The sequence below is a fragment of the Thermobia domestica genome, chromosome 11, assembly GCF_964235325.1.
Source record: "Thermobia domestica chromosome 11, izTheDome1.hap1.1, whole genome shotgun sequence".
NCBI classification, from domain to species: domain Eukaryota; kingdom Metazoa; phylum Arthropoda; class Insecta; order Zygentoma; family Lepismatidae; genus Thermobia; species Thermobia domestica.
In genome coordinates, this window is record NC_137464.1 from 231,152,697 (window position 1) to 231,296,875 (window position 144,179).

General features: G+C 36.4%; 1 protein-coding gene across 1 annotated transcript; it reads right to left on the reverse strand.

Moving 5' to 3' along the window:
- Positions 1–14,362: 14,362 nt before the first annotated feature.
- On the reverse strand, positions 14,363–109,817 carry LOC145664806 (uncharacterized). Its single transcript, XM_081731770.1, has 4 exons — positions 109,633–109,817; positions 32,834–32,925; positions 20,634–20,704; positions 14,363–14,543 (listed from the first exon to the last, which is right to left on the reverse strand). The coding sequence occupies exons 1-4, from the start codon at positions 109,667–109,669 to the stop codon at positions 14,378–14,380; spliced, it is 366 nt and encodes a 121-aa protein (XP_081587896.1). The 5' UTR covers positions 109,670–109,817; the 3' UTR covers positions 14,363–14,377.
- Between the last annotated feature and the right edge of the window lie 34,362 nt (positions 109,818–144,179).

The window sequence follows — 144,179 nt, forward strand, 5'->3', positions numbered from 1 at the left end:
CATCTCAGGAACCGCGAAAAGTATGGACTTAACACTAATATAAGTCATTTTCGATTATTTTTACATGTCTCGGAAACCCTCCTCCCGCAGGTGACCCTCGGCCCGCATACAATGGTAGCCGACTTTGAAAATCCTCACTAATGGAAGTATCACATTGATCTCAGCGACCGCGAAAACTATAGATTTGACACTATATAGTTCATTTTCGATTATTTTTACACGTCTAGGTACCCCCCCCCCCCGTGACTCCCGGCCCGCAACCGAATGGGGTAAATTTGGAAGTTAATGCGATCGGAATTTCTCCACTGATGTCAGCGACCGTGAAATCTATGCATTTGATATGGATATCAGTCATTTTCTCCGATTTTCTACTTTTACATGCCCCGGTAAACGTCCCCCTGAGATCCCCTGGTTCGATTTTTTTTTTAACACTTCGTCTTAGTCTGGGGCCTGGACCAAGGTACCCGTAACCAAAATTTGGTAACCCAGTCCACTCGTCTGGATGCCAGGCATCACACAGACACATACAAACAAACTATTTTATTTATATTAGATTATATTATAATTTATACGAAATATATCTTTATTGTCGAGATTTTGTTGTTAAATATTGTTACATATATCCATCAATGCACTGAGCAAACACACACAAATACAGGAACACTAATTGAAATACAAAATAATAAGCTACATAATGTAGATAAGTAGGAAAAACACTAATAGGATTATTTTGCATATACACAGAAAAAACTGAAAACCATAATAGATATTCAGTATACTGCTTAGGATAGTGAATTTGAAAATATACAAGGGTACTCTCCTATATACACAGAAAATACACGAAACAAAAGCATGTGAAAGCCGGAAAACGAAACAATAACAGGTAATACAGGAAACAATGTCAAAATACATATGATGATCTCTACAATTGCATTTTAATGCTTCATTTTATATTAATATTTTATAACAATAACAACAATGAAATTTAAACACGATTTCTAAGGAGCAAACGCAATTTGAATAAATATTATGTTATTTATTCAGATTATAATTTATTTCTAAATATGTAAAAACCATATTGTAACAACCTTAAGGAAAATTTAAAATGACAGGTCTTTGAAAAAGTAATTATTATTATTATTATTAGTTATAGGCAATTTCTACCTCAAATTTTCAAACCAAGATATGATAGTTTTGATATGTAGATGATACAATTGTAGTTTGGACACTTTAAACATATGAATGAATTTAATTTCAAAATCTCTATACAGCATACAGTCCAATGTTAAAGTAACACTGGAAATTTAAAATAATGGGAAAATACATTTCTGCATATATTAATTTTGAGGCGAAATTTGGGATGATAAATTCACAGCGCACAAAAAACTTATATAGAAACCCACTTATAAGTTATAATACTTAGGGCAGTGACCCACACTATGTTGTTAAACCTCTCATGAACATCAATCGGGGTGCAATCATATTAAAATAATTAAAATGTGTGTTCGGTTCTCCTCATTAACATACAGAAATAAATATTCATATATTTATTTTTATTATTATTATTATTATTATTATTGATTGGAAGGTAAATTACGATATAGAGCCGTCCCACCTACACTTTCTTATTTTACTAGTCTGACAGTTTCCCATACATTAGTTTATTTCTGCTCTCTTAAAATTGGGGCCGCGATTGCTCAGTGGTAGAGCGTTCACCTCTGCTGTGTGAGGTCAGTAATTCGATCCCAGCTCGCGTCAAGTAGGCTTTGTGGTGGGCAAACACCTTATACGTAAGTTTTCTCGGGGTTCTCCCGTTTCTTCCCGCTTTTTTCATTCCACCATTTTATTTGCTTCTCATCATCACTCTCTCCTTTAGCCCACACGGCATAACCGTGGGCCATAAAACTCAAAGATTTCTTTTGAAATTATTTTTCTTACAGGTTTTATTGAGCATTATTTTCACTTATATCTATTAGGCTTTAAATTATTACTATTATTCATCTTTTTGTTAATTTCCTTTTAATACATCTGCTACGCTCTTACTGATTCATCTTTTCCTTCAGTTGTAACTTCTAATGTTAATCTTTATATAATTTCACTATAACGTCACCTACATTGACCCTGCGTTCGAACATGATTTCCATCTGCATCATTCACAATTGCTTTTCTACTCTTTAATTTTTCTTTCCTATTTTCCTATTTCTTCATCTCCCTATTTGATGAAGCATTTAGCGAAAGCTCTTATGGTGTACCTTTTATTACTATGCATAATGTTCACGCTTTTTCTTTTTTTCTTTTTGTACAATGTAAATATAAACAAAAGAAATACTTTGACACTGCAATTCCTGCAAGGTGACAGTATTGCAAACATAATAGTTTTCTTCTTTTAAATGGCGTTACTTCAGATTATTACATATTTCATATCTACATGTCAAACGAAAACGCAATACCACATTAATATTCAGATACTGTCTCAAATATGCAAATTTTGGAAGCATCTACAGTATAGAAAGATCAGTGCAATGCACTTCGAAAGTTCGTTACTATGGAATAAATACGATAATTATGATATGAGGTATTTCCAAAAACTAGAAACAAAGTTAGATGGAGATTTAAAAATTGAGTTAGATTATTAAAAGTCGAAATGTGATTTTTCTCGTTATGAGATTTCAATAATAAATTCTGGTATGTTATGCAACTTTCTGAAATATCAATCTTTATCTGCAGAAATTGGCATATTTACAGAACTTCCGATGTGAAACAATGTGATAATGAGAAATATGTGGAGTTGTGGCCTTTAACCTTTAGCAGATCATCCGTGATTGTTGTAACAGCACTCATTTCAGAAAGTTCCCACAGCAAATCAATTTAGCCAAACAAAGTGTAATTCAGCGTATATCTAAGGAACGTACAAAAGGTTAGTCTAAGCAATACAATTAGGTCACCAATCTCCAGAGATATCACAGATCACGAAGCTTATTCTATTTCAAGTATTGAAAAATATTAATACGTATACTTATTTGATAGAGCAATACAGTGATTAAGCATGAAGATTGAATTAAGGATAAAAATTTCATTAGCTGAATTGAAAACTAATCCCTCGTCTGAACCAGGTCATCTGTAACATTAGTTGGAATAACACAGAATTCAACAGCTTACTGTAACACATAACCGTGTAACGTTCAATATATAGGTAAAAGGGTCTACTCAAAATAGTCTAAGCTTAAAAGGTCAGCAATATTAAAAAAAAAGGTCAAAGGTCACAAAGCGTATCTGTGATCTTACTTGGAATAACACAAAATTTAATAGCTTATCATATGAAGATAATTTTATAGAGTAACATTTAGTTTTACAAACAGATAAAAGATTTAGCCGAGGTTTAGTGTAAGTTTAAGGTCACCAATGTTAAAAAAGAATTTAGGGTGTAGGATTTAGATTTCTGGGCATTCGACATCTATGGCCATTTAGCCCGTCACGTATGAGGGATGACGTCTCTCTGTGAGCACACTATCCGGGGAAAGGGAAGGAAGAAAGGATTGGGGAAGGAAGGAAGGAAGCAGTCTGGGACCTATAAGTTAGGTACCACCCCGCCATTTGCCTGGTGTGAATGACGAAAACCCAGGAAAACCTCTTTCAGGATGGCTAGCTTAGAAAAGCTTTTTACACTTTTTCGACCGACTGCCCCCACCGGGAATCGAACCTGGGACCGCTCGCACTGAAGACGAGAGCGTTAGCGACTGCGCTACGCGGGGCAACACCAATATTAAAAACAGTCACGGAGCTTAAGCGTCCTACTTCAGGTACATAAAAATACAAAGATTTTCGATTGATAGGGCAATATAATCTCGGGGCAATGGATAAAGGACTATTTTTCCTGGAAGAGAAAACTTTCCTCTATCCCCTGTGGCTTAGCAACCTCAAACTTCACTGAGGTTCGCGAAGGCGTCAATGCTGCCAGATTTCTAAACTGAACAAACAAAAGTTTCATTTTTTAAAAGAATCCTCTTTCCTTCAGAATGACAAAAAAGCGGAGAGTGTAAATGCCTCTAAATGGGTAAATATTCATTCTCAATTCCTGCAAGAGTCTTCGGTGCTACAATATACAACTTAAGGCAGGTAGTAGAGTTATTTTTCTTTTTTCCTCTTGAGTTTTATAGTTTTCCGGATTTTGCAAACCATAATAAAATGAATCACATTCTTGTAAATTTAAACATTATATTTTTGAAATGTATATATAAAGGGGGAGGGGGAGACAGTTTGACTTAGGTCTTCTTCATCCATGAATGAGCAGTAACACATATAAAGAAATTAAAGTCAAAACAGTTTTTTTTTTTCTACTGTTTTGAAAATTAAAGAAACGAATAGAAAGAAGGAAAAAATCTTAGCTTAAAAGGCTTTCTCAATAAACTTCGTTCCTTATAGAAAGATTCAATTTATTGTTTATAACAATAGTTCACTGGCGCAAATCCCGGAGGTATGAGGGGGACATGTATCCCAATCTTGGAACTGGGGGGACTGTCTCTTCCAATAATCAGTTTTTTTTTTTTTTTTTGTTTTTTGTTTGTTTGTTTGTTTGAGAAACGTGATGATTTGTGAAGACGTGTGAGACTAACTATGAATTTCCTTATTCCATCAGAACATTACGTCGTCTGTTACATAGTATGGAGTTTTCGTATAAATCAGTGTCAAGAAAAAGGGCGAAATGTGAGTCCAATGAAGTTATTACTTAGAGATACCGTTATCTCGAAGAAATTAAAGCTTACCATTCCGCAATATACTGTGATGTATACGTAGACTAAACTTGGTGCGATAGCAACACATGCCAAATCAAAAATTGGTCCGACGACTCTTGACAATTGCAGCTTCGGACAAAAAAGGGGAAAGGATCGTTATTATGAACTTTAGTGGCCGATTTGCTTTTGTAGATAGTTCTTTATTTATAACTCACAAGAAAATGTCTGATGCTCCTCCTGTCGATTATCATAGGACAATAAACGCAGAAATTTTCGAGCATTGGTTTGAAAACTCCATACTAAAACGCTTACTATCCATTTCATAAAGATAGGCCCCTGACTTGGCGGTACTGCCGTGACGTCCAGTCAAAACTTATATTACATTGTCGTACCTCGTTGGAATTGTTGGAATGTTGTCTTTTCAATACTTAAGACATACAAATTTTCTTTGTACTGTGTAGTGAGAAAAAAATAGAAATTAATGAAAAAGTGCGTATTTTTCGTACTTTTTTGGTAAATCAATGTTTATAGGACTATATCTCGGAAAGGAGATAACATGAAATAATTTCCTGTGCACCATATGTAGATGCATATGTTACCTGTAAGTTCTGAAAATTTCATCACTCAACACGTAGTAATTTTCTTGTTATTCAGTAAAAAGTGAGACATCATTATCTCTGAATTGCTGCGGTGTATTAACAATCTTAAAAAACTTTTAGAAAGATCTTAAAGTAGCTTTTTCAACCAAACTGTTTTGACTTGTTTTAAAAGATAAATAATCACAAATATGACATTATGATTTTCTCAGCTTTGCGCCCTTCGCTATCGCAGTTTATACGGAGTGCTACGTTGCCACATTTTCCTGGCGCGTATACACTCTCAGACGGACGGGTATTTAAACTTGTCACGCACACTGTCCGGCACTTTTTAGAGATATTTTTAAAATTTTATCTCCACAGATTTTAAACCAATTTCTTAGAAATTAACAGGATATACAGAAAATGTGCCAAATGTTCAAAATTAGAAAAGCGAACTCTTATTTTGTTTGGATTTGCATGTGATGGTCTTCGAAAATTTGTTGCTTTTTATCAGTTTTTCACTTACTGCACGCAGTACAAAATACACTTGCACAGAAACAAATACAAGCATAAACTTTATTATATGATACAACCTTAGTTGATATGTAATATTGAGTTTACACTTCACAGAAAATCTGTTCCACCACTTGACAGACATACTAATAGCTCTTGCGTAGTTGATTTGTAAAACCGCGTAAAGCTGGCTTCCGTACAAGGCTTATGTGAATAAATAGTGTAAAAATTTCCTTGTTTTTAATTAAAGTAACACGCTTTCATTTAGAAAACAAATATTTTTGTTTTAGTATTTTTTTCTTTTTCTCAATCTGCTGTTTTGCGTATTGATTCATAACTTTTACTACTATTCCTGGGAGAAGCTCATGTAGTTTGGATTCCACGTTAATCAGTAGGTCGACGTCTCATATAGCCTCACTGCTGAACAAGACGTTCAACTCAAAATCAATTCAACTTTTTTTTTTCACTATAAAACTTCATCGGTAAAAACAGCTGAAACACTTTATATGCGGAATACTTTGTAGATAGCCCAGCATTTTGATCAATTTCCGGGATACCACTAAACAGGGGTATGCATTTACTTGAATTTTATCGCTCCAAGCTACATCAGAATCTGTCTTTGAATAGGAACGACACTTTTTTTCTCTCTTTCCCGGCGCAGCCTCAGGTTCACTTGAAACAGAGTTACTATCTTGTTCACTCCCGAATACGCCACTGAGCACAGAATAATCAATGTCATTACTATTCATTACTAACTCATAACCGTCTGAGTCGGAGTCATTCATCAGTTCTGCAATTTCATTATCCCTAAAAATTTTGTCTCTTCTTTTTGTAATACCACCGCTCGTAAAGGAATATCCATATATATATATATAATCAAAAGCCACGACATATACTAAGGAAAATATAAATGCCTATTCGTCCGTCTCATTGCAATGAACCCATATGGTTTGAGTGCATGTCTAAGTTTTTGACGCCTACGAACCGAAGGGAAGTGTTGAAGACGTAATCAGTGCAACGTGATTAGACCCAAATACAGCCCTCGTCACCTACTCATTGCTTTGTTTTTTTTTTTTTTTCGTTGAAAGAAAACAAAGGACCCATTCTGTGTTATTGTACGTTCGGCAGGGGAATTGATCGCAGAACTTAGGTGAACATGTGATTGCCAAGGATACATTTCTTTTTAACCTTTAACATGTTCGTAAGCTGGAAAGTGTGTATACTGATACAGGATCTTGAGGTAGAAATGGAGCCATTGTTAATAAGTATACAGGAAGATAACAGGAGCAGCGATGAGTCAACAAACCCATTACGAAAGTGAATGAAGTAAATAGATGAGTTTTCGGATGTTTTACTTCAACGTTTTATTTCGATTAAATTGATATGTGTAATGCATTATTATTATTTTTATGATGTTGTGAAAGGTTATAATAAATACTTTTTCCTATTACATTCTTATGAAGTAAGCTTCGCGCTACAAACTTCCTGAACGCGACAACACTGCACGACAGCGTTGCCGCACTTCCACTTACTGTATGCTGTTTCTTCATATAAGCGCGGGGAATTTAAAGATTGGGCTGCAACATGGCTCACCGCTTAACGCAGAGAACATGTTGAAGTAAAAAAAAATTTTAAAAAAATAAATACTCTACCAACTAAACCTTTTTATGTTAATAGTTTCAAATATTTGGAACACTAGACTTCCAAATTTTCGAACAGTGTTTTGTACGTTTCTCTAACTACCATGGTAAAGGAGATCAGAGCGTCATACATTTGTTTTAATTACACAAAAAGTATCAAGTGATGAAAATTGAACTTTTCACAACTTACAGTTAATGGATGCATCTACATATTGTGCACAGGAAATTATTTCACGTGATCTCTTTTCTGAGATATAGTCCTCTAAACATTGATCTACCAAAAAAGTACGAAAAAATACGCACTTTTTCATTAATTTTTATTTTTTTCTCACTACATAGTACAGAGAAAATTTTTATGTCTTAAGTATTGAAAAGACAACATTTCAGCAATTCCAACGAGGTACGACAATGCAATATAAGTTTTGACTGAACGTCACGGCAGCACCACGAAGTCAGGGGCCTATCTTTATGAAATGGATAGTAGAGGAGGTATCTTCTATATATTTGTATACTACCCCTTCCCATAGTCGTGTAATTTATCCGAAGCCTAATACTTCGTGGAGAAAAGAAACTATTGTTAATTATATGCTAATCTACAATAGTGCCATATCTAGTCCGGTCCCGATAATACCTGTTTTCCAAATTATTGAAATGGTGTGGTCACAATTAAAACGGACGGTAGCACCCCACAGGGGCGGATCCAGGACGTGTTGTAATACTGCTACTTAGAGCTACTTTTAAGAGCTCCAAACTCTGGGATGGGTTTTATTTATATATAAGAAAAATACCTTTTCTGGGGTGGCGATTGTCCCCCTGGATCCGCTACTGGCATCCCAAAAGATGAAAGGCGAACCCCTACCAAAACTGGTGTCTTTATTAAATAGTGCATTCAACAGAATTAGAGTTGACAATTGGAGAAATTACATAAGACACGTGGAGAATATTGAAGACAGTTACAGAAATCTCCAGTCAACTCAAGCAGAGTTTTAGTGGAAATAACAGATTCGCCAACAGACGATTCTGACTTAGATCAGAAGTAGCACTTTTCCAGGGAAGACAGTACTCCAAGTTTTTAATATTCTCTTATTTTCGTAGATCATGCACCTTATAAAGTTTGTGGTTGGTTGCTACTCAATTAAATTTTTTTCTTGTTCAAAATATTTGTATTCACGAATGGGCGAACATAATTGCATGTTTTTACAGAATTTCCTATTTAAAAATAATTTCCCTATTTATTTTTGCGTTAATTAAAATATTAATATATTTTATTGTAAGTTTTTAATTTGTAATATGATAACGCTTGCTCTTGTAGAAGAATTCACATACAGAGAGTAATACGTGGCAGCTTTATTTTATTACCACTGGTTATACAATATATTTCTTTTATCCTTTATTATTCATTACCCGAAGACCGAAAATAACATAGAAGCAAAGTTACCTGATATACAACCAATAAAGAAGTGAAAAATTCAGGAGGGCTGAAAGTAGTCGAAGACTAACTAATCCTAGCTACAGATTTGATTTCGATATGAACATTGGTTAAGAAACCTGGGCGATATGTATCTTTAATTAATGCTACTTATTTAACACCTATACCTACAAAGCATTTAAATTTCTTATTGCTAAATGTAAAAAATTACCAAGACTACATTTAAAAGTCATGAATATAAAATCACTGGACAAGATGAAAAATTGTTTTTGAGACAAGGTGAAAAAGAATTCTTTGAGAATAGAGACGAGATTTCTTCAAACTTAACAAGACGTCTCTTCTCGTGGGCAACACGAGTCAAGATCGAGTTAAATCGTTTCCGCGCGTCCCAATTGGGATAATATACAATAAATCTAAACATTTCTTTAATATCTCCTATTTATTGACTTCAATGGTGAGAACCATAAACCCAGCCTAAGCCACTAATCTTAGGATACGTTTTCATGTAAGACATTTGCAAGCAAATGCATTATATTGCTTTCATACAATGGTAAAATATTTACACACAAGTCATTTTCACAATAGCCTGTTTCAAATTTTATTTTAAGTTTAGTTTAGTAACGGCTTTATAAACCAAGTGCTAATCAAATTGCAATTTTCTGATATTTTGCATTAATGTTTGTTTTTAATTACCTGGGATTTTTTCTTCAATAAAACTAAAATTATAGGTATAATATAGAAAATGACTACTTCCCCTTCTCAGCAACCGAATTTTTAAAATAAAATAACTTTAACGATTCGTGAGATACTCTATTCTTAGCAAAAGCTATTTGAACCCTCTTTTATTCCCCTATAAGACATACTTCTAAACAATCTATTCTTAGTCCTTGATTTTGTGACAAAGGAACATACTTACAAATTCATGTTTCTATCTATAATAATTTGACTTAGTTATTGATGAGTAAGTCATTTTAATCTTATATATATATATATATATATATATATATATATATATATATATATATATAAATAATAGTGTATGTCTTTTTTTTTTTTTTAAGTAAAAATAATGATTCGTTTTGAGTTTTGATATTTTCGCCCGATTTGAATTATGTTGTAGGCAATGGACCATATAACATTTTTCTTAGATCATTTTTATTACACAATTCACGCGTCAATACGTTTCTATTACGCCTTTCTCTATGGCTTTCTCTAGAAGAGAAGGGTGTCCAGACATTTTCAAGAAAAAAATGTGACAACCTTGTCCTTTTGCGGAAAAGACTTTTGTGGTCACTTGTGGTTATGCTTGCGGAGGGGGCTCTTTCTTACGAAGGGTATGGGTAAGGGATGCTTATCGGTGGCCGCGACATTATTGATTATTATGAGGACTGAGCTGAAAAGTAACACTTCCGTTAGAGGAGTTGAAAAGTGATACCTACCTTCTGTCAGCTTGTAATATAAAATAAGAGAAAAAAGGTTACAGTGAAGTACGCATACATATAACAAATGTTAAAAATGTTTGGTTAAGAAAAAGAGGTCAAAATCTGAAAGTTTAAGTGTCTTAAGTATTTACAAGTATCTAATTCTACTCGTCGTGTGAACTCTTATGTGCTAGACACAAATTCATTCTGTGCACTAACATCTTTGCAAAATCTTTCTTAAGTATATCGAAATTATGTTCCACTGCCCGTGTTATTGGTTGTCGAAGTTTTTTGATTGCGTTTGGAAGGATTTCTGTAAACCAAAGATTTAAAAACTACTCAGAGTAAAAGTCATTATTAGTGTTAGATCAGGATACCTAACTGGTCACTGCACTTCCCATGCTTATCAAACTATTTTCAAACTTTTCTTTCAAAGTTCCATTTGCTGTTCTTGTGCGATGCACTCAAGCCTCATCCTGTTGGTATCACAAGCTATTATTTGGATCAAAATTTACGTGATGCAAGTTCAGGGAACAGAAAATCACAATACTTTCTTTTCGATATACAGTTGGGTTAATATGACCTTCAAAGAAAAGCAGCCAAGTAAACAATTTCCTGTTAGCCTCATCCATACCATAATATCACTTTGCTCACTAGGACGTTGTACTCTTTCAAGTGGAGGGATCGTGGTGGCTCAGTGGTAGAGCGTTCACTTCTCGTGCATCGGGTCCCTGGTTCGATCCCAGCTCGCGCCATTTGAAATTTGTGGTGGACAAACAGTGTGCGTGGATTTCCTCGGGGTTCTCTTGTTTCCTCCCATTTTCTTCATTCCACCATTTCATTCATTTCTCATCATCACCGTCTCCTTTAACCTAGCCGGCATAACCACGGGACGTAAATCTCTATTATTTCATTTATTCTCTCAAGTGGACGGCTGCTGCTCCAGCACCGAGCATGAGACAGACATTTCCATGAAACAAATACTTCCTCATATATTATAATTTGATAAAGAAACATTGTATTTTCGTTAAACTTGTCTATAAGCCAGTTGCAAATGAGCATTCCTGCACCATGATCTCCCTCTTATAATTTATGCACTACTCTCATTCTGTATGACTTAATTTTCAGTATACGCCTCATTCTATTTAATAATCATTTTGTAATGTTAGAAAAAAATTGTCCGACAATGTATAGATTTTTTTTTTTAGCGTAACGAAGCACAGAACTAATAACATCGCAAGTAGTGTGTCCGGTGTAGATGAATACTCGTCGTTCCGTCTGTGGCAGCCGTTGAGATAAATGTTCTGCATTAAAACGGTTCTCTCTACACTGGTCATAGAGACGGACAAGTTGTGTATTAGTTATTTTCACTCTCCACTGAGCAAATGCCTTTCTTTGTATTTGAGTCATCAACAACATGACACTCACAATGAACCATTCAATTAAAATGATATGTTGTTTCTTTGATAAACTAATAATTCTGTCATGTAATAAAAGGTTAATGTTTTTAGATGAAGTGGGCAAAAACTAGGTTAAAAAATAGAAGATTTATAGAATAAAAGACTTGAAGTAAAGGAAGCATAATTGAGTTGTCTCACACTTGAGAATGGAATAGAAGTACATTTTGTAGAAATGAGAAATGCGAGATGCTCTAGGAATGGGAAATGTACTTAGCAAAAGCGCATATGAAGGGGTACTGATAGAATGATGCAAGTAGATAGCCGTTTTGAGTTATGCCGGGCTTGTGTATTGGATATGACATTTCGATTTTCAACTTTGAACGTACCTATGTTGGTAATGAAGGTGAAATATTAAGGTTTGTAGAAAGACACGGATTATTAAAGTTGAGGGAGAATGTGGTCCACAATTGTTTAAAAGCAGTGTTCGATTTGTACAAACCGTGAAGATAAATGATAATTGAAAATACCTAATCTAACCTAATAACAGGAAGTAGTGAAATTTTAACATTTCTTGAAAAGAAGGTAAGCTCCCCTTAACTAAAAGTTGGCCTAATAAAATTAAAAGTTTATATGAATCGATAGAGAATACGTGATACTTTATAAAAGATTCTTCTTTACATACAGTCACAGTTAAACACAAGAATCACTGACGAACAAGATGTGATCTCAACTACAGTACTACGTCTGTCCAACTATATTATTTCTATGAAGATCACTAAACCACCCGTTTAAGTAAAATAACCAGATCATTGATATGAGCCCAGTACACCATATGAATCGAAAGATGGTTAGAAAATCAGGAAAGATTTATACTGTAAACTGAAGTAGGATAAAAAAAAACTAATATTATCGATCAATGCACGGAAGTATGAAGTATGTTTCTCTGAAGTTTTTTCCTTCTTTCTCCAATGTAACACACTGTCAGAGTAAAATATTTCTAGTCAGGCACAGACGTAAAAAACAATACATGGTTAATTACTCAAACATTTGCCCCCTATAAACCTCTCAAACCAACTGCATTATTCTGATCCCTTCTTCGAAATATTTTATGGACTTAAATTCTAGAAAGTATTTCATGTATTGAGTTGTAGCTTTATTCGATTGATTTATTTAATAGAGTAAGCTGCTGATTTTAATGTTATTCCAATGAAGATTACAGACGACTTTGTAAAAATCAAGGATAATTTTTTTATTTATGTGGCGGAAAGTATTACTTTCTAGTTCAATCTTTATACATAACTTATTGCTTTATCAATCGAATATGTTGGTATTGTCGTTACTTGAAAAATCGGATATAAGCTTCGCGAATTTTGACGATCTGATCTTATTCATACGCTTGTACTAAAGTTTAGATAAGTCCTTTATATGTATGTTAGATTGCAGATAACTCACTTAAATTATATTTATACAAAATTTAGTATTCCAAGCATGGTCACTGCGACCTAGTAAACGTCAGGAGTCAGTTTTCAATTCAACTAATGATTTTTATTATTATTATTATTATTATTTATTTAAATCAAGGTTCATACATAATCAATTTGTTGTTCCATCAACTAAGTATATTAGTATTTTTCAGTGCCTGAAATAGAACACACAGGCTGCATGACCTTTGATATCTTTTGATATTGCTGATCCTATTCTTAGGTTTAAACTAATCTTTGATAGGCCCTTTATCTGTACGTTAAATTATCTCGATTGAATTATCTTTATACAGTAACCTGTTGAATTTTACTATTCCAACAAACTTAACTTTCGACGTGGTAAAGATCAGGGAGCACAGTTAAAACAGTGATCAAGGATCGCAGTTTTCAACTCGATTAATGAAAATTATTTTTTAATTCACTCTTCATAAAATAATTTATTTTATCAATTTATTTATTTTAACAATTATTAATTTATTAATTTATTTATTTATTTTTATTTATTTATTTATTTATATATAATTTATTTATTTATTTATTTATTTATTTATTTATTCTATCACTCGAGTATGTTGGTATTTTTCCAGTACTTGAAATATGACAAGCTTCGTGATCTTTGACTTCTCTTGAGATTGGTGACCTAATTGTTAGGTTTAGATTAATTTGGAGCACATCTTCTAACTATACGTTAATTACACTTTGATCATTGAATTTATTTGCTATGGGAACTTGCTGAAATGAGTGCTGTTACAACAAAAGTTAAGGGTTACCTGTTGAAGGTTAAAGAGCACAGTTTTACATATTCCTCATTACCACACTTTCACATCGTAAGTTAGGTAAATATGCTCATTTTCTGCTGATAAAGAGATATTTCGGAAAGTCTCATATCATACCAGAATTTATTGAAATCCCATAAAATAATAATAATAATAATAATAATAATAATAATAATAATAATAATAATAATAATAATAATAATAATAATAATAATAAACCACATTTTGAGCTTTGACCCTGTAACTCCTTAATCCTTAATACTCTTGACCTCGCTTTAATATCACAAAAACTTGGGATGTTTGCAGTTATACTAAGTTTCAGTTTCCTAAGGCTTATTTCCATACGACACAAAAATGAAATTTACACACGGATTTTGAGATAGTATGTACATTCCACACAAAATTTTCAATATGGCATACCTTCAAGCATCGTCCCATCATCTTCACATGCATAATTGATGGAGGTTTCAAACAGGTGAAGAACGTGTTTGCTCTCTCTATCATCACCGAGAGAGCAAATTGGTAATATTTCGATTATCTTAGGAATGCATCGTAATATGGTGGTCGATGTACTGTAAAATACAATAAAGACATTAAAATACAACCAGAGAATAAAGCTAGTGAGAAGGTACCCATTGTCGGTCTCATTCAACAATTATAAATAATAACAATAGTAATAATTGGTAAAAAAGTTACGTCAGATTAATGCTTTTAACTTACACATTTAAAAAAGAATCTTTTGAAGCTGTTGTTTTAAAATCAGTAAAACATTAATAAAAAATACTCTTATTTACAACGTTTAATATTTAATGTACCATTATTAACTGTACTGTTTCGATGTTCCATGACAACTTCTTCACCACATCTGGAAAAAAGTCTTCTCGTTGTTGAAATTTCATCTTGCACTATTTTGAAATTCTCTAAGTGATATAAGTTGTACGCGGGTTGCCCAAATCTGCTGAGGAAGGTATCAGTAAATCTCGAAATAGTACAGTTGATAGTACTGTATATTAGATATCAGACGCAGTTAATAAAAGAATATGCTTATAAATTATTATATATACACACACATCAATTCATATCCTCAAATAATTAGTAAAACGTTAATTGGATTGCAACATATTACTGGACAAATGTGACAATGCTAACTATTACGGAGATACTACTGTATGTAGCAGAAACTACTAGAGAAGCTTTACACTAGCCGAATGCAATATTCAATAGCAGAAAAAAAAATGCTGATTCCTCTCATAGAGCACAAATTGATAAAGTTCACACTTTCTAACTAATTCTGAATGAGGTTTGATTTTGCTGTTTACACATTAAATCAGAAAGTTTGTGTATAACAATTTCGAACTATATAAAGAATGAACGCATTGAATGTTAAGCACTTAAGATAATTTTGATAATTTGTGAGCATGGTTCCTTACAGACAAGACTTATTTATTGATTTAAATCTGGTATGTCATTTAACTTCCTAGTAAGTGAAAATTTATTAAAGTTTAGGAAAAGTGAGGATGGAAAAATAAAGTTTTCCAATGAAATGTGAAAGAAGTACAGAAGGAACAAAAATTGATTTCAAAGCAGAAGAGAGGTTGCCAAGGTTGCATAACCAGGAAAGATGCTTTCGATCGCCCACTATCATGTCATAAAAAGACATTAACTGAACGGAGAAAAAGTTCTAATGACGAAAGAATTATAATAAACTGAGTCTTCCTTTGATCGTCTTATCGTCCTTAGTTTTACATAATCGATCACATCATACCTAAATTTACTATAAAATTTACTAATCAGTATTTTGACCTAATAAACATAGAACACGGAAATGTCTCGAGATTATGATAGTAACCTATGGTGAAGCATTTTTTTAAATATTATTTAGCTAAGTCATATCAGAGTCCAATGATTCAAATGACTGAACAGCTCATTTACAAAGCTCAAAAGACAATCCTTTTCCTTTGCATTGCCTTAACTTTAATTCTATTTTCTTTTCAGTTTTAGTGGGTTTCATTAAGTCACCATAACCCAGGGGCGATCGTCCCCCCCCCCCAGAAGAGGAATCTTTCTTATTTTATATATATAAATAAAACCCATCCCAAAGATTGGAGCCCTTAAAAGTAGTAGTATGACAACAAACCGCCCCCCCCCCCAGAAGTCGGTCCTGGATCCGCCCCTGCCATAACCACTTAAGTTCTGTTCTTTTGTCAACCAAGTTCGCATGCCAGTTCTCAGGTAAATATTTGTGGATTTTAGTTTTAAATAACAGTGAGTCTCGTTACCTTTATACCAAGCTGGAAGCTCGCTTGTATTGAACATCTGAATTTCGATTGTCAAATATTCGAAATCTTTGAGTTTATTATAATATTAAAGTTGCTGAGTAATTAACAGTGGAACACAAGCAGAAATTAGAAAATATCTTCCTCATCTCTGATAAAAGCACCATCTTTCCAACAATCCAGTAATGAAAAATATTTTACTGTGGCAACCTGGAGTTTCCATAAACCGCAATAAATTTCAATTAGTATAGTGAAACCTTTTTCCTGGGTTGTCATTGTGATCTAAGGTACTGATTCTTAATTGTTAAAATTTTAAGTTTTGTGAAGCAAAGTAAGTTTCCGGTTTCCTACGAATTGAAAATGTGAGATAATCAAAGATCAAAAAAGAATGAGCGGAATGATTGATTGGCAAATCAACATTTTTCTCTATCTTATCGCGCGAATTTTCCTGGTAGTTTCAGCCTTTGTTAGCTCTGTATGGTATTTCGAAATTTCTCAAACCAAGTCCCGACAAGTCTTCCATTTTGAAATTGATTTATCTGCCATCAATCAGAAATATTGCATCACGTAAGCTTATGTAGGGAGGTGAAACTTATTTGGACTATATTCCATACGCATTGATATATTGCTTTTTGTTCTACAGGATAAGAAGTTGTTTCTCCCTATTTTCCTCTGTCTATTGTTTAAAAATTCCTGGTTTAATGTTGAAAGTTGTACGTTTAATACTATCGGAGTCATTCGTTGCTGCTATTCCCCTCTTTCGACCTCAAGCTTCTCTCGAGATCTCTAATGAATATTCACAAAATTTTCTCTGACTTTCAATATTAGGCTCATATACATATTAGAGATATATAAATTTAAGCATAGTTTGAGCAGTCTATGTTTATACAATCTTCTCCATGACTAGTTAAGGAAAACAACATCTTAGATATATGCTATAAATTTAATAATAAACTGATCGATCGCCCAATTACCCGAGAGAACTCTGGACTATGAAGTGAACCACGGCTTGATTTTTCCAGAGTTTTTTCTATTATTCTTTTCAAACTAATACTTTAAAAACCTGCTGGTTGAAGCACGGAGGTGACCAACCTCTGGAATGTTAAGGTTAAGAAACCTGTGAAGAATACCTATATCCTCTCAAGTCACTGACTAATAGCATTCTTATGGCACATTTTTCCTTACTTTAATTCGTGTTCGACATTGTAAACTTCTAAATTACTTATTTATTGTTAAACACTTGTTCAGTAGTTAAAGTAAATGAATAAATAAATAAGACAATACTTTTTTCATAAAATACACTAAAAATGAGAGATGTTATTTATTTATCTTCGTGATGTTTCTATTAACGACCTTCGTCCCTAACAGCCCCCCCCCCCCCCCCAGAAGAGGAAACTTTCTTATTTTATATATATAAATAAAAGCCATCCCAAAGTTTGGAGCCCTTAAAAGTAGCAGCATGACAACCCACCGCCCCCTCCCCCAGAAGTCTGTCCTGGATCCGCCCCTGGTCCCTAATATGCGTAATTGATGGAAGTTTCAATCAGGTGAAGAACGTGTTTGCTCTCTCTATCATCACCGAGAGAGCAAATTGGTAATATTTCGATCATCTTAGGAATGCATCGTAATATGGTGGTCGATGTACTGTAAAATACAATAAAGACATTAAAAACTACAACCAGAGAATAAAGCTAGTGAGAAGGTACCCATTTTCGGTAAGTCTCATTCAACAATTATAAATAATAATAATAATAATAATAATAATAATAATAATAATAATAATAATAATAATAATAATAATAATAATAATAATAATAATAATAGGTAAAAATGCTCCGTCAGATAATAATTAATGCTTTTAACTTACACTTTAAAAAAGAAGCTTTTGAAGCTGTTGTTTTAAAATCAGTGAAACATTAATAAAAAAATACTCTTATTTACTTTAAAAAAAAAAGTGCTCGATGCTTCTAGTCTTGGGTCCATTTCTTCACAAAAAATACATAACTTTTTACTGTATTATATAAAGGAACTGATTTTTATTTTTTTATTTATTTTTTTTTACAGCTATTTGCTTTTTAGGTTTTGTCACTATGCTTCAATCGATTTTTTACTTCTAGTTCCATAACTTGGAAAACTATACGACTTTAATGTATGTACTTAAATATTTTATTTTCTAAGAACATTTTACAGGACTTACAGCAGTTTATAGTTCTAACTTTCCTGTTAATAGGCACCACATAATGTTGTTGAACCAGCACTAAAGTACTGCCATCTGTTGATGCAATGCTGAATTAACTGACATTGCCTACGCACATACGCAATTTAAGTATAAGCCCTATTTCTAATAACTTAATTTTACAGTAAAATGATATGGTAGAGGGAAACTTATGTGAAAATACAGCATTGTTAATGGGTTTATGCATCTGTACAAACTTTCCGAGCTCTAATTAGTATGGAAGTGCTCAAAATATACGTTGCAAAATTTGACTAACAAACAGAAAAGTAATCTAATAAAAGGATTATAAAATGGGAGCCTATTCTCCGAATGTATTCCGCATGTAATTTTAAAATAATCTTTTAAGTTGTTATTTGATAACATTTTAGTCCCATGTGTTCTATAAAGTTTCCACCTAGTAAAACAGTGGGTCATTAACTACCTTTTGGCAAATCCTTCGCCATTTAAGGAAGTCGTTATATAAGATTTTAAACTGCAAATTTAGTCATTTCCTTCAACATACACTTGCAAAACAATTTGTTCACATTCTGTAAATTTTCATTAAATTTGTAATTAGCTTACAATGTTAAATGAAATTTCGTTAATGAACACTTAAATATTCATATTCAGTCACTATTTACTGCATTGCACTGTATAGAAGCATATTTTCGTTACCCTTCCAACTACTTGAATGCTTTCAAATCTACAAGTTTCATACATTTTTCATGAAAGAAAGCGATGCGCTTATGTAAAGCCATTACACATTTCTTGCATGATTTGGTTGTTTTGATTCTGCGTGCTGAGCATCTTCTGTGTTGTCGCATAAAATTATGTGCCAGTATTTGATGATCGCACTACATTTGGAACATTTTAATCCGTGTCTGTAAGCAAATTTAATCCTGGAACAAATATTTCACTGCCATGTACAATCCGCGGCAAAAAACCTGCAACATGAGGATGTAAGTTCATTGTGAAACTACGCCTAACAGCACAGGGAATGAACACAACGTCTAAGTGGAAGAATCACTCCAGGATAAACCTCCGCTTCCTCCCGTGCACACTTATTTTGGAGCAAAAGACTTCGTCATTTCACAATAAACTTATATGCTCATGTTGCAGGTTTTTTGCCGCGGATTGTACCAGCAGAAAGGATATGTGAATTTTTCCTTCTGAAAGCTAAATTATCCAATGAGATTCCGTGACCACTTGCCAAAATCCATTAATTGTTTGTGGTCACGTCCAGAATAGTACATAATTTTCAAACACTTTTCTTGAATGACCTTATTCCAGTGTTACGTAAATGATAAGTAGAGTAAAATATGTTTACAATAGAGATCCTTATTATTCATTTCCTAGATCTGAACTCTTAAATACTAGGTTAGAAAAGTACTTAAAGTATAGTTAAACTTAAGACAAACTTAAGCCATACATGTACAGTTATATTCTCATTAAAAATATGACTTTTCTATTTATTTTAAGTAGATGTTAAAAAGAATGATATGTAGAATCACACAACTTGTCTCGGAATAGTATGAGATTTGCCCAAAGGGTCATTAAAGAAAAAAAAAAAAAAAAAAAAAAAAACGGGCCGGTATACTAGCACTCAACATTAAAAATAGAACTGCATTGTTGCAATCACTTAATACACTGTTAACCGAACCGAATGACTCAATTCGTTCTAGTAAACCAATTTCAGAGAGCTTTAAGAGAAAATTCATGTTGTAGGTTGTACAATTGTAAAAATTAACGGAAATACGAGATATCAAAATTAGCATTTCATATCAATATACTACGATTAGAAAGTGATGCTTTTTCTTTTGTCTTTCTTGATTTAGCCGGAATGACAAACACATCAAAACCTTTAACCATATCGTTCCTTAATACTACATCTTAAAGACTAAATGTTAATACTATCCTATGATTTTTTGTTATTTTGAAAGTCAGATTTTTTTTTTTTTTTTTTTTGTCGGTTTATTAATTTTGAAAAACACTTCTTTTTCCAGTAAAGTAGTTATTTACAATTTATTTCGGTTTCCTTATTTTCCAGCTTTCATTCATTTTCCTTTGTTATAAGAAATCATCCATGCACAAGTGGATTTTTTTTTTAATGCAACTTATGAACATCGTACTAAAAGAAAGCATATATTTAACAAAATATTCTGGTAATATACCTGCAAAAGCTTGGCTCCGGATTGTTTCCAATCTTCTCAATAATGCATTGTTGATATTCTTCAACTTTTCTCTACGGAATTAAAAGAAAATTATTGCATTAGTGATCTTAACAAAAGTTCAAATCTCTTCTTCCTCCTCCTCCTCTACCTCTTGCAAGAATTCGTCCAAGGCTTAGTTTCGTGGTTTGTAAAACAGAAGCCTCAGTGCTCGACACAAATAAGATTATAAATTATTAATTGTATATTACTATATCATTCTATATACGATTATAAAATTCAATATACCCACAAACAATTATCTACATAGTGAAACCTAATTTAAAATCCTTTGAATAATCTAGCATGCCAAGCTATTTTATTTTAAGTTTTCGCAAATTGATACATGCATGTAAATTATTCATTGTACCTTTGGAAAATTCAAGATTACTGAAAAAAAAAAACTCCAACTGACCAAAGCAGTGTATATATTTTAAGATTATATATTTGTGTTACAGTTTTGACTATGTAACATAACCTTCCTTAGACACATTATCACTGACAAAGGTTATGTTACATAGCCGAAACTGTAACACAAATATATAATCTTAAAATATATACACTGCTTTGTTCAGTTTGAGTGATACATGCAGTTTACACTTGTACATAATGCATTCCAAAGGCAAGAACTAGTTTATTATTCAACTCTGGTGCTTGGGGTCCTGGGTTCGATCCCCGCCCGCACCAAGTGAACTTTGTGGTGGACAAACACCGTGTTCGTGGGTTTCCTCGGAGTTTTCCCGTTTCCTCCCACTTTCTTCATTCCACTATTTTCATTCATTTCTCATCAGCACTGTCTCTTTTAGCCTAGCAGGCATAATCGTGGGACGTAAAACTCAAAGATTTCATTTTTAGTTTATTATTCTAAATCACATACGAGGTCTAAAACTAAACCAAATTACTAAAGACTGCGATCAACTGGACTGTCCTTGGTTTTCTGCTTGCCAGCACACGAAAATACTTAATCCTGCCACGTATTACGAAAATGAAGGCGAGTGGTACACGTATTACGAAAATGAAGTTTTTGGAAAAGCAGCATGTTTGAATCAAATTGAAATTGAGCAAGGCACTTACACAATCTTTGAAAATGTTGCAGGAAGGACATTGAGAAGAAGGTATATACCCAACCCAGTGTTGAGTGGTTTCAGCGAATCAAAACGAAATGAAAAACTTATATCAAAGACTAGACAAGACCTAGATGCTCATCAATATCATATGATAATGTTTACGTTTAGAAAGTGCACGACGTTGTACGGAAAAATAGTGATAGTCCGCGAAATAGCTAAGGAAGTAGACATCGGTAAATCGTTCTGTCATGTGATCTTAATTGAAAAACTGAACATCCATTGTGTTGTTGCAAAATTCGTTCCGTAATTACTAAAAAATGAGAAACGAAAATCGTATGCAAACCTGAAAGTCTTTTGAATTGTGGAAATCAAAACGATAGGTTCTTGAAAAATATCACAACAAGTGACGAGATGGATCTATAACTATGACGTTCAAACAAAATCAGGAATCTCAACGGGTGAGAAATGTCAGATCAGGAAGCACATCGAAGTCATTCAAACGTTAATGTGTGATGATTATTGTTTTTTCCTTTTCTTTTTTCTTTTTCTTTCATTACGAATATCTCACGTTGTCAAACCAACGTGTTTCGTGTTTGATGAAGGCTAAGAGGAACCCGAAAGCTTGGAAAAATGGTACATGGAGACTGCACCATAATAACCATTCTGCGTTCCTCATTAAGGATTTTTTTTTTTTTTCGAAGAATAATACAACTGTTGTAGCCAACAAGCCTACTCGCCTGACTTGGCACGATATAGGCTTCCTTCTGCTCCACTAATTAAAGTCCACTCATAAAGATTACAAGTCTCCATTCTATCGAAACTAACAAAAATTCGCACTCAGTCTTACAGGCTATTCCAAGTTCGTTCCAGCATTTGAAGAATGCAGGAAACGATTTAATAGCGGAGGGAAGTATTTTGAAGGAGATATACTGAGTAACTTCCACAAAGGTAAGCAAGCATCATTATATTTAGAAAGTTTGTTTCTTTCTGGACAGACTTTCCATTTAGGCCTATAAACAAGACAACCATAGTAAGCACTGCTTGTCCTTAACGCTCCGCATATACCCAAGGGGTTTATATAACCTATGATGATGTCTTGCCACGAGTCGTGTATGCCATCATCACCGAAGTGTAGGTGCTAGATTTCTTAGAAAAAAAATGTGTGTAGCCGTATAAGGAAGATTGTGTGAGTAATTTTTCATTGACACAATGAGTATGTGGTTTCCAGTTTAGCATAAAATCAGTGATGCAAGGGATTTAAACAATCTATCTTTGAATTAAACAGCTCAGAAATTGCATTAGCATGTCTATATATTGGTTGTGCGATGTTTTATTAATTTTAAAACATATCTACCAAAATATAACATTTCCTATTGATATCTTTGGTCCTAGAGTTGGCAACGTTGGTTCCTGGTAGTTCATTCCATGCATAAAAGAAATTTAATACATTTAATATTTTGTTCATCTCTTGCATTTCGTATATACATATATAATAAACTCTGGACATGTGCTCATTCAAATCAATAGGCAATTACAACGACTTATCAAAAAGATAGTCGTAAACCTGGTTCGTTTTGCTGAGATAAAAATCCGAAGTGGTAGTAATTCTTTGGCATAAAAATATTAGCTTCGATATTTAAATACCATTAATCTCACCTTTTAAATAAAACTGACAACGTCTATAAACGATGTTAAACTGGTTTATTATTTGACATAACTTATAATATCCTTTTCTTAAAACTGTTAAGTACACAAACTCACTGACTAGGTAACCATAAAACATGTCCATATCATCAACTATCCCATAATAATCACTTACATATATTAAAAACATTCTTCTTTTGTTAATATGAAATGAACATTCTACTAACGAGGAAGGTCCATAAACCGTGAGAGTTGAATTTTGATGAAAATTAGTGACAAGATTCAGTTCGAGTTGCTAAGTAACGTAGTAATAGTCACTCGATGCGCAAATGCTTCGTTGAGCTGCTACACCGACGCCATCTTGAAATCCTGTAGGCAATGTCCAAGAATACCCTTTTAGCACAAAAATGAAAAAGCTTTTGATATATCCGACTTCAGTATTGTAAACCAAGCTAAATCATCTATATGTGAGAGTACTTCCAGTGCATGACCGCCATCTTGAAAGGCGCCATATTGAATCGTCGTCAAATATGATAAATGGCAAGAGGGTCATGTGGGGTATCAAATAGCACTGAAATTTACTCCTGAATTCATTTCCGTATCCAAAGTTTAGATATCTGTTTTCACTTCAGAGTTAAGAACTCTCTCGCTCACAGGAACATACAAAAACTAAGCAAGTAAAATTTGTGATATGAAATGCGATCGTGCAAACACTTGCATGATTTTAAATAATGCAATAGTAGTTATTTGATCTTCAATAGCCATTATACCAATCAGATCTTGAGACTAGTGAGAGATATCGTTAATTAAATTGAAATGCCTGTAGTGAAAAATGGAATAGCAGCACTGTAACAAATTATACCTATTTCAAAATCGCTATATATATGAGTCTGTGTGTGTTGCGATTATGTATAGCATTTAAATGCCGTAATATAAGTTAGGTGGAACGGCACATATGGTTTTAAAGAATCTGTCTTGAAGTTATTAAAAAATTAATAGAAAAAATATTAGAAAAATAATATAAACTATTGCACATAAACAAATATTAACCTACTAACCTTTTGCTCTTCAATTGTGATGATGGAGATCCAAGACGTATGATTAGCACATAGCATCATGGAGCAGTTCAAACACTTAACAAATGCACTTTCGTCACAATCTTCATGACCACAGACACTATTTTCTACTAGTCTTCAGAACATTTGTAAATGAACCAAGTATTGCTCCTGTTACGTACTCACATTTCTGCCATGCATATGCAAGCATGTCCTTTAGGACTGGCGCACAAATTGATGATACACAACAGAATGCATTTTCTTTATGAAAATTCTGCCATATAACTTGTACACCGAACAAGTGAACACCTGCTACAATCAGTTATTTATCACAGTTTTGATATGAAAACTAGTCTTGCCCTTATTATAAGCAAGTGTTTTATCGTTAAAGGTGGAAAGATGCAGATATTTATTTTATATTGAAGGGAAAAGGAAGAAAGAGGCTTGTTTTATGGATTGCAACTTGGAATTGAATCTTGTAATAATCTTTACTGCTACATATTCTTAGCAGTTGTGCATGCATTCTCTGATCAGTAATAGCAGAACAGACACAAGAAAAGTGAATTCTAAGTTTCCAGGTGTATCTTCTAAGAATTGGCTGTGAACTGATAATTTAAATCTCCTTCATTGTTCAATGTGGCAGCAATAAATCGATTGTATTTAGAGAAACTGTCAATAAATACATTAAAGTATTTTAACTTCGTAATATGCACGGTAAATTATAGGTCGTCAAATATGAGTATTGGAAAGGAACGCAATATTCTGCAACAATGATGGTCTTTGCGTAAGGTTTCTAGATTGGAGAATAAAACTTAACACACTATAATGGGCCACGTAAAATTGCCTAAAAGAGTTTTGGTTTGATACAATTCAACGTCCCACACGCCTTCTACGCTAAAGGAGGCGTGGACCTACTGATTATAGTGGAATCCGAACCATTTTGGTCGTTCAACTAATATGTACCAGTTTATATAATTTTTCTAATATATATCCGAACATTCGCTTTGGTATTCTCTGCTTGTCAGTACTATTAGGCATGTGTTTCATCGACCAACAGTCTATTCCATCGCACTTTGAAATAGGTATAACTTGTAGCATGCTGATATTACATTTTTCACTACAGAAATTTCAATTTAATTAACGATTTCTCTTACTAGTCTCAAGATCTGATTGGTATAGTGGCTATTGTACTGCATTAACTACTGCATTAGTTAAAATCATGCAAGTGCTCGCACGACCGTGTTTCATGACAAGTTTAACTTGCACAGTTTTTATATGTTCCTGTGGGTAAGAGGGCTCTTAATTCTGAAGTGAAGACAGATATCTAAATTTTGGTTACGGAAATGAATTCAGGAGTAAATTCCAGTGCTATTTGATACCTCATATGACCCCCTTGCCATTTATCATATTTGACGGTGATTCAATATGGCGCCTTTCAAGATGGCGGTCATGCACTAGAAGTACTCTCGCATATAGATGATCTACCTTGGTTTACAATACTGAAGTCAGATATATCAAAAGCTTTCTCATTTTTGGGCTAAAAGGGTATTCTTGGACATTGCCTACAGGATTTCAAGATGGCGTCGGTGTAGCAGCTCAACGAAGCATTTGCGCATCGAGTGACTATTACTACGTTACTTAGCAACTCGAACTGAATCTTGTGACAAAGTTTCATCAAAATTCAACTCTCACGGTTTATGGACCTTCCTCGTAAGTATAGTGCATATGTATGAGTACTTTCTGCCCAAGGTACAGGTAAATATTACACAAACCAAGGTATTTTGTTGTACAATTATCGACAGTTTGGAGGTCATAAATAAAGAGGCAAAGTATGACGAAACAAGAATTTTATGATAAAAAAATACATCAAAAGATTACGATCTTGACCAATAATTAGTTTCTGAATCAGGGGCCACAATTTTTGAATAGCCCCTAAATAGAGTTTTCTTATTTTCTATGGAATAAGCACATCATACTGAATTAACTGATAGTCTGGGTTAGATTGCACTATATGTAGTTCTCTAGATATAAGGCGTACAACAATATTTGATTGAAATATATTCGAGTTTCTGGATCAGGGGTCACAAAATTTTTGAACGGCCCCTTAATAAAGTTTTCGTATTTTTTAAGGAATAAGCACATCAAACCGAGCTAACAGTTTGTTTGGCTACACTATATGTAGTACTCCAGATAAGGCGTACAAAAAAAGTTTGACTGAAATATATTTGATTCAAAAAGCAATAAAATATGAAAAGCAAAAGTCCAAAATATAAAGAAATATTACTATAATTATACATTTTTATAACGTTAACTATTTCAACTTACATTTATGTCATTATTTATTAACCTTCTTGAAATATATCAAAGTGTAGGTTTACATAATTCTTTCACTAACAAAAACATACGATTAACAATTGGCGCAAAGAAATTATGGGCTGTCATTAATATATTATTTTAGGAGAGGGCCAAAAAGGATAACTTTAGATGGGTCAACATAATTTACATATATTAAAGACACTAAGGGCACGAGGGCTGCTGGAAAAATTTCTGCAATTAATATAAGAAAAGCTGGAAATGGCTTTGTTTTCAAAGTAGTGTTGTAAATAGAAGGAAAACTTATTTTTTCAGAAATGTAAGTTTTAAGGAAAAACCATTGCCATTCGTTTTTTTCTAAATTTAGTTTTTTTTTTTTTCAAATACCGTATTTTACGGTCAATAAGACGCACTTCTTTTTTCTCGAAAAATTGCCTCCAAAGTTTAGATGCGTTTTATAATGGAAATTAATATAACAATGTCTAGTGTTTGACTTAAAATTCTCGCCAGTCTAAAAAATGGCCATATATTCGATGCCGCGGAAAACCTATCTCTATCTGGCAACATTGGACTCAACTGGCAGCAGCAGTGCACCGATGCGACGAACATGAGTTGGGGAGATTCACAAGCTTGCTAACACTGTCTGGCTTCTTTGCAATCTAATAAAAATAATAATGTTACGGTATTTTAAAAAAATGCTTAAAAAGTAAGGTGCTTCTTATAGTCTGTAAAACACTGTAGTCATTTGTAATGTATTTAACGTCTACATAAGTAAGAAATATTTTTATGTAGGTAATTACCATAAAATGCAACAAACGCTAGATACTGATACGGTACAAATATTTTACAGTCTATATGAAAATGAAAATGAAATCTGAGTTATGTCCCACGTTATGTCGGCTAGGCTAAAGGAGACGAATACAATATATATTAGTAGCATACCTACTAATAATCCGGGTTTCAGCAGTGTTTCACAAATATCAATCAAGAAATTAAAGTATAAATGAAAATTTGTTTTTTAGTGAAAGCAGGCCTTTAATGAATAAAATGAAATTGAGTTTTACGTCCCACAGTTATGCTGGCTAGGCTAAAGGAGACTATGATGAGAAATGGTGGAATGAAGAGTGTGGGAGAAAACGGGAGATCCTCGAGGAAACCCACATACATGGTGTTTGTCCACCACAAAGTTCACTTGGTGCGAGCTGGAATCGAACCAGGAACCCCATGCATCAGAAGTGAACGCTCTGCCATTGAGCCACCGCGGCCCAGACCTTTAATAAGTACGAAAATAATATCACGTACAGTACAAAATGCAATTAACTTGTCTAAAGGTAAAAACTAATACTAATTTGCCTTCTAGTATTTTTCTAAATATCACAAATAATTTGTCGACTAGATATATGATATACAGGGCAAGTTTGGAGGGTCTACCACATGTGCAACACGTGCATTTGCACAGAGTGGCAAGTTTGGAGAGTCGGCAAAATCTGTCATAAGTATATTATTTAAAATAAATATTTCTTGTTGGAAACAGACTTCATGATGATTGTAGTTAAATTTACTAAACTGGCCTTCTATTTAAATACTACCTTCATAAATCATGTTTAGGTTGCATTAGTTTGAACTCACATGGACAGTTACAAAGCCCTGGATATCATATATATGATCACATGACCATTTGAAGTCACGAAGCAAATGGTCAAATAAATCCCAACATAAATTGCTTGATTGTTGTCAAAAACAAGAACTTAATTCTCGAACACCTCTTCCGTTTAGTTATCACAGTTCTGATATGAAAGCAAGCTAGTCTTGTCTTTGTCACAAACAAGTTCCTTATCATTGAAGGTGGAAACAAATTCTTTTAAAAAGAATAACACATGCAGAAGAAAAATCCAGATATAAAGATAAAAAAAAAAAGCTAGTTACACTGGAATTGCAAACTGATATATTGAGATTGAAGCTCGATATTGAATTCCATGAAAAGGGTTACCATCTTTCAGACGTGTTTGCTTTATCTTTCACTAACATAATAGATTATTACTTAAAAATAAATACAACGAGATTGTATTTAAGCCATTCTGAGTGCGAGTACACTTTCCCTCCCCTTCGCTGTTCAGGCTGGAATAGCATACTTAAAATAGTGACTTTTGATTTGTTCTTTCTGGAGAATGGGGGAGGTATTAAATGCCATTGGACGGGGCAGCGAATTGGCTAGGCTGACCCTGATATGTACATACAAGACGTGAATATAGGATGACAATTTGAAGTAATGCAGGGTGTTTCAAAATGAATATTGGGGTTTTGAAACTTTGTAGTATCTATCACGATTAACTTACAATTATAAATAATGTCGAACGAAAGAGCAACTCAAACAGTTTTGTACACACACAATGCACATACACTGTTTCCTGTGTCTACCGTTAGGAAGAGGTTTTATTAAAGATGAGTTTTAATTTTGCAAAGACTGAATCTGTAGTTACAGTGCAATTGTCTATGTAAAGAATTTTAAGGAGACTCTTACAACTGCGTAATTATCATTTGCAGTGGCTACAAGGTCTAAAGCCTACAGACTACGGTTTAAGGGCCAACTTTGCAAATGATGTTGCATGGCGATGAAAATTTTCTAGATCGTGTCGTCTTCAGTGGTGAATCGACATTTCACCTAAGTGCTAATGTGAACACTCATAATGTTCGCATCTGGGGGTCATCAAATACTCATGAGATGATACAGTTGCAACAAGACTCCCCTAAATTGAATGTGTTTGTGCCATATGGGTTTGTGCCTTTCTCGCCTATCGACTCAGTGCCATGTGAGGAATGGTTCTCACATTAAACACTTGTAGCGAAAACTGAGTTGTTCTTTTACTTTATGTATTGTTTACAATTGTAAGTTAAATGTAATAAGTACTACAAACCCCTTAAACCCCAATATTCATTTTGCAACACACTGTACTTTCCAGCAACGCTATTGCAACTAAGATGTAAAAAGAGAATTTTTCTTATGAAATTATTGTTTACAACAACGAGACTGTGTACCTACAATAATCACAATTTTGCTCATATAAATACAAAGAAACAAAGGATTTGCAAGTTATGAGGGCAGGGACGTACGGAAGGGGGGGACACGGGGGTCCGGACCCCCCCGAAATTTCGACTTTTTAAAAATTTTGCCTAATTTTAGGGGCAATTTTAGCAATTTTAATATAAAATAGCTTCATATTTAGTTTGAACCCCCCCCCCCCCGAAATAAATTCCTGGGTACGCTACTGGAGGGCTTCGACTAAGTTTTGCTGATTATTTCACTTATCTGCAACATAAATCAATAAATAATAGTTACTATTTAAAAAACAGACATTTGAAAAAAAACGTGAAAAAGAACGATTTTTTAAAATTGATAAACAACTTCACAGAGATTTTTTTTTTTTTTTTTTTTTTTTTTTTTTTTTTTTTTTTTTTACAAGACTATTTTCAAGATATCCGCCATTAAGGTCAATATGCTTTTGCATACGCTCAAACAATTTTGAAAGCGTTTGTTTCTAATCTGAGGCTGCTACCTCAAATTGCTGTTCGGGATGCGTCAACAACTGATTCAGGCAATAAATCGCTTACCACGCATCTTATTTCTCACGTACGAACAAAGTCATTAGGTGATAAATCAAGTTAGTACGGACAATGAGTCATTTATAAGACAGTTATACTGGACAAAAAAAAGAAAAAAGAAAAAAAAGAAAAAAAGAAAGAAAATCAAGAGCTTGGTGTGCTGAATGGAAACTGACGTTGTTGTGAACAATTATGCAACAATTTGACGTTATTTTGTGAAATTCATTGATGACCTCTGGCTAGGATTGCCATATGTCCGTATTTCAGGCTTTCCAATGCTAATGGAAAAAAATATAGGAAATCACGACGCAAAAAATATAGGTTTCGTGAAGCTGTGAAAAAAGGAACATTTCAATTATCCAATAGGTAGAAATAAAATCGCATAGAAATTACACCAATTGTTTGATGAACGTACATTCCACTAAATATAAATAAATGGGTAATTATCTCGTTGCAAAATTTTATACGAGTTTCTTAGTGTTTTCTTACGTAGTTCACCAATACTAAGCAACGACCATAAGGAAAGTGTAAAAAGGATCTGCATCAGAAAATTATAGACCAATCTGGCTGCACAAATGCTTCCTTTCGGTGTTATAGGCTGCCGAAAACGTGAAAAAATTAAATTTAAAGGTTCATAGCTTCAAAACTATGGAGCTTACCGTAGTCGGGTCAAGACTTTAAGGAACTAATACGTGCTCTATTCAAAAATAGATGCATCAGAATCCTGCAGTACTTCCGCAACAATTTTTATATAGGTAGTTACTGAGTACTTCAGATTATGCTCGTAACCAAACTGCCTTTATTATATATATATATTACATAGTGTTCCAGGAGGAAGGGACAATATTTCGGAAAATTATAGTATGGATGATTCTAAGCAAAAAAGTTCATATGAACATTGGTACTAATCTCAAATGTTTGAAAGGTACAGGTTGTGAATTTTTTTTTTTAAAGGTTGCATATTGTTCACCCTGTAATTATTCTACAGAGGTGGGACATAGCGGATTTGAAAATGAAATCTAAGTTTTACGTCCCACGATTATGCCGGTTAGGCTACAGGAGACGGAGATAATGAGAGATGAGTGAAATGGTGGAATGAAGAAAGTGGGAGGAAACGGGAGAACCCCGAGAAAACCCACGAACACAGTGTTTGTCCACCACAAAGTTCACTTGGCGAGGGCTGGGATCGAACCCGGGACCCCAAGCACCAGAGGTGAACGCTCTACCACAGAGCCACCGCGCCCCCATAGCGGATTTGAAAGGTGATGGAATGATCTTTCCAACGGTATGCAACATGTGGCAAAGGGGTCTTTAAAAAGGAAGTCATTGAGGGAAAGTTATTATGTAAGGGAATTGGATGGCAGCACTGATCCCCAAATTTATCCTCAATAACTTCCCTGTCAAAGACACCACTGTCACATGTTGCATACCGTTCGAAAGGCAATTCCATCACCTTTCAGATCCGTTATGTCTCACTTCTGTTGAATAAATACAGGGTGAATAATAAGAAACATGAAGTCAGAAATCTATATATATAAAAGAGAACGTACAAAATTTTGTCCGCTCATCACGCTAATACGGCTGAATAAATTTCTTTCATTTTTGGGGGGTTATTAGGATTTGGACCCTAGATGGTTTTTATCATATCACTTTAATTTTTAATTACCAGTGTCTTGAGATAATTGACCATTCAAGTGTCCATAACGTACAAATCCTTTGTTATTAGTTCATCATAGGTAAAAATAAACGTATTTATATGCAACCCGCATGACCGTGTCACTCGGCGGGTTAACATAAATGACAGGCGATATACAGCGGAAAATAGCTTGAATCTTCTGTTTAAAATTTTTTAATTGATTTGCTTATTTTTACAGACACTTTTACAATATGCCAGCACCGGGATGACCGCAGCGAAGCGGGGCGGGTTAACATAAATGACAGGCGATATAATGTTAAGATTTACTGCAATCTTCTATGGTTTTTATCATATCACTTGAAAGCGAAAAAGTAAAAATTATCTAAGTAACAAAGTTTATTGCGTTCCGGGGTGACCGCAGCGAAGCGGGGTGAACGCTGCTAGTTGTTCATAACCTGTAGCCTAGTTTGCCTGAAAATTCGACGCTGATGGCAATTCATTATGATACAAGAGTAAAAGACATTGTACAGGACTGTGTATTATAGTAGTCTACAATTTACTAGAATCACCCTTTAGTTAACAAATAGGTTATACATTTTTGGATAGATTTTGAATTATTTCCAGTAAATTCAGTGAAAATAGTCATTTTATATAAAGAAGACATTTATGAAAAAATAAAGGGAATTTTAATTAGATGAGAATATTCTATTAGCTTGCATTTATATTATATTTAGCAATTTTCAATCTTATTTCCTAGAGAAAGTATGTTATGTTGAATCTGTATTTACCTTTATGTTACGAAGTAATAATGATGAAATAAACGTTTACATAGAAAAATTAGAAACTTACCAGTGCATTTGTGAAAGCCTCGGTACCAGCTCTCTGTTGACAAAGTGACAGAAAATTTAATGTCTGTTGCAGATCCTGCGTGACAGCGTTACCTATAAAATGAAGATTAAAAGTATATGAATCAAAGTGAAGTGATAAGAAACCAAGGTTTACACAGTTCACCCAAAAATTTTATATTAAATGGTTCGATCATTTTATTACTTTGGCTATTTTATGAATAGAAAATAGGAAATTAAAGTATCATAGAAATTGATTATCCTGTTAAAATCGAAGTTTCCGAAAACGCTGGGATTTGTGTCAACTAAAATGAGAAGTTTGATATGTCTAACTTGAGAGGCTTCTGAGATTATATATTTTTAACATAGTTGACAACTTTTCTCCCACGATACACATTTTAGTGAAAGTACATGATGAAAACTCGGCTCCAGCCAAGTGAAAACTACATTCAATAAAAACTTAAATCGACTACGAAAAATGAAAAAAGGGGCAGAAAATAATATAAAGGTAACAAAAAAAAGTTCTGTCGCATTTTCACCCATCACCTTCAAATATCAATATGCCACCTACAAAGACGCACCGGGAAGATCACAAATAGTCCTAAACATCGACAACCTTCTGCCAACGTTCTGGAGGGCCATGGATTTCGTCACGGTAGAGCTTGGTGGACCGTGAAGCGAAGAAGGTATCAAGTGCATTTTGCACCTCTACTAGGGATTTGAACTGGCGTCCTCTAAGGAGATTGTCCTAGGAATGGAACAGGTGATAATCGGGCTTAACGTTGTCCTGTAACAGGAGGACTCCTTTGTGATTCTGAAGTGCTGGCTCCAGAGTTTTGAATTATTCTTGAACACGGCTCAACTGGTGACAGTATACAGTTGCATGGATGCTCTGACCAGCTGGTAGCAGTTCCCAATGCACGATGTCGCGAGCAGTTCACCAAACACCTAGGAGTACCTTCTAGTGCAGTGCTAGTTTAGGTTGTTTTGAAACGGGTCCATGGGATGTTAACCAATGATGACGGCGCCGTGGAGCTTCGTACAGGACCCACCTTCCCATCACATGTCAACACACTGTCCAGAAATGACTCCTTCCTTAGACGAGACAGCAAAGAAATACAGGTGTCTGCTCGTGTTGCCTTCTGGCCCGGAGTCAAATCATGTGGGACCCATCGACCCAACTTGCAGTGCTTCCCAAGTTGATGGAGATGCTGCCGAATGGTTTCTCTACTCACATTGAGTTGTAGTCGCAGTTTCTCATGTCTGGCCACTGTTCGCCTCAATTGCTGCCTGAAGATCTTTATTTTGTACATGTGTTGATCTTCCGGCACGTGGCGCGTCTTCGAGTGTTTCGTCACAGTCCTTAAACTTGTTAAACCACCACTGCACTGTCCACGTAGTAGTCCAAAAGCCTGGCATATCTTCCGTCCCGCTACAGCGGCGTTTAACCCCACTTTGAACTCTTACAGCATACACGCCCTTATGGCGCTCTGTGGAAGTCCCATGTTCACTTTGTCCTTACGCAAGTTCACGGTGTACCTTAACTGCCACTATGTTGGATATACTCATACCAACAATTGACCTTCGCCTTATCTCCATTCGCATTCAACTCACGGAGTGGGGAGGAATTAAAGACCTCTACAAAAAGCGACAGAACTTTCTTGGTTACGTTTATAAAAGCGCTAAAACAGATAATAAAACTTTCAAAAGCGGAAAATAATTTGCTATTATTAATGAAGAATATTTTTGAAGCTATGTGCAAAGTAATGCCTAATGTAAAAATACAAGTTTGCCTTGACAAAACTTCAAACATAATTTGATAATAGTAATAAATTATTTTCTTTTATGTTTTATTATTATTGTCTGCTTTTTAGCGCTTTTATTATTTTAGGCCTTTTAGTGCCTTTTTGGAATAAACAAATTTAAAATATATATGAAAATATATCTTTTTTGACCTACTATTTTGTTTTGGATCTTGGTTATTTTTTCTTTAAAAGTGTTTTTATTTTCTACTTTTCAGTGCATTTTCTATGGTCTGTTATTTTTCCTTTCTTGTAAGTTCTTATTTTATTTTATTTTATTTTTTTTTTAATTTTCTCGTTATCCCAGTGTAAGTGACGTAAGTAAGAGGGGAACTGCGCTTGTGCCCCGAGCGCCGGATTGGAGAGGCGCAAAACTGGGCAAATATTTTCTCTATACGTCAAGGAAAGAAGTTTTAACAAAGATCATAAAAGTTACCTCAGAAACTTAACAAAACAACGACTCAATTTTAGGATCATATCCACACAGCATAAGTTAGCTTCAAAGCTCATCAAAAGATAGCTCTGGAGCCAAAAGAGCCCGCAAAGTTAAATTCTAGTTCCAGCTTTGTGTGTTTTCATTTAATTTACGTCGCTTTAAGAGATTGTAATAAGCCCCTGTATAATACGAGACAATTGAATGTTTGTTATAATTGAATATTCTATTCTAAAGCAACAGACTGTTGATTCATTCTACACATATGCACATCCCGATATCATTCAAAAAATATTGTGATTTGCAGTTATTATAACAAGATAAGATTATGTTAAGCATGCTACTCTCAGATTATTTGACAATAAAATATTAATTAGTTTGGAGTTTTTAATTTTGAAATCAAGCTTTAGCAATTGAAGAAAAAATGGAATAGGAGAATTACTGTGTGATGTCAAAATCAGGAGTAGTCGTGGAGCGTTTTGGTTTGGTTGGTCGAGGGGAAGGGGCGCTAAGTCGAGTTCTTGCCCCGGGCGACTACTAGCCTACTTGCGTCGCTGTCCAGTAGTTTAGTTAGATTCCTAAAGCCAGGACACTAATTTCCGAAGAAAAAAAAAAGTTCAACGAAACATGCGTCAAAAAGTGAATAATAATTATCAAAATTATTGAAATACTTTATTATATTATAGGAAAAAACCTTCCTTGGGAATAACTCATTACATTAGTGAAAATCGCATCAAAATATCATGTAAAATTAGGTCTACTCTAAAATAAATAAATAAATAAATATATATATATATATATATATATATATATATATAGATAGATATATAGATAGATAGATAGATAGATATAGATAGATAGATAGATATAGATATAGATAGATAGATAGATAGATAGATAGATAGATAGATATAGTGCACGAGATGGCGTTACTATTCCAAAGTATCAGTCGCAGCGGGGATTCTATCGCGAAAAGATATTTCGAGCACAAATAATATTTCTCTCAAATATCGAGTGAAACAGACAGTATTAGACGACATCGCGCATCTTGCAGGCGTGGACAGTGCCGTACTGTAACCCAGGGGACCACGGGGAAAGTACTTCTAGGGTCCATTCATATGCACGTACTGCCCCCTCCCTTACCGTAAAAGGTAGTCCGAGAGTGTTTCTCGGATCAAGTATGCTGAAAAGTCTTAAAATGCAGATTTAAAACCTTTTAAACAGTAATTTCTCCCCTGACACTGACTAATTGGACGTAATGCCCAACCCCCATTCTTCTCTTGTAACTGTATAATCATCTGCTCCAGCTCCATTACTTCACATCTTCCACTGAAATACATAGGCGCCTCTGGTGCATAAAGAAATACATATATGAAGCATCAGAAGTAATTTATAATTTATACAAATGCAACACTTTATAAAGGTGATTGAACGAATGATATTCTGATGTTCTATCATCCACAGAAGCAACAACCTGAATGTGTGCATCTAGTATTAATTCTTGCAGAGGATAGGCTATGTCGCTTCCCTCACTTTCACACAACTTTCACATAAGCGAGGTGGAATTGCTGTGACCACAAACATTGCAAACTATACCTCCATTAAACTGCTGTCTACAGAGTATCAAAATAACCCATTACACAAAAACAAAATTCTATAAGTGACATCAAAATGTATATTTTTCAGTTATTTGATATATTTATTTCTGTTTAATTTACAGCAAGTACACGCAGTGTGCAAATTAGACTATTTATATTGGGGGAGGGGGATAAAATTAGGCCAACTTGACGTAGAATTTGAAAGTACAATAATTCAAAATGAGATAATGCTTTACCCCTCCCACACACACACATAAATATGGTATGACATTGTAATAAATCAGGGATTTATTAATTCAATAAATATACCGACAATAAGTATTGACAACCTAGCCACTCAGTGCCTACTTGGGGATGCAAAGATGAGTGCTACTAGGCGCCTTCCACTCACCATCTAGAATGAGTGGGTAAATTGTAACTTAACTTGCAAGAGGTTTTCATATGGGGATTAAACAAATAAATATACGTCCACTTCATTTAACATAAAACACTGTATTTCTGAAATCTGATGAATGAACTGTGAGATTTTTGAATGTTTGCTATAACGGATATTCGGAGTCATTTGCCAGTAAGGTATAGTACGATCAAGTATTGAGCTTTGAATTCTGACTCGGAGTCACACATACCTGGATAAATCTGTTGCTGTCCCACGTCGTTCTGGTGTTGAACTCTGCTCCTTAAGCTGACACTCCTTGTTGTTGGACGATGAAAGTGGGCATTGAGGAATGGGCCTCTCAATGTAAATCTCCCTCGAAGTTCTGCGTCGTTAGAATATGTTGAAGTACAACGTACTGTTTTCTCCTATCATCTGGTGGATAATTAAATGTTACTTGGTTCTCCAGACTCGAACCCAAGTATCTTCAAAGTCGATGAACAATCTCTAGAACTTCGGAACTGATCCTCTCGAACTCTCTAGGAAATCTCAGGAACTCTCCCAAAACCTTCTCGTCCTGTGGTTTTGTTTGGCCGGGTCCAACTACCATCGTCTGCTTTTTCCGTCTGCTGTGGCACGTGCGACACCGTTTTCACATGGAGAGACAAATTCCTTCCATGTGTCAAAACTCAAAACTGCAACCCTCGACACGTTCTGACTTCCCGATTCTAAGCAATCCTCCGTACATCCGTAATCTCATGAAATTCATAAAATCCCACAAATTCACGTTTTGTACAATTTCTAGAATCTGGCTAATGTGAGGAAAGACACATTGTCAACATTTCCTTCCTACATTGCCAGACACGTTACGATGACATTCTTATACACAACTGTTTACAATGAATTGCTGACACAACTATTAGCGAGATTGTGCAGCTTGCATTAGCTTTACATATTCAACATTAAATTCCCATAACCTTACTTAACGATTTCGAGACATAAACATAACAATAAATCTAAAATATACAAATTATTATTCTCGAAAATCGAGTTCTTCCACATGTCCCCCCTTAAAAACTTGGTTGCTCCGCAAACCAAATTCGACATCGTAAGAGGGCGATTTTCTATAAACACCCTGTACATAGTATAAACTGACACCATATTAAGGATAAATATCAACTTGAAACGAAATAAGATATGTATTATTATTCAACATAATTATATAAATATTAATTAATCTTCCTTCACCTAACATTTATTTAAAAATATATATTCGAATTTTTAATCTTTGTATTACTTTCTAACATTATAAAATACGACATTTCAAAATATAATGTCGCAAAGTATATCCTCGCGACATCTAGCGAGTTTTTACTAAACTACTTGCACATCACATTTTGTCAAGAGTGATCATACATACATTTGCAAGTACTCTTGAGTTATCTCCTCTTAGCGACAACGCTTTTACAGTATCAAATAACCAAAAACTTCCATTACTCTGAATGTTCATACTTGCCAACCAATGAAGTTATTGGCCGTATCAGTAATGTTTTAACTTCGTCTCTTTCCACCTCTCTGTGGATGGAACTGCAAAAATCAAAACTTGTAACATAGTTATTTAGAACATATGTAATTAACATATTCACATTTGCACTATAAAACTTGAAAATATTAATGTTTTATTTTCATGAAAAATTTTATTCACTGATATTTAATCTGAACAGAAAGAAAATCCTGCAGCAGGGCATTGGAAATCCTGACACTTCATGCTACCTAGTAACTGCAAGCTCAACAGTTTTTCAATCAAGCTTTGTCAAGGTTAATTCAACTTCCTGCCTTCTATTCACGCGTCACCGTTGACTGGATAACATCAAGTTCCAATATTGCGTCGCAATTATTACACTATTAGTTTTAAAACACTTTGTTTTACAACACCACTATGTCACACGATGTACGTGAATGTTTTATCTACGTCGAATGTTTATTGGAATTCACTAAAATGTTCCAATTCGTGACCTCTATTCGTGGGATTGCGTGCGGGATCTCTTGCACTACAATAGTGTTACCGACATTCAAAATTCATACTAGTACTCGACCATTACTCGACCAGTCTGGCATATCCGTTCATGATTAAAATATTCAAAGTGTGAAAATTAAAATATTATAAAGTGATTAAATATTTACAAGTGAAAAATTATTGATTAATATGTGATCTTACTCTAATGGATATAATTACTTTATGTGGACATTACAATGGACTATTTACTGGATTAACTATATGGGTAAGTACAAAATTTACACGCGAATATATATATTTATTTATTTAAATACTATAACTATTTACTTGTCCTTAACCTATAATTATTATTAACCTAACACTTGTTAACTGCATACAAAAATTGATTGTGATTCAAAAAATGATGGATTTTCCATTTCCTAAAAATCCTGAAGGCTTTGGTCGTTAAATACGGCAGCCTGACTTGCCGTATCATCTCAATCAACAATTGGCTACAGTTAGCATATTTATAACTATCTATACATGGTTTTACAAAATCTGACGGGTTTTCAAAAATTAAAATTTTAATTCTTCTCTATACCTAAATTTAATAAAATTAACGTGACGTGATTCTCTCTTTTTTTTTTTCAATATCAAAGACGTGACTCTTATTCTTTTAAATCATAACCATAGACTATTTATTTAATTATTATTTATTTATTTACTTATTTACCTACTTTCATTGTTTAGGATGGCCATTCCGCAACAATTACACTAGGTTAACTTCATCTTATTATTATTATTATTATTATTAATCTTCTTAACTTACTATTTTATACTTATCTCTATATTAAATTATTAAATTATTACATTATTACATTATTTTAACACTTGCCGACAGGGCCTATAGCGTGTGAGAAGGACTACTATCGAAGAAAGTCTAAAACTACTTCTTATTTCCAACTCCAAAAGTTCTATATCTGTTCAGGGCTTCTCGTCTGCAGGAAAAATCCTCTGCATGTCCCCGATAATATTTCTCCATTTTCTTGTTTTCTTGCGCTTTATTCATATATATTCTATATTTATATAACTATTTCTTATATTCTCATGGAGTACTCCTAGCGCTCATATATGCATACATAATTATCTATATATCTATTCGTCGATGCATGCTTAAATCTATAAACTTCAATATTTACTTCTCTCTTCTTACTCTTAATTATTTATTTCTTAACATTATTTACTATTAATTATTATTTCTATCTTCTTCTCTCTCTCCACATTTTATTATTAATTATAGTCTATGTTATAGATCTACTGATGGTTATTTCTTTTACGTCTTACGTCTATAATTACTTACATTCTAAATTTATCTTCCACTAAAATTTCCTTCTTCTCAATACTCACATTCCTAAATCCAACTCTCTTTTCCTCTTTCTTCCTGACTAATACAACTGAATCGATTACTCTAGACTAATTTTACTTTTATACTAGAAGAATATATCTATATTCTATTTCTACTATTAGATGCTCTACTAACATCTCTCTCTCTCTTCTGACTATCCTAGAATTCCCTAGAATATCAAATGATTTACTAACTAATTAATTCTACCTTAATTTTAATCTTACGCTAAGGGATTAGCTAAAAATGAAGGATATCTCCACCAAAAAAAATTTGCACGGCTTTCACGTGATGTACGAGTCAACTCCTGTGTCTCTTTTCAACAATCACGGAAGACTTATGTTGCATTATAAATAAAATATTCTCATCGAAGTGTGGTAAGCACCCACTTTAACTCGAAGAGAATGGGATTTCCTTCCTGATTAGAGTTTCCCCTAATGAAAGGTTTGGCCTAATTAACTGGGTTTCTTAATTTTAACTTACGTCTAGACTAAATCTATTTCAATTGCATCATTCATTTTTGTTTTTTTTTCATTCTTGCCTTCTCTTACATCTAAAATCCTAATACAAAACTAATCACACAAAATCATTCATGTTTCATTTTCCTTTGTTTTGCTTTTCTTCTCCATAGTCTTTTCCTATTTTTAGTCTACGTCACTATTTAAATTATATTAAAACTATATGCCATAAAGACATACTACAATAAAACCCAATTGATAGTCAGATTTTCTTCCAATAATAATAATAATACTATAACTACCCATATATTTACGTCCTATATTACTAACACAAAATATCTTATAATCAAATTACTATCGCTACTAAATACTAAATCATAATAATTACTAATAATATATCCTTATCCTATACATATATCTAACCAATAATAATACTAATATCTATACAAAAATTCTTCCACTTTCTTGACCATCTCTAGGCTAATAACCAAGGTGTTCGTTGTTTAAAGAACAACGCAAAAGCTACTAAATCGAGCAACGATTTATCGCTTGCCACTATGATCTTTGCTTTTTTCTCGTATAACGCTATAGTACTAACAAATTCTGAAATTTTTACTGCCTGACTGCAGTCAAATCTATTTCTAAAACGATCAAGCCATGTATTCACTAGCTCTTGACTAGCACTGCTAGTAAATAACGCACATACTTTGTATTTAAGTTGTTCATCTTTGATTGCGAAAAATATAGCGTTGCGTATTAATGTATTTGTCTCTGAAATACCAGTAATTACGGACAAGAAATGTCTCCTGAATCCCAATTCTACTAACTCATCAACGCTGAAATTCTTCTCTGAGAATTCAATCATATAATAGTTTTTGTATCTGCGACCCAGAACGTTCTCTCTAAACGTCTGTTCTTTCGTTACGTTATATGTCGGAAAATATTCCGCAAAGTATCTTAAAACTCCTAAATCTAATGAATAGTACCTAGATTTACTAAACATCGTCGCAGGTTTTCCATTGTCTTTAAGAACAGGATAGTGCATCCTATGATTGTTCTTTAGGGACAACATTGTAATACCTATTTACTATTTACTACTAATTGAATAATCAATAGTCTAATCCTAGAATTAATGTGAGTTATATTTAATGTATTGTACAACAACTGTTTCGTCTCTGTTATTCTGCCTGCTTCAACACGGAGCAAATTTTCCGTGCGGCTCACGACGTAACCTTGTACCTTCGTGTCAACTCGGCTACACTCGTGCTTAATCGCTTGAGCGACTCTCGTCCTCCGTTCAACACAACCTGCCTGCTACATGCATCTGTTCTGTGTGTCCAGAACATAAATACAACGAAATTATTTCACTTTCTTTTCTCTTAATATTATTGTTGTAAACTCGTAATATTATTACTGTATTTGTTACTTTTATTAACCTTAATATTATAGCACAAACTAGCATTTAATTACTATGTTTAGTAAACGTAATCCGTTGTTTAATATAACTGATACATATTTCTTTCATTCGATCGAGAATCGAACTCAGTCGTCGCACTTATTTTACAGTTAAGCTGAATCGAAGCGAGGGTGGGATGGGTGGGTTTCATTAACAATTCTATTAGTTACTAATTTTAACATTATTTACCATAAATGGGCGGGTCGGGAGGGATTTAAATTTACTAAACGCACATAATTCACCATGGGTGGGACGGGAGGGATTTAAATTTACTATTGTTTAACTTCACTATTATTTAACTCTACTGGGACCGCTACTAAGGCGTAAGCCACCAGCGTCTCCAACATGCTCTCAATAACTACTGGAATCATACCTTTGATCTAAAAGATCTTAAAACCAGCATCTCACCACCATGGGAAGGATGGGAGGGAATTAATCTACTAGGATCTTTACAAGCCAGCAATCTCCAACCATGCTCTAAATAACTCCTGGGATCGTTACAAAAATGGCCTAAGCCTCACAGCATCTCCACTATGACAACCTCAAAATGGGGATAATTTAAATATATGAAACCGTACACTTCATTTACAATATAATACTGTATTTCTGAAATCTGATGAATGAACTGTGAGATTTTTGAATGTTTGCTATAACGGATATTCGGAGTCATTTGCCAGTAAGGTATAGTACGATCAAGTATTGAGCTTTGAATTCTGACTCGGAGTCACACATACCTGGATAAATCTGTTGCTGTCCCACGTCGTTCTGGTGTTGAACTCTGCTCCTTAAGCTGACACTCCTTGTTGTTGGACGATGAAAGTGGGCATTGAGGAATGGGCCTCTCAATGTAAATCTCCCTCGAAGTTCTGCGTCGTTAGAATATGTTGAAGTACAACGTACTGTTTTCTCCTATCATCTGGTGGATAATTAAATGTTACTTGGTTCTCCAGACTCGAACCCAAGTATCTTCAAAGTCGATGAACAATCTCTAGAACTTCGGAACTGATCCTCTCGAACTCTCTAGGAAATCTCAGGAACTCTCCCAAAACCTTCTCGTCCTGTGGTTTTGTTTGGCCGGGTCCAACTACCATCGTCTGCTTTTTCCGTCTGCTGTGGCACGTGCGACACCGTTTTCACATGGAGAGACAAATTCCTTCCATGTGTCAAAACTCAAAACTGCAACCCTCGACACGTTCTGACTTCCCGATTCTAAGCAATCCTCCGTACATCCGTAATCTCATGAAATTCATAAAATCCCACAAATTCACGTTTTGTACAATTTCTAGAATCTGGCTAATGTGAGGAAAGACACATTGTCAACATTTCCTTCCTACATTGCCAGACACGTTACGATGACATTCTTATACACAACTGTTTACAATGAATTGCTGACACAACTATTAGCGAGATTGTGCAGCTTGCATTAGCTTTACATATTCAACATTAAATTCCCATAACCTTACTTAACGATTTCGAGACATAAACATAACAATAAATCTAAAATATACAAATTATTATTCTCGAAAATCGAGTTCTTCCACAGTATGTATATATTGTCTGACATGCACACACTACACCTAACCTTTCTGAACGTGTTTGAATAATTTACTTACTCTTGTGCTCGTAGCTCTCTCGAATTTATTTACTTTAATTCGGCCCGAATGATAACCATGATCACAAGCAGTGGCGGCGGTTGAACGTTAAAAGTGGGGGGCAAGACATGATCTGAATATTTGTATATCAATGTTAGTTTTCCTAGTTGCTTGTAACACTTTGCTTGACGAAAGGTTGTATAACTATTAGGATACTGCCTTTTTCAGTTAAAATACCGTGTATCGTGTTTCATTTTTATTAAGTAAATTGATAAGAGCAACGCAACTAGGTACTAGCCCTTTGTAGTCTTAAATAACGAAGGTGTAAGAAGAGATTTGATTCCTTGCTCATGAACAGCTTAAAATTGTCTCGAAAATTGTGTGATCAAATTAGGGTCTTATTTAATAACAAATTTGCAAAACAAATAATAGAAAGGATAATATTAATCAAATAATCATAGTAATGAATGAGGCTTCTTTTGCAAAAGTTATATTGAAACTGGGAGTTAATGAACAATTTATATTATTAATTCCACGCATGCACTTATATTATACTCTTAGAAAGACAATGAGTACTACAAGCATATGCTACGACATTTAAAGAAATACTTTTGCAGCTTTCCTAAACATGTTCGTTGCCATTAGGTACAATTTTCAATTTCTTTTAATACATCAAAACTCAACGATACTTACGTTAAAATCACTACATTCTAGTTATACAAAATAATCCTAAAACCTAGAATTATGTTGAATTCAATAAACTTATTGTGTATGTGCACCCCTAACTCGTACCGTATATTATTACACTGTAAAACAATGGTAAAGGTAGTAGTAGTTTCTTATTACTCTTTTTAGTTAATATTCCTTACTGAGCTCCCTCGTGACTAAGCGGTTAGCGTACGCGCCTTTGACGTGGGATACTCATGTCCGATTAATGGCGGGAGCTCATGTGGTTCGGATTCCACGTTAATCATTAGGTCCACGTCTCATTGCCTCGCTACTGAACGGGATGTTAAAAAAAAAATCAATTCAAAATATTCATTACTATTAGAAAGAAAAGACGTTTTAGGAACCGTCGATTTTTGTGCAATTAAGGAATAACTTATGAAGGACTTTTTTGTGAAAGGTTATCTCAATTAGTTCCAAAGCGGCTGACTAACATATCGAGCCCTTATAAGAAGAAATGAAAGTACGCTCTAATTGTGGAGCTCTAATAGGTTACTTTTTGGGCCACTTTTCGTGGTAATTAAAACGCAATTCCTGTGGCTTTCTTAACTCCATGGGAAGACAACCAATACGTACTCACAGAACGGCAAATATTTTATGGCACCGTTTTTATTCTATGAACCAATAATACATACACAACTTTATATTTCCAAAGGAAACTATATACATTAGTGGGTCATTTAAAAAAAGTGAGGGGGCAAATATCCCCCATTGCCCCCTATACCTTTATTGAAAATGACCGATATTAGTGCCGAATCCATAGTTTTCGGAATTTCTGAAACTAACAGTGACACTTCTGATGTCGTTTAAATCCAAATTCAGCACCGCAATTTGGAGAGAAGGAGGGGAGAGAAATATAAAAATCATCGAAAACGACCTATATCAGAGTGTGCTTTAGTAATAGTAAAAAGTGACTGACTAACGAAATATATTATGTTTTTCAGTTTAACCCAACGAAGTGGGTAATTGATGCTAGTAATTAATCTATATTCACAAGTGAAACTTCAAATAACTTGGAGTTTGATGCAGTTATTTTGTATTTCTAACACAGGTCAAAATTATTTATATAAATTGAGTTTGCACAAAAGACAGACAGTTGAGTCGTTTTTAGTTTTCACTCAAATTATTCTAAAATATTAAGAGGTTTGGTGGTCAATATTGCTGAACATATCATAGCTATTCTGCCATTATTGGCAGGTTACTTGCTGCAACTGAGAAGCTTCGACGTACGGTGGTCCTCAGCTAGTCTTGTCTTGACGTAGCAATTTTGTTTTGTTTTAATACCTTCCTTCAACTACAGTCTCCTTCGATCTCTCCCTCTCTTTCCTTCCACAATACCCTCTAGCATGTTCCTCATTATACAGTTCCTCCTCAGCCAATATTCAAACCAGTTCCTCTTCCTCTTAATATCTAATTTTTTTTTTCACTACTGCTATTTCCAACACCTAATTCGTTTTCCGTTCAACACAGCTTCTCGTATTCCGTTCTCCTTGCCCATGTTTCGAAAGCCCGCAATTTTTTCATCGCTTTTGCGTAATGTCAATGTTTCTGCCCCATAGAGTACATATTGGAATCAGTAAAACAAAATCTCAGTATTTAATTGGAAGTTTGTTTAATACAAGGATTAGCTAATCGTGGTTGAAAAGAAAAATCTAACGCCTTTAGAGTGTAAAAATAATTTTGCAATTCATGGTATTTCAATAATCAGTGGCGTCTTGATTTTCTTTCTTGCATCTCAGGGGTAGCCTCCCCAGTTTGGGAACCAGTGGAGTGTTGGTTCTGTTAAAAAAATATAAACAGATTACGAAACGTTGTGATTTATCTTATAAATAGTGAAGCGTCGGCACATTTAAAAAAAAAATAATTAAAAGGTCATCACATATGTTGTACACTATCATTCTTACACGAAGGTAAAACTGTATTACATTTAGAAACATACATTCTATTTTCGTTACTATTGGCGCATTGTAGAGTTTATTGTTCTTGATATCCTGAGTAAAATTTACCTATGAACAGTAGCGTAGCTAGAATATTTTTCAGGGGGGGGGGGCAAGGAAGGGCCCAAGAAAATTTTGAGGGGGTCATCTCCAATGAATGAAAAACTTAATTCACATAAATTTTATATTATATTATATTTATATATATATATATATATATATATATATATATATATATATATATATATATATATATATATATATATATATATATATATATATATATATATATATAGGTGTGTGTGTGTGTTGAAGATGTTCATGTTCATGATTGTTGTTCAAAAACAGCGAAAATATAAGAACTTACTACCTCAAACAACAAGGCCACATTTATACAATTGATTTCCATTCTAATATAAGTAGTTACTTAATCACGGCGTTTAAAATATGTGTGACTGATTGATTTAGGGAATAAAGTGCCTCGCTGAAATTTGCACTTATATCATGATGCTAGTTATTTTAGGAATTTGCTTATTACATACGAAGGCAGAGCTACCAATACTTTAGCTGTACTTTCGAATCAAGCTGATATGCATACTGCTGTGTTAGGTTTTCACAAACAGACTAGTGGAAACTCCATTAAAAGTAAACTGAACTTACTCTATTTATTGTAATGATTTTCCTTACTATCACAACAAAGAAAAACATTAAATATAACACTTCAAACACTTGCATAAACTATACACTCTCGTTACCTTTCTAAAACTTTTAATAAACAAGTATTATTACGTGACAAAGCAAATTAATTTATGTTGTGTTAAACGGTAGAACGAACAGTATTATTTCAGAAAAGGTGGACGATTATAAATTTCAAAAACAGCGCTTCGTCTATATTGTCTTGTTAAATAGCTTATAGTTGTTGAAATACTAATTTCAGTTGTGTGCTTGACAGCTGTAACACACAGAAACATTGATCAATACCAGTTTGTAACAGTTTAAATTACAAAAAAAGCATGTAGTTTACTTAGGTAGGTAATAAAACTGCATATGAATACAAAAACAAAAGTACGATCAACCATGTGCATTTGAGCTTAGCGGTAGAACAATGACTTCAGATTCGGAAGGTGATGTGATCGATCCTCGTGGGCAAATATTTCGACTTAGGAGTTTACCAAGATTCTTCCTTAGTTCACTAGCGAAATGTTTATGGCCCAATTAACTCATTTCCCTCATTTCTATTCTCTGAGCCTCGGATGTTTCAAAGCCTTAAAATAAATTCAAATGTAGTTGAAGTAACTTAACGCTACTATCCTGTAGTCGATGCTAAATTAATATTGTTAGTTTTGAGATTGGATATGAATGCACAGCATTAACTAATAGGTTTATATCCTGTTCAAAATTCACGTCACCACTGATTTATTGCTCTGCATAATCCCTATAATATAATTTTCTCGGAAATGGTTAAGAATATTTTGACGAAAGACATATATAAATCTGCGATAAAATTTGGTATTCAGTGACTGAACTCACTGAATGGAGTCTTTATAGACCAGTTCCATAAATTCCTGATATCTCTCTGATTACTAAATATCAGATAACGGGATGACACAACCTGGTTACGGGAGTAACTACCACTTTTACACAAAATAACATTACTGCCGCGACCAACTTGTATCATTTCGGTATCTTACCTGATGGTTAGTGATCAGGAGATGGTAACACTGGCTCTGTGATAAACTGGAATTTCTCTATGAAGTAGCATTTTAGGGATTAAACCACAGTTTAATTTTTTAAAGGAAAATACTTCTGAACGATTTATTTACAAAGAATCACTGAATTTTATTGCATTTCCCCAGGCTTTAGTTAGTAGTATCGGTCCATCAAGGGCTGACTCCGTTTTCCTGGAGACCGGTAGTATCGCTTCTTAAAATTGTACCAGAAGGATTCTACAGAATTGCTAATGGCCAAGAGCATTAGGAAACTAGACGTACTAAAGACAAGACCAGAAGATAATCGAGCGGGAGAACCAGTATCGGTAGCAAATAGTACTTGCTCGTAGTATTCAGCATCTAATTTTTCTCAAATGATTGGGATGCAAACCGAGAGAATAATTATTTCACAAGTAATAAAAAAAACAAAACAAAAAAACTTCTGCTCTCTTCTTTTATTGTTAATTAAACAAGACGGCTCGTTATTAAGATGCTTTGAAAATAATAGTAATGCCAAATTATTTAATGGATGCTATGCATTTGTTCTATATCACCATAATCAATGGGAATTACTTAGTGTACAAATTATAATAAGTAATGTACGAAAACTTTTCTTCCAACGCAAGTGTAATGTTTTTCTGCAGTGTATGCTATTTGTAAGTAAGCATCTCATATTTCAGTATGACTCAACATTGAAGCGAATGAGAATGCTGACTGATTTGATTTTTCTTTCTGGTTCTTTGTCCAAAACAAAGGAGATAACTAGATAAGGGACAGAGGTTAAAGGAATGTTCAAGTGGTGAGGTCAATGCATATGCACCCCACAGATTTCAGTGAATTAGATCTTGCTGAACTACAAGCAAAAACGAGGAAAGATATTTTATTCGGAGCGCAGATTATTGCAACATACGGTATTCTGCAACTGGTAATTCTGTTGTCGAGAGACTTTTTGATAGAAGTTTCACTTGTAGCAACGACCCACTGTAAATACCCCTAGAGCCTTCTGTATATGGCCCCACGCTGGGGAGCCAAAAATTGTAAAAGCCCCAATGCTGGGTGGCAAAAATTGTAAATAGAGGGGTGAGCCTCATGCTTGGGTGCCAAATGTAACATGACCTCTCAAGCACAGGTGTGCTGAAATCTGCATACAACATGAAGTGTCCAGCAAGTAAATTGGCGTGAGGCTCTGTAGAGAGAAGAGGAAGGCGTACCCGTGATGGTGAGGTGTGTCTTTCTCTCTACATTTGACAGCAGTCTTACGTCACACCTGAGAAGACTGTCTGTCCTCGTGGGTTCCATGAACTATGAACTGTTTGGTTGCGGTAGAGACTGAGTTAAAAAAAAATGTTGAGACTCTTTAAAAAACAAAAATTTAATTTTGATAGAATAATCAAAATTGCCCCTATGTAGATCTATGCTACTTTTAAACTTAAACAGAAAATCCCGATTTTGAGATCTACACAGGTCTCATAGTTCATGTTTCCCTACCCTGATTGTACGCTCTCGAAGCGACTCATGGGCTACAGAAATAGTAGCGACTCATGTAACATTGAGCTTGAGTCTAATGATTACCAACAGAATACATTAACAAGGAGTACTATTAGCAGTAAGTTAAATGAAGTCGCCGAACGAAGTCCACCTGAAAAGAACAGAAGTTACAAAACATTTTAGATATTTTTGTACTCACCAGGCAGCAGTAAACCTTCAGGATTCGTACGGGGATTGTAGTATGTAACAGACGTATAAGTAGATTTTCATAACTATTTAATAGATCCTTGGCGGAATTGAATTTGAAATATTTACACACGATTTCACAAACAACACTTGTGCACGAAAAGAAAGAAAAAAAAAATGATACTCATTTTAGTGGCCAATATGTTTTACTTATACCCATAGTTCGAGTCCACGCGTGATTTAATTTGTAGTTTTCACAGATATGTCCTGCATGAGTCCAGTCTTCACTGTTGTCTGGATCCTCCACTCTGCACGCATTCTTCCGTATATGCGTGACGTAATTTTATCCCACATATTACGGTTTTTGATGATCAGTCTTGAAGATCACGTTGTCTTCGTCGATCTCTGCATTGATATCTCTCTGTTACAAGTTGAGAGTTACTGTCATCACTATTACAGTAAAGGTGACTTAGGCTCGTCACGCCTTACTGTATTTGGTGCTCTGTGGTGCAAAAAGTCCCACTATTTAACTTTCACAGGTTAAAAACAATATGTTTGTGGTGCACTAAATTGCTATGCACAGGTTAAAATAAAAAAAAAATAAATGTTCTGCTGATGACATATCGTCTAACATATTTGTGTATTAAACCCAAAACAAACTGGTTGGGAGTGTGCTCATTGTAAATGTGAGCCACACGGTGAGTCCACCAACACTCGTTACTAATCTCTTTATAATACGTACATGTTCTTCGATAATAGTTGGTCTTGGTGTACAACGAAACACCCCTAACTATATATACGCATATGTAACTATAGCAAGTTACTTAAAAAAAAAAAAAAAAAAACACTCCCGATGGGGTCATATAGAGAAGATATTTCCCCTTTTTGCTATCTAAGCACTATGTGATACATGTCATAGTATTTGCTATTACACTAGCAAAGACATGGTAATTTTAATGTCACTAAATGAAGTGTTCTATGCACTTAGAACTCAAACGTAGTAAAGTCTCACTGAGCGACGTGAAGTGTCTCCTGACTGTAACCGAAGTGTCTTGACCTCTCCTGCGATCCTAGTCATTAGGCTCGCTGGAACTTGAAAAACCTAGACTCACCTTCAGTCTACCGGTTTTTTTATGGTCAACGTTCTCTCTCTCTTTTGGTGACAACCGAAATTCCTAAATAGGTCACCACTGTTATGCCCTAATATTACATTTATATACAATCTCTGGTGAGTTTCACATACTTTACACGATTCCTTGATCTTCTCTGAATATTTTGATATATAACACAACACATGTCATGTACCGGAAGACTATTTAAACAATTAGAAAAACAAAACATATTAGAAAAAATACATGTTCCCCCTTCCATCAAGAACTCACGTGACAGGTAGTGACATCTATACACAAACACAGTCTGCAGCGGGGTGTAATCTCAATACAAACTTTTACTGAATTTCACTCATCCCTGCTTATTGAACAAATATGCTGCAAAATCAAACCTTAGATTAATAACATTATACAATTTACTATATACCTACATTATAATACATGACTGTCATTACCTTAGGGGTGGTTAATTAATATATATGTCTTCCGGATACATTGGTGGGCAGAAAACCCCTTCCATCTTTGCAGACGAACACCGCTCAACGAGTTCAAACAACTGCCTGTAAATAGTACTGTTAAAACGTACTGAAAGAGTACGTGATACTGTCGGACATGTGACCTACCGTGTTAAATAATCATAATTTATAAACGGGTGCATCCAAGAACCTTTTAAATTTGAATAATATCAAATTTTCCAAAAACCAAATCACAATTTTAAAAACATATTACTCCGCGTTGAGGCTGGCGGTAGCTTCGATTTTACCGGCCTAGAGCCGTGGCGGGCAGGGCGGGTAAGGTGACAAAATACGTCATCAGGAGAGTTTATCGCACCTTATTGTTCCCAAAAAACAACACTGCTGTGTGACTAGTATACAATAGCCATGTACACGACTGAACGGCGCTATATTGGAGAGTAGCCAACCCATCTCTCATCCACTAGTCCTTGACATATCGCTGTAGTCCAGCATACTATTATTTCTGAATAGTCCAAAATCTAGTTTGGAAAATCACAGTAAGCTGGAAACAGTTGTACCATCCTAGTTGCTGTTCGTGTGTGTTCCGCTGGAGGCTATGAGTTTGCTGAACTTCAGTGTGAAAATTTAGAAATGCTCTTCCAGAAAAAAAAAACTTTGTACTCGAAGTTCTTCCATCTCTTCCCATGAAAATGATGTGAATTTTTTACGAAGCATGTACATCTTGTTGGCTTTTAACATCTAATTATGCCTGATTAAATATTTAAATGAATTGATATAAAATATATGTGGTTACATATTTACATATAATTTCCCTTTTGATATGCAAAGATTTTGATATGACATTTGCATATCAAAATTTAAATAACGTACGCACTAGGTCTTTACAAATTCCCCCCTTTCGATATGTTTTGAGAGTAAAGATACGTTAGCTATCAAAGCTTATCGAAATACATCATTACACACAAGTATATACAATAAGTGCGGACGTAATAGAAAATACTTTAACACAACAATACTGATTAATACATAATAAAAACATGAAAGAAAACTTGTTCCCATAATAATCTAATGGCATAATACATACACAAAGGTTTTAAACTATTAATGTTACACGTAAACAAAATATTTACATGAATATAACACGAAGAGCTCAGTTCTTCTTCGGTGTTTCAGCAATCTCTTCTTCAGTTGCTGGCATTTTTCTCAGACTTTCAGGTTCTCTTTCTCTATACCGCTTCAGCAAGTAAGCGTTTCTTTTCATCACTGCCACTTTAGTCTGTGGGTCAGCGAGAGTATACACATTCTTGTCAGTTTTAGAGAGGATCAACCAGGGTCCAGAATACATCAGTAATATTTTCTTCGAAATTCCGGCCAAAGCATCAGATTTCGGAAATACACGTGCTAGCACTAACTGTCCTACATCATATTGTACTAAAGTATGATGAGCATCGAAGTATTTCTTCCTGGCTGCTGCATTCTTCTTCAAGTTCTTGTGTGCTACTTCCACGAAGTAATCCTTATCTACAGGCCGTTCAACTTCGGGTATTTCAAATATTCTGGCAACGTCAGCAGTGGACGAAACTCCCAGATGCAGCTCATAAGCTGAAAACCCTGTACTAAGATGTTTAGCACTATTCAAGCATCTTTCTACTTTACTTAAATGTCTTGGCCAATAACGTTGATTGTTATGGCAATACTTTCTCAACATCCTGGTTGTACTCTTCACTACTGTCTCTGCAGGTTCCGCTTGAGGGTAATAGGCAGTAGACATGTAATGGTTCAGTCCTAAGGCCTGAATCTCTCTCTTCCACTGATTACTACAGAATTGAGAACCGTGGTCCGTCAATAGAATTTCAGCTCGCGGACACAGTTTGAGAAACTGTTTCAACTTCTGTAAGGCTGTGTGTGTGGTTGCGCGACGACATGCGAAGAGACCAATTAATTTGGAGAAAATGTCAACAAATACAAGTATGTATTGGACACCACCTATACCTCGCACTAGTGGTCCACAGAAATCTGCGGCGATGAACACACCAGGCTTCTCAGGAATAATAGAGTTTAGTGGCCCACACATGTAGGTGTGTGGGGCAGTAGCCTTCTGACAAATGACACATGACCCGCAGTATTTCCTTATCTGCTCTCTCATTTTTGGCCAAGTGTATGTTTCGACGAGCTGTGGTATCAGCTTCGAAGCGGATAGGTGCCCACTTTCATCGTGGTGGTACTGCAGAAGTGGTCGAACCAAAACTTCTGGTATACAAATCTTTACACCATCCTTATCTCTTTTACATAATCTTCCACTAAACAATATATATTCGTGATGCTCACTTTTTATTTTCTTCGACGTTTCGGCACTCTGTGTCGCCTTCTTCAGAGGACCGTAAAAGGCATCTGATGATTGCAGTTCTGGCAACACTGCAATTAACTTCCGAAGTTCACACGGAACTTCCTCTAACAATGACATTAATGTCTCGCGTAACACAGGCTTACTGTCAAAATTTGTCACGTTACTAGACTGCGCTGGGTAACGTGAATGATAATCCGCTTTATTGTCTCTTGATCGAACAAATTCGAATGAAAAATCTAAATTCGCGAGCCCTAAGGCCCAACGTGTGATACGTTGATTCGTCAATCGACAATGTAAAATGAACTTCAATGATAAGTGATCGCTGCGAACTCTAAATTTCCTTCCTATCAAATAATATTTGAATTTAGCGACACCCTCTACTAAGCTCAAAAGTTCCTTCTCAGTAATCGAGTACGCCCTCTGCGCACTATTGAAGACTTTTGAAGACATCCCAATGATCCTGTCGTCTCCATTGTCGTCTATCTGATATAGGATACTATTACAACTCCTATCACTGGCATCCACTTCTAAAATGAATTCTTTATCAGGAAGTGGTTTCTTTAAAACGATTTCTTCTTGAAAAATCTCTTATTTTTACCAAGGCATCATCATGCACTTTTTCCCATTTAAATTTCGTATTCTTCTTCAGAAGATCAAAAAGTGGAATTAGTACCTCAGAATAACGATTACTGAAGGGACGATAATGTTGGAGGAAACCTATCAACTGTCTAACTTCTTTCACCGTCTTTGGAGGTCTAAAATTTACTACTTTCTCCATCTTTTCCCTGTCTTTTCTGATTCCTTCAGCAGACAACTCGAAACCTAAAAGTTTGACATGTGTGCGTGCAAAAACACATTTCTTTAATCTGAGCGTTATTCCGCCAGTTTCCAGCCTAGTGAAAACTTGGTCTAGATGGTCTAAATGCTGTGTAAAATTGTATGAGCCTACCGCTAGGTCATCGACGTATGTTTGACAAAAGCTCTTTACATCATCTCCTAGTACTAAATCAAGTGCCCTTATACAGGAAGACAGAGACGTCTTTGTCCCAAATGGTAGTCTGACGAAGCAATATGAAATGCCTTCGTGCACAAATCCTAGATACTTCTGAAATTCCTCTTTTACACGTACTTGAAAGAAAAAATCGACTGCATCGAAAACAGAAAAAATATTTTTGTCGCTCAACTCTTGTAAAACGTCAATGGCGGGGATTGGTTGGTCTGTTTCTGCCAAAGTGACCCGCGAAAGAGGGCGCCCGTCGATACAAAGGCGTAACTTCCCATTCTTCTTCGGTACTACTACTAGTGAATTGCTATAAGGCGTGGCAGCCTTTTTCACTATTCCCCATGCTAGAAAACGATTAATCTCATTCCTGACCTGATTTTGATAACAATGTGCAAACGGGAACATTTTTGAACGAATCGGTTTTGTGTCGGTTAGATGTATCTCATGTTCATAACCTCTAATGCAACCGGGTCTCTCATCAAACAGCTGTTTATGTCTTATGAGGAGGGAGGTGAGTTCTGCTCTCTGAGAATCAGTGAGATCAGTGTAGCCATCTACGTGCTCTTTTATATCACGCTCACTCGCGCGCGTTTGAAAATTTTTCCACTCTTCTGGTGAAAATACGGTTCTGGCCAATTCTGTGGGCGTCGGGTATCCTCTAACCTGCGACTTTACGGGTGGGTTGCTCTCAATTAGCCTATTCTTCCCTATCTCCGTACCCATCTCATGATTGCCAACTTGTCTACCTCTTACAAGTGAATAACCGTTACTTAGATCTCCGCCTTCGAGATCGTCAAAACTAAAAATCTCCTCAATATTTCTTAGCACTAGATCTTCATTTGATATTTCGACGTCTTTGAAACTTACATCTACTTCTACTGGCTTCTTCAAACTGAACACCCCTCTCCCATAGTCTAACACAGCGTCAGTCTCAGCAAAGAACTGAGAACCAAGAATCAACTTTCTATTCAACCCTTGCACTACTAATGACACAGTTTCAAACTCTTCTCCATTGATAGATACTTGTAATAAAATCTGACCAAGAATCTTAGCAACATTACTTCCGAATGCAGAGGTTACTTTCATATTATTTGTTCTAAGGAATGCAGGTCTGGGGTTAATATTCTGTACTGTTTGCCACAATTCACTACTGATCGCGTTGATACTCGAACCTGAGTCCAACAAACCAAGTACCGGCTGAGCGAATACGATAACTTCAATTTCAGGTAAAGTTATCACATTATTTCTAACAACTAGGTCATCACTAGTGTCTAATAAATTATCAAAAATAGCATTAGCCTGATCATATTCTGTTCGATTCAACAGTATCACGTTACCATTTCTCAATCTCAATTCTAATTTCTCACTATTTGTATTAAAATTTACTAAATTTTCCTTAAAATGATTTTTCTCAATAATTTCCTGGCACTGATTACAATTATCACTAGCATTTACATTTACTTCCTTGACCAATGTCTCATTTTCATCCATTTTATTTCTCGAAATTTCCAGCACACATTCAGTTACATCATTCGACCTCATTGGAGTGTAATCGCTATCCTGAGATTCCACGCTAATGGGATTCCAAATGTGTGCCGAATGTCCTCAGTTACGAGAAACATTCAGGACACGCCCATTGTTGTCGGACTGTACTTGTCTCGAAGTACTTGCCCGAGTCTCGTCTCGTGTATCGTACACTTCAAGAACTTGTATCTGTTCGTCTCTATTACTTCTCATCTGCTGGTTAGGCCTATTCCTATTGCCTCTGTTGCTACCTCTTGTACCTCGGTACGAACTAGTTCCATTCCCCCTGAATCGATTCTGTCGGGATTCATTTCGAGGATTACTACTAGGCTCTCTATTCTCATTGGATCGTTCTAGCCTGCCCCTACTATTTCTAGTATACGGCCCCTGCTGTGCCCTGTTACGTCTCGTGTTACGTTTGAAGTTCCCCCCTGCTGATTGATTGTTTTCTGTCACTTCAATCATGTTTATGTTTCTACGCTGCTGGTTATTACCGTTCTCCCTGTGCGTTAACTGTACTTCATTCACTAACGCGAGAAGCTCTGAGATGCTTTGTGGTTTAGCACTAATCAAACACCTACAGATCCACTGAGGAAGCTGTCTCGGTAGTAATTTCAAAAGATTTTGTTCGGACAAGGGAGGGTCCAAAACAGCATTTCTCTGCAGCTGAGTGAGAAGGTACTCACTCGGCTGTCTGAAAATTCTAGGGTCATAATGACTCATTAGCAGGGTTGCACGCAAGGACGCTAAACGATCGGAGCTTAAGTAGTTTTTCTTAAATTCCTCTATGAAACTAACATAGTCGGTGATCTTGTGTTGCATCACTTTGTACCATTGTAGACTGATTCCTCTTAACGAGCGTGTTAAGAAGCTCAGTCTATGCTCTGGCGCTACTCCAGTTAGCTCGAAATAATTATCTAAATCTACTAGATAATTATGGGTAGCTGATTCGTCCTCATTCCCATTGTATGTCGGTAGTTTCAGGTCTCTGTGCAAAAACGAGTTCATTGCAGTGGCAAGTTGGGCAGCTTCGCCACTACTTTGAACTGTGTGAACGCTTCCGTGTCCTCCCACACGCGATGTTGATGGCACAGGTTCCCTACTATTACCCGACAACAGTACAGGCGGGGCTATCAAATAGCTCGTGCTGGGACCACTGTCGACAACTACTCTCTCCTCTGTTTGTTGTGTCTCGTTCTCGCTAGAACGAGACGACAACCCGTCTCGTGCAGTTAGTAGTGTCTCTATCTCTAGTCGTGAACTTTGCTTTACTTTCTGTATCTCACGAGACATTTCATCTCGGAGATCCTTGATTTTGTCTCCCAGCTGTGCTGTGGATTCAGATCTCAGTGCAAATTCACTTTGCACTGTCTGAAGTTCAGCTCTCATTTCAGCCTGACTGCCTACAATGTTATCTATACTTCGATCGACTCTCTCCATTCGCAAGTGCATGCTCTCAACTGCATGATCGATGTCTGTTTGTTTGGTGGAGAGGTCGCCTAACCTATCACTGAGGTCCTTCGATCTATTCTCGACATCGCTGATTTGAACTGTCAGTGAACTTTGAGTATCTTTCACTGACTGTTCAACTTTTCTGATCTCATTACTACATGATGCGATCGAGACTTCATTAGATTGTACCCTGTCACTGACTTGTTCTAATGAAGCCTGTATCCGCTGACTTGTACACACAAGCTGTGTCTGCAGCTCCAAGTTGGAGGTGTCAAGTCTCCTATTCACTGACGCAATTGACTCGTTCAATTGCTCAAATTTTTTATTATTCTCTATTACAAAAGAGTCTATTTTCGCCGTAAACGATTTCTCCAGTTTTTCACACGCAGACTGGTTACTAGCTCTATGTTGTTCAGCAACTAACGCACTAGATTGCTCAATCTTAGCCGAAATAGAATCTAATAACCCGTTCAGCAGCCTCGGTAAGTCAGCGGTCGTGACGAATTGAGCTCCGGACTGCCCACTTCCGGTCTCTACGACTTGACTTCCGGTAGGTACTACTTCACTTTCCCTGTGTGTTGCCTCAGCTGTGTTTTCCTGGACAGGTTGGCCACACTGTCCTTCGGCTGGGTCACTGTTTTCTCTCTCTGTGACGTCATCGTAACGTACGTGACTGTCACCGGTTCCTGAACCTACTATATCTTCAGTGATTCTTTCTACGCCTGTTTCACTATGCATTTTCTCTAGTTCATTGACATTCTCTATGCTATTGACGGTAACATTAGTTCTAGCTATATCTTCATCCAGCTCAATACGCTGAGCGTACACGTCAGATCTAAATTCCTCTTCCATCTTACGCGTCTGAGCTCTCGTTACCGGCATTTAATCATAAACAAAACAAAACTCTAATTTGCCTAATGGTTATTAAACACAAAATCTTTCCCCCCTAATTTTATGCAAATACACATGACACAAAATTTTCACTCATAATACATACTCTTCAAGAACAAATATAACACACTGTAATAAGGTTCTTGGATACTATGGGGACTATGTTTCAAACTATCACGCGGCATAAGAGATAATAATAAAAAAAAATGAAAAGTTACTGCTCTACCCTTGTACTTCTGTTGGTGTATCAAGGTAGGTACCCTTTTCGGCTTACGCTGCAAGCGTATGCTTAGCCCCTAAAGCTCGGGCGCCAAAAGTTGTAAATACCCCTAGAGCCTTCTGTATATGGCCCCACGCTGGGGAGCCAAAAATTGTAAAAGCCCCAATGCTGGGTGGCAAAAATTGTAAATAGAGGGGTGAGCCTCATGCTTGGGTGCCAAATGTAACATGACCTCTCAAGCACAGGTGTGCTGAAATCTGCATACAACATGAAGTGTCCAGCAAGTAAATTGGCGTGAGGCTCTGTAGAGAGAAGAGGAAGGCGTACCCGTGATGGTGAGGTGTGTCTTTCTCTCTACATTTGACAGCAGTCTTACGTCACACCTGAGAAGACTGTCTGTCCTCGTGGGTTCCATGAACTATGAACTGTTTGGTTGCGGTAGAGACTGAGTTAAAAAAAAATGTTGAGACTCTTTAAAAAACAAAAATTTAATTTTGATAGAATAATCAAAATTGCCCCTATGTAGATCTATGCTACTTTTAAACTTAAACAGAAAATCCCGATTTTGAGATCTACACAGGTCTCATAGTTCATGTTTCCCTACCCTGATTGTACGCTCTCGAAGCGACTCATGGGCTACAGAAATAGTAGCGACTCATGTAACATTGAGCTTGAGTCTAATGATTACCAACAGAATACATTAACAAGGAGTACTATTAGCAGTAAGTTAAATGAAGTCGCCGAACGAAGTCCACCTGAAAAGAACAGAAGTTACAAAACATTTTAGATATTTTTGTACTCACCAGGCAGCAGTAAACCTTCAGGATTCGTACGGGGATTGTAGTATGTAACAGACGTATAAGTAGATTTTCATAACTATTTAATAGATCCTTGGCGGAATTGAATTTGAAATATTTACACACGATTTCACAAACAACACTTGTGCACGAAAAGAAAGAAAAAAAAATGATACTCATTTTAGTGGCCAATATGTTTTACTTATACCCATAGTTCGAGTCCACGCGTGATTTAATTTGTAGTTTTCACAGATATGTCCTGCATGAGTCCAGTCTTCACTGTTGTCTGGATCCTCCACTCTGCACGCATTCTTCCGTATATGCGTGACGTAATTTTATCCCACATATTACGGTTTTTGATGATCAGTCTTGAAGATCACGTTGTCTTCGTCGATCTCTGCATTGATATCTCTCTGTTACAAGTTGAGAGTTACTGTCATCACTATTACAGTAAAGGTGACTTAGGCTCGTCACGCCTTACTGTATTTGGTGCTCTGTGGTGCAAAAAGTCCCACTATTTAACTTTCACAGGTTAAAAACAATATGTTTGTGGTGCACTAAATTGCTATGCACAGGTTAAAATAAAAAAAAAATAAATGTTCTGCTGATGACATATCGTCTAACATATTTGTGTATTAAACCCAAAACAAACTGGTTGGGAGTGTGCTCATTGTAAATGTGAGCCACACGGTGAGTCCACCAACACTCGTTACTAATCTCTTTATAATACGTACATGTTCTTCGATAATAGTTGGTCTTGGTGTACAACGAAACACCCCTAACTATATATACGCATATGTAACTATAGCAAGTTACTTAAAAAAAAAAAAAAAAAAAAACACTCCCGATGGGGTCATATAGAGAAGATATTTCCCCTTTTTGCTATCTAAGCACTATGTGATACATGTCATAGTATTTGCTATTACACTAGCAAAGACATGGTAATTTTAATGTCACTAAATGAAGTGTTCTATGCACTTAGAACTCAAACGTAGTAAAGTCTCACTGAGCGACGTGAAGTGTCTCCTGACTGTAACCGAAGTGTCTTGACCTCTCCTGCGATCCTAGTCATTAGGCTCGCTGGAACTTGAAAAACCTAGACTCACCTTCAGTCTACCGGTTTTTTTATGGTCAACGTTCTCTCTCTCTTTTGGTGACAACCGAAATTCCTAAATAGGTCACCACTGTTATGCCCTAATATTACATTTATATACAATCTCTGGTGAGTTTCACATACTTTACACGATTCCTTGATCTTCTCTGAATATTTTGATATATAACACAACACATGTCATGTACCGGAAGACTATTTAAACAATTAGAAAAACAAAACATATTAGAAAAAATACATGTTCCCCCTTCCATCAAGAACTCACGTGACAGGTAGTGACATCTATACACAAACACAGTCTGCAGCGGGGTGTAATCTCAATACAAACTTTTACTGAATTTCACTCATCCCTGCTTATTGAACAAATATGCTGCAAAATCAAACCTTAGATTAATAACATTATACAATTTACTATATACCTACATTATAATACATGACTGTCATTACCTTAGGGGTGGTTAATTAATATATATGTCTTCCGGATACATTGGTGGGCAGAAAACCCCTTCCATCTTTGCAGACGAACACCGCCCAACGAGTTCAAACAACTGCCTGTAAATAGTACTGTTAAAACGTACTGAAAGAGTACGTGATACTGTCGGACATGTGACCTACCGTGTTAAATAATCATAATTTATAAACGGGTGCATCCAAGAACCTTTTAAATTTGAATAATATCAAATTTTCCAAAAACCAAATCACAATTTTAAAAACATATTACTCCGCGTTGAGGCTGGCGGTAGCTTCGATTTTACCGGCCTAGAGCCGTGGCGGGCAGGGCGGGTAAGGTGACAAAATACGTCATCAGGAGAGTTTATCGCACCTTATTGTTCCCAAAAAACAACACTGCTGTGTGACTAGTATACAATAGCCATGTACACGACTGAACGGCGCTATATTGGAGAGTAGCCAACCCATCTCTCATCCACTAGTCCTTGACATATCGCTGTAGTCCAGCATACTATTATTTCTGAATAGTCCAAAATCTAGTTTGGAAAATCACAGTAAGCTGGAAACAGTTGTACCATCCTAGTTGCTGTTCGTGTGTGTTCCGCTGGAGGCTATGAGTTTGCTGAACTTCAGTGTGAAAATTTAGAAATGCTCTTCCAGAAAAAAAAAAAACTTTGTACTCGAAGTTCTTCCATCTCTTCCCATGAAAATGATGTGAATTTTTTACGAAGCATGTACATCTTGTTGGCTTTTAACATCTAATTATGCCTGATTAAATATTTAAATGAATTGATATAAAATATATGTGGTTACATATTTACATATAATTTCCCTTTTGATATGCAAAGATTTTGATATGACATTTGCATATCAAAATTTAAATAACGTACGCACTAGGTCTTTACACCACTCACCGTTTGTTGACCTATAGCAATACCACTGTGTAGGGGGGCCACTAGGGGGGCCAAGAATTTGAGCAAGGGGGCCTGGCCCCCCTTGGCCCTCCCTTAGCTTCGCCACTGCCTATGAAGAAGCATAAAATTTCTTAAATGCAAGACTCTTGCAAGCAAGACTAAGACCAACGGTTCCGGTGCAAGACCAAGACTGGATATGCAAGACCAAGACCACCCCGGTCTTGGTCTTGCATTTGCTCATCACTACTAGTAGTACTTGATTAGGCCTACAGGACAACTTGTTCATAGCAGAAAATAGTCGCTAGATTTGTAACTTAAGTCGACAAATTGTCATTCAGAAATTACCAAACAAGCCGCTTAAAAAAAAAAAAAAAACGAACTCGAATCCCTAGATTTTAACGACTTTTCCCCTAAATTGGCAACATTGTCCAAGTGAATCAACATTTCCTCTCTTAGTTACCACTTCCAGCCCTTATCGCGTTTTCGTGCGTAGTAATTTACAGTATCTGTTTATATTTCCTGAACTGCTTTATCTGCAGGATCCTTCCTTCCTTTATCACTAACGAAACTGCAACATTAAGATAATTCATCTCAACCTGCTGATCGGGAATTTTCTCTGAACAAATCTACAAGCACTCGTTCGTGGTTTCCCGGCGTGATTTCGCAACTGAAGCCTTGATTTCAGTAGGTCGTCTGGCATTTTCAACGAACTTAAATTCGTTACTGAATTCTCTACTTCCGTGTGTGTGTTTTGGGGGGGGGGGAAAGAGGTCCGTTATTTTCGAATATTTCAATTTTGAGCCCTCCATTCGTTTGACCATCAAAAACTATCTGAAAGAAGTGATGGAACTTTTCGCGTCACTTACCGTTCTCGAGATATTTGCAAATATATATATATATATATATATATATATATATATATATATATATATATATATATATATATATAAAATGACCAATTTCGGGAGATTTAAGGAGCCATATCTCGGGAATAGTAAGTGAGATAATACTTTACGAATTTTTCAATGTTGAGCTCTCCATTTTGAGCATGTCTTCGTAAAATAACTTATCGTAAATCGTTTTAGCAGAACTCAAAACATGTGGAGAAAATTTAGTACTCAAGGAAATTATAAATGAATATTGTTTAATGAGTATAATAATAAAGTACATAGAACAATTTGTATAAAGACTGTAGAAGTTAATAAGAAAAATTAATTATTTTTAAGTTCGTTCTGGCAATTCTCTTGGAGCATTCTCAACTGGTTTATTACACCAATCAGCATCAAAATTTCATTTATTTACCTAAGGATAAACATTTAAAATTCTAATAATGAAAGCTATACATCAAGATTATGTGATACACTGAGTTACACTTCATTTTATTCGTATAATCATAAGTAATGTACTACTGTGAACAGAGGCGGACTGGGAGTACAATGGCCCATCCGGAGAATGACGCTTAAGGGCCTTGATGAAGGAGGCTTCATAAGGGCTCCCTTTGCCGCCCCCTACCTGGATATGCCAATGTAGATACTAGGAGAAATTCCGCTAGGGAGGGTTGACGACCCTTCACCCCCCCCCTCCGCTATGAACCAGATTATGATTACAACAAAGCTTTCTTAAATTGTTTCCGAAAGTTAAACTGAATCATGAAACAGAAGATAGACCATAGAACCAATATGTCATGAGGATATTCCTACTGCATTTTTTTTTTTTCAATTTTAACTCAAAGAAAGGCAAATTATACAGAGAGCCCCGGTTTCGTCTAGTAGCTAAAACATCGGGCTACCCGGCTCTTGTTTACTCTATCCCGGGTTCGATTTCTGGTGGGGGGTGTTCACCTAGCGTCGTAAGTCTGCTCTCGGAGTAGCAATTAAGGAGACGAGCGGGTTCGAACCCTGCCGCCGGCTATCCTGACTGAGGTCTTCCAGTATTTCCCTCAGTCACACCAGACGAATGCCGGGATGGTACCTTGAATAAGGCGCTTCCTTCCCAATCCCTTTGGTTGGAGGCGTGCGTCGAAGACGTTATCTCCGAGTCTTGAGACGGGCTTGGGTAAAAAAAAAATGCCATAAATGACTTTCCTTTTTCCTTATATTCGCAAATGGGCCCCGCGTCAGTGCACTATTGTTAGGTATACTGAATTAGGAACCCCATCTTGCTATCCCCCTTCCTCTTTATAGACTATTTTTAAAAAATGCATCAGGAATGGAGACCTATCCGAGTTTTGAAAATAAGTAAAAATAAATAAAGATCATAATTTTAAAAATAAAGATTTGCAAGAAAGGAGTAGCGTGTTTCCATTGGGGATCAGTATTATATATACGATTAAAAAAAAAGTCCCAGTCTAATGCTTTAATTCCCACAGTTTTGTAATGTATCTGTTACTCTTGGATAAAAACATGGAGAATATTCCATGAAAATCCTCCTATCATAAGGAAACAGTGTTAGACATGGAGTTGGAAACGAGTTGCGGCGTTGGAAAGAACCGGGCCCCACATGTTTGGGCTCAAGTCCCTTCTATTCGATATCAGATATATTGCGCTGTTCCTTACTGACATGCAGCATCACAGTATTTTGTCTTGTAATGTTCGGCTGAAAAACATTCAGGTAAGATAAGGAAACTTACTTCTGTGAGCAAAAGTAAGGAGAATATGGTATGAACATCCTTTGGGGCCCGATTACTTGGGCTTCGGGCCCCGGGCCAGATTTACGACACCGGTGTGCTCAAGGAAAACCAACGCTTTCCAATGCAACAACCCATGTCCAAAAATTCCATGTTTCATTGGTGAATAGAAGGGACTCGACCCATGCTTTCTGGGCCCGACGTCTGGTGACATCAGGCCTGGCCGGTAGCCAGCCCAAAAGTGTAAATGGGGGGCCGATCCAACCTTAGTATAGTTCATCACCATATTATAGTTCATTTGCAATCCTACCTTGAAAAATTTAGGAAGGGGCAGAAAATTAGGGGGGACGGCCCCTCTAGCCCCCCTGGATACGGGCCTGCATCAGGCTCCGGGCTCTATTTATGACATCACCGCTGTGCTCAGAGGACCATTATTTGTCGCCACCACTTGCGTCCAACAACTCCATGTCTAAAATGGTTTTCTTACCGTAGAAGAATCAGTTCCATGTTCCTTTTATGCTATCGATTGCACATCACATTCTTAATATAAAAATTATGGACGAAATGACATTTTCGAGTTAATAACTTACATGCGTTTTTGAGACTTTTTAAATTGTCTTATTGATTTTTCGACAAGTTAGGTTGGGGCCCCCCTTCGCTAGCACTGCGGGCCCGTTAGTTACGCCACTGGTTACTACGAATGAGAACGGAGCTTTGAATTAGTTATAACTAATCGAGTAATATCTTAAGTGATTTTGCAGAGGGCAGGGCCCACCCGGAAATTTCCGGGTATCCGGGCGGCCCAGTCCGCCTCTGACTGTGAATGTAGTAATCATTAATATAGCAGACTCCTCAAATTCTCCTTGATCTATGATTACGTTGCTCATTTTACGGTTATTGCTGATCGACTTTAATTTAAGAGGTCAGTCCGCCTCTATTTGTTAAAGGAAAATACAGAAGTCGTGGTAGCTCAATGGTGAAGCGCTCATCTCTGGTGCATTGAGTTCCTGATTCGAACCCAGATTCAATCAAGTAGCTTTATGATGGACAAACACAGTGTTTGTCGGTTTTCTCGGAGTTCTTGCGGTTCCTCCCATTTCCCTCAATTATCATGCATACTATTATCACCGTCTCCTTTAGTCTCAGTACATAATTTTGGGATGTTAAACGAAAAGGAGTAAAGAACGTTGTATTGTGTCAGTTTATGAACACCCAAATTTTCGGCGAATTCTTAAAGACAGATATTGTTGACTACATGTTAACTGTATTCTTGGCTAGTTTCATAACGAATTATTAGACCAATATTGGGTTCGTGTGATTGAAATGTTAGTTTCCATCCCTAGTGGGAATCCATCCTTTGTAACGTAACCATTGGATGGACAAGGTCATGCGTGCATGCGTACGTAGTCACAATCTCAGTACATGTTCAGAAAACAGGCTGAGGGCCAATAAATTGGAAAGCAAAGTGTTAAACAGTATCATGCGAAAGTATAGGCCTACCATGGAGAACAAACAATTGTGTGTGTTTGGCGGGAAAAAAATGAAATAATATGACATGAAACATGGTAAGCACATCACCCTATATAGTGCTTGGGAGGGAGTGGAATATTTCTATGATGGTAATATAGTTTTACTGATTTGTTCTTCATGTCCAGCTGAATGGTTCTGTTTTTCGAAGAAAGAAAAAAAAACTTGCATTATATATAAATTTAATATAGGGTGTATCAATAAGAACACGACTGATTTAATAAGGTTAATAGAATGCCTTTTTTTTTTTTTTTTTTAAAAAAAAAAGAATTACAAATGTTTTTACATCATTACACCACGTAAGCGCCCCAATATAAGAATGCCAAGTTCGTTTTAAACATGTCTTGTTGATTGAATTCATAATAGTATTTTCATAAGTAACTGTGTGGTGTGCATTTTGGGCTGGTGCAGTGATAGGGTCGTACTTCAAGACTAGGATGGGAATATAACGTGACAGTTAATCGGGAATCGTACTGCAATATGGTTACTTTATTTTGTGACTATTTAAACGGAATTTATATGGAACACAAGTTGTTTCAGCAAGATGACGCTACCCCGGACGAGACTATTGCCTTCCTGCGTGAAAAATTCCCGTGCCAAGTCCTCTTTTCAAGAGATGACTAGAACTGGTGAGTCAAGTCATGTGATCTTACTCTTTGGTGTCAGTCCTTGTTGGAGCTTCTGAAACATCGAAGGTCTACGCAAACACAGAACAATGCGAGGAAATTGAAAGTGTTATCTCCTACATCAATGAACAAACATATGCAAAAGCACTTGTAAATTTAATCGGAGAGTTAAGTTCTGTAGAGCAAGGCATTGGAGGACATCTCTGATATCATCTTCCATTCTTAAATCGGAATATTTATTCGCTGTAATGATGTAAAAATATTAACCATTTTGTAAGCCTACAGGTATACTATAAGTATATTGTTAAGTATATTAAATTATTGTTTTTTTTTGGGGGGGGCAGCCTTTATTATTTAAATTTTATTATTAAATATTAAATTTAGATTTGTGTTTGGTACACAGATGTTAAGTGCAAATTTTAAATTGTAGCATCTTGACAAAAATTGGCATTGAGAAAATAGATTTTTTGTAAAGTCAATCTCAATCTCAATATCTCTCTCTCTCTATCTCTCTCTCTATCTCTCTCTCTCTCTATCTCTCTCTCTCTCTATCTCTCTCTCTCTCTCTATCTCTCTCTCTCTCTATCTCTCTCTCTCTCTCTATCTCTCTCTCTATCTCTCTCTCTCTCTCTCTATCTCTCTCTCTCTCTCTCAGCTTATTAAGCGCGTTACACATATATTTTAAATCACGCACGACTCTAGCCATATGGGCTAAGTACACGATTCTGATTGGTTGAAGTTATGTTTCTCGCCACGTGGTATACATATAGCAGAAATCAAACGCGAACTACTGCCGGTCCTCGTGGCCGAGCATGCTACCGAATGGGCTGGTACTTGACAACCTCTTTCAGCATGGGTTCAAACTCAGCCAAGAATTTTTTTTTTAATAACACTAATTATTAAAATAAGATAAAAATAATACTCATTTGGCCTTGTACGTAATATCTAATGCATAAAAAGTGATTTACTTACGTTAGAAAACATAGCTGATTGAGCGAATGGGATTAGAAGCCCCGCAGGGCTAGTTTCATTCCACTTACCTATGCACCCATGATAATACCACGTGACATTACGTCACACTTCCATGTAAATCTAACCTCACATGCTTTCTTGTGACCAACTTAGAAACTGTTGGCTAGGGTAGCGCGTTAAAAATATTATATGCGTGCCTTGAACTGTTTGCTAACAATTGAATATTTTAAAGCACGCATCAAATGTTCCATACAAAGGGTTGCCACCTTCGAAGGAGAAATTACTGAAACCAAACTATTAAAATTCTAGCTCATTTCAAAGAAAAACTGTAGAATTAAATTCTCCATATAAATGAATAGGCTAAGCAAACAATTATAACGGAAACATTCAAAACCGTAAATAGCATTTTATAAATATTATAACAGTTTCAGGGGCACTAAAATTTCTGCACTATATGAAAAAAATCTTGGAAAGTAAATATTTGTTCACTTGACACCATTTTCCAGAAACCTGGGTCACTTCTTGGTGGTCTAATTTATAGTCGAAACAAGTGAAGCTTAGTATAGCGAAGACTTCTAATGATTTATCAGCCTTAACCAAATGTCTTGATGCGACTGAGACACTACTTATTCAATTAACAATAGTAATGCCACGTGCACACCACATGAAGGAGTTTGGTTTGACTGGTGTGATATTTTTCTAATATTTAAATTGGAAATGGTTACATTTTCTGTTTTGGCACAGAGATTAGAAATGAAATGAAATCTGAGTTTTACCTACTACGGTTATATGCCGGGTAGGCTAGAGGAGACTATGATGAGAAATGAATAAAATGGTGGAATGAAGAAAGTGGGAGGAAACGGGAGAACCCCGAGGAAACCCACGCACACTGTTTGTCCACCAGATACAGAGATTAGAGTGGAGGTAGAATATCCTTAATTGATTACAGAAAACACTTCTCACTATTACAATTTTTACTCTACAGCCATCAACGTTCAAAATCGGAACTGATTGATTTGTGCTACTTCCAATTTGAACAGAAGGTTAAGGGAAGATTGTATCTATTTTGAGAACGTTAAATTGAATAAACACCATTCTGGCAATTTCTTATTGCTTTTGCACCATGTAAATCAATGTTGAAACCCAAGTGGTATTGCATTTCTATTTGGTTTCCGAGGAGAGTTAAGGATGGAAGTGAAGTATTTCGAAAGCTTCGTCAATTGATCGCAGGAAACTGCTTCTTGTTGTTTTGCCTTTTTTGCTCTATATAGCGTTAGCCTAAATAATTCTTAAGGCTTCAAAGCACTGTTCGCCAGATCTCATGCCATGTGATTTCTTCTCGTAGATTTATGTTAAGGACAAAGTTTATAACTTACATCCGCAATGCCGAAAACACTGAGTGAACGCATCACTGCTGTTGTGACGGACATTGACAAACATGCTAGTGAATGTATTGTGAAGATGTGTGTATTTGAACAGAACGAAACATTTTATTACAGACTTTGGGACATTTTGTTTCAAAATTCATTACAGTGAAAAGCATAATTGTTCATTTAATGTTGAATCACTTTTCGATTTTTTTTTCTAAGTTCATTTGCTTTTCCTACTGTGCCATTTCTTATACACGTACTTTCTCAATAAAAACGACAGATTGTTTCCCCTGTCAGCATTCCTATCATCACCTCACCTTTGGTTAATCTATGAGCACGCGAAACTGAAGAAATAGTCAACGACCCAGGATATTAATCCGGAGGGACATTGAACAAAACCATTGAGACACTTGTGGGAAGAGGTAGTCCGGATCGTATGAGAGACTAGTCAACACGTAGGAGCAAAAACCACGATTTCGAATTTACGAGAAGTTTACCTTGCTCTAACTTCGAGAGCACTTTGCCTTAGCTAACATTGTAGCTATCAATTGCTATGAATAATTCGTTGTTAAAGAGCTATTTCGACTTTCATTAGATTTACTGTATTCGCAACGCTAGTTTTCCTGTCCGGGTTTCGCAGACCCTTAGCTCTCAACTACTCGGACGACGAGCTGACCAGAGAGAAAGATGGACGGACATCAATCCACAGGGAGAATCATCGAGAAGGAAACACCGAGATTTACAAGTAAGTGCAAGTAGATTAACTTTGTCCTTAAAGTTACTCCCTTCTCACCCTTTTCAACCCCTTTGACATTACAGTCTGTTTCTTTTGTAGGTGTTTGATTTTATTTATATGCAACCTAGGTCAGATCCTGTACTTTACGCTCTCCAAATTCAATGTTTAGAAAATCCTGGGCGCAACTTGTCAGTTCTAACATCCCTAATTAGCGCATTATCTGAGCCTTCAGACTTACAAGGGGCGACTGCACATGCTGGAGATGTGGTTTTAACTTTTGTGGATGCACACATATCTGTAACCCTCGATTTTTCTCATTTAGCTGAACATAATTAAGATTTATTTTTGCATTAGTTTGTTCGCCACCCACAGTTAGAATTTGCTGAAATTCTATTTGTTTTACCACCCTTCCTCCACCCTCTCAATTTGCTGTGTTGTTTAATGCAGTGAAGAAGCGTCATTTGCTTCCATATCTATTACGGGACGGGGCCTTGGCGTGGTTTTTAGCATTAACTAGGACAGACGAATTTGTGAACTTGTATGTAGGCATAAAGAGACGTATGATTACATTATTTGGAGGTTTTGTAGTTAAGAAGGCTACGGAACACACCATTCGTTCTAGAGATCAAAAAGAAGGGGAACCCATTACGACATATATCTATGACAAGCTAGATCTCATGCTTAGTTTCGATAAAGCTATTCCTATACAGCAATAAATTAATTTTCTAGTTGAAGGATTACTGCCTCAGTACTTTAAACTTACATGTAATAAATCGTTTTCGTCGGTCTATGCGTTATGTGAATTTTCATTACAATAATAGCAGAGTTAATTGTGAATTATAAGACGCTTATTAAAGCTAAGTCGAAAGAACTAATCTTGCAGTACAGTACATTGGAATTTATCGCTAAGATAGCTGTTGTTTAGTTGCGCGATAATTCTCATTTTATTTCCTCTCGAACAGCAGCAGGGAAAAGAAAAGCTCGCAGGTTTGCATCATGATATCCTATCTGTTGGGAAAGAATGCGGTAATCAACAGTCTCTAGATTCTATCCCGCTTCATCAACAAAAATGTACTAATAACTTTCTTTTTGTTCTTCTGAATGTAAGACTGACATGAATTATAATATGCCCAACAGAATGAGCTCTACAACGAATACTTCTGTTATTGCTAAGAACCAACAGAACAGGCTCAAAGAGAATCATAGTACGTCTCACGCGAGTAATAACATACACTGTCCTGTCAAAATGGTAGTGTGCAATATGGCACGATTCAAGGAAAGTGATAATTGTAATGTTTTAAATAACGAAAATAATTCAGAAAATAGTGGAAGACCTGCTTTCAAGACCCACACGATAACCATCTATTGTTAGGGATAGGATTCTACCTTGTATCAAAATTATTATTGGAAATGAAGAGTATAAAGAGTTGCTGAACTCTTAGTCAAATCTATTTGTACTAGGGAGCTTCTTCCTCCTAACACTAGACTTGTTAAAAGACGTACTAATATCCGGGGCATCTCGGGTAAAGGACTTGAAATTAACACGTTAGCTGTGCTGAAGTTCAAAATTGACGGCTACTCATTACGCATACTTTTAGTGTTTTAGACAAATTTGCATTCTGTTTTGTTGGAGAATGATTGGTTACTTCCTCAGCATGTTACTATTAAGCAGGACATTCACGTAGTTCACATAGTTAGGTTTGGAAAACCCACTGATTACGCGGTACCTGAGAGTCATGCTATAGGCAGTTTCCGAACAAACAGCAAACTTAATGCAAGCGTATTTCATAACAGCGAAATCTTACTTTACCACCAAAATCTAAGGTTTCAGTACCTGTTCGTAAAATTAATGATTTAATGGGAGTTAAGAACATTTTGCAACCCAATGAGAAAATCTGTTCTAAAGCTGATTTTTTTGTGAATGAGTCTAGAGTGGATTCTGTCAATCCTGTCAGAGTAGTCAACCCAACCAACAAAAAGTTGCGTTTAGAGAAAAATCTTCACTTAGGTGCAGCTATTGACATTAGGCCGGGTGCACATTACCCAAATGATACAGATAGTGCTCAAAATCATAGTTTAGCCAGTGAACAAGACAACAATAACCTTCCTGCTGGTTTTGACGTCAAGCGTGTGGATATTAACCCTCAAATTTCTGACGAGCAGAAGCAGTGTGCAATGATTGGAGCTAAGATTCGATTTGTAAATGTTCAAGCTCATTACGGTAACGGGACTGCTGAGAGCTATCCGAAAAATTGAACAAAGACTGAAATCTGCGTTGTGCAATAAAGATAAAGGGAAATGGGTCGAACTGCTGCCATCTGTCGTGTTGGCCCACAATTTAACTATCAATTTATCTTCTGGATACAGCCCTTTTGAACTTTTGTATGGATTCAGATGAAGAATGCTACACGAAGCAATTTTGGACACCCCCTGTCAATTTCAGGATAATGTTGAACGTTTACGGCAAACTTGGAGAAATACGAGACAAAGCCCATGATAAATGGTTCCAGAGACACAAGACGGCAACGAAATTATGACAAACGTCATTCGAGACCCACTTTTAAAGTCAGAGACAAGGTGTGAATTTTGGACAGTATCATGAAGAAAGTATCCACCAGAGCTTTTAGTGGACGTTATTTTGATCCAGGAATCATTCAGGATATTGACCATCCAAATTCCTATTTTGTTAAGTTCAAGACCGCGCGAGGATGATTCAAGGTTGATTCGATTACAGTACAAAGGTTGAAGTACTACGAGAAACAGGAGAAGGAAAACGAGGAAGAGGGATAAGATGGCGTTGACTTGGTTGTACAGCGGGGGACACTTCTAAATGGTACACCTTAGCCGTAAATCTCCATATGGCTGTACCATTTAGAAGTGTCCCCCGCTGTACAAGACGTAGTGAAAGATGCTACTACGAATGCCTGCCGTGCCGAAGTACAGAAAGAGAAACAGAAGAGAGAAGAAAAAGAACATTGTGAAATTGTTTGTAATCCTGCGGAGAACATGACAGAAAAAGAAGACATTCAATCTGTGAAATTTCGTGAGGCTGTGATTGCCAACCAATTATCCACTTGGGCTGAAACAGTGAAGAATTGTTCCGGTTTGAAACCGAAGTTTGGTGCCAATTCTGCAATCAACAAGAAAATTAGTGTTTTTCGAGGAGATATCGCTATGATTAAAGCTGACGCTGTTGTCAACCCCACGAATGAATTACTTATTCCATTAGGAGGAGCAGATAGAAGTATCCAAGAAGCTGCAGAAGAAGAATTTCGTAAAAAGTGTGAGAAAATACGTTCTTTGAAACCAGGACAAGTAAAGATTGCTCCAGGCTATAATCTCCCCGCTGATCATGTATTATTGACGTGTGGTCCCAGAGATGCGAACAAGAAGACTTTGGAGAATTGTTATAACAATTGTTTTGATTTTGTGTTGAAAAATCAGTTTTCAACTGTGGCTTTTCCTTGCATCGCTGCTGGTGCATTTCATTTCCCTAAGGAACCTGCTGCGAGAATTGCATTGTTGAGTACACGAAAATTTTTAGAGGATCATGTGGACAACGTAGACCGTATTGTATTGTGTATTTTCGACAAGGAGAATTGGGATCTCTATCAGCGTGTTTTACCTGTGTATTTTCCCTTGGAAGAAGGAAAAGAAACGGAAGCTGTTTCTCTGCAATGGTCTTTTTCTTCTTAAAAAAGAGAAACAAAGACTGTTCACAGATGTTCCTAATTCATCAAATCTTCCTTTGAGAAGTTTGCGACGAATTTTATTTTGACACTGGCCATGTCATTATGGAATTTGTATTGGTTTGTTTGTGTTTCTAAGTCTTGCCGGCAATAATTACAACGAAGTAGAGACCTGCACGGGCCGGGCTTGGGCGGGCCGACTCATTTCTTTGGGCCGGGCTTGGGCGGGCCGACACTTATTTCTTTGGGCCGGGCCGGGCTTGGGCTGGCCGACACTGATTTCTCTTCAAGTTGGGCTGGGCTGGAGCCGATCAATTCCAATTCTTTAATAATTATTGACTTTCGTTAAACGATAATTGGAATAAAGCCAAACGTTGAAGAAGTGTGTCCGTAAAAAAATGTTACAAAGAATGCAATAGCTATTTACAGTTTGTGTTGCTTAGCGGCTCCACTTTCACTATAGAGGATTGCAGGCATTATGCGGTAAATTGAGCTCTGACCTTGACCTTCAGTGAACTCAAAATATAACAAGAAGGGGTGGAAATGTTTTGCCTGTCGCTAAACAATATTGCCATCTTCACTTTATGCTAAAAATCAAATAAGTTAGATTTTTGTTACAGGGAATGGAGATTTTGTTCTCTCGATGACAGGCAAAGTTCTAGGAGGCAATGGTAACATTCGGGAGGCAAGCGTCAGGTTGTAAACCAGTGTTTAGAAAAGGTTTCTGAGGTTAGGTCAAATTTAGTACTGAATTTTGAGAAAGATTGGGGCTCGAGCTATTTTTTTAAAAAAATTATCGGGCCGGGTCGGGCCAAAAACTTTTAAAATTTATCGGGCCCGGGCCAGGCTTGGGCCAAGAATTTTAAAAAACTTATCGGGCCGGGCCGGGCTCGGGCCGAAAATCACCTAAACTTTTCGGGCCCGGGCTGGGCCGGGCCTAGGTACGTTCGGGCTGGATTGGGCTCGGGCCGAAAAATTCGGCCCGTGCAGGTCTCTACAACGAAGAGAAGCAGAAAAAGAAGTACTCATATAGATATCATTGTTTTCTCAGTTACTTAGAACTGTTGGTTAAATTTGTAGAACACGTTTCTTTTTCTTGGTTATTTTATCAACAGCTTATAACCTGAATAATTAGTATTTTGGCGCCAAATTGACATTTTATTGATACACTATGCTTACCAGAAGAAAACAAGGGAGACAGACGTAACTGAATTGATATTTGTATGCTATTTTATGATAGTAATGAAGAAGGAATTCCTACGGTTTTTTTTTTTTTTTTTTTTTTTTTTTTGCGTTTTCAAAATGCATTTTATGACCCAAATGTGGATGTAAAGAATGAAGTTTTCTTTTCCTGGACTATTTTGATTTTATCCTACGATTTGTTATTAGTTATTGGAAACATATTCAGTCTATGTATTCTTTTAAAATTAATATACACTGTTGTAACCTCGTGTGTGATTTTTTTTTTTTTAATGGTCAATTTTTCATTGCCTGCAGTGTATATAGTGAACTTGAGTATTTCATCATGAAGATGACTTGGGACTTATGCATGACTAAGATTTGTGCTTTATATGATATGTATTTCTGTATATTTGAAGAACAGACTTGATTCCACGTTTTCCTGTAGGTCCACGTACTTTTACTTTCATGCTAGAAGAAAGAAGATATTTTTTTCTCTTTTATCGCATATTTTAGTTAGGGATTTAGGAATGTGTTTGGTGATAGTCTGTCATGTTGATTTCATTAAGGTTTTAATAGCCAGGGCAGAGGGCTATAACTGCCAATACGTCGGTCATTGTGGAACTAAATTCTCCAGAATTCTTTTTTCCTAAAACCTGAAATCAACATTCTTTTGTGTTGTTTTACCTGTTCCTTCTATGGGTAGCTAGATTGATTTTTCTTCTACCGCGTAATAATTATTTTGATTAAGAGTTAAAATTTTATTGGTATTGGAGTTTTATTTACTATATATAGACATACGTATGGATTACGGTTTAGTTATTTTTGCAACCCCCCCCCCCCACAGTGATTTTTCGTCGATTTTTATTCATTCCATCATTTTATGCGATTATTGTCCCTACCCTCATATCTTACGTGTTTTAGAGTCATTGACTGTAGGGTAGTTGTGCCAGTCTTCGACCACCCCCTAGTTGCCGACCACTTTTCACTTTAAAACCATATATTAGGCTTATTTTCCGATAAAAAAAAAAGCATGCTTTCCCGTTATAATTGCATTGCAGCTTATTCTGAATCAATCACAAAGATACTGTCAAAATATATTGCACATGCATTCGGTAATAGCCAATCAAATGTATGCCTACGGAAGACGCACTGAGTTTTCGACAACTTTAATCTGTTGCAAATGGGAACGACAGCGCCATGTTTTTTGTGCTTTTCCATAGTTTTATCTCACCAGGTAAGAAATTCACATATTCTGTTACATGGAACTGTAGAGCACATTTTAGTAATTAAATTTTAGTGATAACTGTAAGGTATTAAGAATAAATCAATAAAATGTAGTGGTCGGACAATGACTTATGAAATATTCTTTGTTAACTAGTGTTCGACCACAGGGTGGTCGAGCACTGAAAAATTGTAGAAATATCAATAACGACTAACTTTCGATTCATCTGCATGAAATGAGTACCTAGTTACCAATTCTGAAGTTATAATGGAATACGAAAACATTTACTAGTGTTCGACCACTACTTTTCGTAATATATTTGTACTGGTCAAAGATAAGCCGTTTCCTTCTCAGTGTCCGACCATGCTTTGCGTTTGTATTTTCTCGCAGAATTTCTTGATTCAAACACTAATTCAGTGATCAATTTACATTTGTATAATCATCCACTGAGTCTTACCGTTAATACACGAATGTTCACCGAATGGCTGTGTCTCAGTGGTAATGGCGAAGTGGCAATCCACTGAGGGTTCGAATCCCTCTCAAGAGCAAGGGCATTTTTAATTGTCCTCGATATGTCTGTGTTCGTGTCCCTGTCAGAACTGGATTACCTCCAATTGGCTCGAGAAGCATTCAGGCTTAATGTCTCGGCTGAGACGAGCTTTAAAAAAAAAATAGTAAAGCGTTAGCTTGGCATTCGGAAGGTCCTCGGTTCGATCCCAGCGGTCGACCATCTTGAGTTCTTTCTAGTTTTTCCTCAGTCACACCAGGCAAATGCTGGGATGGTATCATCAAAATAGGCCCTGGCCATCTAACTTCCAACATCCTCTCCCCCAACCTATCCCGGTCGGAACTGTAGATGCCTAAAGGCCATAAAATAAATTCAAATTCAAGTAACTGAATATTCATGTAAGTAGTTTCCCTACATTTTCATGGAAAATTAACGGCACTGTTAGGGTATGACATTTAATTCGAATAATAAATTTATTATATTTGGTCAAATTCGTTTAATACTGAACTACACTATTCTCGCTTCGTCGTGGAACGCATTCAAATATTGTTAGCGGAATAGCTACTATCAGCTTACGTCTGGAATACATTTGTTTTCTTTGCATGTCCTTAAGAAGTTTTGTTTCTTTCAGAGATAATGAATCTGAGTAGGCCAAAGCTTAAACTGCCAGCTTATTCAAACGAGGATCTACAAAAAGCTCTGGAGGCTTGTCGGAAAAGAAACAAAATCCACGGGTAACGCTGATAGATAAATTTCATGGTCACAGTCCCAAAAAGCGAAAAATAGATCCAGAACCATACCTAACAGAAAGAAGAGGGATTAGCAAACTGGCTCCTTAATGTGAGCATAAGGGCTTTCTACAGAAGAAATACGATCTTCTGAATAGTGTTAAAGGAAATTACCGATTCAGAAAAACGCAAAACGCCGTTCAAAGACAATCGAGCTGGTGAAACCTGGTACTACACTTACTTGAGGAGACACCCACAAATCGTGTCCCTAAACTTTGAACAAGGCGCGATACACTGTAACCGAGGGAAACATTCGCTTGTGGTTTTAGGACCTTGCGAAATACTTGAAACAAACGGGACAATCTGATATTCTAAATGGTTCTGAGCGAATATTTAATGCTGATGAATCCAGCTTTAAACTGTGTCACAAATCAGGAAAGGCGTTGGGGTCCAAAGCGTGGAAAAATATGTACGAGGTGAAGGGCAACGAGAAACATTAACACTGCTTTGCACTTTTTCCGCAGCAGGATAAATTGTATCCCCGATGGTCGTATATCTGTATGTAAGACATCTTCCAAAGGGCGTCATCAGTGCAGTTTCTTCAGAGATTTTCATAGGTAGGTCAGGTCAGATAGCGGCTGGATGCGAAGTGAAACACTATGAATGGATAGCAAACTGCTTCCTAAAATGGGTGAATGATCCCTCTATTAGGAAACCAGTCCTTCTGCTAATCTACGGCCACAAGACTCATTTTGCAATGGAAGTCAGCGAATTTTGTTCCAGCCATGCTATAATAGTCTACTGCCTTCCACCAAACAGCACATATATTCTTCAACCCTGCGACGTATCAGTGTTCAAATCGTTTTCGAGAGTTCTACATGGAAACTGAGTAAAATGTTACAGTGTTATTTCTGCACCACTAATTAAAAGAGTGATATACAAGGCAACAACACAATTGGTAATTAAAAACAAATTTAGATGGGGTTTATACCCGTTCAACCCAGAGAAGACGAAGCATGTTTGGTGCTGCATTCCACTGAACCTTAAATGAATTTCGTGGTCTCTTTCTTGACAAAACTATCACAAAATTACTTAATCTCAGCGACTATTGTGCGAAACTGCGAAGTGATACCTGAAAAACTAATGATGTAACATCTACAGATGCTATTAGTTTGGTAAAGTTATGCTTTAGCATTCATACTGTAATTAAAAGCACATTAACCGAGTAGTGGTCGATGACTAAACAGTAGGCGGTCGAACATTAACGAAAAATGGTCGAACACTAAAAGAAATCAGTTACTGGTGTTTCTCCGACTAATATTACATAAATGGTATGTATAAGTTATCTCAGTTTTTGATAAAGTATAGATAAAATATAGTTTTAGGAACACATGTGAGCTACTTGCATCTTCCTAAGTTGTTTCATTGAGTGAAAAACGATTAAGGACTATAAGAAAATGAGTTAGGTGCTCGAGGACTGGCACATTTACCCTAGCCCCTAATTTTTGTGATTTTACTATTATATACCTGTCTACCCTACTCCTATGATCTACTTGTACCGCATGAACTTTCCAGTTATGTGATGTGTAAGGACATTGTACCTGTAATTTCCAGACCTATATTTTCTGCGTAGTGATGCTGTGTTTACAACATCGATTTTGCTGTGTTTACGCCTTTTCGCATCGGCTGTTCTGTTATCAACTGTGTTAGTGTTGTGAAAATTTATGCTGTACTCATTTCTCACCATATTATTTCCTTCCAGACTATATTTGCTGCTGTGATTTTTGTAATGAAGATTGAACAAAACTACAAAGATTTTTTTTCTTTGTTTAATAGAAAACCTAAAGAGTGAATCTTTGGTCTCCGAAATGTTTTCATTCGGGACTGATTTCAGGGGTGTGTGTGAAGACGTATGTGTGAACACACAACGAAACATTTTATTCCGAACTTTGGGACATTTTATTTCAAAATTCATTACAGTGAAAAGCATAATCGTTCATTTAATGTTGAATCACTTTTCGATTTTTTTTCTAAGTTCATTTGCTTTTCCTACTAGGAAGTTTTCTTTCTGTCTGTCATTTCTTATACATGTAATTTCTCAATCAATAAAAACGAGATTGTTTCCCTTGTCAGCATTCCTATCATCACCTCACCTTTGGTTAATCTATGAGCACGCACTTTTCATCGAAACTGAAGAAATAGTCAACGACCCAGGATATTAACCCGGAGGGGCATTGAACAAAACCATTGAGGTACTTGTGGGAAGAGGTAGTCCGGATCGTATGAGAGACCAGTCAACATGTAGGAGCAAAAACCACGATTTCGAATTTACGAGAAGTTTACCTTGTTCTAACTTAGAAAGCACTTTGCCTTAGCTAACATTGTAGCTATCAATTGCTATGAATAATTCGTTGTTAAAGAGCTATTTCGACTTTCATTAGATTTACTGTATTCGCAACGCTAGTTTTCCTGCCCGGGTTTCGCAGGCCCTTAGCTCTCAACTACTTGGACGACCAGAGAGAAAGATGGACGGACATCAATCCACAGGGAGAATCATCCAGAAGGAAACACCGAGATTTACAAGTAAGTGCAAGCAGATTAACTTGGTCCTTAAAGTTACTCCCTTCTCACCCTTTTCAACCCCTTTGATATCAAAATCTGTTTCTTTTGTATGTGTTTGATTTTATTTATATGCAACCCAGGTCAGATCCTGTACTGTACGCTCTACCAAATTCAATGTTTACAAAATCCTGGGCGCAACTTGTCAGTTCTAACATCCCCAATTAGCGCATTATCTAAGTTTCAGACTGACAAGGGGCGACTGCACAGTATGGACGGAACTGGATGACCGTTTAAATGTGTGCCAGATGACCAAAAGCGGACACATTGAACATTTGTAGAATGTACCACAAAGTTTGTGAGTATGTATATTTCCATTTATCACCCGTCTTTGTACGCCCTATACTTGTAAATAAGCAGTGCTTTGAAACCAGATGAATCATTTAGGCTAACCCTGTATTATAATGTTTAATATTAAAACTGAAAATTGTTAATTTCTTCCACTTCCGACAGGTGGATCACAAGGGCCGGATTTCATAGGCCCGGGCCTGTGGGCGCACGGCCGAGAGAAAAAAAAAATAAATATCTAGAAATAAAAATAAATAGCCATAACTTAACATTTTTTGAATTGATTAAAAAAAAATCACGCTAATAAAGCATTCTTTATTAGTTTTTTTTTTATTTAATTGCCCAAATGGCTAAATTGATCAAAACCAAAGTTATTCACCAACCTTTTGTTAATACATTAACGGTATTTTGTTAAGCCCAGAACCAAGTAAATTCCTCAAAAAACTTGCAATGATAAAATTGCATCGTGGAGTCGTGTTTAAGCAATTAACATATAGGCTTGATATAATAATTTTTTAATAAAGGTTTTTAGGAAAGTAACTTTAACCAGACTAGGGGGCGGAAAAAAATATTGGGCCTAGGGGCGCCAAAATGCTAAATCCGGCCCTGTGGATCAACCCCAGCAAGAAACTCGAGTCCTAAATTTCGATTTTCTACATCCTGGCCAAAATTTTACGGTAGTCCATTAGGTAGTTCTTCAGATTGTCTCCCGGATACACACACATAGGGATAAACAGCGTAAAGAAGCTTTGATAAACTTAACTCCTTAAAAAGTAAGCAAGTGTGGATGAAGAAAGGAAGATCCAATAGCGATAGGAAATAGCTGAGAGATATCTGAGGAACCTTTAAGCCATTCATGGACCGTAAAGGCCGATTTACAATGATTTACGGTAGTTTAGTAATAGAATGCTAGATATCTGAGGAACCTTTAAGCCATTCATGGACAGTAAAGCCCGATTTACAATGATTTACGGTAGTTTAGTAGTAGAATGCTAGATATCTGAGGAACCTTTAAACCATTCATGGATCGTAAAGGCCGATTTACAATGATTTACGGTAGTTTAGTAGTAGAATGCTAGATATCTGAGGAACCTTTAAGCCATTCATGGACCGTAAAGCCCAATTTACGGTGATTTACGGTAGTTCAGTAGTAGAATGCTAGATATCTGAGGAACCTTTAAGCCATTCATGGACCGTAAAGGCCGATTTACAATGATTTACGGTAGTTTAGTAGTAGAATGCTAGATATCTGAGGAACCTTTAAGCCATTCATGGATCGTAAAGGCCGATTTATAATGTTTTACGGTAGTTTAGTAGTAGAATGCTAGATATCTGAGGAACCTTTAAGCCATTCATGGACCGTAAAGGCCGATTTACAATGATTTGCGGTAGTTTAGTACTAGAATGCTAGATATCTGAGGAACCTTTAAGCCATTCATGGATCGTAAAGGCCGATTTACAATGTTTTACGGTAGTTTAGTAGTAGAATGCTAGATATCTGAGGAACCTTTAAGCCATTCATGGACCGTAAAGCCCAATTTACGGTGATTTACGGTAGTTCAGTAGTAGAATGCTAGATATCTGAGGAACCTTTAAGCCATTCATGGACCGTAAAGGCCGATTTACAATGATTTACGGTAGTTTAGTAGTAGAATGCTAGATATCTGAGGAACCTTTAAGCCATTCATGGACCGTAAAGGCTGATTTACAATTATTTACGGTAGTTTCGTAGTAGAGCGCTTTCCTCTGGTACATAGGGTCCCTGGTTCGATCTCCGCTCAAGTCAGTCTGTGGTAGACAACATCGTGTCCGTGAGTTTTCTCGATTACTCCTATTTCCTTCTACATTCTCATTCCAGAATTCTTACATCGTTGCCTACTTGCCTTAATCATCCGTCTCCCTAAGGCATGATCATGACATGTTAATCTGAAAGATTTCAGTTCACCAACATTTGTTAATAAAACTGTTAACATTTTTTGGAAGAAATGTAGCAATAATGGTAACAAATGTTCATAATTGTTAAATATAAACTAATTATTTGTTGAGCAAAACATTTTTTCATTAAATCAGAGTAGCCAATCAGAAGAAAGATATCTTAGCTGTTGTACGCGTATGTATATACGATTGTACAGTTATCCTGTATCACTAGTGGCGTATTTAGGGAGGTGGCTTCCGGGCTTAAGCCCCCCCCCCGAAATCTTAGTATAGTAAAGTAAATGAATATATTGCAGAATTTTCACATTTCCAGGCAAAGCCCCTCCCGAAACAAAATCGTAAAAACGCCACTGTGTATCACAGTGTCTGATGAAGCCAAAGAGTTAGTTGGTGAAACTAACACGTGTTGAATTTTAATGAAAATATATAGATTTGCTCAGCAAATAATTAGTTTATATTTAATTATAACAAAGCAAAATATAATTGTATAATATTATGGAAAATATAATTGTTGTTAACATTTTAAAATATGAAAATATAACCTTTAGTGTAAATCTGTCTTACGCTAAACAGTGTATTTCAGGGATGGCCCAGAAGGTGAATTACCCCGAGGCTTCGAGATTTTTCCACCCCCTGAATATATCTTCGTTTACGATCAAGGTTCAACGTGAGTTACCAATGTCTGCTCAGTACTTATTTTCATCTCCCATGTACTGAAAGTTACCCCTTGGGGAGATATTCTGAAATCACAACCGCGTTAGGGGCTCTGAACTAAATGTTCCTATTACAAGAAAAAAAAAATCTATTCTTTACTGTTGGTCATTCCTTCAGTTAAAAGTTTTAATACTTTTAATAGGAGATTGTTTAGTTTTCATCTTATACCATATCACCTCCTAGAGTATTTTTTTTTTCTGTTCTCTACGCTGAAAAGCACCTTAAATAGATTTCATATCACGCACTATGGTGAGAATAACAGGAAAGAACTTCGTTGACCTCACACGAGAAATCTCAAGAAGTAGATTGCGCTTTCACAAACTAGGTACTTCCGGACCTTCTATCGCACTAATGTATTTCAAATGGTGTAATTTAAAAGTGATTAACTAAAAATGACACGATAACTAAATTGTTTGACCATTAGTATTATGTCGAAGCATTAGGGAAGAAGTGATCTAAATTTGAGACGAGGTTAGAAATTCCTCGTGGGTAAAACTAGTTTACACAACTCTTAGATGTATCAAATTCTGTTTTAGTGTTACGTGTTCCATAGTACAACAACTATGAATTGATAAAGTGATTGTACAAACACAATGAAGAGGATTACCAACGTTTAAAGATATGCACGTCATTAAACAACATATTCCAATAATAATAAATATTATTTAAATGTTATTACATCAAGACCTTTATGGACCCCGCGTTACGCGGAGTCATTCTGACAACTTTTAGGTGAAATCAATAAAATAAAATCAGGTCCCAAAGAAATCCTGACTGACAGACTGATTAATCAACCCCTAGCTCCAGCGCCGTAACTTGGATTTTTCGGAAGGGGGGGAGCAAACATTAATATTTGGGCTTCCTAGAGAAAGTTGTTTTTCAAATTCTTGGGCCCCCGGAGCTTGTGTTCTCTTCCGCACGGCAAAGTCTGCGGGAAAGTTAGTTACGCCCCTGGGCCCGTTCCGTACATGACAAATTAAGGGGACAATTATTTCTAGGGCCCCTAATAGTAGACATTTTTTACTCAAATGGGCCACGATTCATTTTTGTTTTATTTTCCTTTCATGTGCTGTTTGGTTTTGCAATTTAGTGAACCTGTTTGGTGCTTCATTTATAATTTCATGTTCGTATCGTATATGGAGTACGAAAATTTTGACTTAAAGTAGGCCGCTTTCGAACGGCGGGGAGTTTCCCTGGAGGGGCAGTTCCCCCCCCCACAAGTTACGGCCCTGCCTAGGTCAAACCACTTAAGCTAGAAACTCGAAATTTCTCAGTGGCAAAGCGTTCATCTCTGATGAGTGAGGTCCCTGGTTCGATGCCAGCTCGCCCCCAAGTGAGCTTTACGGTGGACAAACACAGTTTTCGTGGGTTTTCTCGGGGTTCTCCCGTTTCTTCCCACTTAATTCATTCCACCATTGCATTCATATCTCGTCATCACCGTTTTAGTCTACCCGACAAAATCATGGGACGTAAAGCTGGAAGATTTCTTCTGCAACATTGAAGCTTATTTCTTTTGTTATTTTGTGAGTTTCGCTTCATAATAACGTGACTTACTATTTGGTCTTATCAACCTTATCACAATTACAGGGTGTACATAAACTTCGGACCCCACTTGAAAAAATTCGACAAAATGTTAGCATTGAGTAACAAAGTAGATTATTTTAAAATCTACAAAGTAACGAAGTAAAATTGTTTTTTTTTTTCTTTTCTCATAGTTACTTCCAGTAGTTCCACATTCTGCCGCTAGAGCGCCAGAATCATAATGCTTTCTGAATCTGAAGGTCTTCTGTATGCTACAATTTAAGAAATCAAAAACTGCTACAAGTGTCCAACGGAATTTAGGACTAAGTACGGAAAAGAACCTCCTACCAGAAAGGAGATCCTCAATTATCGAAAATTTGTTGACTCTGGCTGCTTGTGTGCGAACTAAGAAACTGTTGAGTGCAGGTGACATTGAACGACTGAATGAAGTGTCCTCTAGTTTCCCAATGGCAGTGGCGTAGCAATACTGTGGGCAGGGTAGGCATTGCCTACGGGCGAAGGGAATTTCGGTATATTAAGGGGAAACCCAAATTTTTAATAAAAAAGAAGCAAGTATAAATAGAGCCCAAACTTTTCGCGGTCTTTCTGAACATGGCAAGAATAAAAATTCCCGCTCACTTCACTCGCAGTTTATCACATTTGCGTATTAAATTATTGTCATTACTGTGACCTCGTCGAGGTTATAGCACTGTATGACTAAGAAATTAATCCTCCTGTCGATACGATATCAGTCCTAAATTACATGTACTGAGCTTACTAACTTTAAATAAAATTCCCCTGCATAACAGACTAACAATAATGACAAATTCTATGACCTATAGAATCTGTACAAAAACAAGTTAAAAAGTGTTACTCTGATTATGAGACACTGTAATATTGGCACGTACCACGGCTACACACAACCAATCAGAGCCACGAAGGGTCGGGCAAACAGGGAGCGTCCAACGACCACTCCAAAACGGAGGGAGGCGCGGTGGCTCAGTGGCAGAGCGTTCACCTCTGGTGCTAGGGGTCTCGGGTTCAAACACTGCTCCGTCAAGTGAACTTTGTAGTGGACAAACACCGTGTGCGTGGGTTTTATCGGGGTTCTCCCGTTTTCTCCCACTTTATTCATTTCACCATTTCATTCATTACTCATCACCGTCTCCTTTAGCCTAACCGGCATAATCGTGGGACGTAAAACTCAAAAATTTCATTTCATTTTTTGTAACCAAACTGCTATGTAAAATCTTTCATGCATCCTCTACAAGGGGAGTAGGTTGGTTTAGTGGTAGAGTGCTTACTTCTGGTGTGTAGGGTCCCTGGGTCGATCCTCGTTCAAGGAAGTTTGTGATGGACAACATGGTGCCCGTGGGTTTAATCGGTGTACCCATTTTCTCTTACATTGTCATTCCACCAATTCTTGAATCATTTACTTGCTTTATCATAGCCTCCCTTAGCCTAACGGGCATAATAGTGGGACGTTAAACTAAAAAAGTTACATTTTTATTCTCTACAATATTTTATATTCCTAAAGGTGATAAATTTCATAGGTTGTTCGATACAAATATTTCGAAGTGGCTCAGGAGTTTATGTACTCCCATGCGCAAAAAAAAAATGCGCGTATACTGTAACTCAAGATTTTTCGCATTTATTCCATTTTCCTTACGTTGATGGGTAAAATTCAGTTATTAGTATGTGGAGATAATAATAGAAAGCAATCCATCTAAGGAGATATTTCCAAAAAATATAATAAAATAATAAAAATATAAGCAAAAAACAAAATTATGCTTGGTTTTGGGTATACTGGCAACGATGATTTCTAGGGATTTTTTCAGTAGCAGATCACAATTGCGGAGGGAATTCAGTAGGGGAGTCGAGGAGTTGGATCAAGGAACTGGATAGTGGACTAAAATGTTGCATTTATTGGTTAAAACCTAGTGTGTAGATTGCCTGCCAAATATAAATTAGCTTCTGTAACTAAGATGTCGTACGAAAATATAGAATTAAACAGAAAAACTCTTATGTTAAGGTTCGAAGCGATACGGACCATGGTTATGAAGATTATTTCTTTACAAAAAGGAGCTAACACCATGTAGCCTCCGTGGTTCGGTGGGTAGTGTGGCGGAATTGTAGTTATTTTATTATTTTGACACCACATCGAATCCCATCCCATTTCTTTTTCTTTTCTTTCTTTCTTTCTTTTTTTCTTTCTTTTTTACAAAACATTATAATTTTAATGTTAATAAGAACCGAAGCAATATAATAAGGACAACTTACTGATATTTTGCTGTAATGACGTATTTATCCAGGATTAGAGAACTATTGTTAATAGCTATTGTTTTCTGTTCATGCTGTTGTATAGTTTCTCTCATCCTGTTTTCTTGGGGAAAAAACAATTTTGTCTCCAACGAAGTGTGAAGGATATATATACCCTACGGACAGAAAAAGACATCTTAGTACCAAACGTGATTTATCGTGATGAAGTGGACTAGTTTGCCATTATTAAAAAAAATTGCTTTTCTTTAGGTTTTAGCTAAAAAAAAATGTTTTTCTTTATAAGACTATACTTTATGAGGCAAGGTGTGTGATCATACCCACAAATTTAGCTAGGGAGTGAAAGATAATTGTTTATACAAACATTTTACAGGTTTAGGTGCGTGAAACACCAATACACCATGGTCTCGCTTATCCGACCATCCTTTGTTCCACATACCCTATGATCCGATATATCATTGGAAATAGCACCAATCGGCAAGAAGATCTGCAAGTTGTGGTCTTAATCTATTTTTCATGCTGTAGAGTCTATCGCCTAGCGCGCCCGTCTACACTTTGACTCATACGTCTATCATTCAGTGCAGACACGTATCCAGGTTTTCTATTCGGAGGGGGCCCAACACGAATCCTCGTAAGCACGTAATTCTAATGTTTTTAAATATCAATAATATCAATAATAATAATAATAATAATAATAATAATAATAATAATAATAATAATAATAATAATAATAATAATAATAATAATGCAACAGTTCTGTACCTCTCAAACTTTTTCCTACTTTTCATTTATAAACCAGTTTATTTTGGAAACTGCATTATAGCACAAACAAAATGAAACATATTTTCGAGTGAAATGTAACTAAAGAAAACTGTCTGCTACGTATATCACATAACAAAAATAGCAAGAAGACATGGAGTATATCGTTCTAATATATTAAAGTTAAAAACAGAACGGAAACGAAATGTTAATCCTATTTAAAACTGTTCTTTAATTCCACCTGGTCAGTGGCGTATTTACGATTTTGTTTCGGGAGGGGCTTTGCTAACTTTCGGGGGAGGCTTTGCCTGGAAATGTGAAAATTCTGCAAGATATTTCATTAATTTTACTATACTAAGTAAGATTTCGTGGGGGCTTAAGCCCGGAAGCCACCCCCCTAAATACGCCACTGCACCTGGTATAATGGCATTATGGTATGTTCTTAGAATTATAACAAGACAACAGCACATTGCCCAAAGTTTGGACACTGACTACTAGTAAACCGATATAAAAGAACCTCAAAAGGGTAAAGGCAAGTTTATTAAAAAGTGCTTGAGTTTCGGAGAGAGACAGCTCTCAGGCTCTCACGCTGGATACGTCCCTGATTCAGTGCAGTGCAGTTATTTGTTATAAAACATTAGATGCGTAATATGTAAAATTATATCATAAGTTTTACTTTTAATAGGTCTTTTCTTAACACATCCATATTATCCAGCGTTCTGCCTGCCTGTTTATGTCGGATAAGCGAAACTATTGTATTTCCAAAGCTAGCATATACATGAACTAGAATTGTATCGTCCTAGAACAGACAATAGTCTGAAATGCTTATATTAAAAGGCTTGAATAAAAAAAGCATAAGTACTGTTTTGGAATCGTGAGAACAAATTAAAAACAATTCAATATATTTCCTAGGTATCAGATTATCATCTTATTATGTCGATGTGTATTCTTTTTTTACACAGTTTTAAAAGTTATACCATTCACAATATTCCTAAGGAAATCGAAAGAAAAACTCCTTGTGCCTCTTATGGCAAAGCGGCTTAAGTGCATGGTCCGAAACCGATTCCCACGTTAAGGTATAGATAAAGTTCCCGTACTTCAAAAATGCAAATCCGGGACGCTACTAAATTACGAGAATCTTTGAAATGCTTAAAACTGAAAGAAGTGTTGAATACTAATTTACTTTCCTCTATTAGATAGAGTTGTTCAAGTATTACGTTATCACATTTTTATTCATTTCACTAGATCTTCCAAGGACGCCAATTTCTGTAAATTTAGAGGGGGGGCATTCAAATGCAGAAGATATATATATATGAGGATTTTAAGAGAAATTACACTCAAATAATGCCAAATATTGTATATTCATAAATACAAAGGAGGCCTACTTGAGCTTTGAGCGGGCCCGGCCCCCCAGGATCGGCGCCCTTGCCTTCTTCCTAGTTAAGCAAACGTAGCCAGATGATTTACTCCCTCCCCCTGGTAAGCAAAATTGTTTTTTTTTCCCTCAAGATCTGTTGTGTTTCGTGAAATAACAGCAGGAATTTCCTGATTACTTAACCATCTAAATGAATGTTTTCACTTAGAGCCATCCCGTCGATTCGCGTTGCCTAGGACTAAAATAAATTAAGGGTCAATAATGAAGATGAGACTTCCATATCAAACATGAAGAGACATGTGGCTCGGAGATCTTTCTTTGTTCCAACTTTGATTTTTTCAAATCCATGATGGGAAATTATATTATGAGTACAATTTTCGAGATTAATAGTATACAATCGTAAAAATATCTTACAAAACGATGGTTTATTGTAAAATACTTTGACTCAAAGAATGAATTACAAGTAATAAACTTGTTACTTTTCCTGAAGAGTCTAAGTCTTGAATGAGACTGAAGCTCTCGAGCGTAGTGCTTGGAACGATTGCCTCACTTGTTCTACCTTCCCGTGGCGCAGCCTTGATTCGACTTGATCCTAAACGGATTATGCAGAAGTCGGAAGATGTTTCCCATTTTTCCAAAACACTCTTGGTCGATTACAATCTGCCTCACTCGTGAAGGGACAATTCCATGCCGTAAGCGTCGATGGACCACCGATAGGCAACTAGTGACATGTCCCCCAAAAATTGGCGGTCCCGCAGCCAAAAATTGGTCCCAGTTCCGTTTTGAAAATTATACCACCACCGGCAGAGAAGCGACGGGACGCCAACGAACCACAAAATTATTCCCCTAAAATACGTTAAATCGCCTATATGCGTAATTTCTTTGCATCAAGATGAGTCTAAAATCATTTTTAAACAAATAAAACGAAAGTGCCCTGAGCTGGGCGTGAACCATCAACCTTAAGGTTACTAATTGCGTGTTCTTCCGAATTAGGCATGGAGGCGATTATGAAGACACAGCTTGTAGAGTGATAAATCGTTGAAGTCTTTTTAATTTTTCTAATTAGAGTGCTTCTTTAACCGTGTATATTTGAAGACAACTGTTCGGAATCAAATCAAATGCACTCGTCATGTAATTTTATAACAAAATGGCAAGCGTCTATTTACTTTTTTCACAGTTCTCCCATATTCACTTGCTAGTGATCGGCGACAGTTGCCAACTAAATTCATACAATTATACGCACCCACCTCAAGATTTTTCACTTCATGATGTAAAGGCAGGAGTTACTCTTGACCCCCGGAGCTCAAGTATTGTCTTTATAATAACAATTCGTCAGGGAAAAATAATATATAATAACCGCATGCACATGACTGGCGATAGTTCATGTTGGTCCCTTTACGATTCTCCGTGACAAATCAAACGAGCGCGGACCAAAATGAAGTCCTCGTTCTTGCGTTGTGGTAACTTCAATACCCCCGATTCTAGATATCTGCTTCGACTCGACAAATCCCTGCCACTAGTGGCACGCTAGCGGCAATCCTTCGACGCGTCGCTATATCGACGATCGCCATTTACCGGCAAGTGAGCCACCAGGAGTTGGCGACGTTTACGGCATGGGGAAGCTAATAAACAAAATAATAATAAATCTAGCCTTATAAAAAAGTTTTCCGAAAAGTTACATCTAGCAAAATCATTTGTTGGTATTCCAGAACTGTGAATTAACCTTTATTCATAATTTACTTCTATCGTAGTTTTGATATGAGAATGATATGTCTGAAACTGTAACACAGGTCATTAATATTATATATGCTTTACTCAGATTTAGCACTTTTACTTAACAGTCAGTCAATTTGGATCTGTGATATCAGAGTTTGAGATATTTCCTTAATTTTTTCATTTCTAAAAAAGTTTGCAACTAACACCATTAACGTATCTCTTTCGATATTTCCATATGTAATGGCTTGGTCACTCCCAGTATATTTCAAACAATAAAATATTTACGGTGTCTTACTCCATTAATCCGAACTACATTTTATATCCAACAATTCTGTGCATTTTCCCTTAAATCTGCAAACTTTCTACTAGGTTAAAACTCAGTATTTTCTATTTTCTTCCTTTCTTGCTAAAACGAAAGTGTTCTTTAGACAACCTGGAATGATGACTATACTACATTATGTTGCATAGGGCATTTTATGTAGCATATCATTTGACAGTTGGACACTTTCTTTTTATATTGAAAGCAACAGGGATTAAGTCCTTCTACACTTATATGATAAGTAAACACATTCTTTTCAATACGTGGAATTGTGCCAATGCACTAGGTCCAGAGAGTTTTTAATTTTAAGATAATAATAATAATAATAATAATAATAATAATAATAATAATAATAATAATAATAATAATAATAAGTCATTATTATTATTATTATTATTATTATTATTATTATTATTATTATTATTTTATTATTATTATTATTTTATTATTGACTTAGGTTTTCCTGAATATTAAGCAATATTTCACAAAAAGCTGGTATTTTTAAACAAATTTGTTCGATATAAAGTTTTCATAAAAGTAGTCACTCTTTTCTATAAATAATTTCAGAGGGGCCGTGGTGGCTCAGTGATAAAGCGTTTACCTTTGGTGAATGGGATCCTTGGTTCGACCCCAGCTCGCACCAAGTGAATTTTGTGGTAAAGAAACACCATGTGCATGGGTTTTCTCGGGGTTCTCCCGTTTTCTCCCACTTTTTTCATTCAACCATTGCATTCATTTCTCATCATCACCGTGTCCTTTAGCCTAGCCGGTATAACCGTGGGTCGTAAAACTTAAAGATTTGATTTCAAATAATTTCAACCCAAACAGTTACAGGAAGTATGTCATTTCGAATAAAACAAACTACTCTATAAAATTCTGAGTATTATTATTTTTTATATATACAATTCTAGCGGACCTTATTTCTAAATCGAAGGGTAAGAAGACTAAATTCACTCTCTTATTATTAGAAATTCATTTCAATTGAAGCAGTTAAAATAGTTGGGAAAAATTAGAAAGCCATACCCTATATTCCAGTGTGCCACAACCGGATAACGTGGCACACTGGCGTGCCCAGCAAAATGAACAGTGTGACGCAAACTTTTACCTATTATTTAGAAGAATATTTGTAGAGTTTATTTTATTTATTATTATGAACGATTCTTCCACGGATCAGCTCTCTGTATACAATTAAACAAACAAGTATCACATTGAGGGAATGAGTGTAATTATTTACTTTAATAGTAATAGAAATTTATATATTTTTTTTGTTTTTTCTACCGGGAATAACTGCATCCGGTCTAGAAAGCTGGGACTAACAACAAAGGAACCCGATGTGCTAAACACACACCATCTACGCACTTCAATACACCAATGAAGGTGCAGACTATTCATGAATTAAAGTCTCTCACCCAATGTGTCTCCCAGCGATTACAACATTTTTTGGTATCTCAATCACTTCCTAGTGGGATAGCTTTACCTAGAGACCACTGATTAACCTGGTATTGGATGTTTCACTTTCTTACCTTTGGAGTTGACAGTCATCGGTTGGACAATCTCACACGCAAATATCTAATATTAACAACGTTTCTTCTATAATTTCGTAATATTGTATTATTTCTTTGTATTATTTATTAGGTTGATTAGGCTTGTTTCAACACTTTTCTCTTTGCACCTACTTATTACCTATACCTTAACGTTGGATAAAAATACACTAGCTCTCACCGGGAATCAAATCCAGAACCAATGGACTTGAACCATTTGGCAACAACAAGGCACATTTAAATAGAAGTTTCGATTTTGTTAGGAAAATTGTGATTAGGTGTAACATTAGAAATATATTTAAGAATGGGTACGGATGAAACGCACTGAATTTTCTCGCTCGAATTTCTTAAACTGACTCGTGTTAGGGTGCAGCTATTACTGAAACATTTATTTGGGAAATGCGAATAAAATAATGTGTTTTTGGAAAACTTTGTTCGAAGCAACTTATGTTCAAAAGTAAAGTACCCATTGGTCATATTTCTGTTAGAAATAATTTATGCTATATATTAGAATTATTAAGGAAATAATTGTATGTGAACTATGAGCAAAAGCGTCTGAGTACTTTCTGAGAAATCGTTAAAAAATTCATCCCCAAGAATAAAATATCCCGTGTGTATCTTTTCAGGACAAACGTGTTAGGCTATTTATGAAATACGAACAAAATTGCCAGTCATTCTCGACAAAATCGTAGGGTAAAAACTGCCCCGAAAAGTAATATACCACTTCTAGCTTTTTAGGATAATGAAATTATACCATATCGTTAGGTTATTTATGTGACATTCATTTATGAAATATGAACAAAATTGCGTCAGGCGTTAATGGGAAAATCGTCGGAGAAGAGTAAACTACCTCTTCTGAATGTTTACAGGACGAACGAGTTGTGTCATATTGTTAGGTTATTAATGAAATGTGATTGAGAAAATTGCTCAAAACTCATCCCATACAGTAAATTACACCTTATGTATTTTTTCAGAGCAATGATTCAAACTATATTTGTAAAAAAAATTAAGCAAAATCTTTACAGCTATTTTTGAAACAATTTAATTATTTTAAATTTTCATCCTTCAGTAAACTACCCTTATTTTTAGTGTCGGAGAATATAGAATTCGAAACGATAAAGTGTTATAAAAACTTCATGTCTAGACTTAGGTCCAGATACGTCGAACAGTATGGCCTCTATTTGAATGCATGTAAAAGCGTGACGAACCAACAAACGAACAGATGGACAGACATCAAAATCACTTTTTCGATATGTGGGGGCGTAAAACTAATTCATTGAAATCTCGAATTCGATTTTTATCACTATTACTACAATTTCTTCTTTCGTCGCTTGAACGTGAAAAAGAATAGGAATACAACGACACGTAAGGTGATAATTTGTAATTCCCAAAATTTATTGAGTTACGTTTAATGTGTTGCCATGCTTGAAAAAAAAGCTTATGCCTGTTATATCATTTTAATATAAGTTTTTCATGCTACTATATAATGTAGAAATATGGTATGATTATCGTTCATATTCATTCTATATTTGGAAATATTCGTGTTCCGCATACATAGATCTGTATAATTTAGTTACGTTCAACGAAAGCATTCTTGCACTTATGGATATGAGAGAGAGAGAGAGAGAGAGAGAGAGAGAGAGAGAGAGAGAGAGAGAGAGAGAGAGAGAAAGTCAATACTCTAAAAAGCAAAAAACAAGCACACACACACACAAACGATCATTTAACATCAGGTCGATGTAACAAGGGGTAAGACTGGACAGACTGTCAAGGTCGCGTATGTTCTTCCTGACACACAAACCCGAAGTGAGTTGTCTGCTGTTCAAGAACGGGAAGTAACATACAAGACTATAAACTGAAAACAATAACTGTTTCCAATAGTACACGAATTCTAATACTGAATAAATACGTCGATTAAAGGATACTACCAATAAGTTATTTCCTTATATTGTTTCGGTTCTTATTAACATCAAAATTATACACTTCCTATAATGTTTTGTAAAAAAAAAAGGATGGGATGGGATTCGATGTGGTGTCAAAATAATAAAATAACTACGACTCCGCCACTCTATCCACCCAACCACGGAGGCTACATGGTGTTAGCTCCTTTTTGTAAAGGAATAATCTTCATAACCATGGTCCGTATCGCTTCGAACCTTAACATAAGAGTTTTTCTGTTTAATTCTATATTTTCGTACGACATCTTAGTTACAGAAGCTAATTTATATTTGGCAGGCAATCTACACACTAGGTTTTAACCAATAAATGCAACATTTTAGTCCACTATCCAGTTCCTTGATCCAACTCCTCGACTCCCCTACTGAATTCCCTCCGCAATTGTGATCTGCTACTGAAAAAATCCCTAGAAATCATCGTTGCCAGTATACCCAAAACCAAGCATAATTTTGTTTTTTGCTTATATTTTTATTATTTTATTATATTTTTTGGAAATATCTCCTTAGATTGATTGCTTTCTATTATCTCCACATACTAATAACTGAATTTTACCCATAAACGTAAGGAAAATGGAATAAATGCGAAAAATCTTGAGTTACAGTATACGCGCAATTTTTTTTTCGCATGGGAGTACATCCTGTATTTTAATTTTGATTTAATTTATATTTTGACGAATTTATATTTTGACAGCACGATGAAGAATTTATATTTTGACAGCAGCTAGTCACAAACCATACTTGGTGATTAAGAAAACAAGAGAAAGAAAAATATTTAATTCCTCCTCCCGATATTTTTCTGATGTTTTATCCGGAGAAAAGACAACTGAAGACTAGTATCAAATTTTTAAATTATTATGCTAACAATATTCAAAATTTAGAACATTGTACTAGGGAAAAGCATATATCACAAATACAAAAAAAAAAAAAAAAAAAAAAAAAAAACACTTGACAAATTAGAAACTTTTTTACAGAGTCCATGAAAAACTGACTGTTTAGTTGTGTGGCTTTTCTATCAAATAAATGTAACAGACTGCGTTAGCTATACAATTACACTCAGCTCTGGTATGTATAATCTCTAGGTGTGTAATCTATCCTAGCTCATACCAATTGTGTGAGCTTTCTCGGAGTTCTCCCGTTTCCTCCCACTTTCATAATTTCATTCATTAATGACAATTTGCATTAGCCTCCGTTCATAACCGTAGAACGTTTAACTAGAAATTTCATTTATTTCACGAACTGGGAAGGATGGATCTGTTTAGAAATCTAATGAATAAATCGTCATAAACTCCATATTTCATAGGCGAGGAAAACTGACAGGTATTTAAAAAAAAGTTGCCATCCAATGAGTTTAACGGCATAATCAGGCCCACACTAATACCTAGACTGAGTAAACTGAAGCCAGGGGTGTCATATTTGGAAATCAAATCTTTCAGCTTACACCCCGCCAAGGGCGCCCATTAGGGAGGCAAGGTGGGGCGCTCGCCCCCCCCCCTCAGAGGAAATTATATTTAGGAATATAGAAAACCCAATAGAATTTTTACATTAGTTACAGCAAAATTTGAAATTATATTTCAAATGTCGCTTATGCTTGCCCCCCCCCCTTGGAAACCACAACATGGGCGCCCTTGATGATGATGAAATGATGGTATGAAGAAAGTGAGAGGAAACGTGAAAACGCCGAGGAAACACACGCAGATTGTGTTTGTCCTCCAGAAAACCACTTGGCGCGAGCTGGTATCGAACGAGGGATCCTAAACACAACAGAGGTGAATGATGTACCACTGCCACCGCGGCCTGGGTGCCGTATTTAGCTCCTTATATACTTCAGAAGAAATTTAGTGTACTACAAATTGTGCATGTGTTCGTTTCTTCATTAGAAATAAAATGAAATTTTTGAGTTTTACGTCCTATGATTATGCCGGTTAGGCTAAAGGAGACGGTGATGATGAGAGATGAGTGAAATGGTGGAATGAAGAAAGTGGGAGGAAACGGGAGAACCCCGAGAAAACCCACGAGCACGGTGTTCGTCCAACACAAAGTTCACTTGGCGGGGGCTGGGATTGAACCCGGGACCTCAAGCACCAGAGGTGAACGCTCTACCACTGAGCCACCGCGCCCCCCGTTTCTTCATTAGAGATTTCCTAATACGATTTTTCTTTTTCGAGTGATCCTGCCGTATAAACATGTATTGGACAATGACAATTTATAGAATTTATACTTTGTTAAAACGATCAGATAATAATAATAATAATAATAATAATAATAATAATAATAATAATAATAATAATATAATAATAATAAACTTGTATCAAAGTGAACTGGACGACGAAAGGAATATCACCATCAATTTCAGCAAATTCAGTAGGAAGAAATATATACATAGGCCTATTTGAAATTACACTACATTTCTTCGTATGCTAAGGGGGGGGGGGTGAAGGGAGAATCCAGAAGTATAGCTCATCTTGCCTGTACGAATGGTTGGTTGTGTTATTTTATACGAGCTGCGTGACCCTACATTTGATGAAATATTTCTAAGAAACATGCTTTTGAAAGTAGGTTGCTAATTTAGCTTAATTAGATCACAAGTTGGCAGCAGAAGATTTGTAATATCTTTATGACGTTAAATTCAGTTTAGTTGGTTGTTCGCAGTCTTGTATGGCGTGATTTTTGTCTCCATAACTAGGGTTGCCAACTCTGGAAAATTAAAAAAAAAAAACAGAACCCAGTCAAAATTCCTTATGATATAGGTCTAAGTGTGAAGTATATCTGTTCGAACCCATCCACGACAAGAAAATGTACTATCGTGAACAAAAGTGCACTGCCACCTGTATTCTGCATATTCTTAGTACATTCATTAATAAGTTTAATAGATACATTGTGCCATAAATCAGATAAATAGATACATTGTGCCTCTGCAACTTCTTTAAAATTATCGACACAAAAGTATATTAATCTTTAGGTGACCATTTTGGATTTGTAAAATGAAATTTATTCTTTAAATTTATACTTCAACTATAGCAAATTGCTCTAAGAAGTCCCTTTCCACTCTCAATAAATGTATAAAATTCCTTACAAGTAAATTTCAAATTTTCCCTAATACAGTTTCTGTCGTCTCTTTAAAATTACATAAACAGATGAACAAAATATATTAATCGTTGATAGATGGTGGAAGGTGACAGTTTTGGAATTACAGAAATGAAAGTTATTTTGTAAATCTATACTTCAAAGTAGATGAAATTGCTTCGAAGTAAATACAAATTTGAAAAAACCGGTCACCAGGGGCTGGTAAGAAGTTTGTACACCGGTCACCAGTTTTAATCAAAATAACAGCAATATTTCCAGCCAGGCCGGTGAAAACCCGGCTAGTTTTGACAACCCTATCCATAACTGTTCTCTGATGCGTTTTGTGCAATTTGTGATTTCTTTTCATTTTTTCTGCGCGTTATAGTTCTTCACCAATGAACATATATTTTATCAATAGCACAATGATGTCTCCTGATGAACGAAGGTTAGCGAGGCAAAATTAGCAAATCAAGTGACATGAAACGCAAATTGTCACTTCTTTATCGTAGATTCTCGGCCAGTAGTGGATCTTGAAGGAAGTCACATTGGTAAAGATTTCAATTTTATCTCGCTGTCTAAGGGAAATTTTTTTTAAAAAAGCATACACTTCCAGAAAACTATAGGGTGACGTAGGGCAATGGGCGACACTTGAGGATTTAAAAAAAGTAGCTACTGTAAGAAATCAACTAGACACATTGAATCCAAACTTTATTCGAAACTTATCACTTTGGCAATATAATAAATCCATTACTGGTAACTCATGGACAGTTTTGTTAGTACTTTTTTAAAGTATATAATAATGCAGGTCTACAATTAGTGCTTGCTGCCCTACACCGTTGGGCAAAGAGCGACAGCAATGCTCATTACTAATTGTTTGCTTATTTTTCCTATTCTATTCCCGGCGTGAGCTCATGTGGTTTGGATCTCATACAGGACTGGATCCAAAATTTTCTGAGGGAGGATGCACCAGTAACTATCAGTACATTTGAATCAAATTTATTTTTAAAAAATTGCCTTTAGACATCTGTGATGTGTATGAGAAATTGACAAACTATTGTGTTTAGCAAAACCGCTTTCTTTTAAGCCCGAAACGGAAACATGACATGAAATTTTAGGAAAGTATTGCTATTACCACTGCGAGTTTCTCACATTAAATAGTGCATATTAAGAACGGAGGGGGTGCACCCCCCTAAATCCGGCCCTGATCCCACGTTAAACTGTAGGTTCACGTCTCAGCCTTGCTGCTGAAAGTCGCCCTAAACATAAAATCAACAGAAAAATGGCCTCACAATATCAACACAGAAGAGAAATATCGGAGTCGAACCCTGATGTTTCCAAAATCCATGTCGAGAATATTTGACTTTGGCCGTATAGGAAATTTAATGATGTAGGACCTCGAGCCTACCCTCTGCAGTTAGTGACTGAATACCTGCCTATTAGAATATTAATACTAACCATGTCAAAAATTGTCGTTCTTTGTCCCGAAACTAACATTTTCTTTCACCTCTTACTGGCAACATTGCAGTCAGCCTGTCAAGAGGTTGATGCTATGACACCATTGTACCAAAATTTGATTTAAGAGCATGAAAAATTACGTTCCTTGTATGATACTTAAAGATATTTTCTGTTATTTTTACAAGTGCATATCAGCTCCTGTGAATAACAACGTCTGCTGCCAAACAAAGCAAGGACACCTGCACTACATGATCCAATCCGTGTTACACTGCGTCCAATAGTGGTTTCAAAAATAAAGAATTAATGACGTTTAGGCTCTCTTTATCCCTTGTCGCTCGTTGCCCCACGTCAATATATACAATAGTTAGTTCATTAGGCAATCTTTCTTAATGTCTGGCTGTTTTGGTCTTAACAATGTTGATCAATAAATTAGGATCAACAATGTCTGGCTGTTTTTGGCACTGAACAACTTCAAATGCGACATCGGGGTTTCCGCATTAGCAAAATAACGCGTGTACACGTTCTCCACATCCTCATTATCCGAGGGGACCATCGGTCACTGGAGATACGTGCCCCCAAAAGTAAACAATATGTGATTCTGGGCCGGTTCTCGTCACTTCTTGTGAGGTAGGCTCTCTGGTTTCATGTGCGGCATAGAATTACGCAGCAAAGTCAGGAGATGAGGATAGACTCAAAGATCTCCACCGGAAGACTCTCCAGTGGCAGATTGTGACCCGAGAAGTGACTGCAACACTCTCGGGACAATCGATCAGTTTTTCGACTCCTGTTCGAACACCTCACTTTGCGACATCGAAACCAACTTATGCGTGACCTACAGAGCCTACTGGTTCTCTACATACCCATATCGACTCTGGTAGCCACCGGTCAAAGACTTAGTTATATTTTACGACAGCGAAATTATCGGATCTAGCACTTACTCGTGGTTATACAGTCTCGTTCAATAGAATTATACGGTAAGAACACCAGGAAAGCGAAAAACAGATATAACCTGTATTTTCTAACGCAGAAGCACCAATATAGGAAATATCTAGTATAAACAAATTCATGTGTGCGAATGGTTTCGGGTTCGATTCCCGGTGGGGGCACTCGATCGAAAAAGTGTGAAAAAACTCAAGCCAGCCACCTGGATGAAGTTTTTCTGAGCTTTTCCCATTCACATTAGGCAAATGCCGGGGTGATACCTAATTTATACGTCTCAGGCCACTTCTTAAATCCTTTCTTCCTTCCCTTTCCCCCAATAGTGTGCTCGTCGAGGGACACCATCCTTCATACGTGGCTGGCTAAACAGTCATAGATGCAGAAAACCAACAATCTTAAATTCATATGTGGGGTCCCTGGTTTCGATCCCAGCTTGAGCTAGTGGGCTTTACGGTGAACAAACATCACATTCATGGGTCTTTTCGGTGTTCTCCCGTTTCCTCCCACTTCCCTCACTTCATTTCGTTGAATATAATAATCATCATCTCTCTCTTAGCCTCTGTGCACAATGGTCGGACGTTAAATTAAAACCTCTACTATAATGAGAAGGACCCAAATATACCCGCCCTTATACTTCAACTTACTAAGCCTAAAGATGTTACTGGACCATATTCTTCGTCACGCTATTTGATGATTTTCCTATAAGATTGAGCCCTGTCCTATTTCATTCACACCATCCTCGCACGTCGTTGTTTTTGTTAAGACGAAGCGAAAAAAGCAGATGCTAAATAACAGTCCAAGTTTTCCTCAAACTTTTCGAGGTACTTTTCCTCATTTATCTACTTCCTTGATCACTCACTGTTCGACAAACTTCCTTTATCAAGCACAAGGTCATTCCTACCTGTTGCAATGCCACAACTTCACGTTTCATTATAAGGATTACATTTTAATAAAAGTAACCAACAGTAGTTCCTTTGTCGTGAGCATTAGAAAAAAAAAAAACCTCAAACGGACCATTTATTCTTTCAAAAACAGGGGCACAGTGGCTCAGTTGTACAGCGCTTATTTCTGGTGCATACGGTCTCTACTTCGATCCCCGACTAAGTGAGTTCGTGATGGACAACACTGTGTCCGTGGGTTTTCTCGAAGTACTCCCGTTTCCTCCCACTTTCTCATTCCACCAATTTTTCGATCATCATTCATTTGCCTTAATCACAGTCTCCCTTAACTTAAAGGGAATCATCCTGGAAAGTTAAACTGAAATACTTTATTGATTTATTGTTTCAACGCTTTGAGTCTCCTAATATTACTAGACAAACAATCAAATTAGTAATTCAATAACAGTTCTGCACATGTGTCGAAAAAGTATAAAAATTCGCCGATAAATTAAAGGATGTACACACGGAAATTGTGCATGATAGGGATATCTGCTCTGATTCCCTGCCTTGCCTATAACCATGTCGGTCCCGGCGTCCCTCACAGGGGACATAAAATATGACTATATTATTCTTTCTTTACAACTTTAAAATCAGACTGGCAACATTGAAAACTGTTTACAGGGGATGATGATCAATGGATAATGCCCTGTAAATAGTTTTCAATGTTGCCAGTCTGATTTTAAAGTTGTAAAGAAAGAATAATATCGCCATATTTTATGTCCCCTGTGGAGGACCCCGGGACCGACATGGATAAGTGTGCAAAGTTGCCTTTCACTGTCTTCATTCTATCATAATCCATTTCATTATCATAGTCTTCCTTAGCCTCGGAACATAAGCACTGAACGTTAAACTAAAAACCTGCGTCTGGGGGAAACTCTGGAAATGTATGTATTAGAAGAGGGGGAGGTCTCAAGCTTTGGTTAGATCTTAAGCTTCGATTGCAAACACGAATACAATGAAAGAACATCTATCAACGTTTAAAGAGACAAACGATCACAAATTTACTCCAATTACAATTATGATTTATATAGATCTTGCAATTTAGTAGAGTATAATCTTACACTAGTTCCCATATAGCCTATTTAGGTAATTTAAGTACTCTAGTTTCCATATATAAGGCGTGGATCTACAGCTTAAGGTAGAATTTGAACCACATGAGCTGCAGCTGGGAATCGAATCTGGGTATTCCCCAGCAAAGGTGCGTACGCCAACTATATAGCCACGAGAGAGATCCTGACGGATATTAGCGTCAAATCCATAGTTTGCGGGATCTCTTAGATGAATAGTGATCCTCCTGACGCCGTTCAATTCCAAGTTTAGCTCTTGTGGTTATGGTGTTCGAAATGGCCATGTTAATGTCGGAATACCATGAAAATGTAAACCATGAATGATAAGAACTCCCAAAATAATTAATTCTTGGCTTATATTTCGTATCCCTCTATTCCCTTAGGGTATAGAGATGTCCACAAAGTTCCGGTTCCGGAGGAACCGGTTCTTGGAGATCCGGTTTTCAGAACTGGTTCCAGACCTGGATCCGAAAACCCGGTACCGAAAATGGATCTTGGGAACAGGTTTCAGACCTGGATTTGAAAAACTGGTTTCGGAACCGGATCCGTTCAGAGCCGTAAACCTGTTCCACCAGGAATCAGTTCTGGCCATCCCTATTAGAGTACACCCTTTAATCAAAATTACGTGGTAGAACAACTGACTTTAAGGAAGTACTATGTTTTAAAACTAATAGGGGAATGAATTGGACTAACGGCATCAGAAATGTCACTATTCATCTCAGCGTTCACTCTCCTCCCCAAACGGAATCCACTCTAATATCAGATTTCGATTATTTTAATGTCACTCTTTCCTACCCTAATCTCTAGGTGTAATAGGGGTAACTTATTCCCACAATATTTATTTTCAGATGGATCGTCATGTGTGTTACGAAGTTTGATGGTAATTGTTCCAGGTATTTCATAGCTAGGATATACTATATACAGTGGTGCCCATCCCCCCTTATGTCCATGACGCACCCCCCCCCCAATTGTCTATCCGTAGGTGTTCTTCCATGAAAAAAATATTCTTTTCGATTAATTTTACCCCCCCCCATCAAACATATTTATATAGATTTTTAACCCCCCCCAAATATTTCAATGACGCAGTTTGCGTCATAGCCCCCCCTTGTGGGCACCCCTGCTATATAACTGTGTGTGTGTGTGTGTGTGTGTGTGTGTGTGTGTGTGTGTTATTTAGCCATTTCACACCGTAACTGATTGTTAAAATTGTCTCTGAACTTCTAGATCTAGCACTTACTAAAAAAAATTTAAAAAAAATATTGCCCCAAATTCGATCACCCCCGAATTCGAACAACTTGGAATACAATCGCAAAATTCGAGCAATCCTCGGAATGCGAACGATACTTTGAAATGGCAACGCCCTGTTCGTATTTCGTGTGTGTTTCTCCGTAAGTTTCTTCTACGTACCTTCGCGCTTTTTTGTTCATTGAGCTGAGTTGAGTTTATTTCAGCAGCGAGGCTGTATGAGACGTGGACCTACTGATTAACGTGGAATCGAAACCACATAAGCTCCCGCCGGGAATCGATCCCGAGTCTCCCACGCCAAAGGGGCGTACATTAACCACTTATCTTATCTTTTTTTTTTTTTTTTGTTCAATTCGTTCTCAGAAACCGGAAGGGAAACCACCTCGTAAGAGTTTTCGCTGCTAATTTTATGCCCTTCTATGGTATCGGTTTTGTGTTTGTTTCTTGTTTAGTGTATTCGCCATGGTTATACAAAGTTCATTTTCATTCAAGTATTGTTGTTGCCGTATTTATTAATATATTTCCTTATAATTCCCAGTATTTACTGTTAAAAGTCAAGTTCGTGGGTGACACTAACGGATTAAGTGCAGTGCAGTTTCTGTTAATTCAAGAGAAAACTTACCTTGGCACTCGAATGATTTGGCACTTGAGCAGGGTTCTGTAATGGATTACAATCTTCATTCCATAAGGTTTCGTCAAAGAAACGCAAGTGTTATGTTTTAATTTGCAATAGTATTTATAGCAATTATAAATTGATTATTGCATTATCTGCGCTGTGACCCGGAAATTTTGCAAAAGACACTTACGGAATGAAGAGCTAAGTTCGTATTCTACGGTATCACTGCAACTCTAGTATCTATTATTACTGTGAATCAAAATATTCTTCACAACTTTTAAATAGACTTTTAAGACATGCTGCAGACTCGACATTGATTATTCGCGTCTTAGACTGTTCTTTAAAGCATGTCATCAATGGAAATAAATATAATTGTGCCGATGACAGACGCAGTTCGTTTCTGTAACAAGTGCCTAGTTTATGGTCTCAAACAAGAAGTTTAGGTTGCGATGATGCAGTCCGATCTAAAATTAGCCTTCTGATGCTTTTGTATTTTGGCACTCACAGGTGTCGCTGGTATGTTTCAATGCCAGAAGAAATATTTATTTTAGTTGGCGAGAAATTTTGCATCTAATCAGGAAATTGAATGTTACGAGACGGAATTTTGTTGTTACGAAACAAACAACACTGTTTCAGTTGCTGCTAGTATCATTGGAAACAAGAAAAATGTAATAATTTAGTACAAGGTTTCTCAATCTGTGGTACGAGTACCACTGGTGAAGAAGGTTGAAACCCCCTGATTTAGTACTAATATTAATACTGGCACTTTAGAATACTGATCAGAGAACCACTTCTGAAATAACTTTAATGGCATTTGTTTCTTACAACACACAGGTTGGCCCTTGTAACTTTTAAACTACTAGATGAAATTCTACAAAATTTCACAAGTATAGATATCGACCCAGAAATATTATTTACATATTCCGCAATATCACCAGATTAACAGTACTGCCAACTGAAAGCTATAAATTTTTTTAATGACACTATATCAAGCTATTACTAAGTTTCAAATCTACAGGCAATTAAAACAAACTTACAGTATCACAATTGTGGATTTTTTTTTTTTTTTTAACTTTTCGTCTGCTTTTATACCATTACAGTAAGGTTTTCGGTAGATGGAATTACAAGTTCTCTCGCAATTTCATAATTTCAGTGTTATAAACTTTATCAATGTTCATAACTGAAAGGGATTGAAATTTCAAATCGCTGTAAACTGTATTACAATCTTTACGTTTATTAGAAACCAGCTATGTGACTGGTTATGGTTCTGATTGAAGTAGAAGATTGTGCACTTTTAAAAAAATAGTCTGTACTATTTCTTGTGAAAAAGTTTCCTACTTTTGAGCTTACTAGAATGTGTATATTAAATAACGCAAATGAAAAGAGACATCTCTATTTACCGTAAAGTTTCAATTGCATCAATTTCTCTGTTGTATTAACTGTATACAGCATAGTTGCCAAACTTACTGAAGAATATATTACAATTAATCTAACGCATGTAACGTAAATTGGAGACCGTGGTTGGATTTATATGGGTCTTGTGTATTTGTATTAAAAATTTCAAGTCATTACCTGCAATACTTTGTTAGAAATTACCATATTAAATTTTACATGTTATCAAATGGCGAGTTAGAAACCTAAGCGAAGAGATATCAGGTCCCCTTAAATGTCCGACCCGATCTGGACAAGACGGATCCTCTTTTGGGTATATCACTGCCTAAATTGTTAATAATTATTTGCCTACTTTGAACACACCCTTAATTCTGAGCGTATCTAAGAATTCCGTTGGAAGAGTGCCTGGGAATTATGCCAACTAGGGAATCCCTTAGATACATTCCATTACACATTGCTGAAATATGTATTTTTGGATAGCGTATTTGTGACCTTTACGCTCATACGGATTAACACTCCACTATTTTTCGTATTCGAAATAACGCAAGTGCTATTGTGTTTTTCTACGCTATTGGACAATCCTAGCTCAAATTATGCACTTCTCCACAGGTCTATATTTTGATGAGCTCTTTATTTTAATGTGAATACAGTACTAACATTTGACAGTGAGATACTTCATTAATACCCGGTGTATATACAAAACCCATGTTTGTCAAAATAAAATTGAGTGTTTGACCCTTTGCCCTTTAGACGAAATTCTACGTACGCCACTGACTCCTTCAGTTCTAAGTCAATTTCACTCGACATGTAGTTTATCGCGTTACTTCTTATTTTTATAGTGAAATACTTTGAAAGTATTTGCTACCTTAGATAGATAACAGATTATATTATTAACAGGATAACTTACTATCTGACTAGGACCTATTCCTTTTTGTTTCTGGTGCTTGGGGTCCCGGGTTCGATCCCATCCCCCACCAAGTGAACGTTGTGGTGGACAAACACCGTGTGCGTGGGTTTTCTCGGGGTTCTCCCGTTTCCTCCCACTTTCTTCATTCCACCATTTCATTCATCACTCAGCATCACCGTCTCCTTTAGCCTAACCGGCATAACCGTGGGACGTAAAACTCAAATATTTCATTTCATTTTTCATTTCCTTTTTGTTTCTCTAAAATACAAAAGTTTTTTCTTTTTTGTTAACTTTACAATGCCCTCTCCAGCTGGTATACTCACTCAAACGAGAAATTACACTATTCATTTTATGAAAATTGATCAAGACTTCCATAACCTGAAGCTAACCCGTTCCTACCCCTACTCTACTTATCCCTATCTTACGGTGCTCTACCCTACCCTACTCTAGTATATCTTAAAAGCGGCCCTATTTATAGATGCGCAGCTGGATCATGTATCGTAAAGTTTACCAATTTTTCCAATAGTTAACTTAAAAAAAAATCGTTAAGAAATAGTTATAACATCAGACGACATCAGGCTTTCTCAACCTGTGGTACGCGAGCCGCTGTTCGTGATGCGCCAGTGGAAGGGTTGAAAATAGTTGGACTAGATAATTTTTACTGAAGATTTCATGCGTGCTATACTGAATATGTCCAGTATAGCATGAATAAGATCATGGGCAGTGAAAACTCCAACTTTTATCACTTAGAGGAGAGCAAGTGGAGGACAGAGATAGCCTACATTGGGAAGCAGTTTTCCACCTTAAATATGTCTTGGGGGAAGACGATGCCACAGAAGGTGCCTTTGTCTCTTGCCGCTTCCTCTCTGGCGCAGTCACTGGACGGAGGGGGTGGGTCCTGGGGGTCCGGAAGCCCCCGAAATTTCGACTTTCGTGTAGGTTTAGCCTAATTTTAGGGGCAATTTTCGAAATTTTAATATAAAATACTCTCATATTGAGTTTGAACACCCCCCTGAAATAAATTCCTGCGTACGCTACTGTCACTGGATATGATACTCGCTGCTAAGTTCCATAGTAATAAACATGTTAGAAATCAGATAAGCAACGATTGAAGAAGTGGATTCTGAGCAGTGCCGGATCTATAAACCGCAAGATCCCGCGGTACGGGGGGCCCGGAGCCTAAGGGGTCCAAGGGCTTTTAAAGGTTCTCCTGCACCTTGCCTGTAAATACTAATTTTTAAAACACTTGGAAAAGAATGATATTCACAAACTAAACAAAATGACCTTGAGAAAGCTTTTCGTACTCTTGAAGAGAGCCGAGAAGAATTGAAGAATATGAGAGAATACCATCAAATAAGTCAAGAGGCCACAGCTGTTGCTGCGAAGTGGAAAGTCAACCCTGTGTTCATAGGAAAATGCAACCCCCCCCCCAAAAAAAAAAAACCTTCGATGAACTGGTAGAAGATGATCGGTTTTCGGACACGAGAGTTACTTCAGGATGGACACGAGAGTTGCTTCAGGGTTAATGTTTACAATAGACTTCTAGGTATCGCGTACAATGAAATAGAGAACAGTTTCTTACCGTTACTGACAATTCTTGATGAATTTTCAATCGTATTCCTGAAAGTACTTGTGACCCATTGGGATGAAGAAATTTTAGTTAATAAGGCTGAAAAACTACAAAAATGAAAATTTTGAGTTTTACGTCCCACGTTTATGCCGGCTAGGCTAAAGGAGACTGTGATGGTGAGAAATAAATGAAATGGTAGAATGAAGAAGGTGCGAGGAAACGGGAGAACACCGAGAAAATCCACGCACACGGTGTTTGTTCAACACAAAGTTCACTTGGCGGGAGCAGTGTTTGAACCTGGGATGCCATGCACCAGAGGTGAACGCTCTATCACTGAGCCACATCGGTCCTGAAAAACTACAAAAGACTTATCAGCAAGACATTTGCCCATCGCTACCATTGGAATTAATCTCCCATCGCACTGGACTTGAAAACCATATTTCCAAGATCAACAATATTCCTGAATTGGTGGTATTACTATAGGTCGAATTTAATGCTATTACCCCAAGTTATCCTCAAGTTTTGACTAATCTTGCTTTATTCTTGACTTTACCCGTGACTGTGGCTTCCGCTGAAAGGTCATTCTCAACCCTTAAAGAGGATCAAGAGTTCTTTAAGGTGTTCAGTGACATACATGTTGGTAAACAACCATGAAAGGCTTCGATCACTGAAAAGAGACCTTATACGGGAGCTTCCGAAGATGAAGTCGAAGAGGAAGAATTTCTTGTAAGTATTTGAATCTCTATTCCATAGCAAATAGAATACTAGGAATATTTCATTAAAACGTACAATTAAAGAAAAGTACTGAATATAGAAGGGGGCCCTTTCAAATATTCTTGCGGGGGGAAGGCGACATTCCTAGATCCGGTACTGACTCTGAATTAAGATTTCTTGCATAAAATTTTGTCCAGGGAGGGGGAAGATATCACAGTCAGAAGGAGCTGCACTGGGACGCTCCCACGCTAGGGGACGTGTCCTGCCGAAGAGTGACAAGTAAAGGCTATCTTAGCTTCGGAAGCGGAGCGGTCAGCTACCTCAGATGGGCTTTGCCGCACGGAAATATTCCTAGAAGCAAGGTGACCAAAACTTTCACTGTCAAAAACGGGACGCATACAAATCGGCAAGGGGGCGGGGGGAGAGGTGACTTCCACATTGCACGTTGGGACTCAGCAGTGTTTTCAATTTACAAAATACACAAGTAAGAATGATAACATAGCGTTTCTAACTTAATACTACCCAAAAATACTTTTAACTACTTCAACACTCAGAATTCTCACTCAATTCCCACTTGAACCACAGAACACTCAATTCTCATTTGAATATTCAAAAGGTCTAGGTCTAGCTTGAACCTTGCCAATCAGTGTTGGTATGATAGAGTGTACAATTAGCATTGACCATTTATATTTTGAATAATAATTACGGGACACCTGGGTCATGTTTGCTTAAAAACGGGACATTTAGGCGTCCCGTTTGAAAATCAAAAAACCGCGACAACGGTTGAAAATAAGGGACTGTCCCGGCTAAAACGGGACGTCTGGTCACCTTGCCTAGAAGGAACACTTTATTCTAACCAATGAATGAAAAAAAAAGTAAGGAGTAGTATGATTACTTGTAATGAGAATTTCGTAAGTAGTAAGAAATAGTACTCTTAACTTAAACCTCCTGTTCTAGATAATTGTGAAGAAATTTTCGAATACAAAATGAAATTTCCTTAACATGATGTCCGATTTATAAAATATCCAGATAAGGAGCAGAGGCGTACAATCTGAGAAAAAAGGAAAACAAACCAGGCTACAGTGAATTTTTACATGCCTAAGTTTTAGAAAGAGTTTTTCAGAAGGGGAAGAAAATCTAACCGCACTTTCATTTATAAACCAACTGCTGCTTGAAAATTGGATACGCGTATTATAGACTTTTTGAATGAGGACTATAATCTAACTGAAAGATTTTGCTTACCTAATACAGCAAACAATATAATGAAACTTGATTTCATTTTAGTGCCGAATAACAGAGGAAAGATGTTAGTTCCTGCTTCGCTCTTGTTGACAACCTTGAAGTTGAAATGCACTTCGTCTTGAGTTCACAGAATGCAACTGGACTCGAAAGAAAACACCACCATACCTCTCCCTAATTTTTATCTGACGCATGCGCAACGAACCGAAGAGGGAGGCGAATGAATAAGAGCAACTGTTTGCAATTTGTCAAACCAGGCTTTCCTTTTTTGTTTTTAGGTTCTTCAATATACAAATGTGTTATATTATTAACCCTCAGTAGGCTAAAATCTGTATTACATAAAAAAAAAATAAATAAATAAAATAAAAATAAACAGCCGGAAGTTAATCATGTGTATATGTAGGCCCAGAGTTTGTGGCCAAATGATTAATGTACAGAATTTCCATTGGCATGGTTCCGGGTTTGATTTACTGTACTTCAACGTACTTCTCTCGAATATACGCAGGGTGTTTCAAAAGAACCCCGACAACGTTTGAGAGGTGATTCCTGACACCAAGACAAGACAAAAAGTATACACCAACTTGGGTGCACAAATGCTTAGTTTCCGAGTTATAAGCTGCCGAAAAGATGAAAAAAAGAATTTTAAAGGTCTATAGCTCGAATACTATGGGACCTACCGTAGTCGGGTGAAGACTGCACTTAGGAACTAATATGTGGGCTTTCCAAATATCTGTGTTTCAGTATCCTAAAGTACTCATACAATAATTTTTACAGAGGCAGTTTGGCTACGGGCATATAATTTGAAGTACTGAACAACTATCTTTATAAAAATTGTTGCGGAAGTACCCACTGGCGTCTCTGGCATATAACTTTGGGGGGGGGGGACATCAAAGAAATTTATTTAAATGGTACTTTCTAGTCCAACCTGTTTATTATCTTCGATTCCATTTTTACCCTTCTGCTTACTTTCACGGATCCCCTGAGGTATATCAAGAACTCTGTTATAATCGTTTCACAGCCTGAATATTGTATTCAAAATATTATGGGGGGGAACGTGTCCCCCTCGTCTTACCCGCCAGAAACGCCCGTGGAAGTACCACATGATTATGAAACTTTTACATTTGAATAGGGCACATAATATTTCTAAGTGAAGTCTTGACCCGACTACGGTAGGTCCCATAGTATTGGAGCTATGGACTTTTAACCCTTTTAAATGTTTTGGTCTGTATACAGGTCATGGCGTCAATCTTCAGAATTTGCTTTATAAATCTCTAGTTAAGCTTTTCACACCGGGTTATTTGCATTTATTCAAGTATGGAAGCATCAAAGAACATGTTTTGTGGGCATTTTGCAGCCACGTGTGCGATGCCTGGGGGCAGTGACGTCACAAACAATGAATGCGGCTTTTAAAAAAGGGTAAATTTTAGAGCTTTTTTATAAAAAAAAATCGTGACACATCCCTATTAATCTTAGAAACATAAACAGTTTGTACCTCGTTGGTTTCGTTATAAAGCAGAGTTTCCAAATGTAGCACTCAAATTTCCCTATTATGTAGCAGAAGCGGGAACATCACGCCGAAATCCAAGAAAGGGATTTTTCAGGAGAAATTTTCCCTTTTTTCTAAATTTCTCCACTGAGGGACATATAGACATATTAGAAGTGGTACCGTTGGAAGCCTACTCTTATTTGGAACAAAGCGAGATACAATTCACGATCCTAGAGTAAATAGAAATGTGCCAGGAATTTTCCAATGTTTGAATTCTTACTTTATTTACATATTTTTAGTCAATTAGTATCTACAGTATTATCACTATTTATCTTAAAATCATGAATCGTACCTCGTTTTCTCCGGCGTGAATCGGCTTTTCGGACGGTGCATATCCGTTTCATGCACCTGAGGGGAGAAATTCCCCCAAAAGGGAAATTTTTCCAAAATTGGAAAACAAGGATTTTTTTTTTTTTTTTTTTACAAAACTTTCCCTTTGGGGGGAATTTTCACCCCTCAGGTGCACGATACGGATATGTAAGTTATACCGTTCGAAAGGCCGATTCATTCCAAAGAAACCAAGGTATGATTCGTTCCTTACGACAATTAGGGATGTGTCAGGAAATTTTTATCTAGAATTCGGCGTTTTTTTCATGCTATAGGAGTACATGCGTATTGTTGAAACATGGGTCAATATTTTTTCTCGCCTTTAGTTTTCAAGATATGAGATTGGTATTTCGTACAGTTATTACATACAATATGTAGTATATTTCGAAATATTTTGGGCGCTAAACGTTACCACCCGGGGCGCAGAGAGGGACCCAAAATTGAAAAATGGATTTTTTTTTACAAAAATTTCCCTTTTGGGGGAATTTTTCTCCCCTCATGTGCACGATAGGGATATACAAGTTATACCGTTCGAAAGGCCGATTCATGCTGAACAAGACGAGGTATGATTCATGTTCCGACAATGACTAACCTTTATGCTGAAGCGGATTGGATAGAAATTGACTGAAAATGTATTATTGAGGGAAAATTGGTAAAGCGGCTATAGCGTCAAGACTATTTTTCCCCGTAAATTCTTCGTTCCCCATTATTTTCACAATGGAGAAAAGTTTTTTTTTGGTACCAGTCGCATGTGCGTGTCATATACCTGAGCGGAGAAATTCGCGATAAAAGAGGATTTTTTTCTTCAAAAAATCCCTTTCTCCCACTTTGAGCGGGAATTTCTCGCATTTGGTACGTAATAGGAAAATTTGACTGATGCAGTTGGAAACGATGTTTCATTACAAAAAAAAAAAAAACGAGGTACAAACCATGATCCTAGCTTCAATAGTGTTGGTACTGTAGCTGCTTGACTGAAAGCCTAAAAATTACCTAAAAAAAAAAAAATTAAATGGGTTAAAGTTAATTTCTTTATGTTTTCAGCAGCCTATAACTAGGGCTGTTCCGATAGTCAAGTAATCGATAACAATTCGATAAAATTCAAAACCGTTTCATCGATAAAGAATTTTAATTTTATCGAATTATCGAACTTTCGAGATTCCCAAAATGTTTGAGACTCTCGAAATGTTCGAGACTCTCGAAATAATAGAAACTCTCGAACTGATCAAGACTCCCGGAATGTTCGAGACTCCCGAAATGTTCGAGACACTCGAAATGATCGAGACTCCCGAAATGTTCGAGACTCCTGATATGTTTGGGACTCTCGAAGTGTTCGAGGCACTCCAAATATAAGAAACATTAGACAACTTCGAGACACTCGAACTGTTCGAGAATCTCGAATTGTTTGAAAGCAGCAAATACAGAAATATATCAATATGATCGCATTTGTCGCGTTGCTTGAATATTTAGAAAAGTTCGGAATTATCGGAGTGATCGAAAGAAACGATATATTCGACGTTATCATAGTTGTATATAATATGTATTACATATATGCAGACTGTTCATTTTAAAACTTTTCCCCTTAGCAATGTAGTGAAGGAAAAGTTTTTTGCCACACAGATCTGTACAAGGTTTAAGCAGTTTGTCAGATGAGAGAAAGAGGAAGATTAAACATGCAACACCCGAATGGAATTGGAATCCAAGACATTAGTCTACTAATAGTCACTTTGCCGATTGCGCCAATAACGGGGCAGGCAGAAAAATAATTTTACATATGATTTCGATAAATACAACTTTGCAATAACTTATCAGATGAAAAAAGTTGTTTGACTAGTTTGGCTGCAAGAAGAAATTGTTGGAGAAGTGAAGGAACCGAACTGTCCATCACGACTTTTGATAATGCCCGAAACTTCGATAATACTCTAAATGTCGATAATACCCGAAACTTCGAGAATACTCGAAATGTCGATAATACCCGAAACTTCGATAATACTCGAAATTTCGATAATACACGAAACTTTGATAATACTCGAAATTTCGATAATACTCGAAACTTCGATAATATCAAATACTCGAACGGTTTCGAGTAACCGATAACAACTCGATAAATTTTCACTCCCGAAGTTCGATAGGTCCTCAGCCTTATCGAAAACCCCTACCTATAACTGCGAAAGGAAGCATTTGTGCACCCAGGTTGGTCTATACTTTTTGTCTTATCTTGATCTCAGGAATCACCTCCCAAACGTTGAGGGCGTTGTTTTGAAACACTCTGTATAAAAAAAACAATGAAGGTTTCTATTTGCTTACAATATAGCTTCCTGAAAGCTATATGGTTTTGGGCGCGGGAAACCCAGATTCGAGTCTCGGTGGGAGGCAATGTGGTTTGGAACTATATTATCGGTGCTGAAAGGAGATCAACAGTAGTAGGCCCCGGCGTATATTGAGCCGAGTCAGCAAAAATTTTTGTGACGTCATAGGTCAAAGGTCAATGACCTTGGCCCGGGGTCAATGACCTAGGGGTACCTAGGACCACCCCCTCTAAATTTTGGCAGGGGTACCTTGGCCCACCCCTTAAATTTTGGCAGGGGTACATAGGACCACCCCCCTTAAATTTTGGAAATTGCCAAATCTAAAAATTTTGTATGGTAGCCTAGGACCATAGTATGTACCTCTATCAGTATTCGGGGTCTATGTCGTTCCCTTTCATGGGTAAAAAATTGCCAAAAATTGAAATTTCGGGGGTTTTTGACCTAATTTATCCCCTTGGATGAGGTGTTAATACCTTATATAGTTATATGGGCGTATACAGGGGTTCATTACCTTTCATAAGACATGGGTATATTTGTGCACCTCTTGAGAAATTTGGGAGGGGTACCTTGGCCCACCCCTTCAATTTTGGAAATTGCCCAATTTCAACATTGGGTATTATAGTACAGGACCCTAATATGTATTAGGATAAATTTGGATGGTCCACCTCGTTTCCTTTTAGGCGTACCAAATTGCCAAAAATATAAACGTAAGCAATACGTTGTACCACGTGTTTGGTTTTTGGCTCAATTTATCCCCTTTGATGAGATGTTATTATCCTATATGGTTATATGGTCATGTATAGGGGTCCATTACCTTTCATAAGACATGGGTATATTTGTGCACCCCGGGAGGGGTACTTTGGCCCACCCCTTAAATTTTGGAAATTGCCCAATTTCAACATTGGGTATTATAGTATTGGACCCTAACATGTATTATGATAAATTTGGGTGGTCCACCTCGTTCCCTTTTAGGGGTACAAAATTGCCAAATTTTAGTACAACCACATGTTTGGTTTTTGGCTCATTTTATTCCCTTGGATGAGGTCCTATTACCTTATATGATTATATGGTCATGTATAGGGGTCCATTATCTATTATAAGACATGGGTACATTGGTGCACCCCGGGAGGGGTACCTTGGTCCACCCCTTAAATTTTGGAAATTGCCCAATTTCAACATTTGGTATTATAGTACAGGACCTCAATATGTATCATGATAAATTTGGATGGTCCACATCGTTCCCTTTTAGGGGTACAAAAATTGCCAAAATATAAACGTTGTACCACGTGTTTGTTTTTTTGGTCCATTTTATCCCCTTTGATGAGATTCTATGATTACAGGGGTTCATTTCTTATCATAAGACATGGGCACCCTTCTTAAATTTTGGCAATGGGGGTCCACTGAAATTGTCCAATTGAAGCATAGTACAGGACCTCAATATGTTTCGGTGGTCCTATTACCAAATTTGTTTAGTACAACCACGTGTTCGGTTACTGACTCAATTAAGGTTATAAGGTATGGATGGGTATCTCCTTTCAATTTGGTAGGACCCTTCGGGTGTAGTACAGTCACGTGATCGATGATTTGGTTTTAATGCGCGACGAGGTCCCTGGTCAATGTTCTCTAGGAATTAGGTGGAAACTTTGCACAGGGTTCTCGTCTTATATCGCACAGTTCTTTAGGAGAATCTGATAACGTTGTATATGGAATGGACAATAAAAACACATAAATAAGTATAAATTGTATTTTATTCATTTTTCTGGTTTCTTCTTTTTCTTTCTTATTGACAATGTTTGTATATTGAGCTGGGTTTCTTCATTAGACTGCCTCCTCTTCTTAATTGCGATGATTTGTTTCCATGTTTTGCAGCATAGCACCCGTTTGCAAAGCTTCGTATTGTGAATTCTGTAAAAAAGAACGAGGAAAAAGATGATTAGTATAGAAATAGATGATGATAAAACAAATACACTTACAATGATAAATATGATAAAATTACCTGGAAGGTATATTGCAACAGTCTACGATCATTAACCGTGGGTACTGTTGTGAACAAATATTGAATTTCACGCAGAGATTTTCCTTGGGCTTTACAGCACAAATAAAAATAAGCATAATAGCCACATACGGATGAACCAAGACTTTGCATTTGGCTATTATTATATTTATAGTATATACAATGAAGTTTTAAGAATGCAACATGTTGTGGTACATAAGGAGGAAGGCCATAGCTGTCAAAATATTCTCCAACACCGCGATGATCAATATAAATTGCAATCCAATGACTTCCTAGTTTTGTGGATGGATCTGTATTTACAATGATTGCCAGAGGAAGAGAAATCCGTGAGGGCAACTCATCGCTTGCAAATACCCCGGTAAAATGATTTCTGAATAATGGACTACCGTGTAAAGCACTAGCTAATTGTAATGTATTCAACATCGTGAATGGAAATGATACATAACGTATACGTACCTTGTAATTTAAAAGTCCAGGATAATGTTGCGCTGGTGGTCTATCTCTAGGAGTGAGGAAAACTCTCCATACACAATACAGTTTGCAGGTGCTGCTAATTTCTCTTGGAAATGAACTTCCAATCGGATGGCTCCATGTCGTTGTAAATTCCAATAGTGACAATCTCCAGCAGAAGAATCGGGAGTTAGGTCAAATACAAACAGTGTATATCCATTCTTGTAGTCGGCTCTTGAAATTGTATTTCCAGTATTGGTAAAATGTATGCCAGAGCCTGAGAACAATGTGTGGTACGATGAAATGTAGAGATTTTCTTCAAAGTTGGGTTGCAATGGTTTTGAAGGTACAGCTTTTCCATCCACGTACAATGTAAAGAAATTAATGTTTAGATGTTGAAATTCAAATGGATTGGTGGTAATAGTTCCACTGGATGCTTCATTCGATGTAAATCCTACAATAATACGATTTGGCAATGTTCCCATAAACAGGTTATCAATAGTTTTGGATTGTATATCCTTCGGGATGGTAAATGATTTCATTTGAACCCTTGTCAGGGGATACTTTGCCGGTGTAGATTGTAAAATTTTATTGTGTGCCAATTTGACACTAGGGCTGATGCTGACTTTTTTCACCTGCAACGATGCATCTAGAATATTGATTTTTGCACTGACACCACTTTCACCGGCCATGAGACAAAAGTTTGGTTTTGCAGGAATAAGTTTCACACGTAATTCCACTCCATGAATTAAAAATTTATCTTGATTAAAAATGTCACAATGAAGATGTCCAATCATATCGAATTTCATACTTTGTTTTGTCAGTTCATAGCGTTGTTGAAATCCTTTGTTCTCACTTGTGGTTGCGTTCATATGACCAGCCGTATCTTGAAACCACATTGCTGTTTGTAAATGTGTATTTTTAGCTCCATCACTATAATTGAGTAGTTTTTCCATGTACGAACGATATGGATGATTATGTGACGGAAATGAAATCAGTTTATTGTTCAAGTAGATTTGTACTTCACTAAACATAGCATTTAGAAAATCATTGACAGGTGCAATTACTTTATCCGTATTGATGAAGGAGGAACCATCTGGTTTCACAATTTGTGCTTGGATGTATAATAAGGTTTGTGGTAAATCAATATATTCATCACTGCTACCACTCACTACAAATTCTATTGGTGAATTTTCAGCTATTGAACTAATTGGTTTGTAGCCTATAATACGATTGTCCAGAACACTGGTTTGCGTGGGCAACGTTGAAAAAATGTCCAATTCACTTTTTACACATTCACAGGATTGATGATGTAAGAAAGCCATCGTTGAATTAATCAAAAATATCTGGTGACGATGCCAATGATCTCTTCTTCTTCTTATGTGATAATTTACGTCTCTTTGTAGGATTGATGGTGTTGTTGATCGTTGGAAGGTCAACCTCAAACTGAGAGCAGTCATCCCATTTTCGTTTATGATATCCACTTCCCAGCATAGTTTTCAACTTGTTTTTAGCTTTTTCTTGTAAATTCGATTTTGCCTCTTGCATACGTTGATGAAACGATTCTTCCAGCGGTTGATTCGAGATCACAACATCATTAATCATATTGGCACCTGATTTTAATAATTCTTTTCCCACAGTTTTAGCGCCTTGCTTCACAAGTGGTAACACTGAACGAAATAAGCCACCAAGGAAACTTCCAATGCCATGTCCTGCTTGATAGGGACTTCCCACATAGACGTTGCCGATACCGGATAACGCTTGTTTTTGGTAGTATTGCAAATACGGATCAGTCATGACGACGACGACGGAAATGTAGTTTTGTACACACCGTTCCAAAGGTGAATGGCATCCGATGACCTGTGCTATCCCTTATATCGATTTGTATTTGCTCAAAATTCATTTTTTCCACCGGAACATAATGTGCAGGATTAAAGATTTGTACTGCATGACTTCCAAAAGTATGATTCACAGGATCCATGTTGACAATTCGTAGCAAGGGTACCATTGTATCTCCAACAATGACAGATTCAATAATGTCACAATAGACGTACATTTGTGATGGTAAGCCTAATCGTACATCCGGTGTATATTGTCCCTTTTCCATATCTTTTAAATCACTTTTCGGGTCAAATCCAAGCATTAAACTAACACTTGGTGACAATTGTACAGAAGTATGGATTTCCTTTTTGGGATGTCTTATGAGGCATATATTATTAGTTGCGTCATGAGATATAAATAAATTGGTTTCTTTATGATGTATATTAATTGCATGAATAAGATCCCGTATATTGTTATAATAGCGTACAGGGATCGTTACAACCTTCCACGGTTCTTGATCATTACTACTTGATGATTTGTAATATATTTTATTGTTTTTACTGTTAATGTTCAGCAAAGAATGTGGATAATGAATCTCTACAATTGCCATATCCCATTTCTGGCGAAACTCTACACGTCGTTGTAATTTCGTAATATATGAAGTCAATGTATTTTCTGGAAAATAATCCATGGAACTATTACTGGGAAGTGTAACGTAAAAATCTTGATCAGGTTCCATTCTTCTTCTTCTTCTTCAATGAAGTTGCAGGGATCCACGAATTGAATGAGGAAGGATATCCTTTCCACTGGACGAGATACTCCTTTCTGCGACCTTTTGTTCTTGTACGTAATATTTTATCGATGAGGAACGTCGAAGGGAGCGGTACTGGTTGTAATTCTTCTCTGTAGAAAACACCATCGATAAGTTGATGATTTAAATCCTCTAGTCGATACACTGGTGGGTTTCTTGGAACAATGGCTTTTACTCTGAATATTTCCCAAGTCCAGTTCTCGAGGTAACCCTTGTCAAAGATACGTTTTGTTTTACTTATACGAACAGTATCACCAACAGATAAATCCGTATCTTGTTTTGAACGTTGTAGCTTTTTGTCGTATAAGTTATGCCACACCTCCAGTAAATTGTCCTGAGAAACGTTTGCAGGTGCCATTTTAATACTGGAATGCCGACTTTCATTGTATGCTTTTACAAGTAAAGGCAATACTTTGATGTAATTGTATGTTTGATATTTGGTAAAGTATTTCCACATACGATGTTTCAATGTCTGATTAAATCTTTCTGCGATGCTGGCTTTAATATCTGGATCCTTTGTTGTAACATGTTGCACGTTGTGTTTTCTGAGAAACTTTTGTACTGTCTTGTTGGTAAATTCAGTTCCTTGATCACTACGTAGTACAATTGGTTTCCTCTCCTGGAAAATCATTTCAAATGCATTCACTATATCCTCGGCACTTTTTGATTTTAGTGGTACAGCCCACCCGTACCGACTAAACACATCAATCACTGTAAGAATATAGCGGTAATTGTCATTATAGTTTTGAAGTGATTGTAAATCATTTAAATCACATTCCCATTGGTCATCAATATTGTTGACAAGATAAAAATCTCTACGGAAACGACGACGTACAGGACGATGTAACGTGTAGGTAGGTTGTTTGTTTAACCAAAGTTTTATTTTGGTTAGAGGTATAGATTTTCCTGTGGCTTGCCATAATTTCTTTGCAGTAGAAAACGATGCAGGATGTGCTGGATTGTAATAAATGGATTTCAACTTTTTGTTCATGGTTTGTACGTTGACCATTGTGGAATGATACGTTTTCTTTTTGGTCGGACTTCTAAAACATCATCATCGTCTTCTTCTTCTTCTTCTTCTCCGGAAGAAAATAATTCAGGTGCCGGTTTTGGTGGTGCAGATCCTTCAGATGCTGTTGTACTATTATGCTTGACAATATAGTTTAATCTTCGTGGATTACCAATCAATTCTTGCGGTGTGTTTGACGATGCAAGGTAGTTGCAAAACAATTCCCAGCCTTGAGGATTAGAATGTTTCCTCGGTCGAGTCACATCGCACATTAAATCTACAATATTGGATCCATGTAGTTTATTATCGTTGATGTACACTGTTCCTTTATGATCCCACGTAATTGCGTCATCTTGTTTTAAACGACGGAATAGTAGTTCGGCTTTCTTACGATACATTTGTGGTATTGCGGCTAAAATTTCTTGTTTCGTGCTATCGTCAACATTCGGGACGTCACCATCAGGTTTCATTGATGTAATTGTAAGTGGTATTGGTTCTTCTTGTTTACGTATCACATAAAGATATTTCTGTAATATTCTATTGTACTGATTCCATTTTTCTTCATCACTTGGATACGATGTATTCAATATGGATTGCATTTCACGATCGAGATTAGATTCTCGATTTTCACTCACACGGGATGATGATGCATGCATTCGTTGAAGCATTTCTGGTGGGACTAAAACCATCTTCTTGCTATGTTCCATGATGTTTATTGTTTAAACAAAATACTGGATAACACACTTCCTACAATAGGTGCAAGTAATGCAGGTAAGAATCCTCCTTGTTGTACGGCTAAATGTTTCTTCTTTTTATCCAATGATTTTGTATTGTCTACGAGATAGCGGAGCGTGTTCTTGTAACGCTTTAATCTTGACTTCTGCGCACTTGTCAGTGGAACATTGCCTTTTAAGACATTATAACAACATTCACAAATACTATGAATTAATGAAGCGTCTGCATTGGCAATAATAGCTTTACGCAATCTTGGTTTAGCTTTGTGCAGAGCACGTAGCAGATCAGCGTGTTTCACTGTAGGAGACATCGTGACAGACTAAGTCATTCTTTTCACATGCACAATAATTTAAACATGTTTTGTTGGTACGTAAACATAATGATGCAAATCGTCGGGAAAAATATTTGTACGAAATCGCATTTCATCGGGTGTATCTTGTTTAAGATCCAGCAGTAAATAGCCATGTGGATTTCTTGTTGCGTCTGCATAACTTTCTTGTAGAAACAGTGGATGCTCAGGCATGATTTGATAACTCATATGCTTGATTTGTGACTTGTCACGTGGATTTTTAAACAACACCAAATACGAACAATTTAAACTCATATTTCTATTTGCTTTACTTTGATGAAATACATTTTGTGTTATAAAAATCACACTAATATTTCGATGATGTGATCCTTTTGTGAACATATCAACAATATCACTATTCACTTCTCGCATATGGTCATCAATAATAATCAAATGTGGTCCATCTTGAGGCTGAAAATCTTTCATTCGTGGAAGTCCTTCGTGAAATTCTACTGGAACTGGCATTGTTGCATACACGTCTTGCCATTCTGCATAATACCAGTATATCTTACGAAATTTTGCATTGATCATGGTTGGGAGATGTGACAGTAATCGCTTCACAAAATACGTTTTTCCACACCCACTAGGCCCTGCGAGAATACAGGTAAATGGATGTTTCCACTGTGTATCCATGATGAACACTAACACCTTGTTTCAAAAATGATGCGTATTTAAAGCGAGTACAACAATTCTTGCACTCACTGGTGTGAAAAGGAAAAATCCGTTCATGTGTTTATCGAATAGTTGAAAACCGTTTATTTGTTAATCGAATAGTTGAAAACCGTTTATTTGTTAATCGAATAGTTAAAAACCGGATAAAGTTTAACGGTTAACCGTGAAAGCTGATCACTGTTTGATTTAAATTCTATTTGAAAATTTTTCGTTTCAAATTTGTTTTGAAATTTTTGTTTCAAAAATTTTGTTTAAAAATTTTTTTTGTTTCAAAATTTTTGTTTCAAATTTTGTTTAAAAATTTTTTCGTTTCAAAATTTTTTTTGTTTGTAAATTTATTGTTTCAAAATTTTTTGTTTGAAAATTTTTCGTTTCAAATTTTTTTGTTGAAAATTTTTGTTTCGAAATTTTTGTTTTAAATTTTTCGTTTCAAATTTTTGTTTTGAAAAATTTTTAGTTTCAAGATTTTTGTTTAAAAGTTTTCGTTTCAGTTTTTGTTTTGATTTTTTTTTAGTTTGAAAAGTTGAAAAAAAAGTTTTAAATGCCAAGAATCTTGTTCAAAGTTTCCACCTAATTCCTAGAGAACATTGACCAGGGACCTCGTCGCGCATTAAAACCAAATCATCGATCACGTGACTGTACTACACCCGAAGGGTCCTACCAAATTGAAAGGGGATACCCATCCATACCTTATAACCTTAATTGAGTCAGTAACCGAACACGTGGTTGTACTAAACAAATTTGGTAATAGGACCACCGAAACATATTGAGGTCCTGTACTATGCTTCAATTGGACAATTTCAGTGGACCCCCATTGCCAAAATTTAAGAAGGGTGCCCATGTCTTATGATAAGAAATGAACCCCTGTAATCATAGAATCTCATCAAAGGGGATAAAATGGACCAAAAAAATAAACACGTGGTACAACGTTTATATTTTGGCAATTTTTGTACCCCTAAAAGGGAACGATGTGGACCATCCAAATTTATCATGATACATATTGAGGTCCTGTACTATAATACCAAATGTTGAAATTGGGCAATTTCCAAAATTTAAGGGGTGGACCAAGGTACCCCTCCCGGGGTGCACCAATGTACCCATGTCTTATAATAGATAATGGACCCCTATACATGACCATATAATCATATAAGGTAATAGGACCTCATCCAAGGGAATAAAATGGGCCAAAAACCAAACATGTGGTTGTACTAAAATTTGGCAATTTTGTACCCCTAAAAGGGAACGAGGTGGACCACCCAAATTTATCATAATACATGTTAGGGTCCAATACTATAATACCCAATGTTGAAATTGGGCAATTTCCAAAATTTAAGGGGTGGGCCAAAGTACCCCTCCCGGGGTGCACAAATATACCCATGTCTTATGAAAGGTAATGGACCCCTATACATGACCATATAACCATATAGGATAATAACATCTCATCAAAGGGGATAAATTGAGCCAAAAACCAAACACGTGGTACAACGTATTGCTTACGTTTATATTTTTGGCAATTTGGTACGCCTAAAAGGAAACGAGGTGGACCATCCAAATTTATCCTAATACATATTAGGGTCCTGTACTATAATACCCAATGTTGAAATTGGGCAATTTCCAAAATTGAAGGGGTGGGCCAAGGTACCCCTTCCAAATTTCTCAAGAGGTGCACAAATATACCCATGTCTTATGAAAGGTAATGAACCCCTGTATACGCCCATATAACTATATAAGGTAATAACACCTCATCAAAGGGGATAAATTAGGTCAAAAACCCCCGAAATTTCAATTTTTGGCAATTTTTTACCCATGAAAGGGAACGACATAGACCCCGAATACTGATAGAGGTACATACTATGGTCCTAGGCTACCATACAAAATTTTTAGATTTGGCAATTTCCAAAATTTAAGGGGGGTGGTCCTATGTACCCCTGCCAAAATTTAAGGGGTGGGCCAAGGTACCCCTGCCAAAATTTAGAGGGGGTGGTCCTAGGTACCCCTAGGTCATTGACCCCGGGCCAAGGTCATTGACCTTTGACCTATGACGTCACAAAAATTTTTGCTGACTCGGCTCAATATACGCCGGGGCCTACTACTTCAACCTATCAATTATCACACGCATGCATGAAATTCCATGTATTCTTAGTATACAATAAATTATATAGGTATTTGAACACGCAGTAATTGCAATTACAAAACAAATATATTATTAGCTAATAGTAGCTGCTCTTCGAAAAAATTACATCGGTAGAAAGTAAAATTTTACTCGTACGAGCTAAGGGACTAAATTTTCTAATGCCTCTATATACTGATGAGCGAATGCAAGACCAAGAGGAAAACCTGAGTCTTGCAGTGGAGCCTTAGTTTTGGTCTCGTTCTTGGTCTTGAATTCCAGCCTTGGTCTTGGTCTTACTTGCAAGAGTCTTGCAAGTTTTGCTTTTAAAAAATCTTTTATCTTTTCATAGGTAGGATTTTCACCGTATAAAAGAAATAATAAAAACTACGCATGTCATTGTAAGTCAATAGTAACGGAAAGGCACATTGTCACACTACAAGAATTTGTAGCTGTCATAATAAATAAATAAATAAATAAATAAAACCTTGCAACGCGATCTTTCTATTTACTGTTTAGATGTTACAAATTTCTGAAAGCAAGAAAGGTGCATTACTGCACTTTAGTGGACAAACAGTGACCTCCTCATTAAAAATCGCGTATTTTGGCGCACTTCCCCTCCCTGTCCAAAAGAATTCGTTGTTCCGGAAGTAGCGAAACTGGTTTTTCTTTTATGTCAGCGGAGGGCGATAGCAGGTAGCAAGCAAGATGTCTTAGAAATTTGCACATGACTCAACTCCTTGCAAGATGAAAAAAAAAAAAAAAATGCTGTGTGTCCCTTTCAAGACTATATTTACATGGTGAAATATGGTAAGGTTTCAAGATTTTTTTTTTTTTTTTCATTTTTAATGACAGCTACAAGTTCTTGTAGCGTGACAAGGCCCTTTAAAACTTTAAAAAAAGGAAGTTATCAGTTTGAACTGTATGTATGTATGTATGTTCGCGATTATATCGAGAATTATTGGTCATATTTCCATGCGGTTTTCGCTAATTGAATAAGCTATTCCGAAGGAAAGCTCTTACCAAGGGCGCCCATCAGTGGAGGCAAGGTGGGGCACTCGCCCCCTAGGGGAAATTGTACTTCGGAATATCGAAAACCCAACAGAATTTTTACATTAATTACAGCAAAATTTGAACTTATATTTGAAACGTCGCTAATACTTGCCCCCTCCCTTGGAAACCACAACATGGGCGCCCTTGGACGTATAAAATATTTAAGAAAATTTGTTATTAACCCTAGAAAGACCAAGGGGGTCAATTTTGCCCGTGAGTTCTTTTTTTATTTATTCTATATGGGATAATATGTAATCAGGATTCTCTGTTCTTTTGTTATTGTTCCTTTCGATGAAAGGTTCATTTTCGCCTTTTTCAACTAGAATATACTGCATTTTTTGTAAATAATAATAATAATAATAATAATAATAATAATAATAATAATAATTCATGGTGTACGGGCCAATTTGATTCTCCCTTGCTCATAGGTGCTACACATCCTTGTCTTCCCAAAATTCCTTTCATTTGTTCTTTTATATCTAAAACTTGTATTACTTTTTAAAATGTTATTTTTCTCCTTTTTTTTTCATAAGTAGAAGTTTTGCTTTATATATACTAAAACACAAACAAACTAATTGCTGAGCAAAATAATATATTTACCTTTAAAAAGTATATACGTGTTACAGGTTCGCCAACTAACTCTTTGGCTTCATCAGACACTGTCTTCATCAGATATCTGATGAAGCCAAAGTGTTAGTTGGCGAACCTGTAACACGTATGTAGTTCTTAAATGTGAATATATTGTTTTGCTCAGCAATTAGTTTGTTTGTGCTTTCTTCTTTATACAACACTTAGGATTTCATAGAACTTGTCGAGTGTAAATTATAATAACTGGTCTTCCTTTGGAAACCCAGCCAAGAACTCAGTCATGATGAATTGACAAAGTTCTTATACCTTTTCGACCGAATGTTTCCATCGGAATTCGAACCTGCGACCACTCGTACCAAAATCGAGAGCGTTACGGATTATCATTATGGTGTTGTAGAGCCACACGAGCAACGTTAGTAGAGACGGAGTGGGACAGTGGGTCAAGTGAATCAAGATTTGTGAGTGGATCAGTGGGTCGTGGGTCAACAGGACGTGACCCACTGCGACCCACCACCTACTGTGACTCATTCTGATCCACTGATTCACTCTGACCCACTGATCCACCATTACCCACGCTGACCCACCGACTCACTCTTCTCTATGCATTGCAGACAGCATCTTCTGAACACTGGTGAATTTGTCTACGTTTTATTTTCAAGGCCTCTATTTTTCTTTCTTTTTCATTTGTTCCTAGGGGGGCGCGGTGGCTCAGTGGTAGAGCGTTCACCTCTGGTGCTTGGGGTCCCGGGTTCGATCCCAGCCCTCGCCAAGTGAACTTTGTGGTGGACAAACATCGTGCTCGTGGGTTTTCTCGGGGTTCTCCCGTTTCCTCCCACTTTCTTCATTCCACCGTTTTCACTCATCTCTCATCATCACCGTCTCCTTTAGCCTAACCGGCATAACCGTGGGACGTAAAACTCAAAGATTTCATTTCATTTCATTTGTTCCTATTTACTTACCTGGTATGAGTATATCTAAGTGAAAAGAGAACTTCAGGCCCTTTTGGATAATGATATTTGTAATTGTAATAATAGCAATAGGACTTACTTCTTGGTTTCGAGACACAGCCTGTGAGCTTTTAGACGAGCTAACTACTGGCAAAAAATATTTTTGAATCAGCTGTAATATATGAATTACTATATAAAAAATTACTATACATAATTACTATATAACTGTGTTTGCCTGATCATCACGGCCAAATGACAAAGTCAAATGAAATGACTTTTGATATATAGTTAGGGCCCAATTCCAACTGGGATGTTATAATATCGCTTTCATTATAATACATATCCTAAGGGGGAGTAGGAGTTCGATTTTTTTTTTTTTTTTTTTTTTTTTTTTTGCGAAAAATTGAGTATCTTGCAAGCCGTTCAACTTAGGGAGCTGAAATTCAGTATATTATCTCTTTATTGAAAATAAACAGAACATGTTCTAGCATTTTTTAAAACTCTCTTTTATGCGGAGGGGAAATTGGAAATTATATGGGAAATTGGTAGAGGATTGATTTCTAAAGATATTTGAAAACGATCGATATTAATTGAAAAACAAATTATTAATCGAGAAACAAGAAATAAAATGCTTTGCGTTTTATATCCACTGCTTTCTATTACAATTGCTGAAGCTTGGTTTTGTTTAGCTTGGCATGGAGCGTTCAGAGCACAAGGGAATAAAGCCATAAAGTTGTGAGAAAAATAGACATAAAATGTTGCACTGTAAGCTTAATTATATGGAAAATTTTACATTCCCCTCTCCCCTTATGTTGGTCTACTATACCTTGATTTGGGACTTTCAAATTTCATTCTATTTTCCACTGAAAAATATCTGTAATTCAACAAGGAAACAATTATATATGATAATTAAATTGAAATTCATAGTAATTTGACCTATGACAAACAGTTTACCATTTTATATCGTAAAGGTCAGATCCACCGCTATTGTAACACAGCGGTACTTGAACGATTGACCGTAGAAATTTAAACTCCGATTAGTGATAATTTCACAGCCTTGTTTTATTACAAGTGTGAACTTTTTAGTCAGTGGATAGGAGGGCGTGAATCATGGGTCAGAGTTAATGGTGATGGGATTTGGTGGGTCGGAGTGCTTCATAGTGGGTCAGACTGGTTCTTGGTGATTGGTGGGTTGGAATAGGCCATGGAGGGTGGTGGTTCAGAGTGGGTCACGAAGGGCGGTGGGTCAAGTTACCTACGCCGTCTCTGAGTATTAAGGAAAGACATAGATAAACGTCTGGAATACCGACCTATCTAAAACTAGGGATGGGCACGAGTCAAGCTAAAACTCGACTCGACTCTAGGGGTGCGCACGAGACAGATTCGTGGCTGTCTCGTCTCGAAAATGTGCTGTAAAAGTAATGTTTCGACTCGAAACATGTATATTTCTCTATTGGAAGAGCCGTGTCTCGACTCGAATTTTGTCAGGAAAATCCTGTCTTGACTCGTCTCGTGCGCATCCCTACTCCACTCGAATTCGATTCGAGTTTCGAGTCGAGTCAAAGGTAATTTTCTCGAATCGAGTTCGAGCCGAGTCACTGTTTTTGAGGTCGAGTTTCGAGTCGAGTCGAGTTTGATAAACGGCTCGCTCGTTCAACTTGTTTTAACACTTTTGAAAGTATGGCCTGATTAGACTGAAAAGCGAAAGCCATGAGAAATGTAAGCAGTAATGTAGAATACTTTCAGTGTTGCTCACGATAGGGGTGCACTACTGGCAGCATTTTTGCCGATCCCAAACGTTTCAGCATTCTTGCCAATTTGATGTCGAGAACAGAACCCAAACAACCCCTGCGGGGCTTCTAACCCGTTCCTACTACTACTACTACTACTACTACTACTACTACTACTACTACTACTACTACTACTACTACTACTATTACTACTTCTACTACTACTACTACTACTACTACATTAGCTGTAGATCTATATAGTACAAGGGCAACGTACTACTACTACATTTGCTGTGGATCTATATAGTATAAGGGCAAACTTATTTTAATGAAAGAAGTTTAATGAAAATTTAAAAAAAATAATCGTTAAATCACTTTTTGAATATTATTTTTAATCTTATTTTAACGAAAGAAGTGTTATAAAAATGTTTAAAAGTAGTAAAAAAACTGTCCGTAGCCAGGATTTGAACCCACGCCAAAAACATTTTCTTTACTAGCATGTTGCGCTAGCCCACTCGGCTACCAGAGCCGACATCTTTTGCCCTTTACTTTGTGCTATATATAGATCATGTCTTGTGATATCGTATCTATATCGACCAATCAGATCAGAGGATATCTGAAACGTTTGGGATCCGCAAATATGCCTACTGGCATCTCTTCTCGTCTCGATAACGAGACGACAATAGATTTTTGTAGCGAGACAGCCTCAAATGTCGTGAGCACTACTATAAGTATGTACTGTAGTTCTTACAATCAAAGCTGAGACCTGCACGGTCGAATTTTTGAGCCCAAGGAGAAACCCAACCCGAGTAGTGATGTGAACCGGCTCGGTTTGGTTCAACTGAGCGAACAGCTCGAGCCGGATCGGTTGGGATGAGGAATCGGCTCGGTTGAGACGAGCCACCAACTCGGTTCAATTGAGCCAATTGCTCGAGCCGGCTCGGTTGGGATGATTCACAGACTCGGCTCATGTGAGCCATCGCCTCGAGCAGCTCCGTTGAAACAAGTCCATTGACTCGGTTCGACTCAGCTCAACTGAGCCAATGGCTCGAACTGGCCAGGTTAGGGCTAGGTTCGGTTCGGCTCGGGTGAGCCATCGGTTCGGTTGGGTGAGCAGTTGGCTCGGCTGGATAGTGAATGAGAGCCGAGTCGTCGACAACCATAAGCCCAGGCCGAGCAGTTTTGAACATATTTGGCCGTTGCCCTATAATTTTTAACAATTTTCGGCTCAAGCCCGAATACTCCGGAACTCAAATCCAGAACCTCGTAAGCGATGCCCTTCCTCCTGAAGATTTCTGGACGACCGAGATTGGCAGTCAACTACTTTTTAGTATTCATATACAAACCGCCTATTTTTCATGGTTATACACGGTGTTATAATAATAATAATAATAATAATAATAATAATAATAATAATAATAATAATAATAATAATAATAATAATAATAATAATAATAATAATAATAATAATAATAAGTAGTAGTAGTAGTAGTAGTAGTAGTAGTAGTATCATTGATAATTTTATTGTCTATGTAGGATACTTAAAGAGAGTACGGTACTTGAAACTACACACAGGATTTAGCTCGAATTTGCTCGTTTCTGATCGACTCGACTCGAAACTCGACCCAAATTTGAGTCGAGTTGGTGGAAATTTTTCGAGCCGAGCTCAAAGGTTTGTGTTTCGAGTCGAGTCGAGTTTCATCTGATCGTTGCCAACCCAGACACCTCCACGTGTTTCTATTCTTTTGAAAACTCCAGGCTAAGTATTCTCCCAGAGGGGATGAGTTCTTCAGACGATTTGACTGAAAAATGGCGTAGGCGTTTATATTGATAAAAGGGGAATCCTAAATGATTATCGGAATTTTAATTATTATCTTTTAGTTTAATGGCTCACGATTAAGGAAACGGGAGAACCACAAAGAAACCCACGCACACGGTGTTTGTACATCACAAAATTCGCTTGGCGCGGACTAAGATCGATTCACTGACCCTTTGAAACATAGATGAACTCTTTCGCACCGAATTACAGCGGTCTTGGTTTTTAATTAAATGTATTGTATTACATATAAAACACAGAAATTAAAAGGAATAGTAAGTCTAACAGTTATTTTTGTCAGAAATTACAGTTTTTCAATATGGTATCTCCTTCATAAATTAAACATAACTTTCTTACAAGGCTGTCTATATTCTTTATTATAAATTAACGAGAAATGTTCCAGTTTCGGAAGTATATCACTTCCTTCTTCAGACTACTATTCCAACCGAAATCATAGATAACCTCAGGTTATCTATGATTTCAGTTGGAATAGTAGTGTGAAGAAGGAAGTGATATACTTCCGAAACTGGAACATTTCTCGTTAATTTATAATAAAGAATATAGACAGCCTTGTAAGAAAGTTATGTTTAATTTGTGTTTAAGATGGACACAAGGCCTTTTTATAAAAATATCTAGGTATCTCCTTATGACGGGCACGCATCTAGCCTGTAGTCAACTTCTTCCCCCACCGAAACAAGCATGTCTGGTGTAATATACTCCACTTCTACAACAATCCTACATCACAATTCAAGAAGGTCAGTAGGTATCAGTGGCACGATGTTTTACATACCCACTCGAAAAGAAATCGCAGTGTTTGAGGTCGGGAGATTTTGGGTGGTATCACAGAAGATCCATATCATCCTCACAATGACAACAGATCCATCGTTAAAGAAAAAACAGCATTCAACTAATTCCGTACTTCACGATAAAGTGAGTCTTGTTGCCAGATTGTGTTCTTCTGTTTCTCACGACCCAATTGAGGGTAGAACCATTGCTGGAACATATCCAACTATGTAATACTAGTGATAGTGTTTCCAAGAAATAAAATGTCCTTACGCTTGTTACTTGGATATTGTACTAATTTTGGGCAAATATCTCATGTGCTGCACTGTTTGATATGGATTTTTAGACCTCTAAATACGGACGGTTATGAGTATTCACTGTTTCAATAAGGTGAAATAAGGTTGCGTCACTAAATATCATAGAACTAAGAAAATCCTCTTCTTCCATGTCCAGCACTTTTTCGCATTATGTTCAGGCTTTGAGGCATGTAATAACAGCAGATGGTGCGGCTTCAGTGGCAGTCTGTTTCGTAATACCGTCCAAACAAACGTGGTCGGAATTGCTACTTTTTGACTTACCCGGTTTTTAGATTTCCTGCGATTACGGACGAAACTTACTCTTATTTGCTCCACTGGCAAATCTATTACATGCGGTTTTCCGGAGCTCCTCCTCTTGCAAGAAATCCTGTGTTTTTAAATTGCTTGTATTCCCTGCAGATCAGGGGAGTAACTACTATGGTGCGAAGGTGCGAAAACCCGCAATGCGGAGGGGGAGAGCCAACACTTCACCCTAGTTTCCTAATAGGTTGAATCAAGATGCTTTTCAGTCTGGCATTAGTCGGCAGTATTCTTCCACCCTCCCCTTTTTCGGCTACCTTTGGGAGGCTTGACGTGTAGGTCAAGAACTGCGAATAAAAAAAAGAGGGTAAGTCGGTTCGATCGACTTTATAGCCTATATATTTTCCTTCGGCGGGAAATATTGCACCAGATCGGGAAATGTCGGGTCCTCGGATGGGAAATTTTGATCGGGAATCTGACGACAATGCAGCAGTGGCAGGTGAGTGGTGGCAAGTGGACGAAACAGTAAAGGCAGACTGTGTTTAGAAAAACGTTAATTACGTGTGCAGTGTGATGTGTGTACAGTAGGCCACATAATTTCTTGAGGTACAAAATCCGTGAGTTAGGCAACTCAACTAACGCCCTCTCCAAGATTAATTGCGCCTGGTAGAGCAGCTAGAACAGCAACATGAAGTTGCTCCCACCTGTTAAAAGAACAACCGTAAAGAGTGTTTTTGTGCAGGAGTGAGGCAAATCGCTGGCTGAAGAAATGACAAAAGAGAGTCTTTGCATAGGCCTACTTGTACTCACAATACAGAGAAAAAAATATACTGACATTAGAGGAGCCGATGAGAAAATAACAGTCGGGGGACTTAAATAATCTTAATTTTCTCAAATGAGAGATTATATAAACAAGTTACCTTACTTCAAATATTTGGTCTAGGAATTAATTCGTGCGGATGGACAAGAGATGGCGCAACGAACGGACCGTCCCACAGTTCCGTGTATCCACACATGTGTTGCAAACCCCTGTCATCGCGTATCGTTCGTAGTATAGGGCAGTGGATTAAAGCGTTAACAACACCAGTTTGTAGTTAAGTGAACATGGCGCAATTTGTGCCTGATAAAGTGTTTTTGCGGGGTGTCCTGCTGCATTACTTTAACATGCAGAAAAGTGCGACTGAAAGTCATCGTATTTTGGTGGAAGTGTATGGTGACCATGCTCTAGCTGAGCGAACGTGTCAGAAGTGGTTTGCACAGTTTAGAAGTGGTGATTTCGGCTTGGCAGACCAAGAGCGAGCTGGACAGCCAAAAAAATTTCAAGACGAAGAATTGACAGCATTGCTCGAGCAGGATTCGTGTCAAACGCAGGAACAACTTGCAGCAGCATTAGGCGTTGATCAAACAACAGTCTCCAAACGCTTGAAAGCCATCGGAATGATTCAAAAGATGTCACATTGGGTTCCACATGAATTGAAAGACAGAGACGTTGAAAGACGAAAAACCATTTGCGAATTGCTGCTTCAACGACAGAGCAGAAAGGGGTTTCTGCATCGAATTATTACGGGTGATGAGAAGTGGATCCATTACGAGAACCCTAAACGAAAAAAGGCCTGGGTGAAACCAGGTGAACCAGGTCCATCACAACCAAAACGAGATATTCACTGTGCAAAGGTTATGCTGTGGATATGGTGGGATATGAAAGGTGTGGTGTACTATGAGCTGCTGCAACCGGGTGAAACTATGAATGGAGAACGTTATCGACGACAATTAATGCGTTTGAAGCAAGCTCTGGCCAGAACACGACCAGAATGGGAGAACAGACATGATAAACTTATTGTTCAACATGATAACGCTCGCCCACATGTCGCAAAACCGGTCAAAACCTATTTAGAAAATGTCGGATGGGAAGTTTTACCCCACCCGCCGTATTCACCAGACGTTGCTCCTTCGGACTACTACTTGTTCGATTGCATGAACAACGATTTGATTGGACAGCGGTTTACTTCTTCAGAAGATATCGAAACATGGGTCTCTGACTGGATCGCTTCCAAGGATGAGGACTTCTTTCGCCACGGAATCCGTACATTGCCTGACAGATGGGCGAAAGTGGTGGCTAGCGATGGACAATATTTTTCTTAAGGTATTTATGTATTTTGTGTTTGTACTACAGCTTCAATGTGTGCGTACCAACCGCACGAATTAATTCCTAGACCAAATAACTATACATATATGTGTATCAAATAATATACTGATAGATTATGCGATATATGTGTTTAGTGGCGGATCCAAGGGGAGGGCTATAGGGGCTATAGCTTCCCCCTTGACGCTCAGGTATACACCGGATAAAATGGGCTTCAATCCTGCTTTACACTGGATAAAACGGCAAAATATGGTTTAGCCCCTCCCTTGATCATATTCTGGATCCGCCCCTGTATGTGTTAGGTTTCTTTTAAGTAAACACAACGCCTTGCGCTGAGTTTTGAAACTATTAACAGTAATCCTACCTGAAAATCAATTAAAGTATGGATGGATTGTTCAGGGGATAAACCCAGCCCTTAATAAAAATTTTGGGGATCTAACAGGGCCTGAGTTCCTAGGTTTCGGCGCCATTGATTGATACGTAATGTTACTTCGAAAGAAGAACTTGTCCGATTTCATTATTCGTTAAATGACTTTTGAAAATGCTAAATATTGATATGCAGTAATTTATTTGTAAATATTAAAAATGCAAAATTTGATAACACTCAAACGAGTTGGAGAACTTATCCGTACTAAGCGTATTTTCCCTTAGGTTGCAAATGTAACTGAGGGTTCCTGATTTGAATAATATTTGTGAAAATTTACATATTGAGACACAAAGAGAAAAGAAAGAATATAGTGTCAATAAACAACAAGTTAAAAATACACGAAATTAAAGGTTAATATCAAATATAGAACCATTAACTCTGTAGCTCGTTTTCTCCACTCATTTTTAGTCCTTTATTTTCAGGATTACATCATCACTGAATTTCTCTACTAGAGATTATCATTCATTTAACAGCATCCAACTGGAGCTCAGCCTTGTAAATGAAACTTTTCAAAAGCGTAAATGGCGAAGGGGAGAATCGAACCCAGATCGCCGGATTAGAAAACCACCATGCTAACCAATCATCCACAGCGTTACTTACTCCAGCTTATCTAAATAAAGGGCCTTTTCTGTTTAATCAAAACAGAAGCCTGTTAACAGTCAAATTGATTGGCAAAACACAGAAATATGTAATTGAGAACTCGGAGGGCATTATATCACTATATTCACTAAATAATATTCACATGTTATTTCAGAAACAGTTTTCTACTGCTCCTTTAACTTGTCATTTGGAACAGACAGTAGTTGACGGAATAATGAAAACAAATATATATATGTGTGGAAAGAAAGTTCTGTTAACATTTGATTCAACAGAGAAAGGAACGCAGAGAATGTAAAAATATTTTAACAACACATTATTGAATATGTACTTTTTATAATAGTTGAGGTCATAATGAAAGGAAAATTGTTATATTTGAATGAACAGACCAAGGAAAGTAGATATTGTAAAATCTTTTACAATACCTTTTATTCTTTTACTCGAGATTTCTTCGTAGGTTTTTATTAAGTAACTACTCACATATCCTCATTTTATTGTGCTAACAAACCAATATATGTTGCCAGTAAAACAGTTTAGATTGATCGAGCTCCTGGTGTGATAACCAGAGTGTTTCATGTCAATCCTCCCCATTACGAAATCCTGTTTAAACAAACCAATATATGTTGCCAGTAAAATATTTTAGAATGATCGAGCCCCTGGTGTGATGACCACAGTATTTCATGTCACGCCCCCCCCTTTATGAAATCCTGGCTACGTGCCTGGATTGAAATTTTCTATTGTGAATAAATCATATTCACTTACATTTAAGTTCTTTCCCAGTTCACCTGTGGCAAGCTCTCCTGACATTTTCTTCTTCTTTGATATTCTTCTGGGCGGAAAGTCTTCTTCCATTTCTATCTCTACACCAGATTGCACAAACTGTTGATTTATCTTCTCACAAAATATTTTTGTATTTTTGTAAAGCATTAAACAGACATTTTTTGCCTCTATTTTCTTCTGAAGTTGCTGCTGCAAATTGTTTACAAGTGTACAGGCCGTAAGAGAGTCCAATCCGTGAGACAAAGAGGTATTTTGAAACAGGCTCCGTTTCTGTAAGCAAGTCCTGATATACAGAGCACATCATTACAGTGTTAAATTCTGTCCATTTATTCAGCAAAATCTCAGCTTGAAATTTTGATTTCGCATCAAAGCGCCTGTGCTGCACATCATCATTGAGGAACAGTAAAAATGTAAGAAATCTTGATGACGGACAGTCGTCCTCGTCTTGGCTTCCTGTTTCGTAGCGAAACTCGTTAGTATCAACCATTATCGCATTCAGTGCCTTGTTTTTTGCTCCATCATCGTATTGCAGCAACTTTTTGAAGTTTTCGTAACGTAACATGGATCAACTTCATACACTAGACGCAAAAATAATAACTTGGCAGCTAAGGAAGAAGCATTGCTCACTGCAAACCCTACTCTGAAACGGTGTGCATTGTCTTCTGATTAGCAATCACGTTATTTTAGGTCTACTGTAGTAACTACTTGTACCTACACCATCAATCTCGTACTTTATTGGCATTATTAATTTATTTATTATTTCGTATAACAGGGGTTTCCCCCAATTACAATAGGTGTACAAGCATATGTTTCAAAATATTATTACAAAAGAAAAAAAGGACGTCATATATAAGTACCTATTACACTATTAACAACAATAATCAAAAAGAATATTGCAATATGCTCAGTTATACAAACATTTTTTTACAATACATAATGCTTTTACAATTTATAATTACAAATAAGTTACTATCAATTTCATTTCCACCTTGTTTCTATACCTGAAACATCTTACTTGCACTCCAGCAAATTTTAAATATATTTACCTAGATATGTATCAAAAATAAAAATAAAATCTTTATGCAATATTAACAGCAAGTAAAATCTAAACTACTTCTGTAATTTTATATATATATATACTTTAAATTGTAAAGAAAAATCAATATTTGAGTTACGTTGTACCAGTTCATTATGTTTTTTACTAAGCTTTATGACAGGTGAAAATTCGTGAAAATTAGAGCGTGAAATACCATAAAAGGGTAATCTAATATGCAATACATCTTTCTTCACATTAAAACAAAGTGAACCCAGAAAGTCGGGATTATTAATAACACCATTAACAATTTTATACAAAAAGATATGTTGATTTATTTCTCTTCTGGTATATAATGAAGTTACAGCAAATTCTTCGAGAAAAGATTTATAAGAAATCCTTTCAAAATACGAGGATTTATTGTATTTTTTATAATAAAGAAATTGTAGAAACTTATTTTGTACACGTTCAATTTTCTCTATATTCTTTCTAGTGTAAGGAAACCATATCAGGCTAGCATATTCTAACTTACTTCTTATAAGACTATTAAATAAATTAATCAAAGCAAATGCATTTTTCATCACCTGAGTATTTCTAAACATAAATCCAAGTAATTTCAAAGCCACATTACACATTTTGCTAATATGAAATTCAAAGGTTAATTTATCATCCAATGTGACCCCAAGATCTTTTACAACATTACATCTATTTAAACTTTTTCCAGACAATTGATAACCGTAACATAATGCTTTTCTCTTTCTAGAAAAAGATATAACACAACATTTATTTGAGTTAAAATATAGCTTATTGTCTAAACTCCATTTGTATGCCCTTGATAAATCAGAATTTAATTCATTGCAGTCAGTGATTGTTTTTATCTCTGTAAATAATTTGACATCATCAGCAAATAACAAACACCTGGAGTATTTGAAGATATCTGGTAAGTCATTAATGAACAATAAAAAAAAATAAAGGTCCCAAATTGGAACCTTGTGGTACCCCAGAATTTACCTTATATATGTAAGAGTCTGTATGTCTATATGTTACGAATTGTTGTCGATCACTCAGATAAGAAGAAATCAGTTTTTAAAAAATTATCACAAAACCAAATTTAGACAATTTTAATTAGAAGAATATCATGATCCAGAGTATCAAAAGCTTTTGAAACCTGTAACCTGTGAAAATTAGAAAGGAATTAAATATGTATTGAACAAAGTTAACCAAATTTGTTACAGTGGATTTTCCTTTACAAAAAACATGTTAATTAATAGATATATATGGTTTAACATGATTATATACACCCTCCATTCCAAAAGAAACCGAACTTTTGAAAACAAATTGTACCACTAGTGCCATCTGTTGTAATATTTTACCGGTAGATGGCGTAGTCCCTCATTGACAACTGGTATAAATGTCATGACATTTGGATGCACGGCAACAAAGTTATTGCGTTTCAACTGTCAGTGTGTTGTGTACATCGGTCGGAAAATGAGTTTCAAACAACGAGCTGCAATTGAGTTTTGTGTTAAACTAGGTAAAACTTTTAGTGAAACGCACCAAATGCTACAAAATGCATATGGTGATGAATGTCTATCCCGTACGCAAGTTTACGAGTGGTTCAGGCGATTCAAATCGGGTAGAGAGACGCTGGATGATGACGAAAGATCAGGCCGTCCCAGAACCGGATTATCGGAAGAAAACATCGAAAAAGTGCGTGAATTCATCAAACATAACAAAAAATCGTCGGTGAAAGTTATTGAAATGGAATTAGGCATTCCTCAAACAACCGCATACCGCATTTTGACCGAAGTTTTGGGCCTTAAGAAGGTTAATTCGCGGTTCGTACCACACAAACTCACCGAAGACCAAAAAGTTGATCGAATTGCGCATTGCAAAGACATCGTTAAAAGTGCTCGGCAGGATCGAAACTTCTTAAAATCGATTGTAACTGGTGACGAGACGTGGTGTTTTGAATATGAGCCCGAAACAAAGCGGCAAAGTGCTGAATGGAGAGCGCCGGATGAAGGAACACCCAAAAAAAGTCGCTTGGTGAAGTCAAAAGTTAAGGTGATGCTGATTTGTTTTTACGATTCAAAAGGAATTATCCACAAAGAATTGGTTCAGCCCGGCCAGACAGTCACTGGAGAGTTTTACTTGGGCGTCATGAAGCGTTTGCTGGCAAGAATTTGTCGTATTCGGCCAGAATATCGCGAAATCGGCAGTTGGACTCTTTTGGACGATAATGCACCATCACATCGTTCGCGACTTGTAACTGAATTTTTGGTCAAAAATCACATTATTCGGTTGCATCATCCGACCTATTCACCAGATATCGCTCCGTGCGATTTCTATCTGTTCCCGAAACTGCATTTGGCGATGAAAGGAAAGTGGCACGCATCGATTGATGCCATTGAGAAGGCGACAACCGCCGTCCTAAAGACCATTCCAATAAAGGACATGGAGAAGTCGTTTGACAACTTGTTGGAGCGTGCAAATATGTGTATCGATGCAGAAGGGGAATACATTGATTAATAAAAATAATTTTTCCAAAATGTACATTGCTTTTTTGTTTTTTTAAAACGTTCGGTTTCTTTTGGAATGGAGGGTGTATTCTTCTGTATAATATATTTTCAAGTATTTTTGATGGAGCTGAAATAGCCGAACTGGATCTCTAAAGGATTACCTGATTTATGGATTAGACAGACTCTTGAAATTTTCCAGAGCTTAGGATATATTTGTGTTTTTAAAAGTAAATTATAAAAATGACATAACGGAATTTTCAACACTTAACAGCAACCTTTAAAAATGTACGCTGAAATCAAGTCAGAACCACTAGATGTTGAGGGTTTTAATTTTTTACAGCTTCATTGTATTCCGAATCAGTAATTGATATAGAGAAAGACATTGAGAAACTAGCATGTCAACTGAATCAAATTCACTATATGTGCAAGGGGAAGGAGAATACACACTTTTAAAGTAATCTGCAAAGTCAATAGATATCGATTCATTTGACATCAATACTTCATTTTTATAGTCATACAGCAATTTGACTTTTTTATATTTTTTATTTTTTATAAATGCGCAAAGTGGTTTTGTATCTTTAACAAGAGTAGACTCTATCTGAGAGATATATAATTTATATGATGAATCAATCATACCTTTTAATTTCCTTCTCAATTCAACAAATTTATTATAATAATAAACCGAGTATTTCTGCCGTTTTCTACAAAATTCTTTCTCCTTTATACATTTAATGATTGAGAAAGAAAACCAGGGAGGATAACAATGTCTTGCATTTACCACCTTCTTAGGCACGTTCTTATTAATAATATTGTTAACAATGTCGTCAAATTTGTTTAATGCACTCTCAGGATTATAACTCATTATCACTACATACCAACTTTCATCTCTTAAGGAAGTATAAATATTAACAAAGTCAGCTTTGCTATAATTAAACATTGTCACCTGACTGTTTTACATAAGTTATTTTTCCTGTTACTAATATTTGTATTAGCAAAGATGGATGATTATCATCTTCTTTTAATAGTGCACAAGCATTTTTAGCAATACTACAATTTGTACTTTAACAGAAACCAGGTCCAATGTTCTTCCATTTTTATTTTTAATATCATTTACCAATTTTAGATCACAAAGAGTGAAAAAATTCGCAAGAGCAATACAAATGTTACCATTGTGTAGTAGGTCCGTATTATTATCTTTAACTTCAGGGATATTAAAGTCACCAGCAATTACTACCTGATACTGGTTAGAAATAATAATATTTTCCATTAATCGGTAATATTCAACATACTTATCTAATTTAGATTTTGGTGGAAAATAAACCGTTGAAATAACAAAAGTATTTATCCCAAACTGTAACTTAATACACACTGTTTCAACACCATTAATACTAATTTCTATATTTTCAGTTTAGTATTTATTCAAGGCAGCGACAAGAACACCCCCTCCTCCTTTAGTTACTCTATCATTACGAAACACGTTATATCGATCGTCAATAAATTCATCATTAAAAATATCATCTAACCAAGTTTCTGTTAATATTATTACATCATAATTTTCTGCAGATATAGTAAGCAAGAGGTCATACAATTTAGTATTAATACCCCTCACATTTTGGTAATAAACATTTATCCCATTTAAAGCCATTATGTTGAAAATAGTATTGTATTACAAAGCTTATACATGATCCAATGTTCTAAGAATTAAAACGTTTCTATCATCTTGACATTTTTTAATTTGATATTTCCCGTCTGATCAACCCATAAATATGCGTAATGTTTCTCATTTTTCTTTTTCTTTGCCTGACCGAAAATACGCTTTCTATAGGAGGTAAGAGATTGATTTACATATATAGTTTCACTCATAGTATAACCCAAATGTGGTGTGTTCAAAATTCTTTTCACTTTTCTCCTCTGTAAAAACTTTTCCTTATCCGAACGTCACACAAACTTAACTGCGATTCCACTAAATTTTTGATGAGATATTTTTTTCATTCTACGACATGCATCTACTATATCTTCACTAACATTAACATCTAAAGCACGCCCTACATTTTTTACTACATCAAGGGTAGTCATTTGTACTCTCCAGCACACCAAATATTTCAAGTGTATTGCGCCTTCCGTATTGATCTAGAGCATCTAGATCCATTTTAACCTCTTGAAGTTCTATTTTTAGGTTTATATTCTCCTGATTTAAACACTCAATTTCAGCTAGGCATTCACTGATTTTTTCATCCTGTTTTTTTTATATATGTTCCTAACTTTCATCCAGTTTTTTATGAACCAGGTCGAGAGATTTTCCCAGCTCACGTTCAGTCTCAGTTTGCGATTTACTTAATTTTGCAATTTCTTCTTTTAGTTCCTTAGTCAGATTTAATACGCTTGCAAGAGTTGGCGATTCTGACTGAACAGTTGACTCCAATTGCATGCTGCTTCTACGAAAATTTTTACACTTATTGCAACGCCAAGACTCTCCGATAGATTTTATATATTCAATATAAGTTTCAACTAACTGAGCACACTTTAAATAACATAATTGTGCACAGTCACAGCATTGTGCCTTAATTTCCTGCCGCGATACAGGTTTATCGCAGTCCAAGCACAGACTCATTTTAATACTTCGATATCTCGAATGATCGGTAGTTCGCTCCTACAGGTTTGAGTTTGTAACTAGCAACACTGTTTGTTTACCTTTCAAAACGATATATTTGATGCCACTAACATTTATGTTTTGAGCACGTATGCACAAATAACGCAAAAGGAATAAGCTCAAATTAGAATACAGTATTCACCATTATATAAACAAAGTAACTTGTAGCACAAATTGCAAAACAAACAGTAAAAATTATTCAAAATACTGAGCAAAACACAACCGTCACTCTGACATTTCTTCTTCTTCCTCTTCCTATCGCCTACTGAACATGATCATGATAGAACACTTTTATTCCAGAGCTGGATAGACTTATGGTATTTATGCTGGCGAAAAATTAATTCCATGTCAACACTTTGCATAAGCTGCAGTGGATAATTACAAAAAAGAACCATATTTTATGTTCTAAATGAATTTGACATTTGGACTAGGCAAATACATTTTTAAAAAATGCGCTGTTTTTCCAATTTTGAGATATCAAATATAGACCTGCAAGATGTGTTAACATCCATACAGGACCAATCAGCCTGTGCTTAAATATGGGCCCAGCTACAAACCAGGCCTCAGTCTTTAACGACGAAAGGGCACCAACGGCCCAACATAATGAAAAAAGGGCCCCAACTGCCCAATGTAATGAAAGATTGCCTAACACAATGAGAAAAGGGCCCCAACTACTCAATGCAATGAACGAAGGGCCCAATTGCCCAATATATTGAAAAAAGGGCCCCAGGGCATATATATGGATATATGATGCGAAGTACTGTATTTGGTTTTTGTTCCTCAATTTGTTTTTCAACTAATATCGATCGTTTTCGATTATTTTTACAAACCAACCCACTACCAATTTTGAGGCTGATTAATATTACACTAATACTAGAAAAAAATCCCTAGCTTCTTTACATTTCTTCAAAATCAGCTCCATTGATTTTCCTTCTATTTCATAAATCAACTTTGACTAAGAATCCTGCAATATGTTATTAGTCATTTTACTTGCTAAAATTCAAAAGAGAGTTACTTCATTCGCGAGGATATTTTCTCGAAAAAAAAGTTTAGGTTATTTTCATGGGCACTCGAAGAAAATTTTTAAGGAGAGCTCCAATCCCTGGTTGCTATATTTAGAGTTGTGCGCGAATATAAAATATCGCACCCGCATCCGCAGCATCTCTATCCTCATCCGCATTCGCAGATAGTGAGGTAGCAAATATATACAACTTACATATTCTATAATAGTCATGATATCGAAAATATTTTAAAACACATTTTAAAGCGGTACATGAGGAGTGCGAAGAGGTCTGTCGTTTCGTTCTGTTTAGGTAAGAGATGTCATTCACCTACAAAACGGGATGTCATTCTCTGAGTCAAAGCTTCAAACACACTTATTTTGATTTTTGTTATTTTTTAACCGGTTTTGAAACTTTTAATTCAAAACAAACACTTCTTAGTGTTCTTTCCATCATCATGACATATTTCATAGCGTTTTTTTTAAGATAGGGAAAAGATGTAGGAAACCATATCCGCAACTTTATCCGCTATCTGCACAGAAAAGAAATATATATCCGCGGATACTCATTTTGATGCGGATATCCGCATCCGTGCAGACCTCTAGCTATATTACGTGTGGCATTTTTTATTTCTATTAAGAAAATCTTAAGAAATTTAATACAGTTTCGTGAGCTGGGGGGTAGGCTCGGGCCCCACCTTGCCCTCCCCTTCGAGCGCCCATGATGGTTTTCCTTGAATTTCATTAACAGCACTATAGGGCTGAGTATATATAGCGTTCCATTTCTGTTTTTAAGAAACCTAAAACAGTTTACTGTCGGGGTTAAAATCTCTTTGGGAAATTTTTATCAAAGACGACTCCAACGATGTTGTTTATTAGGGTGACCGAAAAACTTTTTTCGAAATATCGTTGTCCTTAGTGGCCATTTTTGTCCAAATCTATTTAATATTACATAGAAAAAAATTTCAAATTCATACCTCAATTTTTTGAGGTGCCGCCATTGGCTTGAAATTCGAAAAAAATGATGAAATCGTCGATTTTTAAACCAATAAGTAAAATATTTATTACTTTATATAGTATTACCCTTAGTAATAATTGTTTTTCGAATAGTCCAATTATAACGAGGAAAGAAATTTAAAATCGTTAGCTCTTGTTTATCAGGTGTCGCCATCGCTTTGATTTGGGGGGAAAATAGATAAACTTATAACATTTGTGAGTGGCACCTGCCTCCTCTGCAACTCAGTTATCGAAGCAAATGGACCAGCCTTACTCAAACATAGCAGTCTGAGGTGAATTATCACGTTTGACTGTTGTGCGTCTGGTAATTTAGTAGCGTTGACGCGTGATATTGTTTTCTTGCTTAATCGTATTGTTTACAAGCCTGTGGTATTCTCCATATATTTTTGTGAGTGCAATTGTTTTGCTTGCATCAACATGGAACTGGAGAATTTGGCTCGATTACGTTCAGAGGACATAAAAAACATTATTCACGATGTTATTGGGTCTCCAGAAGAGTTTAGTTATCTTGAAGCGCCTACAATAGAAAGTGTGCTGGAAACAATTCCTGTGGAAAAGGGAAACAAAGAATAATAATTCCGGCTCTAGAAAGATCCGCTAGCTAAGGACATTGCTTACATAGTTGCTTCTAAAAGAAGAAGTCATCTGCATGTGGAAAAACTACTTTAAGTTAACAATGAATTGTCTTAATTCTTCAACATCACGGAGAAGTTCGTCAGCTCCAAAAATCAGTGAAAAAATCAAACCCTACATGTGA

What these genes read in the sequence shown, in the direction of transcription:
- LOC145664806 (XM_081731770.1), bottom strand. Translation starts at nt 109,669, where the DNA reads ATGAAATCAAGTTTCATTATATTGTTTGCTGTATTAG. An exon ending in TATATTGTTTGCTGTATTAG is followed by an intron (nt 32,926 to 109,632) that starts GTAAGCAAAATC and finishes TTCATTTTATAG; the next exon opens with GTAACGCTGTCACGCAGGAT. An exon ending in CCGGAGCCAAGCTTTTGCAG is followed by an intron (nt 14,544 to 20,633) that starts GTATATTACCAG and finishes TGTATTTTACAG; the next exon opens with TACATCGACCACCATATTAC.